The sequence below is a fragment of the Pleurodeles waltl genome, chromosome 11, assembly GCF_031143425.1.
Source record: "Pleurodeles waltl isolate 20211129_DDA chromosome 11, aPleWal1.hap1.20221129, whole genome shotgun sequence".
Classification (NCBI taxonomy): Eukaryota; Metazoa; Chordata; class Amphibia; order Caudata; family Salamandridae; genus Pleurodeles; species Pleurodeles waltl.
In genome coordinates, this window is record NC_090450.1 from 928,073,541 (window position 1) to 928,209,605 (window position 136,065).

The 136,065-nt window shown below is 43.9% G+C and overlaps 2 protein-coding genes across 3 annotated transcripts; one reads left to right on the forward strand and one right to left on the reverse strand.

Moving 5' to 3' along the window:
- Positions 1-29,143: 29,143 nt before the first annotated feature.
- Positions 29,144-60,696, reverse strand: EIF2B1 (eukaryotic translation initiation factor 2B subunit alpha). Its single transcript, XM_069215011.1, has 9 exons — positions 60,223-60,696; positions 50,252-50,353; positions 48,819-48,955; positions 48,614-48,730; positions 38,167-38,279; positions 32,000-32,068; positions 31,527-31,602; positions 30,296-30,421; positions 29,144-29,494 (listed from the first exon to the last, which is right to left on the reverse strand). The coding sequence occupies exons 1-9, from the start codon at positions 60,233-60,235 to the stop codon at positions 29,339-29,341; spliced, it is 909 nt and encodes a 302-aa protein (XP_069071112.1). The 5' UTR covers positions 60,236-60,696; the 3' UTR covers positions 29,144-29,338.
- A 462-nt stretch (positions 60,697-61,158) lies between these two features.
- On the forward strand, positions 61,159-117,112 carry GTF2H3 (general transcription factor IIH subunit 3). 2 transcript variants are annotated; one of them, XM_069215009.1, is made up of 13 exons: positions 61,159-61,428; positions 67,928-68,007; positions 87,437-87,543; positions 93,236-93,402; positions 94,271-94,336; positions 97,398-97,427; positions 102,456-102,484; positions 102,800-102,874; positions 106,397-106,450; positions 109,734-109,802; positions 111,214-111,349; positions 111,440-111,476; positions 114,119-117,112. In XM_069215009.1, the coding sequence occupies exons 1-13, from the start codon at positions 61,419-61,421 to the stop codon at positions 114,186-114,188; spliced, it is 930 nt and encodes a 309-aa protein (XP_069071110.1). In that variant the 5' UTR covers positions 61,159-61,418; the 3' UTR covers positions 114,189-117,112. The 2 variants fall into 2 exon arrangements, with proteins under 2 accessions (XP_069071110.1, XP_069071111.1); XM_069215010.1 differs by having other exon boundaries at positions 61,293-61,428; positions 94,274-94,336; positions 114,119-116,007.
- The last annotated feature ends 18,953 nt before the right edge of the window (positions 117,113-136,065 follow it).

The following is a 136,065-nucleotide window of genomic DNA, read 5'->3' on the forward strand; positions in this document are numbered from 1 at the left end:
ATCAACACCGCATTCGACACCCCCACCTTCCCAGACCTCTGGAAGCACGCAGAAATCATCGCACTCCTAAAAAAAAGCCCAAAGCCGACCCAGATGACCTCTCCAACTACCGCCCCATCTCTCTCCTCCCTTCCCCCACCAAGGTCGCTGAGAAATTAGTTAACACCCGCCTATCCCACTTCCTTGAGGAAACCAGCACACTCGACCCCTCCCAATCTGGGTTCCGCAAGAACCACAGCACGGAAACCGCCCTCATCGCATGTACTGATAACATCAGAACCAGAGTCGACAAGGGCGAGACCATCGCACTCATCCTTCTGAACCTCTCCGCAGCCTTTGACACTGTCTGCCACCACACACGCCTCCACAACACAGGGATTCGACACAAAGCCCTAGAGTGGCTCACCTCCTTCACTGATAGAACCCCAAAAGTCCGCCTCCCACCTTTCCACTCCACTGCCACCAAAATCATCTGCGAAGTCCCCCAAGGGTCCTCCCTCAGCCCCACACTCTTCAACATTTACTTGACCCCACTCGCCAACATCCTCCGACAACTCGGAATCACAATCCTCTCCTACGCAGACGACACCCAACTCATCATCTCCCTCACCCGCAACCCCACTACCGCCAAAATCAACCTTCACGCTGCGCTCCCTAACACCACCACCTGGATGACAACAAATCACCTCAAGCTCAACTCCAACAAGACCGAAATAATCATCTTCGGCCCCAACAAAACCATATGGAACGACTCCTGGTGGCCCACCGCCCTAGGCCCCGCACCTACCCCCGCAAACCACGCACGCAACCTCAGCATCATCCTGGACCCCTCCCTCTTCATGACCCAACAAATCAACGCTGTCACCTCCTGTTTCAACACACTCCGCACGCTGAAAAAAACCTTCAAATGGATTCCCACAGAGACCAGAAAGACCGTCGCCCACGCGCTCATCAGCAGCAGGCTAGACTATGGTAACGCCCTCTACGCCGGCACCACACTCAAACTCAAACGCAAAATCCAGAGAATCTATAACACAGCTGCACGCCTCATCCTGGACCTCCCTCGCCACGAACACATCTCACCACACCTCAAATCCCTTCACTGGCTCCCCATAGACAAGAGGATCACCTTCAAAATCCTCATCCATGCACACAAATCCCTCCACAACACCGGCCCAACCTACCTCAATGAAAGAGTGAACTTCCACACTCCCACCCACCAGCTCCGATCTGCCGAACTCGCACTCGCCACAGTCCCCCGTATCCAACGCACCACCACAGGAGGTCTTTCTCCTACCTCGCCCCCAAGGCCTGGAACTCCCTCCCCACCAACCTCTGCAAGACCCAAGACCTCCTGCTTTCCAGATAAAACCTAAAGACATGGCTGTTCGAACAGTGATACTCCTTCCCCCCCCCCCCAAGCGCCTTGAGACCCGTGACAAGGGTGAGTAGCGCCCTCTATAACATTTTTTTGATTTGAGCTGTATTGCTATTGTTGACACAAATATGAAATACAACGTCATAAAGCCCCCAGAGGCGTTTAAACCCTAGATTACTTAAGACACCTAGCATTTAGGGGGGAATGGCTTAACAAATTGAAGAATACTGTACCATTAATGATAACGAAGAGGCCAATCCTCAGGGACTATGGGACACATTTAAACCAGCAGCAGCCGTACTTTTAGCATAACTACATAGGATCCGAGCCTTAGAAATTAAGAAATGTTAAGCAATAAAGAGAAGATCCACTGGAACTCCCTGTCTCTAGCAAACTTACACAAGTTAACAAACATCAGGGGGGAGCTGAGAATTATTCATACAAGCGGGGCTGAGCTATCCTTACTTTATTTTAAACAATACTCTTAGATAGTGGACGATAATGTAGGACATGACTTAAAAACAAAAAGTGAGTGAAAAGACTGGCCTCACCTCTTTCCCATTCCAATTGACACTAATCCATTGTAATAAGCCATTTACCCCAGCATTACATGCAGGCCTTTTTGATAGATGGAGACAAGGTGGGTGTTAATATGCTAGCAGACACGTTCCAGGGTACATCATTCATTCATATAATGCTGTTACGAAACAAGCTACATGAAACCAGGGGACACCATTGAGCACAGATACATCACTGGGTACTTCACCCACACATTAGAAGAGGGTGGCTAGAAAGAAAACCACGTTTGAAACAATGATTGGTGAAATAGTATGAGGGTAGTGATTGTGCACTGTACTATCTCCTAATGAATGCAACTCTGAACGCAGAATGGTCCCATATGGGATCGAAGCATACCTAACATCCCAAAAGACTGGGGAACACTAAGAAGAGATATTTCTGAATGTTCAGTTAGCCTAAGATACATTACAAAACAATATATGCATGACATTATAACTCCCCACAAAATATGTAAGACTTTCCCAAAGGCCAGGCAGCTATGTTGGAAAGCATGCAGAGATCTGGGAGATGTGAAACACACATGATAGCAACGTCTGAAATTGGCTTTTTTTTGGAGGGAGATGGCTCATACTCTACACAAAATCTTAGTTTTCTCTCTACCATTCATTTCAAAGGAAATTAATCTGTGTCTAAAGCCAATTAATTATATTTGCAATGTTTGGTAGTGATGAAAATGGCTATTGTAGTCAAGTGGAAACTGAAATACCCACCGTCTATTTCACAATTAAACTACAACACTGGAGGATGTCGTCCATGTAGAAGTTGGTCAGAAACTTTAAAAACTTACACACGTTTTTCAATGAACAGTTAAAACCTCTGCTGGAATACCTGTCAGAGGGCATGCTAGTGTTGGTACTTTCACTGTGGCGGATAGCCTAACCGTTGTGGGGGAGTATCACAGAGTATATTTATTAATCCTTTGTGAATTATGAGAACCATAAGATACAAAGTTCATGGGGAGGGTGTGGGGGAAACATCCCAAGTTCTAAAAGAGATAATAAATGTGGAGTTCTCTTTATGTTCCCTTGATATACATACGGAGGGCAGGAATTAGAGTTGTACACATGGGGATGTACTTGCTTTTATTGTGTTACAAAGCAATAAAACACATTTGTGAATAAACTTCTTTTAATGTCCAAATTTTGCTGATTGATGCTTCATGTGCGCATTTGAAATTCAGCTTTGCATTCCGCCACAAACTCTGCACTCGTGTTTGGCTACTTGGATCCAAATTAATTTGGAGTAACCTGCATTGTTTATTTGTCACATATATGTTCCGAATGTCTTTATTTAAATTTACTTTATCATTCATATTAAATACAGCCAATCGCTTTATATGTGCTCCTGGATTTATGTTAAAAGCAGGTAAAGGTGTTGTTACCATTTACTTGCTTCTTTCAATTGCCTGACAGTGTCCCTCATATTTTTGCATACTCTATCTTGTTGACGTTTCGTATACCGCTGTAATTTTTCTTTTCTCATGGCTCTGTAATGCCAATTTTTAAGTTCCTTTTCCTTCACTTTGAAAGACTTTGTACATATTGGTACGTTCAGCCTTTTTTGGTATAGTAATAGTTCCTTGTAACTCCACGAATGCCTAATCTTTATTTTAATGTAGGGGAGCTGTTGGTAAGTATAATGATCAACTCCTTGATGTATTTAACAGACCATACGCCTTTATATGGCAGTATTTATTTTACTAATAAAATAAAAATCTAAAACCTTTATTTGATTCTTTTGCTCGCTTGAGATATTATTCACAATGATTTTGCATGTCCCACTGCAATATTCTACACTCACAAATCCCACCTAGTACACTGGAATGACTGGAATATTAGACTGTAGATGTGTGGCAATAATGTTTTTTTTTAAAGGGGTTGGCTTACAGGAATTCGGCAAACACCCACAAAGCAGTAGCTCAGTGGGTATACGGACAGCTTCCAAATGGGGTTTAACACACAAATCACAACCCAAAAGAAAAAAATAGTCTACAGTCTGTTGTACTAAAGTGCAAAATTCAACTCCCCACATGCAAGTGGTGTACAAGCAGGTTGTAATAAACTTACCAATTTAAACAGTCTGAAAGTTTAGAATGCATGCGGTTGAATTTGACCAACTGCTGGCCAGAATCACCAATAAGGGCCATCAGGTACATCTTTGTGACTGACCCAGCGAGTGAAATTATCTTATGATAACATTTTACAGGGTGCTGATCAGAGGTAGTGAGTTAGCAACATACCTCGAGTCACTTAACATGAACAATGTGATGGTAGTGGCGTAAATATTGGTGTTTGTGGGCGCCCTACCTTCAGGGGAGGAGGTAGCCCTTCTGTAATAAAGTTAATTTTATTACTAGCAGTTTAACTCAGAAAATCTTATATGGAGTACCTTCAAATTTTGGTGACCACAAACCCATTGAAATAGCCCTGTCAGATACCTCAAAGTTAAAATATAAGGTGGATGAAGGGGTTAATAAACTGCAGCTATCTACAGATAACCTTAAACTAAAGTGGAAACTCCAAGATCTAGCCCAGGTCCTGAGAACCATAATAAAGCAGAACCAGGTGCCGTTCACGAATTGCCTGGCGGAAAAAGCTGTTCCGGGGTGGGTTCACTTCTTTTACTACCCTTTTATCACACACAAAAAAGCTCTCACGAAACCCCCTAGATCTGCACCCACTGCACCGAGATGTTCGATCACGAATTTTGGCAGCTAATCGATCTCTACGTAGGGCGCTTGCTGCCAGCCCGAGTCCCCTCAGTAGTAGCTACATTATGCAGGCAGTAAACAAATGGTCACCACAAACGATGGAGGGAGGTTGTCGCACAGAAATGGAATTCAGTTGCCTTAGCAGCATCCAAGAATGACAGTAAGTTATTCAGGTCTGCTGTAACTGCTATGAGAAGCCTAAATAAAACTGTGTCCTCGATTAGCTGCCACATTATTAGTGAGGCACGGGTGGCCCAGTTCCCCAAAATATACTCTGCTATTCCGCTCACTACCCAGCCCAGGCTGAATGTCCATAACTGTCAGGGAATTTATGTTACCCTGCGTGAATTTGAGACCACTATTCAACAGTTTGTTAGCAGCAAAGCTCCGGGCCCGGACGGAGTACCAATTGACTTATTAAAAGTGGGAAGTCGGCTCTTTAGATGGTATATCAAAATAAGGTATACCGCGCAAAGAGTCCAGGGGTTCCCATACCAGTGAGCACAGGTTTGTTCTAGCATCCTCAAGGTGCTCATTTAAGGGGTATTGTGGTCGAGGAGCCTTAGGCTTATCAGAGAGGAATGTTGGACTTCTGCAAATACACACACAGTCAATAAATGACACATGACTCAATAAGGAGAGCCACACCAATTTACAAAAATAACCAGAATCAATACAATCAGGTAAGTACGTTTTACAAGAAAAATACTTTTATGTTTCAAAAGTCGACAGTGCATTTTTTCAGAAGCAGCAATGTTAACCCATGGAGGAAAAACAAGTGCTGCATACAGATAGAGTAAAGTGAATTATGGGACTAATCTCCTGGACGTAAGGTGAGTATGGCGAAGGTCCAAGGCCACAGCAACAGGTCACACCAGGCGGCACTGGGGCAGCCGGGTGCAGAGGTGTAGTACAGCGTTTGGTGCCTAAAGTTAGTCAGTGGGGATAAGTCTGGTTGAAAAGATGCTGCAGGTTTGGACTGGGAATCCAATCTAGGAGAACCACAAGGTGGGTTCAAATCTTGAGATGCTCAGGTATGTGGGGACACCTTAGGTCCTCTTCTTCATGGGCCAGGGTGCAGAGGTGTCTTGAGAGGTCTGATTTTCTCCACTGGGAGCACTCTCGGTTGAGGGGGCCTGCGGACAGAGGCTGCAGGCGGTGCCGGTGAGTCCACAGTAGCTCACTCCAAGGTGGGCTTTGTCTCCGGGGGGCCAGGGGACCAAGCTGGCACTGTTGGGTCCACTTCAGCTCACAGGTGCAGTGGTGCTTTTAGGTTTCAGATGTTTAGCGGTCTGAAGTCCTTGCAGTTCTCTTGGGTTGCCTGCAAGATGCAGGGAAACAGCTCCACTGCTCCACAAGAGTTCCTGGGTCTTTGTTGAAGGCAGGCAGTCCTCTCAGGCTTTTGGAGGCACAGCAGCTTGCAGTATGAGTCGACTTTGGCGCAAAACAGTTGGAACAGTAGTCAGGTCGACAGGGCTGGGGCCAAGTCAAGTGCTTCTTCCTCAGCATTTGCCTTCGAGGGTCATGAGGTAAGCTCGGATCTTCATCTGGATTCTATATGAAGTTATGACTTTTGATTTGGATCATGGACATTAAGAACATTTAACTTTGCTATAATTTTGAATGCGTATGATATTTTTTTGCTGTAGGGAATGTTAACGAATTGGATTTAATAAGATTTTAATATATTTTTCACATTAAGAAAAACTGAGTATAATTTGTTCACGTGTGCGATTACTTCATGTGTACTGAAGGGTAGACACACCGCTCTGAATACTAGATTTTCCACCTGTCCATGTGCCAAATGGGCCCTGGGGCAGGAGGAGGGTCAGCATCTTCTCTGTGAACGAGGCTAAATCTGCATACCAAGGGTCGTGAGCTTCTTTGAAGCCCCCTGCCTTGAAATGCAGATTTGCAGGTCAGCCTGTTGGGAGGAGTGTGGTAACATCCCTGCCAGAGTACATCCTGCCAGAATTTGTTTTGTTTTTGTCTGGCAGAGAGCAAAGGCCCTCACCCTTGGGGGCCAGAATTGAGTCTGGTGGTGGCAGGCTAGTTAGAACTAGTCAGCCAGCACACAGGTAAACAGTAGGTTTTTCAGGGGGCATATCTAAGGTGATGTCTGGGTGCATGTATTAATAAATCCATCACTGGTATCAGTGAGGGTATATTAATATGAGATGTTTGATACAAAATATTCTTATTTTCAGTGAAGCCATCATGTAGCTGGAGAACTTATAATGACCAGCGTCCTGCACATGTACTTAAAACGGCTTCCCTCTTCACTCACTGTGTCTAAGAATCGACAGACATAGCAGGGGCAAATCTGCTCATGCAGATATGCCCTTACATGCAATTTAATGCACCCTGCCTTAGGGCTGTAAGGACTTCTGTAGGGGTGGCTTACATATATTGCTTGCAGTGTTAGGGGCTATGGCACACTGGCTATGTGACATGTCGTGTTTTCACTTTTAGCTGCATTGGCAGTCTGCATTTGCTAGGTGAGGGGTTCCTGAGGGTGGCACAAGACCTGCTGAAGTCCTTGGGGCCCCCTGGTTTGGTACCCAGGCCCTAAGTACCTGGGGCACCTTTTTCTTCAGACTTATATGGATGCCAATGGTATTGGCAATTGAGTAACAATTGCACAGTTTTAGGGAAAGCGATCTGGACCTTGTTAGCAGGAACCCAGTGCACTTTCGGGGGTGACCATGTCAAAAAGGGGCACTTTCCTAAAATAAAGTGTAAAATTGAATTTTTGGCTCCATTATTAACCAATTTTTTAAAAAAATCTTGTACCTATTTCGTGGTCTACTTCAACAATCTTGCCAACATTTAAAAGGGGTGACCGGTCACAGCCTTGTTGCTATAGACCTGTTTCCCCTCATTGACACTACTATCAAAATATTAGGCAGAGTCCTCTATAACAGGATTAAGGAATGTGCCCCAAAAAAATGCAATCCTACAACCCTGCCAATATGGGTTTAGAAACTGTATAGGCACAATCAAGCAATGCCTGAATTTAAATCTAATTTTAGGTTCAAGAGCTCTTTTATTATCTTTATAAATGTAGTCATCAAATACAACAATCCTTCCACCTACATCCAGTGTGGAAATTTCAACCAATTTCTACAAGGGAGGGAAAAGAGAGGTGTCGAAAGAAAATGAGGGATGGGGTAGATCAGGGTTTAATACTCAGTAACGACTACTGAAGAAAATAAGACATCAAAAATATTCTAAGTGGGAGGGGGGTGATTGACCGTGGGGACAGGAGTCAGGCCATATACAATCGACCTCCATCCAGTTATGTCTGATCCCTGTCGCTGTGTGTTAAGCGAAAGATCTGAAAGTATAATGGGCACGTAAATTCTCGGAATTCATCGGAGAGATAATGAATACAAAGCCCCCAGGTCTTGTCAAATAGTGGCAGCGTATGAGTCGCAACCGCCGTCCGCTTCTCCACCCCCAAAAAGTCCCCCAGTTTATGGAGCTAGTCTGTATAGGTTGGGATCGAAGCCGAGCCCCATCAAGACAGCAAGAGTTGCTAAGCAGCTCCCAGCGCCAGCATGATGGCACAGCCTTTAGTGGACTTTTATAGGTAGAGGGTATGTTAGTGGGTTCGGGAGTACCAATTAGACGTAACTGGGTAATCGGGAAATGTCTGTGTCATATATGTCATCTATCGCGGCTAGTACTTCCTGACAAAAAGACCTTATTTTATGACATTGCCACAGAATATGAATGAGTACCCGTCTGTCCACATTGCCGCTAGCATGCGCTGTCTCCACCCAGTTTCCAGTATGCAATCCTTGCTGAAGTGTAGTACCAGTAGTGGTCTATCTTGAGGAACATATCCTTACTAAATGTGCTACGTGCTGAGGTGCCGGCGTTATGGAGTCTGTCACACCATTCTCTGTCTGTAAAAGTACATTCGGATTCTGTCTCGCTCCCATATCGTGCAAGTGTTTTGGGCAGCTTAGATGGTTTGAAAAGGAAGGCATATATGTCAGAGAAGAGACGTTTATCAGAGTTGCGGGTGAGAAGCTACTTCTCAAAATGAGTGAGGGGGGGGTCTACTGGCATGGGGACAAATCGAGGGCAGGTATACCCAGTGTCGGACAGCTATGTATTGCCACTGGGCTGTTGGTGGTAATCCATAATTTGACTGAAGTTGGGAGAATTTCATAAGGTCGTCAGCGTCAGAGGTTAGCTATTCTTTTACAGGTAGCCTCTTGCCACATACTATAGGAGGGGTCAGTCAGTGCAGGCAGAAAGTCTTGGTTCCCTATTATTAGTGTCTGGGGAGAGAGGAGTGGGCAGACCTTTCTTTGTTTGTATCCTGTCCAATACCCCCACAGTGGCTCGCAGTATGGAGGACAGGTATACTTCAGGCGGATGATGTGCTTCTAAATTTGCATGCCTGCCAACGCTTAGTCAATAAAGCACCAATGTTTTTCAGTGCTCAGTGGACTGTTGCGTAGGCTCTCATTATTCTAATGAGACTACTGGATTTAAGCAGCAGAATCGTCTGCGGTGTGGGAGACTGAGTCTAACCCACTGCAGGTGACATCTGTTGCCCCAATCTGTTTTTTTTTGCTCCTGCTAACTAGCAGTAACTCATCTCCACCCAAGAGCAGGGATGATTGGGCAGCCGAGCGCATGACACAATTGACTCTTCAGGGAAATCGTGGTCACTCAGATCTCATCCGTTTCTCTCAGTTACATTAGACTCACATATACAAGGACAAGCAGAGGCAGTATAGGTTTCAATAAGGTTTTAATGAAGCAACTCCATCTTAGATAATAAAGCATGTACTGCAATAACCAGGACGATAAAGCATGACAGGATTAAAATTGTGAAAAGGAGAGTGAAGCATAGAAATAACGCTACCATATTGTCACTAGAGTCAAAAAACGAATTCCTACCTAGGCTATATTAGAGCACAGCATGTTAAGCTCTAGTTCTGCCCTTCAGGTTCCCCTGGGAAGACATCATCTCCCATACCTGAGCAAAGGCCTGAAGTCTGCATAAGCAGCTACAGCGAGGCGTTCAGCAATCAGCATACAGTCATGGTCATCTGGCTGGAATCTCCCTCTAACGTGTATGGGACAGGGAAGTGTTTTTTATAATAAAACAGCTGATATTCTGAGAAAATGTCCCTACGTAAGGATGTGTATATTTCTATGAATACCAGAGACAAAGCGTTAACACGTTCACCGGCAACCTATCTTACTGTAGCCTTGAGAGAAGCACAGAGTGCTTGTTTAAGAACACAGTGCTGGCCTAAGCAGAGAACAGCTAGATAGAGAGAAATAAAACAAGACCGCAAATGTGGCTATTGTTAAAATGATAAACAAAGCTGAATAAAATATATCTAGGTTAAAGTACATAGCAGCAGGCCTAGTGTGCTAAAATAACGTGCATGGAGCTATAACTAAAATGGCTACACAACAGGACCATTCCACCATGTAGCACAATTGTGCATAATAGTAGCTCATTAGGTGGGGGACCCCTAACCCTCCCTCTGCATGGGGCAAATAAGCCTGTGCCTTTCCCATCCTTGCTTTCTTTCCGTCCCAAAGGAACTCCAATATAAGACTTACCTAACATCTGTGGGGGAGGCTGGAGCGGCAATGTCTGCATGACATATAATACTTTTGGTAAAAGTGTAATCTTGACTGCCGCTAGGCGGCCAAGCCAAGAATGGTCATATTCCTTCCACTTAGATCTGAATGCACAGTTGACATGATCGCTGCATAGTTGTGTTCTGTCTTAGATGCAGAGGTGAGCTATATCTGTAGGCCCAATTATCTCACCCCCTGTATGGCCCAGGTGAATGAGAAATCAGCCTCCAGCGAGGCTCTGGAGGTTCAAGATGGATGATTTTTGAAGTTTTAAACCCTGAGACTTCCCCAAAAGTCACCAGTTCCTTCGTAACCACTGGCAAAGGGACCTGCGGTGTCGGAAATCACCTGCGTAAAGTGCACTTTTTTGTGACCTGCACCCCATGGTAATGCCAGAAATTTGCGGGACTGCGTATTCGTTCAGCAAAAGCCTCCATGTAAAAGGCAAATAACAAAGGTGATAGGGGGCAGCCCTGTTGTGTGCCCCTAGCAACAAAAAAGACAGGAGATCATTAACTTGCAACATCACCTTGGGTGATGCATAACTGCACTGAATCAACTTGCAAAACTGCGGGCCCAAACTATAATGAGCCAACACAGTGCAAAGGTATGGCCAGTGGACCTGGTCAAATGCCTTCTCTGTGTCCATGGGCAGAAGGAGGGCGGGCAAGCAGGAATGTTGTGTCTTGTCCAGAAGGTGGCAGAGACGTTTGGTGTTCTCACTACAATTCCGTTTAGGGATAAACCTAGTCTGGTCAGGGTCTACCAGCCCCTGCATGTAGAGAGCTAGCCTGTCAGCCAGTATACCTGTAAATATCTTGTGTCCACATTTAATAGTGATGTGGGGTGGTATAATAGGTGAGGAGCTTAGCGTTGAAACGCCAAGATTGTGGAGAGGTGAGAAAAGAAAGCTATGCGGCCATACGTTTGTTCTGCTGCAGAGAAAAAGCTGTCTGTTAACCCCACCTCTGTCAACTAACGTCGAAAAGCTGGGGACAGTGCACCAGTTTGCCCCAGGTCTCTGGATAGATCTATCTACCTGTGAGTCAAGGACAATGTTAATTCTCCCCCTATAATAATTTCCATAACTGATGTAATAAGAACTCGACCCAGTGTGTCTTGGAGGAAGATGTCCTGGTGGTCATTAGGGCCATGAAGATTGGGTAATGTAAATCTATGTCCCTCTGTCAATTCACAGTGAGAGGAGTCTCCCAGGTATCTCGGTGTGTGTTTGTGTCACCCTTCCCGGAAAGTGTGTAGCCAATAATATTGCCACCCCAGCTCTTTTCCCAGGTCCCAATGAGAGATATTGGCAGTCAAACCATCGGGACCTCAGCCACTTCCAGACAACCCTGAGCAAGTGTGTTTCTTGTATGAGGCAAATGCCACAATTGGCCTCTCTAATAAGGGAGGGGAGGGCCAACCTTTTTACAAGGGTGTTAAGGACTCTAACATTAATACTGTTTGTTAACCATTAACTTGGTATTAGGGAGGAGCTAATGCGTGACTTCTAAACCTGTGCATAAACAAGAGGCTTGAGTAAATTGCCAACGGATGATGTCTGTGAAGGGTACAAGCACATAGAAGTTGTCATAGGGAGGGGAAATGGGGACATGGGGACAAACGAAGAACAGAAAAACAAACTGGTTCCCTGCCTCGGAAAAAACAAACGTGAAGGGTCCATGTCATCGGGCCGAGGTCTCTCCATCGCTGAATATCGGAGGGAGGGGACTCCACTGCCAAGAGTGCCATTTACAGCCGGAGGGCCGCCCTCCATGTCCCAAGACCATCCATAGGGGGCGGTGGAAAGACTCCACTGGAGGGTCCACATGTTGCAGGTGAACTTTTGCAAAGTAATTCTAAAATGTGACTACCTCAGTGATCACTATCTGCTTCCGAAGCTCTGTTGTGGCACAGCAGTCTGCGGATTAATGCAGCTCTTTCTTTGCGACTCGATCTCTGAGGGCTTGCGCAGTTTCCCTTTCCTTGGACGAGTTGTGCTGGCCCACAGTGGAGGGAGCCAGATCCCACATTGACAGCTGAGACAAGGGGTCTACCCTTAGAAGGACGGCATGTCTGTCAGCGATCGGGTCTCCTCCAGTGTGCAGATACTACGTCTCATCATTCCATACAAATTGGAGACAAAAGGAATGCCCCCATCTGTATCTGATCCCATTCTCGCAGAGGAAATCTGTCAGTGGGCGGAGGGACCGGCAGTGCTGCAGTGTTACAGATGAAAGTCTTGATACAACCCTATTTTGAAACCTTCAAAGTCTATGGTAGTCTTATCACATTCGGCAGACAGTATGGTCTCTTTTTGTCTATAATGGGGCAGAAAAGTAAGAAGGTCCTGCGCCTGGAAAGAGGAGCGGGCGGGGCGGCCTGCCCTGTGAATGCAGTCAGAGGCTATGTCTTGATCCTTAAGCACCGGGGCCACATGGCAAAAAAGATGTAGAGAAAAATCTTCCAAACTCCACGGTATCACCTGCCAAGGGACCCTCTAATACGGATGTTGGAGTGCCAAAACCGTTTTTTTTTTTTTTAATCCTCCAATTGGTAATGCAGTTCCAAATTCTTATCCCTCAATGCAACTAGTTCTTGACGGTGATTATCCAGTTCCTCTTCACAAGAGTTGTGAGTTTTTCCAGGGAATCTACTAGTTGGCCTAAGTCACCAATGTCTCTTTTGAGTTATTTTACTTCTGACGCTATTTCTTGTTTAAGGGTGGCAAAATCCTCCCTGAGGGCCCCGAAAAGTTGTTCAGAAAAGATTATGTTATTGGGGTGGCACCCACCCGCCGACCCTGCAGCTTCATCTGAGCTACCCAGGCCAGTAGAGTTGTCTTTGGGCAAGGCTCCATTTTTTTGCCAGGATTTAGGTGAACAGTTCCTTAAGGATGCCATATTTTTGGGTGTTGCGCTGAGAGGCCATTCCGGCGCAGGGCAGGTCTCCTGTGTTACCAAGGATAATGCAGGTCAAGGTGGTGGGGGAGTGCTAGTGCACCTACTTTCACAAAGGTAAGTAAGCCAAGTCACCTGTGGGATGTCCACTGCTGTCCAGTAGGCCCTGCACTGGAGACAAGGAGAGATCCGCCGTGCAGCTCACAACAGCACTCCACGTGGTGCTGGGCGCAAAAGGCCTTCGCCAAATATGTCCACCTCCACCATTCGGGGGAAACAGGATCCTGATAGCAGCAAGGGGCAAAGGCAGGGGGATCCAGATGGACAAGCCTGCATGCACAGAGATGTCCGGTAGAGGGTTCTGGGAGGCTTTCTCCTGGTGCCCAAGAGGGGCACAACCTGGCCTAAGCAAACCTCCCTCGTTTAACTCTTGACTCCTCCGGGGGGTTGGAGGGGGAGACACCACTTCTGGGTCTCACAGCCATCCTGGGGTCCACCAGACTGCTCCCCAGGAGACTGACACAGCAGACGCTTCAGTAACCTCCAGTCAGGCTCCCCGAGTAATTTATAGCCCCCCAGCGTCACTCCCAAGACACGCAGATGCTCTGGTAGGTAGTCAGCAATTATTCTCTCTACGGTTCCTCCGCTCCCAGCCAGGTGGTGGTGGACGGTGCTCCGCCTCCAAGATTCCTTAGGCCTCCAGCCGACTCCCAGGCAGGTCCCGCATCAGTTGATCCCCGCATGCACTTCCTGATTCAGCTCACAGGCACCTCAGGTGTGCAGATATGCAGGGGCAAGAAGCTGTACTCGGTAGTCTGCCATGGGTTAATGCACGGCCCACTGGTCCATGCTTAAGGCCGCATGGCCACCTACCTTCTCCGGTGCTCAGTCAGGCGGGATATGGAGGCCACTGTGGGTATGCTGGTACTCAGCCACTATCCGGGAAACACCTCAATTGTCTCCACCAGGCACTCCATCAGTCGCCACCACTCCTCCTTTGTGGCGAGAATGCTGTTGGGCCCTGTTGTGTTTAGTCATGGACCCGCCCATGATGTCCACACTTGCAGGGAGATGACACCAATCTCCCCTGCAATGGAATGAAGTAATGGTTGAGTCGGTGACGTAACCAACTTTAATAAAAAGAACTCAGGAGGTTTCCCGCCAGTCCAGTTACCGGCAAACTGTGTGCGAGTGTTATTTCTAGTGTGGCAATCTGATAACGTGTGGCCTAGTCATACCACACAACAAATTGGCGATGAGGCGGGTGATCCTGCTGATCGGACCCCTTCGTGCACTCAACGGGTCGCGCATGCCGCGAAGAGCGTCCTCCTGCTGTTTCGGTGGCCCCCTACAGGATAGTGGAGCTCTCCGGCATTGACTGCCAAGAGCCACTCCCGTGCCGCTCTGCAGCCTCTGCCCATCCTGCAGTGTGCTGGTGCCTCTGCCGGTCCTGGTTTTGAGTTGCGTGTGTGCGTCCTGGCATCAGGCGCATTTGGACGTGTGAGGAGGCCGAGTTCAGACGCGCCAATCAACGCGCGCCCGAAGCCAACGCCCTGGCTGCTCTGAGTGCTGTGGGCGTGGCTCCTTGAGGGCTTGACTGCACATGGTGTGCCCAGAGCGCTGGGGATATCAAAGGCTCGCCTATCCACGCCCAAGGCAAGCATCCTGGCGGTTGCTGGAGCAACCAGCCTCTTCAACTGAACTTTTCTTTCCAGTACAAGGTGAGCGGCAATCGGGAGGGGCGTGTGAGGCCCCCTGTGCTTCGTTGGTGCACGCATTTTGGAGTGCACAATGGCAGGACAGTGCTGAGGATCATGTTTGGGGCTCTAAGCCTATGCTCAATTTTTTTTTCTTCCTATTCTTCTTGGCACTTACACCTCCTTGGAAGTTTTTTTCTTCACCCAAAAGTACCTGTGACCACTGGAAATTCACAGGACAAGTGAATCTTGCGTATAGTTTGTGGATAAATTCAGGCACTTCGCATCAAAACTCCATGTGCTTGTGTACATCACTCTGGCTTCCGCACTCTTGGCCTGCTGTGGCGTTGGCTGTGTGGCAGTGGTGTTGGGGTGACAGCAAACCTCCTAAAGCACGTGGTGACCCCTGAGTGTTTTGATTGCGTGCGCATAAAAGGCAGAGGTGTGATCTCACGTCGCAAGTTTGAGGTGCAATCATGGCTTCAGTCCCTGTGTTGGAACCTTTTGTCGTGGAAGGTCCTCCCTCTGCTCCAGCAGCTCGATGGAAGGAGTGGGTGAACAGGTTAGAAACCTACTTTGCGGCGACAGCACTGGACAATGACAGACGCTGTCCCATGCTCTTGCATTTGGGAGGTGCAGCCCTTCATAAACTGGGAGTCTGTGGCCGAAGAGGGCCCGCCTTTCACCTACCAGTCGCTGAAACAGGCGCTCACAGCTCATTTTGATTATCTGGTGAATCCTGACTACGAACGTTTCCTCCTCAGACAGGCCAGACAACTTCCAAACAAATCAGTTGATACTTTCTATGTGAGGCTAAAAGACCTAGCTTGCACCTGCACTTTGCTGGACATGGGAGATGAAGTCGGTGCGCAATTCATACAGGGATGCACATCCGTGAAGCTAAGAGAACACATATTGCAGATACCTAGTATGTCGATGGTAAACATCCTCATGTTGGGAAGGTCCAAGGAGCTGTCTAAGGTACGTGCAGCTCATATGGAAGCAGCGCTGCAAACCCAGGTCAAAGTGGAGCCAGTGAATGCCATCACTGCAGCTGCTGCGGATAGAAAGAAATCTAGGCAAAAGGCCACTACCTCATCGCGATCCTGCTATTTTTGTGGCGGTCCATTCCCTCATCAAGGTGTGTGTCCTGTGCAAGGCAAGAAATGCTTGAGTTGCAATAAGTTGAATCATTTAGCCAAAGTATGCAGGTCAACGGTCCGTCCTAAGTCACAGAAGCCCAAAGCTGTCAACTCAGTGCAACCACCCATGATGACAGAAGATGATCTGGACGATGATGAGGAAGGTGAGGGAACTGTCCACGTGATACATGCGTTGCAGCCTAGTGGGTATCCTCGGAAGTGAGTACCAAGGTACCCAGTTCTTCTGGCAGGCCATAAGGTTGACACGTTGATTGACACTGGCGCTTCCATTAATATAATGGCCCAATCAGTATTAAAAAGTCTTCCCATTCAGCCCAAGTTACGACCTACAATGACTCAAGTATATCCGTTTGGGTCGTCGCGGCCACTGCCGTTGGCAGGTGTGTTCACTACGACACTGTCTCACGAGGAGAATGCAATACAAACCAAGGTATTTGTCACAAAAACTGGATCGGATATGCTACTAAGCTGCCGGACAGCAGAGCAGCTCAACCTCATTTCTTTTGCATTCAGTGTTCACCTTGAGACTGGAGAGTTTGGTAACTGAGTTTAAGCCATTGTTTGAAGGTATAGGTTGCCTGAAGGACCACATGTTACGGCTGCACAATGACAAGTCTATACAGCCCGTGGCTTTGAAACATCGCAGAGTTGCTTTCCATCTGAGGCCCAAAGTAGAGGAGGAGCTCACGAAGCTTGAGCAAGCAGATGTTATAGAGAAGGTCGATGGTCCCACTCCGTGAGTGTCACCCATTGTGATTGCTAGGAAACCTAAGCAACCAGGAGAGGTGAGAATTTGTGTGGATATGAGCCTGCCAAATGTCGCCATTAAGCGGGAACGGCATCTAACACCTACTGTAGATGACATCGTTGCAAAGGTTGCAGGGTCAAGGTGGTTCTCAAAAATGGATTTGCGGTCTGGATACCACCAGCTCCTGTTACATCCCGATTCCAGAGGCATAACCACTTTCTCTACTCATGTGGGTCTCAGGCTGTATAAACGTCTGAGTTTTGTGATTTCCAGCGCCACAGAGGTTTTTCAAGACACCATTCTTGGGGTACTTGCTGGCCTACCAGGAGTCTTCAATGTCAGCGATGACATACTCGTGCATGCTCCCAGGGTGGAGTCACATCTCTCTTGCCTCCGAGCAACATTCCAGAGACTTCAAGAGAATGGCCTGATGCTTCACAGAGACCAGTGTTCCTTTTTACAGACGGTAGTGGCCTTCTTTGGGTATCGTTTCTCTAGGGAAGGAGTCTTGCCGGATCCAGCCAAGGTAAAAGACATTCAATCTGCCATGGCTCCCATTAATGTATCCGGTGTCCGTAGCTATTTGGGCATGCTGCATTACTGTGGGCGGTGTATCAAGAACCTGACAGCTCCGACGGCTCCTCTCAGAGACCTCATCAAGACCAATGCTGTTTGGGAGTGGGGACCCGAACAAGATGCTGCTTTCTACGCCACCACGTCAGCATTATCTGAACACACCACCCTGGTCTATTTTGACCCTCGAAAGGAGTCTGAACTGTCAGTGGATGCTAGTCCCACAGGGCTCGGGGCAGTGTTGGCACAAAGGCAATTGGATGGAGAGTGGGCTCCTGTGGCGTATGCCAGTCGTGCCCTAACAGAGACTGAGCAATGCTATTCCCAAATTGAAAAAGAAGCCATTGCGGTGCATTGGGGCTGCAGACACTTTCATTTGTACCTGTATGGTCAGCCGTTTGTAGTACACACTGATCACAAGCCCCTGATTCCTTTGTTTAAAGGGTCCTCGTCCAAGCCCCCGCCACGGATAGAAAAGTGGATTTTGCAACTGCAAGATTATCAATTTCAGGTGGTGTATCGACCTGGAGCTTTGAATCCTGCCAACTACCGCTCACGGCATGCCAGGCCTGCTACTTCTCGAGAAGTCGTGGATGCAGAAAAAGTAGAAGAGTACATAAGGTTGATTGTGGAAAGGTCCCGGCCACTGCCTCTGTCCCTGGACGAAATCAGGTCAGCCACAGATTGTGATGAGTGTCTGCAGTTGGTAATGTCAGCTGTGGTATCCGGAAAATGGCATCCTATTCTTCGAAATGTGACTCTCCGGACAGTGGAAGCTTGTACCATGTTGCCCTCGCTGCACAAGGTCAGACAAGAGCTGGCTGTATCTCCTGAAGGTTGCCTGCTGAGAGGACACAGGCTGGTCATTCCCATGTCCCTACAGCACTCTGTAGTGGAGCTTGCCCATGCATCTCATCAAGCAATGGTGAAGACAAAGTCCAGATTGAGGAGTAAGGTGTGGTTACTGGGACTTGATGACCACGTCGCAAGAGTTGTACGTCAATGTATGATGTGTCAAGCGGTTGGTCTGGCTGAACATCCCCCACCAATCCTTACGGAAACCATTAATCCTGTCCCATGGTTTTTGAGCGAGTGCTGATTTCGGGAGTCTGCCAGATGGACGTCACACTTTTGTTGTGATAGATGATTTTTCAAAATATCCTGAGGTTGAAATAGTGGAGACTACCACCACGTCTCAGATCATACCACGTCTTGAGAAGATTATGGCCACCCATGGTTTGCTACAGGAGATTCGCACTGACAATGGACCTCCGTTCTCAAGGCAAGAGTTTGCTGAGTACTTACAGTCTCGAGATATTGTTCACAAAAACATCACGCCTCTTTGGCCTCAGGCTAACGGAGAGGTGGAACGTTTTATGAGGACTATAAACAAGGTACTGCGAATTGCTATTGCTGGGGGTCATAATGTAGACTGTGCTGTATATGCCTTTTTGTGGGAGTGCCGACTTACTCCTCATACTACCACTGGAGAGACACCTAGTTCCTTATGCATTAATCAGAAGGTACGAGATACTATTCCCCATGTTCAGGAACCGTCTGAACTTCATAGTCAGGTGGGGAAAGTGCTGTCACAAGGAAAGGACAGGAACGACAAGATGTCACGGAAAAGGAGAGCCAAAGAGCGAACTATTCACATAGGGGATTTGGTCCTGGTAAAGTGCAAAAGAGGAGGAAGCAAATTTGTGTTACCTTTTGAGAAGGATCCCTGGGTGGTGAGTGAGGTCAAAGGCACCATGATCACTGATCAGAGAGGCTAGGAGAAGGTCACAAGAAACATTTAATTTTTTTAAGTGGTGCGTGCCCCGGACTGCCCTGTGAGAAGAGCTAGAGAGAAGTCCTCAATTGGCTTAGACAATGGGAGCATTGCCGGTCAGGAGGGAGGTGGTTTCACATCTCAGAGACCCTGTTTGCCGGCTGACGGTGTGTCGTCCTGTGGGATAATGAGCCCAGATGTGCAGAACTCTGAGGGTTGTCCATTCTCGGAGCCTGATGCACATGGATCTGTGCCGGCTGCCTCGGTCTTGTCAAGGCGGGGAATGGGTTGTTATAGCTTACGGCCCCGCCCACAATGCTCAACTAGGCTACAAGGTTTTGTGTTAGACTGATCATGCACAAAATGAAATCTGCATGCAAAGCTCAGTTTCCAAACTTTGTGTAATGTTTTGAACAGCTTTTGAAATGTGAAATGATGTTTGGTTTTACATGTTTTGTTATGGGTAAAGGAGGAATGTTGTGTTTAGTCATGGACCCGTTCATGATACCAATCTCCCCTGCAATGGAATGAAGTAATGGTTGAGTCGGTGACGTAACCAACTTTAATAAAAAGGACTCTGGAGGTTTCCCGCCAGTCCAGTTACCGGCAAACTGTGTGTGTGTTATTTCTAGTGCGGCAATCTGATAACATGTGGCCTAGTCATACCACACAACAGTCCCCAGAGCTTAATTGGCCAGCAAGAAGACACCAGTCACCTGGGCTGGAGCACCCACCATCTTGAGGGCTATGTGGCAGGCCTCCGTCAGGCTGCACAGCCAAGCCGCTGCCATCACCTGGACAGGGGGTCCCTCAGATTCTGGGCTGCATGTCCGGCGGGGGCATGCTGACAAATACTGTCCGAAAATGTCACAGGGGCGGCCGGATCCGCTTTAAGTTGATATGCAGGCAGCCAAGCTTCTAAAAGATGCTCCTGCTCGGGCGCCATCTTAGACATGCCCACCTTCAATTTAATTGATGGCAAGTATAAAGTAGCCAAGCAAATACTGTTGTAGCTTGCATGTATTATAGACATTTCTTTCAATTGTGTAAATTGTCCTACGCTGTGGCAACTTTTACTTTCTAAAGGGATGGATGAAGCACTTGTTCATTTATAGCACACTTGCATGTGAATATGAAAGACAGGGTAAGGATTAGCTCAAATGACAGTTTCCAATGAAACAAAGGATTTGAGAGGTGTCTGGCGAGGCTGCGTATTGGCACCCCTCTTATTATATATAAATGACCTTAGCCGTTTTTTTTTTAAATCTGCCATGCCATATTTTCCCAAAGGTAAAAGGTGTCTTACTTCCCACATTACTATATGCAGATAATGCATTGCTGATGGCCCATATGCCAAAAGCGCTGCGTCTATTGATGCACTAGTTTATCCAATTTATGGCTGCTCTGGATCTGCATACCACTTTACCTAAATCTTAACATTATGGTCTGCTGACCCAACCACACCCAACTTTCCACGCTTGCTGTTGGTACAAAATTGTTTACAAAGCACTAGCACTGTTTTCTACCTATGGGTTACATCTGATGCATCTGGCTCTTGGGCTCCCCATGCTGCACAGTGCAGGCTGAAGTTATCCAGGGCAATATGCTCCCTTTTTACAGTTGAGCCTGCACATGCGTATCGCTTGCAAGACGCTTTAGTAGTTAGAAAAGGGCTCGGAGCCCCGTCCATGTCACGTCAGTGTCTTTCATTGGTTCGTGGGCTTGCCTTTTAAAATCTGCTTGCTTTCATTGGTGGAAGGCATGCATATGTCATGCCTTTTCCGGTGGTTAGCCCTACTTGAGCGCAGCGACCAAGTACTGAAAACATACGAGGCTCATTGTTTTCCATCTGGTTTGTGGACTACTTTTTATCTTTTTACGCAGCGCAATCTTTCTTGGCAGAAGTCAAGCGCTTTGCATGACATCAACCCTGTTACATAGTTAATTGCACTTTTGCCGGTTACGTAGATAATTGCACTTTTGCCAATAGGTTTCACTACAAGTGAACTGTAGCAGCGCGATCGCGCTCTTTTTTTTCCATTTAATGTGGCAAGAAAAGTCCGGTTGGGAGTTAACAACTGCTAATAGCTCTAACTTGGAGAAATGCGAGACCCATTACATTGCAAATGCTTGTTTTTTTTTTAGCCTACCCCAACCTCCAAGGGAAGGGCTTTTCTTCCGCTGGTTCAGGTTTATGCTTCTCAATGTGTTTCCATTGTGACATATGGGGATGAGGTACTGCAAAGTGTGCAGCTACTCAAGTGGAGGAAAATAGATTTTGTAGAAAAGCCCTCTCTCCGTCCGTTTGTCATCATCTCATTTTATTTGTAATGAGGAGTTGGGCTTGTCCTATTTGGGCGATCACATCAGTGCACACCCTCCTCTATTTTGATTAGCCATTTGGAGAACTGGGGATGTGTCCTTAACAAGAGACATTATTGGTTGCCTTGCGTGGGATAAAGGCCTTGCTATCACTTGGCTAGCTTATGTGAAGTTTTCCAAGAGATCAGGCTATGCCAAGCACTTACTGAGCCTAGCTCTAGTAGCAGCATAAATAAAAGGTATATGCAATCGCTACTACTAAACCAAGACTAATCTCTTAGACTTATAGTGGAAAAGTCTAAGCCCATCGTTGCAGCTTACTTGAGCTTGAACACAGATAACTCATCAATTAGTTATCTTTTTAGTGCACGGGGGCATTGGGATTGCTGTTTCTTATTTTGCTTTAGGGCTGTTACAGTCAGGTACTTAGTGTGCTTCCCATTGGGGTATCAAAAAAATTGAACCTTCCAATCTATACCCATTTTTCACTGCAGTCCTCAGAATTTTGAGCAGTGGCAGCATCAGAGCCTGGATTACATTTTATATATATAAGCATGCAGACGATCTACAAAGACTTAGAGGACATACATATTTTAAAGCGATAATAATATCCTGCACAACTTTTTAAGGTTGTGCCTGCTGCTATACACTTAGTCCAAAAAAGCACAGTAGCAACTGGAAGATCAATCAGTACAACTTTTGAAGTGGACAACTGGACTTTTAATTTGGTGGCTAGTTTTTAACCAGTTTGAGACTGCCAGTTCTTTGAGCAGAATGTATTTTAGGAGAAGTTTTTGTCAGCAGAATGTATTTTATGTGAAACATACAGATCGTGTGAATTCCTCAAAACTCAACTGTCTCTTCTTAATTGTGACTGCCATTATCCCTCCTCTTTCCTGTTCTCTTCCTTTCTGTCATCAGTATCTCTGATTCTCATCATCCTCACCATCCATTATTCTTCTTTCTCTTCGGTCCTACCGCTCTCCTCCTAGCAGGCATTCGCTCCCCCACAAGTTATAATTCGCTCATGACCCTTCTCTCTGATCCCTCTCCCCCTTATCATCCTTCATCCTCCACTGTCACCATTCCTCTCTGGTTGCCCCCTCTTGGTGTATGTATACCAATCACCCTCCTCCCATTACCAAGTTTGTCCATCATTTTCCTGCATCATCACCCTACTTCCCTAGACTCATCCTTCTTTCACCTCTAACATCATTTAAAATTACCTCCTCAACTTTGACAGGCATCACAATCCTTCTCCTTGCTAATCAACCATATGCCTATGTATTTCTTCTCTTCCTTTCTAGTCACTGTTACTCTTACTTCACCCACCTCTTTCTTTGCCATTTTTTTTCTCTTATCCTTCTTTTTTCCTTATCCTCATGTTTTCTATCCTTACCCTGTCTACTAATTCCCATGCATTTCTCATCTCTGCACTCCATTACCTTTTCTTCGAAAAAATTCTAGAATTCTTGATCATGTTGGTTTCCCAGCGCTTGTTGTTCGAATCTTGTTTTAGAAATGAAAGGCTGAGTAACATGATTTGAATTTATTACGCTAAAGATTATAAGAAGATCTTGGTAGGAAGACCATTATCTCATTAGATTGTTATCTGCTTAGGATCTAAGGGTTTACAGCCCCACTCTACTTCTTCTTTCTACTCATGTGGCATAAAAGAGTATTCCTTGAGGCAAAATAATTGCACAGTAGAGCCCCTGCACCCTCATAAGTGTGGTGTTTGTCCCTTAAGTCCTTTGTAATTACATTCGCAGCCTCAGCCTTCGGACAGTACTGATTGAGAGTAGGAATGAAAGATACTGCCCCAGGAGAGAGCAACAGCACGGTTTGTATAATAGTAACTTGCACTACTGCTTCTCAGGCTGTCTGTGTTAGTAAATTTGCCAAAATTCTTCACTTCAGAAAAGTCGAAACAATTGGCAGTAAGTTTTTTTTTTCGTATAGTGCACCAAGTCAAGAACAGCGTCAATGAAGGAGGAAAAATAAAACAAACCACTACTGCGATATAAATCTTGAGTGCACATTTGCAATTATTTCCCTCTGGATGTCACAATCCTATCACATCGGTGATTCTGCCATCTGTTGTCTCTTAAACACCCTGCGATTGGAGCTTGCGGGTCACCAAGTTGATATCGTGAGGGCGTCATAGGTACCCCCGTTTTTCACATGTGCACAAAGTCAGCCATCCCCACCGACTGCACACCTGGCACTTCAAGTAGCCCAAGGCATCGGTGTGTGTTTTGAAAGTTCAACAGGTAGGCTTGGAAAGCGAGGCCAAGGCCCACATACATCGTTAAGAAAAATAACAAAATATGTTTTTTCTGTTTGCGGATGGGTCTTGGGAGGGCCATGGGCTTACCTTGGAAAGGCCTTCCCGAGAGCCTGCTCCTATGCCTGATGTCAGCATTAGTGATTTTTACTGCAACAATGTAATAATAAGATCGGTAAAATAACACACTGGTTAATCATTCTGGAATTAACCCTGACAACGCTGTAAAAACAAGAAAGGTATTAAAAGTCTGTTATTTTTTAAAACCGGTTCAGACAGCTTCCTGAAATGATATTCAATAGATGTACCTGGGTATCACTGATGCCACAGTTTAATTGTGCTATGCAAAGCTGCACCACTGAATAATGTTCTGGATCCTGCTATACAAGAATCTGGATTAGCAAATCTGTACGGATAAATTTAGATAAGCCACCCTCGATATGAGTGTTCTCCTTCTAAGCCATATCAGACCCCCCCCCAACTTCTTCAGCCTCATATCTGTAACACCTTAAAAAGACATAAGGTGAGAGGTTTTGTGTTTAGGAATATTGTGTACTTTGCAATGAACATCAGTGATCCTCTGGGTTCAGAGAGATGCAATTGGTGGGAACTGACTCCCCGTCTCACTAGCATGCCACTGAGTTTGCGGCTCCCAAGATGCCTGCGCCACGGACTACCACGTTTGAATATAGAATTGTAATAAAGGGCATTCTGAGTTGGTGGTATTATAATGTATGAAACATTCACCCAATGATGGCACGGAATGGTGAGCGGTATGTCCGCGTAATACATTAGGGCATCATGAATAATAATATGTATCATTTGAAATACTAATAAATAAAAGTGTGAAAAAAACATCAAAGTGATCCTCAACAGGGTTGTCGTCATCACAGAACCCTTTTTTTTTTTTTTTTTTTTTTTTTTTCAGGCGGTGACAAACTGAGTAAGTTATCATTTCATGTTCTATTACTTATATGAAGAAGTTAATTAAAAGATTCAGATACTTCTTACTTCAATTAGTGTACTGCCACTTATTTTGGTTTGTGAAATCACATTTCAAATATAAATCCCCGTGTAATGAATACGGAATCATCATATTAACGCATCACACCGAAGTGTTTTCCTATGCTTAAGCTGAAATATGAATTCAGTATTTCCTGTGTGTTCATATAACCTCAACATACGCTTGATAGCATGAAGTAAGTACTAAGGCCCGTATTTATACTCTGTTTGCGCCGAATTTGCGTCGTTTTTTTCGACGCAAATTCGGCGCAAAACTAACGCCATATTTATACTTTGGCGTTAGACGCGTCTAGCGCCAAAGTATGAAGAAAGAGCGTCATTTTTTTGCGTGAACGCCTTCCTTGCGTTAATGAGATGCAAGGAAGGCGTTCCCGTCTAAAAAAATGACGGCGACGCAAATGCGTCGTATTTATACTCCCGGGCAAAAATCACGCCCGGGAGGTGGCGGGTCAAAAAAACCCGCATTTGCGCCTGAATTTAACGCCTGGGTCAGGCGTTAAGGGACCTGTGGGCTCAGAATGAGCCCACAGGTGCCCTCCCCTGCGCCCAGGGACATCCCCTGCCACCCCTGCCCACCCCAGGAGGACACCCAAGGATGGAGGGACCCATCCCAGTGAAGTACAGGTAAGTTCAGGTAAGTATCATTTTCTTTTTTTTTTTTTTTTTTTTGTGGCATAGGGGGGCCTTATTTGTGCCCCCCTACATGCCACTATGCCCAATGACCATGCCCAGGGGACACAAGTCCCCTGGGCATGGCCATTGGGCAAGGGGGCATGACTCCTGTCTTTACTAAGACAGGAGTCATGAAATGGCGTCTGGGCGTCGTAAAAAAATGGCGCAAATCGGGTTGAGGCGATTTTTTTGCCTCAACCTGACTTGCCCCATTTTAAGACGCCCTAACGTCATTTTTGCCCAACGCCGGCGCTGCCTGGTCTACGTGGTTTTTTTCCACGCACACCAGGCAGCGCCGGTCTGATTGCGCCGTCTAACGCCATTCCATAAATACGGCGCCCGCATGGCGCTTCAGAATGGCGTTAGACGGCGCAAAATTTTTTGACGCTAAACTGCGTTAGCGCAGTTTAGCGTCAAAAAGTATAAATATGGGCCTAAATGTTATGATGTTCACACAATTTCACATCATGAGGAGACTATTCTAAAATACGCTGAAATGCTGCAGTGCTCCCGCCTACAAAGTGAGTCCACTGGTGAATGCTGTGGCTAGATTACTGGAGCAAATGAGACAAAGCGGAGAATAAGGGACCCGTGCGCATGTTCCTGCTGGCACCCTCAGGTGGCATGGTTACACATGGCCAAATTTGGGTTTATCCAACTCCTGGTTGCCCCTAAAACTCATGGTGGCTTGACTGATTTCACAAGCTGGGTCTGGCTGCCAATTTCTATTTATATTACAACATCAACCTACCATGACAAGAAAAGTATGTTATGAAATGACTCATTACAGACTTCACTACGCTGTCCATCTAAACCAGTCGCAACCTTAAGGCTATTGCAACACCTACCATGAACACTGACCCCTAACATTAACCCTATGCCTAATTCTAAAACCTACCCACAAACCTCACTTATCCTTATACCCAACATCAAACCTAGCCCGCTGCCTAAACCAACCTCCATTTATATAGGAACACACCTCTTACCTCAATCTCAACCATAAACCAACAATAACCATAAAACTACTCCTAGCTGAAACCTAACTCCAAGGCTAAGCCTTACACTAACCTAACTCTACCTCCTTACTCTTGTACTTTCTTTGTTACATGCACTAGATTTTAGATAGCGCTATGTGTTGATGGACTGCCGTCTGCGTAATTGTACATCAGTGTAGTGAACTCAGTGCATGGCTGTGCATCACGAGTAGCACACGGTGAGTGTTACTAGTCAAGTAGGTGGACAGGTAAACCTGAAATCTGCCAGGACTACAATGTTTTGTGGATGTGAAATAGTTGGAAACAGAAAGCTTGACAAAGAGGAAGCCTCCATGGAAACTGATGCTTAACACCCTGCAGGAGTTTCCCCTTCTGGCTCTGCTTAGGAAGGATCCTCCATGTGTCTGCAATAGGGTGCAGGGAAGCCTATGAGCTGGACACTTGGTCCAGTCTGAACCAGAAGCAGAGGTATGCCTGTGATGGTCTGCCCGCTATGTCCCTCCCATTAAGGACAGGAATGGACTGCACAGATAAGGACGTTGTATGTTGGCGGCCAGATACACAACATTAAGCGGGTAGGCATACAGGATAATCGCAACAGGACCACTAATGCTTAAAGGGAATCTAAGCATCACATGGTTTCCTACCTAGTCCTGAGTAAATACTGTCAATGACAGAAGGCCTAGACAGCATCGTGGTGCATGTGTCATGACAACCTAATTGCCTGCTTCGCTAGTTAGAAGTGAGAGAAGGAGAGTTCACCCTCAGAGTAGACACAGTCTGCACTGGCCAGCCAATAATACCATTCTCTATCCCCTCTTTAGAAGCCTCACGACTAAGGGCAAGGTTACATGATCAGCTTAGCCTAACAAGACGAGGTGTGAATCCCACACAGACAAAGGGGTTGCAAGAAGTTGGTTTGTCTCTCTCTCAAAGGTAATGTATAAATGAATGACCCAAAGTTACTTCTGGAAGGGCTGAATGAACCTCAGTCCCTCCACCTCCAACATAAGCCATGAATTTGTCACAATGAGTTATCACCATCTGTCCACTATCTGTAATCCATAACATATCTGAGAAAAGCAGAATGTTGTCTCTGCTGACTTATTGATGGAGGAGCAGTCATTAGACTGTCTAAAGCCAGAGTGAAACGCCAGGTATGTATAGTTTGGAGTATAGGAGACATTGCATGCACCACACATCTCCCCTGCACTTATCAGGGCTATATAAGCCATACCAGTTACTCAATACAAGTTGATCTACTTTGTGAACGCCTATGCAGAAACATTTACTATGCCCTACCCTGTAAAATCCCACCTCTGTGGACCATGAGAGTGTATAAAGGACTACAGCATTAAAAAAAAAAAAACTAATTGGAACTCCATTTTCTTCCTAACAATCTTGATTTGTCACAAGGACTTACCAATGGATATTTATCAGCATATGGATAACTTAGTTAAAAATTCCAACATTAGTGAGCATCAAAGTACATTGATTATGTACTGCTGGTAGTATCAATAGTAATGCCAGTAAGCTTTGTGATAGTCTGAAGTAAAATGATTGAGTCTGGCTGTGGGGTGAGTGGCAACTTAAACTCCACGGGGCTAAAGGCCTGCCGTGCTGACTGCACAAAGAATCTAAACCTAGGAAGATAGGCTAAAGGCTGCAAGCAACTGGTGCAAAAGAGTGTGCCTGGTTTTTGGAATCATGGGGCATGAGGTGGGAAATTTACACTCAAAACAATGCACAGGTCACTGTTCGCAGAAATGCCATTTCTGGCCCGAACACTAGTCAACTCTCTTTTTTGAAGGAATCCTGCCTCTTTGTTAACACCGAGGTTGTTGGAGTTTTTCCTACTGGTATTGTTAATTAACATTTGTAGGGAGCAAAACTTACATAGAGGTTGCCCCAAATATTGCCATGTCCCAAATGTATTCTTCCTACTCTATCTCTCAGGTCTGATCTAATTTTCTATCACCCACACTCACTATACTACGCTACGCTCACTCTTACATCTTGTGGTCACCCACCATCCCTTCATCCCGCCTCACTACTTAAAACAAACAGGGGTGTGTGGGTGGGCGTGGGGGGGTGCTGTGGGAAGGGGGTGTGTGTGTGTCCCCAGAGGTGGGAGGCCGTTCCATGCATGATAAATGGGAATGCCCTTTTTCCTGATCTGGTTCTGTGTATGCGTGGGATGCGAGCAGGAGTCGGGAGGTGTCTGGTTGGTTGGTGGAGAGAGATGTGAGAGAGAGATAGAGAGATGTGAGAGAGAGAGAGAGGTGTGTGTGTGTGTGTGTGTGTGTGTGTGTCTGTCTGTCTCTTGAATTGGGTGCATTTGTGTATCAGGAGGCAGTGGAGTTCCCTGAGATATGATGTGAGTTCTGTGGGAAAGGGTGAAGTCTGTCTACCAAGTTCTGGATGGATCGTACTCTTCTAATGAGCTACTTCCCAGACTAGATGATGTTCTCATAGTCCTACTTGCTAGTGAATAGGGTAAGTTTTCGAGTGTTGCTTGGGAGTCATTTGAAGATCTTCCTCAACACCTTCAGGGTGCAGGCCAGCATAAACATTATACAAAGAACCAACATTACCTGACATATAAAGACTGCGTCATGCAGTACTCTTGACAAACGGCTGCAGATTAAAAAATGCATTTTAAAGATTTACATTTCCATTTAGGATATTTCAAATAAAAGAAAGTTTATGCCAAACAGCTGTTTTTAATCCCCTGCTTAAGGATTACAATATTCAGTTTTAATTCAATAGAAAAAATGTCTATTGGGCTCCTTTTACCAGTATCGAGGTGACCAGGAGAATAGTCCACACACAAGTTCCCTGCTTAGCTTCCAAATAATCTTCTTAGTTTGCACAGTTCTTATAGGCTGAATCTCTTTATTACAGATAGAGCTTAATCAGCTCGTCGCTGACAGCAGAGGGGGTCAGTACCCCCAAATCTGTGAACAGAAGAGTGATGAGCGATGGCAAGGTGTAGTCTATCCACGGATGCTCTTCTGCCAGGTTCTGGATGGTCTTCAGTGTGTCTGCTTTGTACTGTGGATAGAAACACATTATCTGAGTAAGGCAAACACAGTCATTTCACACTGTGCAACTTTTAATTACCCCCCCCCCCCCCCCATCAGAAAAGTGCACTACAGAAAACCTTCATGACATCCTTCTGTAAGGTCACTCCAAAATTGGGCTTTCATTTCTTTCTGGTACAAGCTCCGACAACATTCTAAAACATTTGCAAAACACAGATAATATGCTATATCAGTGGTTCCCAACCTGTAGTCCAGGGACCCCTGGGGGTCCACGACTGCTTCTAAAAATGAAATAATATTTAAAGATTAATAAGAGTAAATACCTTTTAAAAAATCAAAATGTAAATCTGAGCATTTTAAAATGTTCTATAAAGCTGAAGGAATATAAAAATGGAGGCTAAAAATAAAGTTAGTGTTCTCATTTTGATTAGTGGAAGCAGTGCGCTGAACAGAATGTAGTATGGACGACTAGTGGCCTCAATTGAATGTCGAAAGATGCAACCTTCCCATTAAAATGTAGATATTTATAATATCAGTTTGAGAATTAAATAATTGATTACATATTTTGGGTATTTATTCGATAAATGCTTGTTTCTGTATTTTTTGTGTATTGTTTTGCGGTTCACATTATTGAAAATGCTTAGGCTAGGGTCTCCTGCTTCAAATAATGACTAACTGAGGGTCCCCGGATTCCAATAGTGATTCATTCTGGGTCCCTGGGTTCCAGTAATGATTAAGTGGAGGGTCCACAGGAGTCAAAAGGTTGGGAACCACTGTGCTTCATGATTGGAATATTTACTTTTTAACTGACCTTGAATTTATCAGGGACGTCTTGCTGATTCAGTGGGAAAAGTCTTACAAATTTAAAACTTTCAGCCACCACATAAAATGGCTTATTTTGAGCTTTTGCACAAACTGCCATTTGATTTGTTCCAATCTGTGGGGACAAAAGGAAGACTTTTTAGCAATTACATTGTGTGGAGAAAGACAATCATAGTCAAACTATGTTTTTCTATCCAGGTTTATTAAGTGACACTAATCAATGGTCCAAGTTGCCAAACACTTTTAATCATAAAATGTAAAAAAAAAAAAAAAAAAAACATTTGCCTTGCACAAACATGCTACTTGCATGCTTGTATTTTCATTATCTGACATGTAGGGTGATGAATAGGCTTTTAAGAAACCTGCAGTGTTTTTTTCATATGTGGCATCAACATGTTTCCTTAAGGCCACATCCGATTTCATTTATACACAGCATTAAATAAGCATCAGCAACCTCATCCCTCTATATTTCACTGTCCCAATTTATTGCACAGTAAAGCGTTCGCATGGTGACAAGATTGGCGCTATCAAAAGCAATTGAAATACACAGGACTGACTGTTTAGAGAAATCTAAATAGCCACTAGGCACTGGAAAAGAATCAAGAGGTCATCAACCACACTCTGAGGGATGGAAGAAGTCACTGGCGATGCAGAAGGAAAACAGCTGTGATAATCCTACGATTTCTAGAATTTATTTGAGGTAGCTTTCTTCTCTCTGGGTCCTCCAAATATTTTAAAATAAAATACTGAGATGGGGACATGGAGCATGCAAGTAAACAGACTGCATAAAAAGAACTGAAGTGGGAGACACTTGTTCATTAAGCGTGAAGCATCACATGTTTTCTTTTATCAGTGCTAACTGTGTCCCCATGTATGTGCAAATAAAACATTAACTTGAAAGAAAACAACAGAACGGATGAAAGATCGCTTCTGCACATAGCAGGTTTCTGAGTTATTTCAAACATTAGTCTTACTTTAGAACTGGGAGCATAAAGGCAGAGCAAGAAATAGTGGCAAAATCTTGCTTAGAGTCAATCACTTGAAAGCAAACATATATAAGAATTAAAAACTGATAACTGAGCTAAAACAAGATTTTTGTTAGAGGAGCAATTTTAATCCAGTCTTTTACACAGTGTATAAGATGTATTTTCATTAGGGTTTGTAGTCAGAGGATTAAAACTAATCTTGAATACAGAACAGTTTACATTGTTGTGGGTTACCTTGTTGATAATTCCTCCATTTTCAACCACACCTTCAGCACCAACAATTACCAGGTCCACCTTCTCCATGATGTAACTGTTAATCAGAATTTACATGCCTGAGCAATTAGGTCAGCGAAACAAAACTCACTACATCTGTTTTTCAATTCTCAAAGCAGCCTTGTAAAGACCATAGAAGACACAATTCTGGATGATGTAGTCCCTCTGCCTCCCTACGACCACAACACGATTCCAATAAATGTTTTATGAGTACTACTGAATTACTATTACGAAATAATTAATAAAAAATAAAGTAAATTATTTCTCCTCCCAATCAGCCAGTGAAAAGACTTTTGAATGTGGTTTGCACCTGGTTCAATGTGGACAGAATTACAACTAGGCCACTAGGCTAGCCCCTAAATTGTTTATGTTTACAGGTTCTCTCTTTAATGCATGTTACATACTAGCTACTAGAAACTGAAGTAATGTCTTACCCAACAGCAGCGTCGAGAATGACAGTCACTGGCACGTTCAGCTTCCGAAGGGCCTCTGCCATGTTTTTCCTATAAACAAACATTTGAAAGGTTTAGGAACACAAAACTAGCCTTTAGTATATGCAATAGATACTGGGCACAACGAATGCACACTTTATAACTTTGGGGGAGCTACTCAAAACAGGTGTGTTGTTTCTGTTCCAGCAGGTATGTATAAAAGCGAGTTTGAAAAGAGGCTGACTTCGGCTCCTCTCTGCCATGTACGCCTGCCCATTAGATTTGCAGCAGAAGAAACACTGTTTATCAATTCATTTTTTTCTGAGTGCTTCTCAGGCAGAACATTTTGATACAAAATTAGTGAAAAGGAAGGAACTATTTTTTTATAGTAAGTGCCCAAAGACCTTTCTGTTTTGAGGTCCCCCAAGAGGGTCAAATTCACTTTAGTAATCAGTGTTAAGGCGGCCATGTTGGTAGGTGGAATATTTGCTCCCACGCTTCACAGTGCTGATGTGGCTCCTTATCCCTGCATTAGTACCCCCTCTATCAGTGTATTTGTTGTGAAGGGAAGGAAACTATCACTCACCATGGGATCTGTTACACGTTACACGTCACACCAGCCACCATCCCATTGAACATGGAGTCACTTATGAGGCAATTTGGAACTTTCTCTAAGATAAATTTAATCATTCCTGTGGCTTTAAGGAACACAAACAGACCCATAAGGAAAGTACTGAATTTGGAAGAATCGCTCTATAGACATGGATTTTAAGGCCTTCACATGGACTGGGGAGTGTGTTAGTTGTATTTGGGGCAGAACCAATTGTGCTTTTTTGTATTCGGCCAGGAGTCACCCCTCCCAACAAATAACCAGCAGAAACTGCCCACACTCTGACCATCTGAAAAAGTTCGGCTTTACAGTTCACATGTCTTTTTATCTACACATTGTATATTTATTAGTTTTGGTTCAATTTGCCTTCATTTTAAGTCATATATTTGCTCAGTCCAATCTGATTTTCCAATGGAGGAAGACTTCAATTCCATGCAGCTCTGCCCCCCCTCTTATGATCAATACTCTCAGCTGGATGAGTTATCACAGTATGTATTCCCAGGAAACATTCCCAGTATTTGAATCTGGAGTATTGCAACAGCGGTTAGTTATAACGGTTTTTCAAACAGCTAAGACATGCCTTGTTTGTCAAACGTGAGGATTCAAAAGTCTTCAAATTGACAGACTGGAATTATTTTCCTGTAAAAAGCAGAGGAAAGAAAACAGAACTTGCCTAGAACCCCAGCTAATCTTCCTCTAAAGAAGTAATACAAAGAAAACGTTGTCCATGAGCCACCTTTATGAACTTTGAAGAAATTCCTTTTACGCTGGCAGGATTCTGTCCTTACAGCAGGTTGTATTGATAGTTTTGTATGATACGGACATGTGATATTATAACAGTCTAAAGAGTTACTATTGCTGCTCTCAGAACAAATCTCAGAGATTACAAAAAGAGAAAATTTTGAGCAGTTTAACAAATCCAGTGTAAAAAACATCAGACAGACGTTTGCATCTTTATTTCCCCAGTAAAAACAGACTTGAAGTGATATCCAAGCCTTTGAATAAGGGAGTCTGTTATATAAAGGCTGGTTAAATCATTTTTGGTTTTATAGGCAATGTGAACTTTTCAGGATTACTTTTTTGTTGCTGCTTCTAGAGGCTTTTTGGCACTGCTCTGGTAGTTATTGCTCATCACCCGTTAGGGTGTCCAGGTGTTGAGTAGGGCAGGCCTGAGGGGGGAGGAGGAGGAGATGATAATGCCTGTTTCCTCTGGAACAGCTTGAGGCTCCTTTGGAAGTCCATGAGGGAGGGTGAGGTTCTGAGGTGTTGCAGGAGGTCATTCCAGGTCTTGGATCCGAAGTATGAGAAGGTACTCTGCTTCTGAACTGCCTGACGTGAGGGAGGTGTGCTCTTGCCTGGGACTCAGATCAAAGGTGTCTGGTGGGTTGGTAAAAGTTGAGGCGGTGGTTGAGGTATGCTGGGCCGCTGTTGTGGAGAGCTTTGTATGTATGGATGAGTAGCTTAAGCTTGCATCTTTCCTATACTGGGAGCCAGTGGAGATCTTTGAGATGTGGAGAGATGCAGTTGTTTCGCAGGATGTTCAGAATTAGTGTGGCGGAGGTTTTCTGGGTGGTTTGGAGTCAGCATAGAACATGGGCTAGGATTACGAAGTAGAGGGTGTTTTTGTAGTCAAGTCTACTTGTGATAAGAGACTGGGTGACTGTTCATCCGGTGTTAAGTGGGATCCACTTGAAAATCTTGTGCAGCATTTGCAGATGTGGAAACATGATAAGGCAACAGCGATTATCTGTCTGTTCATGAACAGGTTGGTGTCCAGGATGATCCTGAGGTTCTTGGGATGGTTCATAGGGGTGGGTGGAGGGCCAAGTTCAGAGGGCCACCAAGAGGTGTCCTGAGGGAGTGGTTGTTGCTCAAGATAAGGACTTTGGTTTTGTCTGTGTTGAGTTGGAGGCATTGTTTTGCCATCCAAGCAGCGACACTACTCATGCAGTTGGCAAAGTTTGCTTTGGCGGTGCTGGTTGAATCAATAAAGGAGGATGACTTGTGTGTCGTCAGCATAGGTTACCCTGTTGATGCCATGGGCCCTGACGATGTCCGTGAGGGGCGACATTATGTAGACTTTGAAGAGTGTTGGGCTGAGGAATGATCCTTGAGGGACTCCGTAGATGAGTTTCTTGGGTTCTGACGTGTAAGGGAGAAGTATACCTCGTTGAGTTCTGTCCGTGAGGAAGGAGGATATCTGCTTTAGTGACGGTCCGCAGATATCCAAGTGCTGAAGCTTTCTGATGAGTGAGTTGTGAGACCATATCAAAAGCTGCGGAGAGGTTGAGGAGGATGAGTGTGGCAGTTTACTCTTGGTTGAGAATGCTTCTGATGTCACTGGTGACCACTATGAGGGCTGTTTCTGTGCCATGGCTGGTGTGAATGCCAGATTAAGAGCTGTCTAGCAGTTGATGGATTTCTAGGTGGTCTCTGTAAATTGGGTATTAATGGCTTTCTCCATGACTTTAGCTGAAAAAGGCAGGAGCAAAATGGGCCTGTAGCTGCTAAGGGTGTTCGGGGTCTGCAGTTGGTTTCCTCATTTTTTCAGCAAGGTGGAAAGGTGGTGTTGGTTATGGAGGTGGTGTTGACATCGGTAAGCATGGGGGAGATAATGGTTTTTCCAAGGTTGTATACGAAGTGGGGGCATAAGTCTGAGGGGGGCTCATAGATGTGTGGTAATAATCAGGGCGGTGGTATCTTTATTCGAGATGGGCTTCCAGTTGCTGAGCTGCTGTTTGGTGAGGAGGGAGGTGGAGGTGTCCTGCTGGATATTCGTATCGGTATGCTGTAGGTCAAATGTGTTGTAGATCTTGGAAATCTTCTGTTTAAAGAAGTTTGAGAGGTTGTTGCAGAGTGATTGGGATGGGATGTGTCATTGTTGGCAGCTGCAGGGCTGGAGAGCTCCTGACGATAGTGAAGAGTTCTTTGGTGTTGTTGGGGCTGTCTTAGAGTCTGATTGTTTGGGCCTTTTTCTTTGCATCTCGCAGTTGTTGGTGGTAGAGATTAGCCTTATATGCGGATCTTGCAGTGGTGTTTTTGTCAAGTCTCCATTCTCTCTCACGTTGTTTGCTGTGGCACTTGGACTCCCTGACGTCATTCATATACCAGCTGGGTCATTTGTTGTTTTTGGAGGTATTGTTTCTGGTGGAAGCAGTATAGTTGGCAAGTCAGTGAACCATTTTTTGAAGAGCTTGGTGTCAACATCACGGTTCCCAGTGTGGTTGGGTGGGCATTCCTGTAGTATCTTGGTCCAGTTTCCTTTGTATATTTTGCCCTAGTGTCTTGACGGTACTTTGGGTTTTTCTGATGGGGTGGCTCGGTCGGTGAGTATCCTGAAATGTATGATGCAGTGATCGAACCATGTGAGCAGAGTTGTGTGGGTGGTGGCGATCCTGCTGTTTGAGGAGAAAATAGGGTTGAGGGTGTGGCCTGCTGTGTGGGTTGGTCCTTAGATGAGCTGGGTGAGTCTGAAGTTGCTGTGGTTATCAAGGAGATGGGGTCTGTGGTGTCTTCGAAGTGAAAATTGAGGTCCCTGAGGAGGATGTAGTTGGTTGATCCAATGGAGAGGGGAGCGATGAAGTCTGCAATGTGGTTGAAGAATTCCACTCAGGGGCCCAGAGGACTGTAAGCGAGGGTTCCCTTCCGGGTGGTGTTGTAGTCAGTTTGTATTTTGAAGTGGAGGTGTTCCAGGAGGTTGGTGTGAGGGTCCGTGAAGGTGGTGCAGTCAATTGTATTTTTGTAGATGATTGTGAGCCCCCTGCCTGGTTTGTGGGTTAAGTCTTGGTGTACGATTTTATAGGTGAGCGGAATGTCTGCAGCAATGTCTGGGTTGGAGGCTAGGTTGAGCCATGTCAGGAAGAGAAGGTCGGATGTGTTGCTGTTGAAGAGGTCTCAGATTTCGGTGGAGTGTGTTCCGGGGACTTGGACATTGTGGAGCATGGTGGGTAGGTGGTGGTGGTGTGCATCGGTTGTTTGGATTTAGTGGTGTTGGCATCTGAGGTGTCACAGGTGAAATTGCAATGGTTCCAGGAGAAAGGTTCTATCATGGTGCTGAGAGATGCGCAGCACCAGTGTTTTTGTCAATGTGTGTTGTTGAGGTTGTGGAGGAGAAGTGGCAGCATTTGTTGGCTCCATTGGTGGCTGAAGTGTTGTGTTCTATGGCTGTGGAGCCAGGGCTCCTGGCGCTGGGTGCAACCCAGTTGTGGACTGGCACAGATGGGCTTGCCTTTGGCGAGCCGGCTGCACTGCAGTAAACAAATGGGAAGATTTTTGTGTAAGAACCATTACCTTCTCCTGTCTCCCAACATAGCCCCGGATACTCTGCTCAGGAAAAGAATAAGGAAATTATAGATGTTAAAAAGGAACTCTGAGAAAGGGAAATTGTGGGACCTGTTCTGTGCCTTGCAGAACAGAGAGATAAACACAACAGCAAAAGATGTCTTTTCACTTGCATTCCAACTTAAAAGGAGAGATAAGGGCTGAAACTGTTTTGAGATGTGTGTATTGCTCGACTGAGGGTGTCCTTAGAGGAAAGAATGAGAAACCAGGAAGATTTCAGAATGCAATTTAATGTGGCTATGTTTTGGCTCTGTACTGTCCCCTCGTCTTCCCATTAAGGTTAATTTCAAACCACAGTGGTCTAAATGGGGGTTATTAAAAAATATTAAGAAAATGCACTGAGGATAAATACAGGTAAGTGGGGAAGTTCATAACTTTTTCTTGGTAGCTATGAACAAATGTTATTTTTGTGCCAAAGAAGAAGTGATTACCTTTAATTTCTCTCCCTTTGCTCTTTATGTTGTTGGAATGTAAGAAAGTTTGTTGAAACTTAATCAGTTTGGAATTCACAAAAAGGAGCTTAGTTATTGGTTAGCAAACGTGTGCCAATTCCATTTGCAGTGTCAAAGTAATAACTAAAGATAATGGAGCCTGAAAAAGGGTTGTTTGAGACCTTCAGTTATAGCACGAGTACGACATCCTACCTCATATGTCATTCAATAATAAAAATGGAACAGTAATGTGTTTACTTCGGTTTATATACACTGTGCAAAGCAAAGGTAAATCCTTCAAGCAATGATACATTTAGAAAATGCCCAAGCTGAATAAGGAAATTATTAATGAGACTGGTGACTTCTGGGAAATTAAAAAGAGTCATAACTTAGCAGCACCCAACATCCCGACCATGTTAGATAATATCATTGGAAGAGAATGCATGTGAGGGTATCAACTGAGGCCAAAGGCCAGGTAGTGCACACTTGGCTGTTAGGTCACCATGCCCTAGTTTTATTGATCAAATATCAATAGTAAATGCTAAGGTTCCTCCTCTACCACTCTCTCCCTCCCCACTGCCACCTGTAATCTATAAACATACATACACTAAGTTATCTAAGTTACTACTTGCTACCTTGTTAACACACTTATTTGATACTGTTGCTTGGATGTGTATAGGAAGAACTCATCATTTTCTTCGGGTGAACTTATGCGGCAATATGCCCAGTACTAAGCTGTTACTATTTTGCTGTGTATTACGGGAGCACAAGGGAACAAAGGCACTTGCCCGGCACAGTCTGGCTGTGATTCTGTAACATAGACACTGAAACGTTTCTTTGCAGCAGCAGCTTCTTCCAACACACGTAGTACCACTCTGGAGTAGGCATGAGTTAAAATCCTCTATTAAGAAATAAAGAAAACAAAGACAATGCTCCATGAAATGCACATTAGGTCCAAATACTGGGTTTAAACACATAAGATAAGGTATGGGTTATTACAGAATCAATATAACAGTGAAGGTCTGGAGCACAGGTCGTGTCTGTGTAGGAAGTGTATAAAGTAATCAACTTGACTTGCTACTTGTTTAAGCAAAAAAAAGTCATTTATTCTATATTAGAATATTGGAATGTTGGGAGTTCCATTGAAAACAATGAAGTGCTCAGGGCTCCTAATGGCCGGTAGAAGTCCAGAGTGCCAACATTCCAATGTTGGGCACAACTGTTGATGTGAACAAAGGCCACAGGGAGCCCCAGGGGATATCAGTCCCCTTGGGCTCCGTGAGGCCTTTGTTTTATTTATCAGACCATTCTGCCCTCTAGTGGCAGAACGTTCTTATAGCCTTGTAGGCCTCCGTAGCTGAGCTATACCGGCATTAGTTCTGCTCTCCTGTTAAAGGTCCTCACCTTCGGTTCTGGCCTTTAACACTGGAGCGAGCCTTAAATGGCCTCTATAGCCCACTATTGTGGGGCTATATGATATCAAAAGATATTCTTGATTCAGCTAGTCTACTAATAACACAAACGTGGAAGGTAGATGTTGCTGCAGATATTGTATGATAAAGTATGTTGCAGGAAATCCCTGTAAATATTTGAACAACAAATACAGCTGACTAGTGTTTCACCATATTGCCTTTTTAAGGCTAATATAGTGTACAAAGTTGATAGTCTGTACTGTAATCAGTCCTTATGGTAGTAGCTGAAATTTAGACTGAGGGAGCCAAGCTTCAGAAAGGATAGGTCTTGTTCGTAGAAAAGTCAAATATTCAGAAACCAGTGTAGTCAAATCAGTGTTGGCCGTAAACATAAGTAAAGGTCTGTATCAGTTTCAGCTACTGTATATGTAATATAAGGAATCGTTTGGAAAAGGTAGTGCCAGTGTTCATGCAGTGGAGTCAGTTAACGGCGTAGTATATATAGAGCGTCAACATTTTACTATCTTTGAATTCGATGCAAGTTGAAGATTGGGTTACTCAGTTGCTCTACAGGAATTATTTTGGAACATTTGTAAAGCACATGTTAACCGAGAGCAATTTACTACAAGAAAACTGACCTATACACAACTGGTCTTTCGCCCCGGCCTCAGTTCAGATCTTCCTGGTCCCAACAGTGAACTTAGACTTTGTGTTATCAGCAGGGGTTGGGGCATCAGTCTGTGCTATACAAATACTAGAAAACAGCTAAAGGACACAAAAGAACCACTTGCATGAGGATTTTGAGGCACCAGACGCAGGGATCCATTTAAAGATTCAATTAAACCCATTCTTGGTCCCAAGAAGAACTCTATCCTTAACAACAAATCAACACCAAGGAGGCATAGACCTGTGACTGGGGAAATTCAAGGCAGCTTGGCTCCCACACTTAGCAGTAGGGTCCAGTGATTAGTATTACCATCAATGCAGCCACTCAGCAGCCAGGCCATAACTGGTAAAACAATTTATGTAACTCCAGAATTTCCTGGGATTCTTTTCTTTACATACCTCAAAAGAGGAGCCCATTCTTTTCTGTGGTTTGGTTAATTGCCTGGCATGTGGCTCTTTTATAATATATTTGTAGTTGTTGCATGACAGTTATCTGGCCTCAGGAGGTTCAAATTGCCTTAGCTCTGTATTACCTTGTTTAGGTAATATATGTCTCATCTTAAGTCCATTGGGTACCAATCATAGGTCTTATGGTTAGTTGGTAAATTAGTCCTACCCAATTTTGCAGTATTTTAAAAATGTTGGCTTAATATCCTTAGAAACCTGGGAAACAATATATTTATCTATATATTAACTTTATTTGTCTGTGAATGTAAATTGTGCGCCACAAGAATATTATTTACCCAGTTCTGCAGTGCTACCCAAAAGCCAGTTATGCAGATCCACGACAATAGCTGACCATTTAGTCACACTTGTAGAAGTTCCATCTACATTAGCTTCTTCCCAGGGATAACTGTGAGGGGTGCCCTGCTTATAGTGCCACTTGACTGATTTGATTGATTAGTCTTTTTTCAATTCTAAATATAAAATCATAAAAGAATAAAACCAGCATAAAAAAGCACAAACATCAAGCAATAAATAGCATAAAAAACATACCGCAGAGGCCACAAACTAGTCATCCAACGATTGCAGATGGAGAAGTGCTGGTCTGTATTGATGAAAATTCCTTGCCTTAAAAATAGGTAACAGATACCTATGTCGGGGAAGATCATACAACTCACAAAAGAGGACCAGGTGTGCCAAGGTCTGGAGGGAGCAACAGTCGCAAGAGCATACCTTTATGAAAGATGCTCCGTACAGAACAGGCGTAAAGCAAAGAAATGCGCAAATGAAGCCCAGGCAGAAACTCGTAAGGAGCGATCTTTCCCAGGGCCATCTAACCCAGATGAGATAAGGTTCCAGGTCACACACAGTTTTCAGGAGCTGGAATGCTGACAAGGTTGACCTACCCCAAATCATTTTCTCTCTTCTCCCCCTAGCATAGGAAAAAAGAAGTTCCTTAGCTCTTTTATGATCCCCTTTGCTAAGCAAGCGCAGGGTGAAAAACATTTCCGGCATGCCTGAAGCCTCAGCCACACTCTTCACATGTGGGAGCCACGGAGGTCCTTGGCCATTATCACAGCCCAGGCAATCCTCAATCACATCCCTTTTAAATGCAGTAAACTCACCACACCATACAACAACCCAGAGAAGCAGTAGGGCAACATCAGCATGGTCCTCGGCCTAGTCCGGGCAAAGCTCTTCATGCACAAAATGAGTAGCAGCAGTAGGTCCAAAACCTAGCAACCTCCTGCATAAATGATTCTCCTACCGTTGAATTCCAAAGCAATTGCTGTACCCCCATACTGCAGCCCCATACAGCTGCCCAGGTTAGCACTTCATTTTATAAATTTGTAAAAGTGGCTCAATGGGTTTACTGCCCACCGTAGAGGCAAATTTAAAAAGGGAGCCACAAGATTGATTGAACTCTGCACATTGGTTCTCAAGACAGGCAGCCCATGTATTGAGATGCTCTAAAGTGACCCCTAGTTAGGGAAAGGCAGCCACCCTCACTATGAACTTCCCCTAATGGTAATAGGTCGTGGCCTGACAGGACCCTTCCCACATACATATAGTGAGTCTTTCCAATGTTTGTAATCAGGTCCAGGTTGTTCATGAACTCCACAAATAAATCCACCAAGCACTTGAGCGCATTAGGGGTGCAGGACAGAAGGACCGCATCATCAGCATATAATAGGGATGGTGCAGGAGACAGTTTAACCCTAGGCATGTCTCTCCCATTCTCTGCCAGAAAGGAACTGAGTCCATTGATATAAAGAAGAAACAAAATGGCACTATTACACAACCCTGCCGAACCCCCTGGGAATACTGAAAGATCTGTGCATTCTCCTCCCTGCCCACATCTAAGACACACACAGGTTCTCCAGAAAGTCCACCAGTTGCTGAGGCAAACCAGGGGGGGAGGGGGCAGTATAGCCCATAATTTGGACTGGTTAACCCCGTTGAAAGCACAACTCAGATCCATAAATGCCAACTAAAGCGCCCCGACTTCTTGGTAACCACATATTTACCAATTGAGAGGTTCAGGTTCAAGCATTGCTCCATTGTGCCTCTCCCTTCCCTGAACCCATACAGCACTGGGCATAAAATTTTATTAATTTGCATCCAGTCCTCTATGCGTTGCAGGATAACCCAGCCAAGGATTTTCACCATGGAGTCCAATAAGGAAATAGGCCTATAACATGCCCGGTCCTGTCTACTGCCCTTTTTAAAGATGGGAACTATTATTGCCGACTTTCATGAGCTGGAAATATTTGCTAATGAGATGGCACTGAAGATGTTAGTTAGGATCAGAGCTTAAAGTATAATATCCACCTTATAAAGGTCCATTGGGACACTATCTGACCCAGGTGCCTTATTGGAGGGACTGGCTGAAATAGCTAGATGGACTTCCTCAACCTCAAACGAAATACTGGGAACAAGCACAGGAACTGGCGCAAGATAAAACAAACCACTGCTGTTCACAAGAGCATATAATTTGGTGAAATGTGCCAACCACTGTAAAGGGGTAATGGTGGAACAAATACCATCATTGGGGCTGAGGGTAGCCTGTTTGCCATTGACCACTTCCCAGAAGTCTTTGGAGTCCCTAGTATGACAGGTAAATATAAAGCGCTCCTAACCCCCCCCTTCAGAGACAACTTCCTGGCCCTAAATGCTTTCTAATACATGGCTCTGGCTGAAGAAATAGCCTTCGGTACTCTGGGGAAGGCATTGAGGGCGTCATGAAGTTGTCTATTAGTAACTCTATAGTTTTTATCAAACCATCCCCTCCTAGGGGGGTGTGGGGGTGCTATGGCCAGACGACTCTAGCATAATGGAATTCACAGAAATAATTAGCAACCGGAGAGGCCTGTAATCAATAAAAAGTTAGAGGTAACAGTGGCATCCAACAGGGCTGGTATAGGGATCTAATGCCATTTGACTCTGCAGTCCTGATCTTTTGTTGCCAGTTACTTTAGAGCTGGCAAAGAATCCACACAACCACCCCCTGTAATGGCCAGATTAACCTGAATAGGGTTGTGGTCACTAAAGAGGTTTCATGGACCACACCAAATCTCATTTTACTTTTGAGGGCTCTAACAAAGACATAGTCGATGACTAATCCCCACCCCAGCCAATGAAAGTTGGTCGTTGGCCAACAGAATCCACCCTCCTCGCTAGAGCATCAGACAAGCCAAATGACTTACCTGCTTGTTGGCTGAGTCATTTGGCTTGTTCAATGCTCTGGCACCCCCCCTTCCAGGAACACGTTAAAGGATTTAGATATGGAAAGGGACCTTGCCTCAAGAACTGACAGTGCGCTAAAAAAGGGTTTTGATCTGACATCCTAACTCACAAAGAGCGTTGTAAAAATTCACTACATAAAAGTGAAATTACTTGGAGACAATAAACCATATTATTTGGATCCCATGGTGCCTTACCAGAACAGGAATTACCCTTAAAAAACTTATTGATACGAAACAAGGTAGCAAGACCTCCTCGGCCCCGTGAACCATGAGAGGGACGAGCCGGCATAACAAAAGCTTCATATCCATCCAGGGTAAAGTATTCTAGCGGCCAATTCTCCTGCAGCAAGACTACATCAAACTGGGTAACAACACTTACCTACCAATTGTTTAGCCTTGAGACCTGCCATGTTTCAACTTGAGAAGAAACCTTGTAGCATTCTCATCTAAGCGAGTCCCACCCTCAGTTGTACCAACGGGCCTCCTACGTGTAGGGAGTGTGGGGGGTGAAGAGGCAGAGTGTACCTGCAGCTCACAGTCAGTCATTATCATCCAAAACAGACTGTAGGAAAAAAATCACTTCCTCATCTGGTGTTGCTTAGCCCCATTCCAGTTTACCCTTTTTAATTTTATGGCAAGACCGGAGGCTCATATTATGCTTCTCTTACTTGCTTTATTTTCAATAGCAGCAATCAAGAAACCACAATTCCCATGAGGCTAAGGGTAACAGTAAGCCAATGGGAACAAAAAACGTATTGTGTAAAGCACCAATAGGGACTAGGCACATAATATAATCACCATACTTGACTGCGACCAGCCCTCTTTCTTTCTGCTCGCAGTCAAGATAAGTGTTGTGTCATTTATCTTTCTTATATTTTATACATTTCTAATAGTGTTATTATTGTTATACGCTGTTTCTGTAGTGTGCGCGAACTTTATTTCTTTCCCCTTTGCTGATTTTTTCCTTTGATACTCGGCGCTCCCCCCACCCTCGCATCTCGCGCCTCAAAGGAACGCCGCTCGCGCTCCTTCCTCAGTTCAGCGGTCGGAACGGTCGCAACGTCCGTTTTCCGCGTCCGACCCGTTCCTCACCGTTTAGTGACTCCGCTGCCTTTCTGCCTTGTCGTTCCGCATTAGCCTGCTCTCCAGTGCCTCCGGACGGTCGGAGACTCAGTTTGTTGAACTCCTCCTTCCTGCAACTCCGGTCACACCCTCAAGGGCATGTTCTCTCTTTCGCTGTCGTTTTTCTCTCAGAATTAACCCTTTCCTGGCCTGACATAATTTCCAGCTAGTTTTTCCCTCACAATGCATAGCATTAATTCTCCTGGGCATTCAAATAATGATGATATATAAAGCCATTTCTGTTTCCATGGGAAAAATGACCAAAAACATTGAATCCTCGGTTCAAAGTATGGTCCCAAATCCTTACTGGCCCATTCTGCGGGGGATAGCAGAAAACGTAAATCTAAGAATTTGTCAGCCCAAATAACCCCTGTTAAAGTCACCACTGATGGCACTGCTTTGACTGGTGAAGTTTCTTCACTCCAGGTTGAGGACGAGTCTCCTCCCAGGCCTCCTTTTAAGCAGGGGAATTCGCAGGTATCTCAAAAAAGGTGTACTTCCAAATCTAAGCATATTTTAAGCGCACAAAAAAAGATTGTAATTTCACATATCTCTGATATGGGTGACATAGAGGATATGGATGATGATTCAGATATATGGGGTTCCCAAACCCAGTCCTCCCCTCCTCCAAAAAAACCTAGAGTTAACTTTTTGTTGAACCCTTTCGCAGCCAAAGTGATTTTAGACTCAGATGGTAATCCCATGTTTGATCCCTCCCTCCTTCACCACCACAACTCCACAGAGTGGTTCCCTTCTTCCCACGTAGGAGACTACACTGCGTCCAGGCTAAAACTTCCCCTAGACAAACACTGAAGGGCCAAATTAAGATCTGAATGCCCTAGACCTTCCCTCTGTTCCAACATTACCTCTACCCCTTACATAGATCAACCCCTACTTACCTTCTTCTCAAAATTCGGCAAGGATCCCCGTAAAGGAGTCGAATTGTCAAGTTAAACTCTTAGACCTGGTAGGCCCATTGGCACGTATTTTTGATATGGCAGAATCGGCCAGGGCGGAAAACTCAGACATTGATCCTATGGAACTTTTCCTATGGCCTTCTGTCTCCTAGGCAATGCAAATGCCACCATTACTCACGGAAGGAGAAAAGGTTTATTGCTCAAATTGGACCCCAAACTGGCTAATCTGGCTTCCATGGATCCAGGTATCAAGGCGGACGACTCCTTTTCGGAGATTAGTTCATCAAAGACCTAGGCAAATTCGTCTCTACCTTTGCCCCCATCGATAAAGCCCAGCAATCCATTAAAAAAGTTTTTAACCAACGGGTTTTTGCAAGGGCCGATACAGGCAGGAACCGCTCTACCGGGCGTTCCTTTCAGTCTGAAGGACTCAGAGGCTCCTTCAACTCCTCATATGGAACACAATCTTTCAGGCCCCAGTTCTACCCCCAACGAGACAGAGGATACAGAGGTCGGGGGTCAACGTGGATTCAGAACAATCAACCTGTATAGATCAGCTATTTCCATGCAACATGCTTATGTCAACAGAAAGCCCGTGGGAGAACATCCCCTGCTCTGTCGTCTTTTGAAGGGACTAAAGTTTTCTTTTCTTCCTTTACCCAAGTACTCAAAGTTATGGGATGTTAATGTTTTGAATCTGTTTCTTTCCTGGCAAGATCATACTAACCTATCATTAAAAATGCTTTCAGCTAAACTCACTATGTTACTCTGCTTAGTTTCTATCAAGCGCCTTTTCAGGTGTGAGAGCCTTGGATATTTGCTCTCGCCAATTTTCCCCTACAGGAGTTTTGTTTTTCATCAACAAACGTACCAAAACTAATTTACGTTCAGTGTTTTATCTGTATTTTCCCAACCAACCTAAATTGTGTGTAGGCCAATGTCTCAAGACTTATGAAAGTCGCACAGCCAATCTCAGAACGTCCTCCTGTTCCCAACTCCTTATTTCTTTTTGCAAACCTCACAAACATGTTTCTGCAGCTACTTTAGCCAGATTGGTCAGTTGGATAATGTCCCTGGCGGGTAAAGACCCCTCTATTTTTGGCACTCATTCCACTCGAGGAGCTATGGCTTCCAAAGCCTTTTGGGTGGGTTCTAGACTAGAGGACATTCTGAGATCGGTCTAATAACAGTGTCTTTAGAACGTTTTATTGTAAACCGGTTCATACAGCAACATCCGTAATAATTAGCATGCTTTAAACAAGCATAATATGATCCTCCGGTCTTGCCATAAAATGTAGATTTTCCTAGTAATTTATGACAGAACGTTTTAATTTTATTAAAGACACGGAGGCAGGTATTATCCCACCACAGATTCTCTATAACATTTGTTTTGTCGATTCTCTTTCCCTCCCTTCATCTTCTCAACCTCAAAACTCATCTTGAATGTCAGACGAGAATTCAACCTCCAGCAACTTTGTCCAGCGTTTCATCTCCATGCCACCATCGGTCACTGCCTGAGTGTCGGATTCCTCCTCTCTACCAGTCCTGGATGAACTGTTTTCAAGAACTTTGTTCTTTACTGTTGGCCGTTGCCATTGTTTTAGCTATTTTTCCTTTGTTTTCTCACACTGTCTAGCCTTCTCGCATCAAGAAAGAGGGCTGGTCGCAGTCAAGTATGGTGATTATATTAAGTGCCTAGTCCCTATTGGTACTTTACACGATCCGTTTTTTTGTTCCCATTGGCTTACTGTTACCCTTAGCCTCATGGGAATTGTAGTTTCTTTACTGCTGCTATTGAAAATAAAGCAAGTAAGAGAAGCATAATACTCGCCTCCGTGTCTTTAATAACATTTATAAATTGCCAATTAAGTGTGCCAATCCCCATTTTCAGTAGGTGATTAAGTAATCATTTTCCCTGTTTCTCCTTCGTTTATGGTGGTTTTCTCCTATATGGAATACCCCAAATGGCTAGTGGAGAAGTATGGCACAATGGTTAGAGCGGCAGACCCTGATGCAGAGATCTGGCCCGGGACCAGGGTTCAATTCCCCACCTTGGTGGGTCTCGGGCTCAATTCCCTTGGACCAGATAATTCTCCCCTCGGTGCCTAATCTAATTAATGGGTCCCACTCTGTAACTCTGGGCAATAGCTTGCTTAATCTCCACAACGGCCCTCACAGCGCTTGGATGCCTGTCTTCACCCTGGGGCTGTCCAGGAGTGGGCGCCTCACAGGGAAAAACCAGGAGGGGTTCCACAGCGGTATGTGTACAGCGCCTTGAGACCCTAACGGGTGAGTAGTGTGCTATAAAAGTGCAAAGTTTACAGTTTTTACAGTTTATCCACATGGAAACACTCTAAATTTCCCTCTTCCCAGAACAACCTAATACTGAAATCCCAGTTCTAATAATTTGAGTGTCACAATACTCAGCTTTCAGTTTTTCAAGTATATACGGACGCTCATCAGCTACAGATTCTTTTTTTATTACTGTAATGGCTGGCCTACCATAAAAATATTACAAAGCAAGCTGTTAGAGATGAGTAAATTTGAATTAAACGCTCTGACCCATGGAAAGCCAAAATCCAAAATGTTAGTGCTAAACGCAATATTTGTAGCTAACAGAATAGCAAGCCCCATCCCCCAAATCTTGTGGCCTTTTTCTGATTCTTATTTGCAGGAGTGGAAAACTCTCAGAATCCTCTTATAGGAAAATCGAGTGTGGACCATGTTTCCTGTAGGCAGGCTATGTCACACAAATTAAAGAAATTAAAGAAATGTTTGTATTAAAAAAACATATGGTTATAGTCTGCTGTGGTTACTTTTCGGGGGTGGGGGGCAGTTTTGCACCAGCTGCCAGCATCTGTTCTAGCCAGCTGCAGTATGAATAGCTGTTCTGATAGCCAATATATGTGCAGCTCCGACCTTTCCCAAACTATATTTATAAGTAAACTTTCCGAGACACACAGACGTTTGCACTCCACATGGTAGAACTACTTGCATCCTGGTCCGTTTTATTTTCATGTCTCGTAGGTGGGTGTCTAACAGCTTTGAGGACATTGGGGTTCCACTATTTCATAACTTTGGAACTCATTATGCCTCAGTTTTAGAAGAATCAGTTTTTGAAAAGCAATTCACTTCAGTCAATTCTCTAATATCTCCCCAGCAGGGCGTCTGAATGCCACAGAAATTATGAGACCTTCGAGCTGAGGTACTGCAAGTTCCATGATGTACAAATTAATTCTACATTAATACGATGTGATTACCCTTACAATGTATACTTTTCAACCTGTTCTCTACATTACTATGAGCAGCATGTCAAGCCTACTAAGGATCAACAGACAACTCTAAATATATTAACATCAAAATTTAAAGATTGGAGACTTGGGAGAAGGCACAGAAAAAAATGTGAGTATACAGTCAAAATAAACTTACTGCTCCATCTTTTATAAATGTGTGGCACAGCTCGGCGATCTTTGTTCTAGACAGCGATATCCTTGAGAGGAAAAGTTCCCCTCGCTCAATCATAATCTTTTTACACTTCGAGTAATCCTGCAGAATCAAGTTTAAAAAAAATGTTTTTTGCTACTGAAAGCCAGGAATGAATCAGTAAAAATTAAGACAGACACAGGAAACTCACAGAGTCTTCCAAAGAGGTCAGACTGATGAATCTCAGGAAAAGTTCTCCTCCTGAGGACACAGCAACGGAGGAGTCCACTCCTGTCAGAGTCTGAATGGCCTCAGTAAGGTTCTCCCGCAAGCCTTTAATCGTTTCCCCTGTAAAACCGCAAAAAAATAACTTTTACATTAATCAGTATAATACATAAGTAAGCTGACCAATGGTTAAATCAGATAGCAATTCCTCTGGCCATCCAAAAAATACCATGGTTAGTGATGAATCAGAAAGCCCATACACAATATGGCACTCCAAAATGCTGCAGCAAGTCTGCCAGTGAAACAGATTCAAAATAAAACCATGTCAGTTTCTTTACCATATCAAAATATCATGCACTAGCTAAATAAGAATGAACCAAAGAAGCCTAAACACAACATGCCTCTGTAGATGATACAAAGTGAAGTAGCAGTTTATTCGGTGAAGAGGGGTCAAAATAAAATCATGCTGATGTCCATTACAATTTTTTTTCAAACGTATATTGGCTATCCAAAAAACATTGACTGTGGATGTGTGAAGTGCGCACACAAGTGAGAAAGTATGAAAATTAAGTAAACCATCAAGTTTCCAATAAACGGAGTTCTTTATTGAGCTGCTTGTGCTGTTGGCATGTTTCAGGTGCAATGGTGCCACCATCTTGTGTTGTTACTGTCTGTGCCATTTACTGGCTCCAAGTCCTGTCACAATCTGCAAATTGTCAACAAGGACAACTCGTGTACAAACAACGGTTTCCTCTTCGACAGTTAATGCTTTGCGAGGAACTAAGCCTGTATATCACCCTTGAAATACATAAAGTAATATTGAAAGCATTATTTTGCAATGCACAGATCTTTGGGCCTAATCAGTTTCACTCTTCTGTCTCTTGTTAGAACACAGCATACACAATAAATAAAGGAATTTTAGGGCCGCTGGTAACAGACGCATAAAACTGCTTATTTGGGTACTCCTTGCATCACTTCTGTAACCAACCAAAAAGACAGTATTTTAAAATAAAAAAGCACTGCAGCCAAGAGGCTTTTTGTCAATTCTGACTGCCCTGGCTTTTAGGTCAGCAGCATTTTGCATTCTAAGAGATGATGTTTTGCCTTCCTCATTGTAATAAAATGAACATTTTCCAAGCTCATGCATCAATAGCAAATCCAGTCCAGATATTATTTTTTTTTTTTTTAATTCTGGTACTCATAATTCAACTTTATCCCACTGCAACTAAAGAGCGTCTTTGCAAAAACAAAATGCAAAGTAAAAACTTGAAATGGCTGAACTTGAGAGCTCATTATAAGTCCCACACAACAAGTCCCAATAAGCAAAGTCTAAAAAGCCAGGACTGACAGAAGGCGTGACAAACAGTCTAGGATTACTTGGCATCAGTGAATTTCGCTTGACACAAGTTGTTTACTTACCTTCGTCTCTCTTCAAAAACTCCAGCAATGAACGGATTGCGGCCACAGCAGAGGCCACACCTGTGCCATCGGCCATCTGAGTTTTAAAATACTCGATTATTTCTATAAAAAAAAGGAGAAAGAGATAAGGTTAGGTTTTTTCATTGTATTCAGTTTGCCAGTGCAGTTATCCAAATATGACTTGACAAAATTAAAAGGCTCCTTATAACTATAACATTAGTGCAAAATGTTTCCAAACCCATAAAATACGAAAAACAAAATAGGGATGTGGACGGCAATGGTGCCGCAGAATGCGGAATATTTAAAGCAGCGTTGTTTTATTATTGAAAAATGTCAACAATCTTATCAGTACAGGACTTGGGGTGGGGAGGGGGGTGTCTAACGTTTGTTAAAGTGAGAGCAACTTCCGATGAGACCATGATGAGCTACAGCCTGATATGTGGATGAAAGAAGAAAACATAAAACCAAGCAACTGCATTGCTGCCCCAGACAACCCTGTTCTGCTGCAGTTGGCACACAGCATTAACGGAGCAAGGACTGTTTCAAGACGGTTTGTGATTGGTCCCCAATAATTAGTTCCGTTCCTTTTCTTTTGTTTATGAATCACAGCTGAGCAGGGCCGAACTGGGAACCCAAAGCAGCCCAGGCACATTGTGTCAGCCCAGCCTCCATAGGGTGCACAGTGAGGGAGCCGAACTACTACGGTGAGGTTGCGGGGTACTCCCCACCAAGAAAAATTGTGGAAAAAAGGCAAAAACGGTACATTCTACAATACATTTTTCATTCGATACTCAATTGCATTAGTTTTTAAAGCGTAGTAAATGATGACCTCTCAGTGCACAGGATAGAACAACCTTTACTGGAGCTCCTGAATGACTCCCCCACCATCACCCTCTCAGTGCCTCTAATTTCTCCATGGCCCCTCTCTCACAAGTATTTCGTTTGTTTTTATAGCACCTCTCTTACCAGTGTAGGGTGTTGGAGCACTTTACATCACACACAAATACAGAGACAATAGATCATATGTGTGTAAATCGGTGTACAGAAAATGTTAAATAAAACAAAGGGAACTGCAATGTGTAAGATGTGCATGTCATACATACTGGTAGACATCTTTTAATCGTGCTTGGTCTTGGAAAGCATAATCAGAGTTATCATGGCACTTTTACTGTTGCCTGAAAACTGTTGGATACACAAGGAACTCTGCAGTGCTTTCAAAACTGCTGCACAGCTACAAAACCGGATCCACAGCAACAAAAGCGGCCCCCAACCCTTCCAGCCTTCCAGGGAAACGCCTGGTACGGTCAGTCCGGCTTTGAAGCTGAGATGTGAGTGCCTCACAGGGAATGTTGGTCTCTTAGTCATGCAGTATGTGTGTGATGACACTTCTCTTCCTTTAAGAGCTTGTGCCTCCACTATAAGGCTAATTGCCATGAATTTCATGGGTTGATTTAAACAGACAAGCAAATCAGAGAGTGAGTTTTTCGGCATTTACATATACCATAACTAGGAAATCTAGCAAGCATACATTTTGCGAAGTATAGGCAGACATCACAGCTCTTAATAAGCAAACATATCTCTACAGCCACCCCAGTGTTCATGGGTGTACATGACAGACAATCATTCAACACAAAATAATGCACAAAATGATTACTTTAAGAAGCTAAGCTCTCCTAAGCAAAAGAAGGAAACAAGGGATGAAGGAAGGAATCAAAGAAAGGAGTTAAAAAAAAACAAAGTGAAAAGGGGGAGAGAAGTAGTGACCAAAAGGAACAGACAAAAAGGAAGGAGAAGTGAAAGGGTAGACAAGGACTAGACAAACAGTAGGAAAAGAACAAAAAAACTAAAGAAAAAGAAAAGAAAGGAATGAAAAGAGTAAAGGAAGGAGAAAAGGACGAGAAACAACAGACATAGCAAAAGACGTAGTAGAGGATAAAATGAGAGGTGAAAGGAGGAGAGAAGCAAAGGCAAGAATGAAAGACGAACATTTGCAATGTAATAGGTCTCGCATTTGCTTGAGTTAGAGCTATTGGCAATGTAAATTCATAACAGGACTTTTCTTGCCACGTAAATTGGTCAACCATGCCTCATAAATGTGTCTTTTCCTGCCATATCATTCCAGTGGCCCTGCATATAACTTCCATTTACCTTCTTCCTCTAGCTGCAGCAAAAAATAAAAATGTTGCCATTTAGCATCCTGATTTAAATCTGCCATGCTAATTTCAATAGAATACCACTCTCACCACCCCACCATCAGAGTTGCTGGCTGGCTAACACAATTCTCCAAAAATAGACACAAGACAGCCACAGAGGAGAAATAAAAAAGAAGGGTCACCCAAACAAATCAAGAGTGTTCAAACAGTCATTGTGCAATAAGATTGTTAAGTTGGCCTGAATCATGGTCATAACTGTAACAAGGAGAGATTATTAAAACATATACAATTATCATATAAACTTTTATCAGTAATAAACTTCTGGTATTACATTGTAATGCTCAAAACAGCCTCTAGAGGGCACCATAACAAAAATGTAATTTGTAAGGAACAAGGTCAAGTAACCATATTGTTAGCCCCTAGACGGCATAACCCCATGAAAAAACAGGAGAAATGAATGCAGTGTAAACATTTACTTAGCCCCTAAAGGGCGTTTTTAGGGCTAACAGGCCTACTGCAATACTACTACAAATAAGGCCTTTAAAACAAAACTTATCCCAGCTGTAAAACAAAAGTTCTAGCTATGAGGAAGCTTAAAAGACACTAAATGGTGGGAGAGGTTATTATTTAGGGGTCCCTACTAACCTAGGGTGGGGACCTAGAGATGATGTAGACAGAAAGAGCGTTTTGAAGGTGGTCCCACTGTCCTATGACCACGACAGGCTGAGTTATGAGCAAAAATGTTCTGTAAAAGTAAAGCTCTGCAAAGCATTATGGGGCGAGTTTTTGTGCCGCGAATATTATGGTATGTTGACTGCAATGCTCAGAACAGCCCATAGAGGACACCACAATAAAAATAGCATTTGGAAGAAACATGGTCATGTAACCATACAGTCCGCCCTTAGAGAGCATAACCACATGAAACAAGAGTGGGAGAGAGTAATGCAGTGTAACCATATATGTAGCCCTTGGAGGGCAGAGTGCGTTCTTCATTTTCAAGACTAGCAGGCCTATCGCAATGGTATTACAAACAGACATAACTTCTACCAGTTGTAAAACAAAACTTTTAGGCATGTGAGAGCTTAAAAAGATAATGAATGGTGAAACGGGGTTATTATTTTGGAGTCCCCACTAACATGATGATGTAGACAGAAAGAGCACATTGTGTTCAATGTTTTGAAGGTGGTCCCAATGTCCTACGACCGCCACAGGCTGAGTTATGAGCAAAAATGTTCTGCAAACAGAAATGCCCTGCAAAGCATTATGGGGCAAGTTTCTGTGCCACGAATATCATAGAATGTTGATATGACTGTAATGCTTAGACATCACAATGAAAATAGCATTTGTAAGAAACATGGTCATGTAAATATATAGTTAGCCCCTAGAGGGCATAACCACACAAAAAGAAAATGACAGCAAGTAAAGCACTGTACCCATATATTTAGCCCCTAGAGGGCAAAATGCATTGCACAATTTCAGGGCTAGCAGGCCTACTGCAACAATATTACAAACATGCTTGACCTAAAAACTAATTGTGAGCAGTAAAGAAGGAAAGGCAAAAAGAGAATGGAGGTAAGAGGTGAAGATATGAAGAAACAGAAAGTGGGAAGAAAATGAGAAAAGCAGGAGAATTACATGAGAAAGATGAAAAAAGAGAAGACAGAAATTAGGAGAGAAAGGAGGGATAAAAGGACAGGAGGAAAGGGACCAGAGTAAAAGGAGAGATGTAAAGGAGAGAATGTAAGAAGGAAAGTATAGAAGAAAGAGAGAAAATGGGGATAAGGAGAGAAAAGCAAAATCAAAGCAAAGGAAAGAAAGAAATGATAAAAAAAGAAGTAAACAGGTGAGCAGGAAATAAAGGAGAGAAGAAAAGGAAAGGAGAAAAGGAAGGTGGGGAGAAGCAAGTGAGAAAGATGAAAGGACAGATGAAATAGAGAAAAGAGAGCAGGAAAGGAAAAAGATGAGAGAGAAGAGGGAAGGAGAAAAAGTAGAGATGGACAGAGAGAAATTCAGCCTCTAGCACTGAGAACAGACGCACAATGTTCCTGCAAAAATGAAAGCTTTGAAATTAGCTTCTTTATTTACAACACAGACTGAGTGGCAACCTGCTGTTATGAATGAAGACATGTAGGGCTGACAATTTTTCACAAGGGGGATGGGCTGCATGGGCCTGAAATGTGAACTTCACCAGCTTCACAGAGCTGGTGCGGCTTTAACAGAACAAATATTGCATATTCTAAACTCAACTGACAGGCAAGTATCAATCAATCAATTGCATTTATAAAGCGCGCTACTCACCCGTAAGGGTCTCAAGGCGCTGGGGGGAGGGGGGGGGTCAGTGCTCGAAGAGCCAGGTCTTGAGCTGCCTCCTGAAGGAGAGGTCGTCCTGTATGGCGCGAAGGTGGCTGGGAAGAGAGTTCCAGGTCTTCGCTGCCAGGAAAGAGAAAGATCTGCCTCCGGCGGTGGCTTTGCGGATGCGGGGTACGGCTGCCAGGGCTTGTCCGGTCGAGCGTAGGGTGCGCGGAGGAGTGTAGAAGGAGACGCGGTGGTTACCATGTGCAAGCTACATAGTCTGTAAGCTACTGGCACCTCATGAGTGTCCAGTTTGAGACTCATGTTCTGAGCTTTGTAACTCACCAAGACTTGGATCTCTCCTGCCCCCATGGACATCCTTCTCACACTGGTTTCAGATTACTGAATCTAGCACATAAACTGTCAGAATGGGTTGGCATTGGCATCATCCACAAATCTTCATTGATCTACAGGCTTCATCAACATCCATCAAAAAAAACTTTCAATGTTTCACACAACAATTCCTGCTTTGTGCAGCCAGAATTGTACCTACAACCAATCTAACGGCCTCCAGAAATTAGCTTTAACATAGTCCCCTGAAATTTCTAATTTCATCATCATCTACCAGCCACTGCAAGATCTTCCTTGGCATTTTCAGTGACCCTGGAGTTGCTGTAACCAAGTCCATGAAAGAACCCCTCCTTGCCCTTCCAGAATCCATCAAACACACACATACTACCACAACCCATCAAACTGCTCATCCATGTGTCCTTCTCATGCCAAGCGCCTCTGCCCTTGCATGGGACAAACTTGGCCACCATCTCCTTTGGCCTCCTGCACAACAGACCATCCCCACTGGCGACAGCCAAAGCTTCCAGCTCCCACTGATGCCCTCTAGGAAGAACCGATGAACATTGCATCAACAGTGGATATGAAAATAAACACGTGTGCACCACTACAGACCTGCACCTAAAACCCAACCCCTTAGCCTTTTGGACAGAAAGCACGATATTTGGAGACCAGACAAAAATTATCCCATGTAAGTCAAGGTCTGGTGGCTAAATAGACTACTTAACTAATGGTCAAGAGTTTAAATCCTACTGGGTCACTTCACTTTTCACCCTCCTGTTATTAACAAACGAAGTACCAGTGAATTATGAGTGGCAACGTACCAAAGCAATGAATGAGAACCTTAAATACGCCGCAGGCCTTTATGATAGCTCTAGGTGGACCTCAGAGATAATGAAAACTCCTTATACAACATGCAAGAAAGTCCTCATTGAAGTTAATGTGTCGCATTTATCTATTTATTTGTGCGGTTTAATATAGGGCTATGCAGACCGAAACAGGTATACGAACACTTTACATAAAAACAGTTACATACTGACAGTGCCGTTTACAAAAGAAAGGTTTTGCATTCTGATTTAAGAGATGGACAGTTGCAGAGTACATAAAGCGATTGACAATAGAGCACACAACAAAGTAGAACTAGCTTGATAAAAGTGCCAGTGGATTGACAAGATCATCACTAGTATTTTAATTATATATCAAGGCATCTTTCCTCAGTTAATGTCTTGCCAGGGTACAAGAGTGGTAGTGTGTTGCATGGTGAATATAGATTGCCTTTTGATGTTTCGTGATGTAGTGAAACACAAATATGTCTGCTGTCCAGGGTGGGACAACATGGTAAGTTGGCAGATGAGTCTATAAATTAGGTACTTATAACATGGCCACTGCATGATCAAAGCTAACATGCTGTATATGCATGAGTCCCAGATCCAGGGTTCTGATCATCTGTGCCATGACTACTGGAAGTGTGATTTCCATGATACATCAAGCCAACCACAGCGGCTAGCATAACAGACACAGCATAGGTTGCCATGAATAGAGCAACAAGCCCTAAACACCCATTATTTCACATATGAGAAGGTTTTTGTTTATAATGTCACTTCCCCAGGTATGAAATTATGTTTCTTTCTTTAGATCTCTGTAGCACAATGTTCCACCGAGAGTGTATTGTTTAAAGGCCTTACCTATTCGGACAATGGTGTGATTCTCTTGAGAATGTGTCCTTGTATATAAAGTCGTGACCTTTGTATTGAGGTGCCTGCCCACCACCAGGGATGGGAACTGCGTTATGTGAATCTGTTGCCTAGTGGTAAGGAATGAGATTTAATTAACTGTATTGTTCTTTCTTTACCCTGACAGGTCCACATCATGGGACTCTTTTCAATTGCATTTGGGTATGGGTTTTATTGTATTTTGATTATAAAAGAAGCCTTTTTTTGAGGCTTGTGGATTCACTCTCCCTTGACGTTTCGGAGGGGACACTCTGATGGGTCCGATTTCTGATCCATAACTTTGGTTTATTCCTTAAAGCTGAATTATATCTGGTTCTGCATATTACCTGCATGTTAAATGGTTCTGCGTGTTACCTGCTCATTACCCAATAGGTGCTAGAATACAAAGTAGATATACATTGTGAGCATCGTACTATATATCGTATATTACGTGTGTTATTTATTGTGAGCATCGTACTATATGTTGATTTAAATGACTAATTCTAACTATTTTATTTGCTTTCTGTTATAATCTGAATCCTTTAATACACCTTCATGGTTTCATTAAATTTTTTTTCTCATGTTCATTGTAAAGCATAATGCAGTTTACTATTTACTTTGTAAATGGCATTTAGTTTTGTCGTAAAGGTCTGGTTAAGGAGCAACAAAATCCTTAGGGGATTAACACCTCTCCAGGTCAATCAAATAGCACTTTAGTTAGACATACCCAGGAACAGGACTACAACACGCAAAGATAGCAGTATTCAGTGTTCACCGCTAAACACTCTAGCAGGTTACAACACTTGGGTAGGAGCAGGAGGGCAACAAACGATCTTAACTCGGGGGGGGTCTTGGCATAAAAAGTTAGAAGACCACTATTCAACAGAGCCCCACTGGATTACTCCTGGCAAACAATAAGAACCTTCAATAAAAAGAATACACTCAGCTCTGCCTGGTCTTCTCTTGCAATGAAACAAACTGCCCTAAGGGCTGCCTTTCCAATATTCAACTCTGGATGGCAAACGCAGAGTTTAAGATGAAGCCCCTGAAGATAAACATTGTATTAGTTACTAAAAATAACAAACACGTGCAAATTCAAGAATTGTTCATGGCAAGTGACTTTAATGAATTTCACCCTGAAATGTCAGTGCTCAATCACTTAGCTCTGCCTCAACACCATCCTTAAGTTGAAGATACATTGCAAAGGAAACACATGCAGCATGGCAATAATTTCCCTCTTCTGGGGATTCAAGGCATTCTTTCTGGATACCAACTTTAAAAGAGACACACAAATACTAGTCCTTTCAGTTTGGGCAGAGGCAAAGTCTTGCTTGCCAATATCTTTAGCTCCCATCTGACTCCCCTCAAGAGAATCCTTCTCAAGGGACCAAGAAAATATCACAGGACCTTCCCTAAATACAAAGAAATAGACTAGCTCCTTCTGCCCTTCCATTGCAACTCTGAAGTACTATGCTTCACTTCAAGGTTGGAAAATTAAACACAATGCCATGCAGGATAAAAATGCATACTGACCAATGACGCACCAGCAGCTGCAACATCTCCAGGCTTGGGATAAGGAAGTACAAAAAGGTCAAAACTAGATAGCAAGCTTTCTTCGCTCCGAGTCATTCCAACACAGATCTGACAGCCTTTTTCCTCCACCAATTCTAAAAAGAAGCCAATAACTCATCACATCAAATAATATACTGTCCGTAAATAAACAGATTGGTTGAACTGAGGCCTCTGGTGTTACAGGTTGTAGTAAGTTAGAACTTACAGTTCGAACATAAAGTGTTTTTATGAGTAGCATTCTATCACGAGCTAGTATGCATGTATATTGTTCAGACTAACGTGATGTATTTTTTTATGTTATTGGTCTTCTTATGTTTAAACCTGATGTGTCAGTTTGACTCCTCTCCTCCTGATGTATGGATGCTCCAATAAGGCTCTACTCAAATAATACTTCTGCACAGCAATATTATTACCACATAGGTTAAAACACCCAACTACTGCAGGAAGTGGCATTTGCTTCATCGTTATTGTATCCCTTCCACTACTCAGTATAATACTAAGTTACTTTAAAACATGATTTGTGGTATACAAATACAAATCCATACATTCAAGGGTATAACACAGAAAAACAATAGGGTATGAAAAGAAAACTTAGGCGGTCGTTATGAACATGGAGGTTTGGCCCGCCATGCCGGCATGGCGGGCTGAACCGCCACATTATGAACAGGTTGACGGCTGCCAGTGGCAGCCGTCACCCACCGCCATGCTCCCGCCACCAGGCAGCCTGGCGGCGGGATGAAACACCATCCGCCAGCAGATAATGTTTCATATGTCACCAGCCTTTTCCTGGCGGGATACCCCACCAGGAAAAGGCTGGAGGAGGGGTTGCCCGGGGCACCCCTGGGGGCCCCTGCACTGGCCATGCTTCTTGCATGTGCAGTGCAGGGGCCCGCGTGCAGGCGACCGTCGCGCATGTCACTGCCCAATTTACGGGCAGTGACATGCGCAACGGGTGCTCCCCGCCAGGCCGGTGGGCGGAGACAGTGACTCTGCCCACCGGCCTGGCGGGGAAAACATTATACGGCTGGCGGGTTTTCCAGGGGGCTAGCGGTTGATGAAAAGACCGCCAGCCTGAACACGGCGGGAAATCCCACTGTGTTCAAAATGAGGGCCTTAATTTGGAGATTAATGACGTCACACGTCGCCAAGAGCTTATCCGCCCTGGTCTAAACATGCTGATGCAGGCTGCAAGTACAGAATTAGAAGGGAGTCTATTCCGTAGCTAAAATTTCATACTGTCAGAAATACTGTTTCACTATAGCAATACATCATTTTTCTTGAAGTGTTAGTGAATAAGCACATATTGCATTTAGGGTTGCCACCTGGGTGGTTTTCTACCAGCATAAGCAGTATTTTAAAATCCTAGCTGGTATAAAAATTAGAAAAATCACCAAAATCCTGTATCAGTACATACTTCAAAGAGCAAAAATAAGAAAGCACTTTAAAATGCCATTCTGATCCCTGGTTAATAAGTAAAGAAAAACTGAAAAATCGTGTTAAAAATGAATACAGATGATCATATATTAGGTTCTATTTAGGTATCACGAACACACTTAAAACATGAACAAATGGCCGATATTTTTCATTTGTGACAATCCTAAATACATCTGTTGTTCTGTGACTGAAGAGGTTCGCTGTTAATTCTGGAGATAACCCATTCATATAAAAGGAACTGTAAGCTCTGAACATAAAATGTAATCAAGTATTATTATTATTTTTTAAGTGTGTAAAGTCTACCTCGCTCCCTCAAATAATCATTTGGACTACAGAATGGCAATAACCAGCACATCGCTTTCAAAGGCCCACCATTCTTAAACAAACTACCAAATGGGGATAGGGGACAGGAGAGGACGGGTGGAAATAGTTTACTATCATTGTTTTGAATTGGATTTACCTTCGTTGTTCATGTTAGCGGGGATGTGCGTTCAAGTGTCCCCAGTATGGAAAGTCTAGCAGCGCCTATGCAGAGGTTTCTTCGGCTGTTTCCCAGGTCAGATGTGCACTGGCTCAGTTCAGAACAGCAGCTGCTGGACGCACTAATTTTATTGATGCTCGTGCCCGGTGCCCACACTTTCTTCTAAAGTAAAGCTATTCATTTGGAAAGTACACATAAGTATTTTTTCTACCGATGCTTGGCAGGTGTGTAGGGATACAATTGATCTAGATCAGAAGCTGGGTTAAGGCGTGGGACGGTTTGTAACAGAGATGCCCGGCCATCGGTTCAGGACAAGTTATGCATATGCAAAGCACCCGGCACTCAATGGCTAGCTAGTCTACCGATATGCACTCTGTCTTTTACTACCTGACAGCTCTCAGGGACCTACAACCGGCGAAAAATTCTCTAAAAGCAACACACACGAGTGACACTGAAAACAGCAGCATGGGAATAGAAAATGACATAGAAAGAGGACTGGCCAAGTAAATCATGGACTTCATGTATTTAAACGGGTGCGCCATCTTGAATGATGCAGTCTCATTGGGGCGGGCGAGGAAATAGGACAGGGAGACCGTGTTCATATGTAAATTCTGTTAATGAAAGCTGTCGGGTTTTACATAGGCAACTGAGCTTCGAACTTATTGTGTTTTCTAACTAGTATATGTACGCACCGATCATTTACTCGTTTGCACATTTTTTTTAAGTGTATGCACCTAACCAGTCATATTCGATGACTAAAATATATTGGAAATGACACACATAAGAGAGTGTCGTGCTTTCTCCCAGTTGTGTCCTACCTGACTCAAGAACTACCATATAGAACGACTTAGTCCAAGATGGGAGAAAAACTGCAAAGTCCAGTACTTTCTTGTGTCTATAAAGGCCAGAAAGCGCTTCTACGTCAACGGGGCACTACCAACAAAATGCAGCCAAATGACTATGTGAGATCATGAGGTATTCTGGATGATAAAATTCCGAAACGTTATCAGTAAAAACATATTCTTTACACTGCCCGTGGACAACCAATCATTCAGTCTGGTCCCCTTATCCATGAAAGAAAATAAGTCTGTTCATAAACTACAGCGTTTTTCGACGTCATCGGAAGGGGACCAAAATGCAAGCGAGCCCCGTGGGAAGTGTCAAGCGAAGCTGAGATGGCTTCAGGTAAGAACTTTTTTTTTCTTTTGCTTATCTCGTGTGTATGGAATTGGCAAAGACTACAGATCGGAATGTTCTTTTGTTGTGCATGAGTGATTATCTCGCTCTGAGTATTCGGTTTCCGAATGTTACCTTTAGTAGTTGCTACCACTTTCGGAAGCAGAAAGCCACATTTCGACATAATGCTATCATCTGCCCTTTACATAAAAATATGCAGAAGTGTACGCAAAATTTAGTGTACGTAATTATCAGATGCTAAGATAGGATGCATACCTACCCGTACAAATATAGTTGTATTAGAAAAAATCTAAATTTCACTGAAATATATTCTAGCAAAAGTGTAGAGCATCAATTTGGAATAACAATTCGAATACTCTATTTACCTTAATGTCATTGGTATACATAAGTACAGCAGCATGAATAGCAATTTTCTCTCCTGGTTTCATTGGAGGTTTGACACTCTGCAAAGGCGAGTTGCACACCTTCTAGTGGTTGCCTGTCAACAAACATTGTTTATCAACGGAAACGTCAAATAGTCTTATCTGTTCTCAACCACCGCTAGTGAAAGTGAAGACTCTTATTTGTGTCTGTGATTTATTTCTTCGCTTAATGTCCAACATCAGTTAATCTATCTCTGACTCTTGTAGGAGAAAAAAACCCAGACAGTCTTAACTGTTTCAAATTTAATTTAGAAGTAGCGTGTGTAAAACTTTGCAACTGTCCTCTCAAATGATATTCCTGGGATCAGCTATTCAAACGAAATTTTGTTAAGTGCCTGCCAAACAAGCAACGTTTTTTTCGTTCGTCCATAGCAACAGTCCCATTCAATTCATTCAACTTTTTCATCGCATCCGTGCAAGACTCAAAAAAGCTCGCAACCAGACATAGGATCACATCGACAATGAACAGGAAAGAAAATTAGCGCTAACACTACGTCGACCTAATAGAAACCTAACCGTAAATGTATACGTCTGAAATATATGTTAAATATGCCAATCACAATGCTGCTTTGCCCATAATCTTTTCCACGTAGGGAATAAATCAAGAGTTTCTGGTTAGCGTGCAAAAACAGTGATGTTCCTCCTAAGGTGGCAAGGTGGTTCTTTATCAGTTGTCCATGCACAAGTTAAGGATTGTCTTATAATTGTGCTGTCACGTTTTCCTGACCTTTTCAACATACATGAAGTAAACATTCTGTTCTCCTCACCATCCATCCTTTGACTTACCTCAGCACAAAGTCGTACAGACGTTGCATCCTCTGTTATAATTGTTCCTTGAGTATCTATGCACTCGAAAAGGAGTCACACTGATGTAAAGGACCTTGATTCAGGGGGCAGTGCCACCTCCTGACAGGCAGCCTTTAAGTCAGTTCGTGTGAACATTTTGGCATAGCTAATAAAGGAAACATTGTTTGAATCTTTGGAAGTAGGTAGCACTCAACATGATATTCTTGTTTATAGATCGAAGGGCTGCCCACAAAAACTAAGGGCCTTATAACGACTTTGGCAGTCCCACCACATGACTGACAAAGCTGTGGGGAGGACGCTGCTGTCATGCTGGCAGCGTCCCCCCGTCGTATTACAATGTTCCTGCCAGGCTGTCCGGCAGGTACGTTGTATTACAACGTTCCTTCCGGGCTGACTGGGGGGAAGAGTGCTATGGTATTGGTCTCGCCTCCCTTAAGAGAACCGAGGCCAGTACCATAGCATCACAGCACCCTCGGAATGTGCACTGTCTGCAAAGCAGACAGTGCACATTCCAATGATGCTGGACAGGACAGCCCCTGCACTGTGTTTCCGACAGCCTTTCCATGGTGAGGTCTCCGCCATTGAAAGCCAGGAGGAAACAGGAGTTGTGATCAGCACGGCGGAGCCATGTTCAGCACTGCCCTGGGTGACCACGAGTCCGACTGCCGCCAGCAACCATGTTCCCAGTGGTGCGGCAGTCCCCTGGCAGTTCGACCACCAGGGTTGTAATGTGGCGGTCAGACCACCTGGAGTGCGGCGGTCTCACCGTCACTGAAAAGCTGGCAGTCCTTGGACATCTAGACTCGTAATGAGCACCAAAGATCTTTGAAGCAGAATTAACAAGTTCTAAAATCTCATATATACAAAGTTGTTCTAATAACTGTTTCAACACATAGTGGTTCACCACAAACTTTATGGGCCCCTGCTTCAGCATCCTCTTTAAAGAATATCTTGTGTTCATTTTTTATCACACAGTCTTGTTTTAAACACTTTCATGTGCATTTTAAAAATATTTTACACGCTCTTACAGTCATCAGATACCAGAATAGCAGGTGTACCAAGCTGCAAAGCAATACACAACTTTCCTTGATCATTTCCACCCATAATATTGCATCTTAATTTTTAGCAACATAAATCTTTGTAAATATCTGCATACCTTTACATTTAATTAAACCTTCAGTTTTGCAGAAAACCATATGTTAAAAAAATAAGGTGTGGGAAATAATGTTAATACATAACTCACCAAACCTCACTCTACCTCTGTGACCTCCCACACAACCCTACTAAATTCTCCTGCATTCATCTCACCCTGCTACTATGCTCTCCCTAACCCTTCCACATACTCTTCCCCCTCCGCCCCCCTTTACTCATCCCAAGCCTTTCGGTGGAGTAAATGAAGGATATACTCCCAAATAACACTTCTGGATTTCTTTCCTCCTCCACCCCTCCATTACTCCAGTCAATCTAACTAACAAACTCTCATATCCGTGGCTCAAATTAACTCATAATAATACTAAAACTGTACTCATTATTTAACAATACTAATCCATCACTAATTCTTGTTGGGTTCCGGAGTAGCGTGCTACTCATCGAAAAGCGCTTCGACGCTTCGTCAGGGGTAGTAAGCACTATATAAATACGATTACAATACAATACAATATGATACAGAATCTGCCATCACTTGCAGTCCAATATTACCAATCTAAATATAACAGACAGGATCACCCATGGTGTTGTTATTAATCTCCAGTTGACAAACAGTCTTAAACCTAAGCAAAGTTTCCTACTTTCTTGCATGTATTGCATCTTCTTCCCATGGCAGGGCACAACATTCTATTATCAATATTAATTCTTGAGCCTCATCAATAGTCTTTATTTTACCCATTTACTCCTCCTTGTCATTCTACTTAAATGCATTCACTTGTTATGAAGAACTAGGCTTATCTTTTGTCAGCAATAAATTGTTTTGCTAGAACAGTTCACAATTAACTGGTCTCTAATGTGTTGGTCTGGTAGACCTTCACATTCACAAGAAAAGGCTGAACATCACCACATGCCCATCCGAGCTTTGGCACATGTTTTTTTGGCTTACAAATAAATGTCATTCTCAAGTGATATTTAGTTCTTCCTGAAGGTGTTTCTCCAACGAATGCATAGCCTCATTGTACTTATCCCGTCCACCAAAACCCATATTTCCATATTGCACTTTTAAAAGATGACCAAATGCTTACTATCCTTCAGCAATTATAGATATAAACCAGATTACTAGAAGATATCGAGTTTATTTAATTCAAACCATTAATCTGGCTTATATGCAGGATAATAACAATTTAACAAAACTGATGATTAGGATTTGGGATCACCATGTGTAGTGTGCCTGTTTTTCCATTATTTGATGGGAATTGCTTCTGTATGGTGAGGACTATGTACCAATTTATAAAGTAAAACTTCTAAACCTCTTGGCATACAGGAAGCTAATATGTCCTCTGCAGACAACTGGTCATGATGCCTCCTAATGTTAGTGCATCATCTGCAGGACCTTTGAGAAACTCGACCACCTGATTACTATATGAACACAGGCGGAAACAGAAGTGGATAAGTCAATTTTATTGTTTCTTCCTCATGCAACTGTCTGATAAATGCCTTACCTGTAGAGCTGCTGCCAGAAAATCTCTCCATCTGTGACAGCCTTTCAGCAATGAAAGAAAGTTAAATGTACAGATTCCACATTTTGTTTCTTTCGGTAACATGTTGAACTTGATTCTGATAATTTGTTTTTAAATATCATCCATTGTGCATTCTTGCAAGTAGAAAGTAGACTTGTATAATCTGTTTGCAGTTTTCTAACAATATTTTATTGAGCCTGCTATGTCAGGTAATGTGACAACCTCCTTCTACAAAATTCCATCACAACATATGATGGGAAATTGCTGCATCACATTAGATTTATACTAATGAAGAGTGAAACCTCTATAAGTATATGCTCCTAAAACACAAACCAATCATATACCCCATTCCTTAGTGGACGCCACACGCCAGCTCTGAATCCACTTTACTTTACCTTTAATCTCTTCTCCCATATCACCATCTCAGCTTTCCTATAATTTCTTGCTTACATACAGGGAGTGCAGAATTATTAGGCAAATGAGTTTTTTGACCACATCATCCTCTTTATGCATGTTGTCTTACTCCAAGCTGTATAGGCTCGAAAGCCTACTACCAATTAAGCATATTAGGTGATGTGCATCTCTGTAATGAGAAGGGGTGTGGTCTAATGACATCAACACCCTATATCAGGTGTGCATAATTATTAGGCAACTTCCTTTCCTTTGGCAAAATGGGTCAAAAGAAGGACTTGACAGGCTCAGAAAAGTCAAAAATAGTGAAATATCTTGCAGAGGGATGCAGCACTCTTAAAATTGCAAAGCTTCTGAAGCGTGATCATCGAACAATCAAGCGTTTCATTCAAAATAGTCAACAGGGTCGCAAGAAGCGTGTGGAAAAACCAAGGCGCAAAATAACTGCCCATGAACTGAGAAAAGTCAAGCGTGCAGCTGCCACTATGCCACTTGCTACCAGTTTGGCCATATTTCAGAGCTGCAACATCACTGGAGTGCCCAAAAGCACAAGGTGTGCAATACTCAGAGACATGGCCAAGGTAAGAAAGGCTGAAAGACGACCACCACTGAACAAGACACACAAGCTGAAATGTCAAGACTGGGCCAAGAAATATCTCAAGACTGATTTTTCTAAGGTTTTATGGACTGATGAAATGAGAGTGAGTCTTGATGGGCCAGATGGATGGGCCCGTGGCTGGATTGGTAAAGGGCAGAGAGCTCCAGTCCGACTCAGACGCCAGCAAGGTGGAGGTGGAGTACTGGTTTGGGCTGGTATCATCAAAGATGAGCTTGTGGGGCCTTTTCGGGTTGAGGATGGAGTCAAGCTCAACTCCCAGTCCTACTGCCAGTTCCTGGAAGACACCTTCTTCAAGCAGTGGTACAGGAAGAAGTCTGCATCCTTCAAGAAAAACATGATTTTCATGCAGGACAATGCTCCATCACAGGCGTCCAAGTACTCCACAGCGTGGCTGGCAAGAAAGGGTATAAAAGAAGGAAATCTAATGACATGGCCTCCTTGTTCACCTGATCTGAACCCCATTGAGAACCTGTGGTCCATCATCAAATGTGAGATTTACAAGGAGGGAAAACAGTACACCTCTCTGAACAGTGTCTGGGAGGCTGTGGTTGCTGCTGCACGCAATGTTGATGGTGAACAGATCAAAACACTGACAGAATCCATGGATGGCAGGCTTTTGAGTGTCCTTGCAAAGAAAGGTGGCTATATTGGTCACTGATTTGTTTTTGTTTTGTTTTTGAATGTCAGAAATGTATATTTGTGAATGTTGAGATGTTATATTGGTTTCACTGGTAATAATAAATAATTGAAATGGGTATATATTTTTTTTTGTTAAGTTGCCTAATAATTATGCACAGTAATAGTCACCTGCACACACAGATATCCCCCTAACATAGCTAAAACTAAAAACAAACTAAAAACTACTTCCAAAAATATTCAGCTTTGATATTAATTAGTTTTTTGGGTTCATTGAGAACATGGTTGTTGTTCAATAATAAAACTAATCCTCAAAAATACAACTTGCCTAATAATTCTGCACTCCCTGTATGTTTCAACGGCCTCATCACACTAAAGCCTATAAAATATCTGCTTGGTTCCCTGATATAGAAAACTCTATTGGACAGACAGTGGTTCAGGTCAGACTCTCCTCTTCTTTCCCTGCTCTCTTGCCTCTAAAATATGTTTCTGCTATATTTTTTCTTCGTTATTTAATTTTCCTTGTCTATCTTCATATTTATAGATTGTATGAGTACAGGAGCAAACTAACTCGCCATATCTGACGTTCATATTGAACACATACGTGATGTCAAATCATGCACAAACTAAACCCTACAAACTATTTTTTTTACATTACAACACTTGAATACAGCTTGTAAAAATAAGGAATTAGCCAGGACAAGCACAAGAACTGACATAAATTCCAAGCCAGACCCAGGTGCATCATTTGAGCGGGCAGTCGCTAAGTGGTATTAGGACCAAGAATTAAAATGTGCAAAAACAAGACTACAAATGACTGTGACCACTACACACTTTAATTTGATTACTGAAGGGTTATGTTATCAGAAGACAGTGGATAATGGGTTATTTTTTAGCTCTAATAATAATTCTGCCACTATTTTCAGATGAAGAAATAAATCTTTTACTCATCGTTGTTGATGTCAATCCCATCTGGTGGGGTCAGCAAGCTCTTGCACAGTCTGAAGTAAGTACATCCTACAAATAGTGTGTAGACATTTGGAGATTATTTGACTGCCTATTGTCATTTAGATGCCAGTGTCTTAAAATCTTCACATTGTAAAGTTATATACTGAAAGATAATTTTTTAAAAGTTTTTCTCAAGATAATTTGGGGGGCTTGGCAAACTGTCATCCAAGATGGCCGCTTGAAGTGGAGGCTCTGAACCCTTACATGTGATTCCAGTGAAATACCTTGACCATGCATGCAGTATCTCAGGTGGACTGTAACCTAGTTGGATTGTTATACTTTGAGATTCAAAATCTGAAATAGGACCTGCCGAGGGGAAGAAACCACATGGGGAAGCTGGGGTAAATGTGGTGGCCAAGCTGACCAACGCCTCAACGGCCAGTGGCGAGCCCCAGGCGGTGCCTGTGCCAGCGATAGAGACCGCTGGTTGCCTCTTCCACTTACCATGAGCATCTGCAAACACTGCATGTGTATTAAACAATACCATAAAGAGTTAGAAAGTTCCACAGCTCCCCTGGCAAAGAACATTGGAACTGGAAGCCTTGTGGATAGTGGCACATGATCAGCCACTGCCCCAGTGGACTGTGAGAATGGGGATGGAAGGGGTGAGAATAAACGTAGGCTGTCAGACACCATCTCATCAGATCAGGAGGTTATGGGAGACACGGTGGCGAGTACGAAACTGCCATTTAGTGAATGGTGAGCGGGCCTTCTGACAAACAATTACACTGTTATCACCACCCATTCCCCTCACAACTGAATTGGAAAAATTACTGATAATGTTTAGCTATTTGGAGAGCCGGGAAGCCTTTGTACCTGGAGATGATCATTGTGACAAAACAGATTATAAAGTAGTAAGATTGAGCCTGAACAGAGGACACTTGGCAGGTCTCGTCCTTCTGGGCCTCTCTGCGATATTCAATAAATTGATGTCGCGATCACATCAGTGATCGCGCAGACTACTTTCAAGCATTCCATCCTTGATAAATGCTATGTACCCTAATAGTTCCATTACACAATTGCACAGACTTTGTACAGCACACCCTGTCGGCCGCTCGCGCCATCACACATGTTGATACCAGCAAGACATTCAACGCCCCTCTTCATCGCAACTGAGGATCCACCCCTGACCTCCTTTTCCCCGCCACCGAAGCATCCCACCCAGCCCTATAATATGGGTCTCCTGTCGGACCTAGAGGTCCTTACTATAGCCCACTCCTGTGGTGCACACTGGGGCCATCTCTCTGCTATCCCTGGGCCTGACACACTTCTCAACTTGTTACACAAGGTGCTTGGACACACTGCCCTATGTCTTAACTAAGCCGCACCCTCATTTAACTATAGAGAGCACCTTTACAATATGACCAGTTTGGGCATTACATCTGTTGTGGTAGGCTCCACCTGTTGTTCCGCCCAGTTTTTTCACTTCCTTCCCTATAAACAACCAAGGCAAGCGGACTCTACATACGTGAAATGGTATAGGTAGCATACGCAGACGGGACAGCATCACGTGGCCCTCAAGAAATTACAACTCCCAGTGGGCCGGTGGGGACTGGGTGTTCATTCCTTTAGGCATATTATCAGTCTTGCGCTGGACTGGGGGGTGGGATGTATGGGTGAAACTAGCGACCCCAGAGGAGTTCACTTGACTGCTACAGAAGCACCCTCAGTAGGTCTCGCGGAACTCCCACTTGAAGAACATCCAATTCTTTATGTTGCATAAAGTGTACCTTACCTCGGCCCAGCTGAACCGATTTTACCCCGATGCGCAGACTCCCTGCCCCCACTGTCACGCCCCAGATGCTAACTTCAAACATATTCTGTGGTCCTGAGTAACAATGCACGGCTATTGGCATGCGATGCACACTACTATGCAAGAGATCACTGAGCTTACGGACATTCACATGTGGGAAGCATGTGTCTAAGGCATCTTCAGGTGCAGGAAGAGACACAAAGTGCGTACCCCCTTTGTAGCCATATAGTACTCCTCCTCGCCAAGCGCACACTCACACTCTACTGGCACCCCCTAACGCCCCCACCGGTGGAGGCGTGGCTAGGGGGCACTGCACAAGTTGGGCGAGGCTGAAGAAGAAACCCTCCGCTAAGAGGAGATCCAGCACCTTCGTAAGCGCCCCATTTCTTCCCAATAGGCTACCCTCCTCAACGATTTTCAGCAGTGAGTGACCAAAGATGAAATGCCCCATTTAAACACTTTCGCCTGCAATATTACCCCCTGAAACCACACAGCTAACACTCATGGCAATTTATCACACCCCTTGCTTCTGTCTGCACCCTTCCTTCCCCCTCCTATTTAGCCCTCCTGCCCTCCTGCCCTCCCCCCTCCACTTTATTTTGTGCCCCCACAGTTGACGTCCTGCAGGTTCGCGCCCCATCCTCAACTATGCCAGTACCCTTCATGATGCGACAACCCATACCCTATACTAATCTCAAAACAAAGATCGACCCATCACCATTGCCAGGACACCACCCCCATTACCCTCCCCACTTATATTGCTTCCCCTAAGTTACTGGCATAGTGGCAAAGCATGAACAGGCCTCTTTGGCCCATCAGGTTGCACTTTGTACCCCAACCAGTTAAGCACATGCTGCTTACGAACCTTGCAGCACTATGCAATGCTTATGTTCTTTCAATGCGATGCCATTTGTTGTAGTGCTGTGAATTGATTTGCCCTGATGCCACTGCTTTTTATGTTATAACACGAAATAAAAAGATGTTTAAAAGAAGGTCTGACCCATAAAGCGGTAGGTTGCAATAGTGCCCCTGCTCTCACAGCCTATATCACTAAACATACCCTCACACGTGAGGCTTTTGACTTCCTAGAGTAGAATATTATGTTTGTAGTGCTCAGTAAAGTCTGCTTTGTGGAACAGTTCATCAGCTGGATCTAGCTCTCACAGTACAGGTGAGACTAAGCAGTGCATTATAATTTCTTGGAAATCAAGGCAAGTTTACACCCTTCCCCATTGCTATATACCCTTACAGTGGTACCACTAGCATGCCCTCGAATGGAACATTATTATAACAAAGAATTAAGAATGGAAGTGGGATGCCTGATAATGTCCTTATAGGCTGATGACATATCTTCTGAGCTGTAACTTACATCTTTTACCCATGTGTTTTGTTTTGGTTTGGTTTGGAGTGGAATGGATGTATGTGGTTTCGAGTGGAATTATGTGGGTTGAATTAGAATTGTTAGTTGTAAATTGTGTGGGGTGGAATTGTGTGGTGTGTAGTGGAATTGTGTGGCGTGGTGAATAGACAGGGATGAGAGCTGCACAGAATAGATAGAAAGGAAGATAGAGAGGGATAAGTAGTCTGTGCACGAAGTGGTGAATGAACACCAGACAGAGGAGCAGAAAGAATGTTGGAGAAAGAGAGAAAGGTGGAGAAAGCAGGCCACAGCTGCAAAAATAGGATGCACCTGTGCATGTAGAAAACACCCCAAGAAGAGGAAGAGAGCATGTGTTGGAGGGAAGGAAATCTTGAAAAGGCACAGGAAAGAAACTGTCCTCAAAGACCTGAAGTGAACCAATGTGCGAGTTGCAGGAACAGTGGGTGAGAGAGGTGTGAGAGAGAGTACGAGAAAGCAAGTGCGGGACAAGTGGGAGGGGTACCCACAGGGGGGGTGAGGAAGGCGAGAGATGGACCAGTGCACAGCACAAGGAGGTACAGAAAGGTAGCATGTGTGAGCGGGTAGTTTAGAGAGAAGACGGGGAATGTGAGGCAGGGATGAGGGGGCAGTGGAATTGCGAGATGAGAGGGGCTACTGGGAGTGTCATGGAGGGATGAGAGGAACATTGGTTGTGTGGGGAAAAGATGACAGGGTTGGTGGAATTGCGATGTAGAGATGAGTTGTACTGGAGTTGCATGTTGTGAAATTGCGTGGTGTGGGATTGTGTTGTGTGGTGTGGAGTTGTGTAGTGGAAATATGCGGGATGGTGTGCTGTGGAATTATGTGGATAGTAATTAAATGGTATTAACTGTAGTGGAATTATGTAGAGTGAGATTGTATGTTATGGAGTTTAATTATGTGGAATGGTATCTGGAGTTGAATTGGGTTGTGGGGGACAAAATAGCACTGCAGTTGACGTACTATGCCATAATTGATCCTCAAATCACCAAGGTTATAAAACAGATATTTACGGGGAGAAAGGTATGGACTTCTAAGTTTTGGGAGTAAAACGTGTGGCAATGTTTCAACTTCATAACAGTACATTTGTTTTAAAAGTGCCAATCGAAATCATAAGCAACATTATCCACTACCGCAGATAAATAGTTAACTATGACATTGTAGGACGCCTCGCTGATGACAGTATGTTAAAAACTCGCTGGGGGGTGTGTGGCCTGAGCATCAAGATGTGGGTTGCACTCTGAGTGCTCTGGGCCCCTCCGTCATCCACTCTGCAATCCGCGGCCATCATCCCTCAATAAAACTGCCCTGGACCAGGTACCTGCCTTTGGTGTCACCCATGTTTGCCACCTAAAACGACCGCAGCGATCTCCTGAGCCGACGCGCCATCCACTCAAGATGGCGTGCAGGCCCCATAACAGAGAGCTCTATTATCGCTGGCCCTGCACAATAGATCCTGGCACCCTGGGCCACACAGCACTGAATAGGACCTTGCCTGTGGCAGACTACCTGACCGTACCCCTGAGCGACTGCTAAGCGGAGCCTACAGGACATTGCAGGTCGAGTGACTGTGTCCCTACGATTGGCCCGCGTGGGGAGGAGGCACGGCAGACCCTGAGGTGAGCTAGCAGGCGCTTGGTGGGGAACGTGAAAGCCAGCTCACCCTGCTTATCTCCTCTACATGTGGCGGGGTGGTGGGGCCGAGTGCTTGTGCAAGGCCTCCCAACCCCCCCACCTGGCGGTGCTTTTCCCGCCTGCCTGACTTAGCTGCCGGACGACAAAGAAGGCTGATTGCCTGTGGCCAGAAGATAATTGAGACTGCTGGAGCGGGAGACCGAGGAGGGCGCGGCTGGACCCTGAGAGCGCGAGGCGCGGCGCAGACATTGCTCTTTGTGCTGCCTGGGTCATCCATACTGGCACTGGCACGTTAGAGGGCATGAGGAAGACCCACCTGGACCTGAGGCCTGGCAGACACAGGCCATAAAAAGAAGTTAATAAGGAGGGGGGACTTTCCATTGGTGTCTTCTCCCGGCCCTGTGCGCCATTGGGGCCTTACCAGAAGCACGGGACTGAGCACCCCCCTCCCATTTTGAAAGGACCAAACTTTTGGGAGCGAAGAGCCAGGACAACAGACAGTACAGTACTGGCGCAGACTCCTGGCGGGGCACACACACAGCAGACTTTTGTTGCCATCACTACAGCAGTCCCAGACTTTGCCCGTTCGTCACAGATTGGAGGCCCCCGCTGAGATAGGAAAGACCTCCCCTCTGATCTGTTTATATACCTTTACTGACGCCATGACTACACATACCAACTTCCTGTCCTGTAACATTACCGGGCTCCTGGACAGGATCAATCGTACAGAGGGATTAACATTTGCCCAGCAACATCAATCTGATGTCTTGTTACTTCAGGAGACCCACCTCTTAGGCGACAATTGCCCCTTCCTGGCGTGCAGGTCATATGATAGGATATACACGCAGGCTTAACCTGAGGCTACAGAGTGGTAGGCATTCTCCTAAATCTTTCCTTTCCCCCAAATGTTAACCAAGTGGTGAAGATGTGGTTGATTCCTGACTCTCACTGGCATAGTTGAGGGGTGCACAATCAATTTTGTGAGCATTTACACTCTTCCGGCAGCTCTCCGCTCCCTCCTGGGTGACTTTCCAGAGATCTCCTAGACCTTCTCCAAGGTACAACAATAGTAGGGGGTGACTTTAACGTGGTCCCTAGCCCTGACTTGGACACCTCTGGCGTGCCATCTACATCACGACCCACTATGGCTCAATATCTCTTTGATTGGCTCGCCTCTCTGAGGCTCTGTGACGCCTGGCGGACTTGGCACCCAAGGCGTCAACAGTTTACACACACTTCAGCAGCACACCACACACAATCACAGATAGACCTGCTTTGTATGTCCGCCCCAGACTGCTATAACATTGTATCTGTGGAGATCCTGCCAAGTGGCATCTCCAACCATGCTCCCAAGGTCCTTCTCATTGGCCACCGCAATACAGGAATGTGGCCCATGTGGCAATTAAATGCATGGTATTTTCAAGATAAGGACTGTGTTCGGTTTTTATGTGAAAAATCCCAAGAATACTTTGCCATCAATGAAGGTACAGTCACTTTGATCAGCACCTTTTAGGCAGCCAACAAGGCGGTAATGAGAGGCCAGGCAAAATACTATGTACACTCCCAGGAGCGGGCCAAACTAGAACACATCTTCCAACCCGAGGCCCAAGCTTAGCGCCTCGAAAACACTTCGGCACTTATCCTGAGGCGATGACCACCTGTCAGCTTTCATTATTGAGAGAGGTGATATGCCTTCAGGCGGGCCTCCATAGTGCAAATCTATGGCTGGTGTGAAAAAATGGAAAATTTCTATACTGGCCAATCTCCCACCATCATGCCTCCAGAATTAATCCTGAAATAACCACGGAGGAGGGCGTGACCCTAGCCACTCTTCCAAAAGTGGCGAATGCCTTTGCCTGTTACTACCAACAGTTATATGCTCCCTCTCAAACGAGTGAAGCAGACTACTTGGCCGAATTCCTGAATGAGGTGCCCTTTTCCCAACTGTCCCCTACAGAGACTCCGATGCTGGGCGAACCTATCACACTGACCAAAATAGAATTGGCGGTCTCTGAGATAGCTGCCGGGAAGACCCCGGGGCCGGATGGCTTTCCAACTGAATACTACATAGAGCTCGGGAGACATTACTCGCAAACCTCTTGACCCTTTATGGAGAGGTAGATTGACTAGGTCTCTTCCTATCTGATATGGATATGGCCACTATAGTGGTCATCCCCAAAACTCATCTCCCCTCTTGGTCTTGTTCTGGTTGCTGGCTAATCTCCCTTATTAATAAAGATGTTGGCGGCCTGACTCAAACGAGTGCTCCACACCTTAGTCCATCCCGATCAGTGTGGCTTCATGCCCACCTGTGGAACTAGGTACTGAATCTGCTGCCTCCAGGTGGCCCTGGCTCACGCCGACGACTGCCCTCTGACCTAGCGCTGCTGTTTATCGCTTTCAAGAAGGAGTTCGACACAGTGGCTGGGGATACCTGGGGCTGATATTATGACGGGCTGGCATGTGGTCGCTTTTCCGTAGAGTGGTTCAAGCATTATACAATAATCCTACAGCCCAGGCCCAGATCAACGACACACTTTCGCGGTCATTCCCCATTCGATGAGGCACCGGGCAGGGTTGTCCCTCCCTCCTCTTCACCTTGGCGATTGAGTCACTGGCACGGGTGCTGAGAGGGGACCCCTTGTTGAGTGTGTGGTGGTGGGAGGAGGGACACGAGGATCATGTAGCTCTCTATGCTGATGACAAACGTCTCTACCTGAGCAACCCAGCTGTTAGTGGCCACAGATGTCTTCACCTGCTTCCCTGCTTTGCGACCAGCTCGGGTTTCCGCATGAAACCATCTAAATCAATTCTTGTGCCCTTGACACTATCCCGTGACTGCTTTGATTGGCAGGGAGAAATACCCCTTCGTCGACTGAGCATCAAGTATTTGGGTATCTGGGTGTCCCTTCTTCCCGACCTCACATGGTCTTTGAACCTTTGGCCTCTGATGCAGAAAGCAAACACAGATTTAATTTGATGGTGGACTCTCCCACTCAATGTTTTGGGACACATAGCACTATATAAAATGATGGTTTTGCCACACTTTCTCTGTGTTTTCCAGGACATTCCCATCCCTCTGCACTGAGCCTGGTTCTTCGCCTTCGACAAATCAGCATCAGTATTCCTTTGGCATGGAGCCCCACACGGCATAGCACTACACTGTTGCCTACGAGGCACTTATGACGGAAGGCTAGGCATGTCTAATCCCTTTTTTATATTACTTGGCATCCCAACTCATTGTCATACACGACTGGTTTAATGGGGGATGGTCGGACCTGGCAAATTGACTTGAGCTTGCTTTACTGTCGTTCCCCCCCCCCCCACACACACATCCTAGATCTCCTGTATGGCTGCCCCCTTCCCAACAATATGGTACTGGTGACAAGGATGGTCTTCCTAGCCTGGAGAGTGGCTTTGAGATGCGTGCATAGGGCCTACAGCCTCACACAACTTACACCACTCTGGCATGGTACATGGGTACATGAATTGTCGAACTTGCAAGGGTTTGACAAATAGGATTTTTTGGACATATCCCACCTCGGTGATATGTGAACTGGTTCATATATGCGATTCTTTCAAGACCTCTATACAGACTATCAACTTTCGCACACCCATTTCTATAGATACCTGCAACCCCGCCACACCCTCCTCAAGCATCTTACATACGTAGACTCCCTGCCAGAATACAGCCTGTCCGAAGCCAAACTTCTGCTGGGTGCATTAGGGAATAGTGGGGTCTCCCAAATATATAAGACGCTAGTTATTAACACATCAGGGGACTTGACCACTATTAGGACCAGATGAGAACAATGGATGGGCCCGTTAGAGGAAAACAATTGGCATGATGCCCCGATGGCCCCCCAGTCTTACCACCATGTCCCCCCAGTCTTACCACCATGTCCCCCCACCTGCGATTAATACAAATATATTATCTGTAAGGCTCGTACCTCTCTCCAACCAGGCTACATCGCAAAGGGCTCCTACCAAACCCTGCATGTCCAAGATGTGCAGCAACTCCCGCTGACTTCTATCTCATGACCTGGGTCTGCCCCCGAATCCAAAGGTACTGGGTGGCGATAATGACTTAACTGAATGAGATCTTAGGGCAGGAGGTCCCACAGTCCCCCTTATTGATCCTCTTAGTTGTGCTGGTGGGAGTGGGGAAAACCCAAACTGAGCTTACCTCCTGGTGGTGGCCAAAAGGGACATTGCAAGTAACTGGAAATCACCTGCTCTCCCTGCCCTCTCGAAGTGGTGCCAGGGAGTTGACTGGTGCGTGAGACAAGAACAACCGGTTTAAGAAGTCCTGGGGTGCCCCCTTAAACACAAACGGGTATAGGCAAGGTGGTTGGGCCAGATCCCTTGAATATCCATCGCTCTGACTTGAATGAATGTACAACATTCTGATATGATCGATCAGAGTTCGTGCCACACTTGCTTGCTATGTTGTTGTGGCCCTGGCGATTGTCTGCACGAATAATGTTACTTTCAATAAACTGAATAAAACTTGTTTATAAAAAAAAAAACTTGCCCAAAGACCAACAGTTTGATAGTGCTTGACACCACTTTTTGCTAACTGCAACTCACTGCCTCCAAATAGACAAACTTATAAACCAACTTTTGCAAGACAGCTAACAAAATAATGCAGCAGAAGTGCTGCCATTCTATTAACTAGATAGGCGTGAGAGCCGTACAGAATAGATATGAGGATTTGTAGTCCCCAATATATACTGATGTGAAGATATGGTGATGTGAAGAAACACCAATATTAAGGTATGCCGATGTGAAGACAAGCTGAGGTCAAAATAAGCCAATGTTATCCTTCTGAGGGCAATAAAAGGAAGCACTATTTGTAAGTTGCTAATATCATACATTTGAATTGCTACCAAGCTCTAGGACTGACTGCAAGGTCTGCACAAAAGCCTATTAACGTAACCTACGACTGTCATCTAGGCACTAAAAAGTTGTCTGCCTCCCACCACTAGAAAGCACGATTCCTACACACACGTGACTAAGACAGTCCGTGGCGCCTGCATCCTGCCTCAGGCTCCTTCTCTATTAGCACGTTCTGCGCACGGCTCGCAAGCTCCTCCCCCAACAGCTGCATCCCGGCCTCTCATCCATCCCAAGTCAATAAAAGGTGCTCCATTTAGGTTGCTGATAGCAGTCATTTCAAGCGCTATCAAACCCTAGAACCGATAGTGAAGGTGGCATAATTTGTCTACACACATTGAGAAAACCCCGTGGTTGCTGCACCTTCTTTCAGACTTCTTCTCCAGCAGGGCTCACAAGCTCTTTCTCAGCTGGCCAGAAGGACAAACCTGCCATTTCATCCTTCTTGGGACGATCCTAAATGAGTTCCATTTAGGTTGTTAAAGACACTTGTCTGAATCTCTACCAAGCCCCTGGGCTTGACAGTGAGGTCTGCGCAGGAGGAGTATGGTGTGATTTATTTTAGAGTTTAAAGGTTGCTTGAAAATGTCGAATCCTGCATGAATTCCCTCCGCTCTCATTTATTATTTCTGTAATTTCAGTTCTGTTGTGGCCACTGGCTCTTGGATTTACCTTACAATCCGGAAAAGAAGCAACAGGGCGTGTAGCTAAGAAAGGGCCTATGAAAGCATAGTGTATCTGTTGCATAAATATGTGAATTGTAAAAGGGGATAGGGCCCAACCTTGTGTCTCATCCTGCCAAGGCTGATAAAAGGAGCTCCCTTTAGGTTGCTATTCTAAGTAGTGCAAGCAACGAGAGGGGGAGAGGGGTGGGTAGGCAGTCCCAGCTGCAACAACATAGAATGGGCAAGCAGTAAGAAACACATGGGCAAGCTACATCAACAGTGGGTTCAAACAGCAAACATGACAGTGGCAAGCAGCAACAAAGAAGGAGGCAACGGGCAAAAAACACTGGTGCAAGCGGCAATTGCAACAAACTTGGAGGCCAGTGGCCAGGGCGATGAGAATATTTTTGTTACAATATACACATTAAGCAATGAAAATAAACACACCAAGAGCGAGTAGAAAAGCAATGTTGTCTCTCACCGGCAAACAAAAAAACACAACATGCTTTTGCATGTGTTCATGGCCAAAGTGGGTATAGGGTTAACAAAACTAGTCGGGGGAGAAGGGAGGAACTATAAGATGGGAGGTGGGTGAGGTTGTTTGTGGGGAGAGATGTAGAAGAAAGAGCGTGTGGCGTAACAGCAAGAGCTGCTGACTTTGAAACTGGGGAACCGTGCGGTAGTCTCGGCGTCCGCCCAATACCCTGTGGATCTGGACACATTACTTAATCTCTCTAATGTAACTGGTGCTCATGTAAAGCGTTCCAATAGCTTTGGATCGATTTCGCGCTATATGAAACAGCTAAAAAAGAAACACGCTATATTTCCAGCACTCATCATTTATTTGATTAGGAAGAGATCGGTGTGAGCGGTTAAGGCTGGTCACTGTTGTTACATGTCATGTCATGCCATGATGTAATCCGGGTCATGTGCTTACCCCTGACATAAAACACACACGTTAAGCCAGAACGTTAACTATGCAGAAGTAACATTTTCTTCCATGCATGCATTCACTGCAGAACTTCCCTTGACACACAAAACTCGCTATTGTTTATGGTGCAGGTGAAACACCTCCTATTGTACATTCAGGGCGACTGCATGTGCTTGGTGCTCTGAAAGGCCTGAGGGCGCTGTACTCTGACATCGCCACTAGGAGTCCTGTAAAGGATACAGAGAATTAACAGCACCTTGATGGCCAATTCCACTCTTGTACTGCAAACTACAAATATGTGATCTGAAAAATGTAATATAGGTTTTTGGCTGTCTCCTCAACACACAGCAGTCTTTTTGTATAACATCCCTGTAACCCACTCTGGCATATGTCAACTCATTCAGCCTGACTCTTATTTGCAGCATCATTAAACTTACCTGCAACATTTCTTACCTTCAAGCTGTAAGCTATGAGCCTGGAGAACAGGGAGATCTACAGGAAACGGGCCAACATCACGTCCTTTGTGGCAAACTAAAGCTAAGATGGCTGAAAGTCAGTGTCAGGGCACAGAAAGGATCCACAGACAAGAGGGCGTCACCTTGCCAGCACCACAGCGCTTCGATGCGTTAGACCTGCGATGCTTCTTTGGTAGTCAGTTAATGGCCTGAACCTCGAAGATTTTGCTGTGAGTTGCTCTGGTAGTGCTCCTGGCTAAGTTGTGAACTTTAGGCGTAAACCAAGACTATTCTTGGAATACAGTAGCTAACCAGGAGTACGTCTGACTTGCATTTATCAGTCGGACCCCCAGTCTGCTATACAGGTGAAAGAAATACCATGTCTCACCAAGTTGTAGCAGAGCATCCATGTTTTAATCATTCCAATAAAGCATTGTTATTTTGAATGATTGCAGTGCCTGGAAGGAGGGGCTCCCCGGAGCTGTTAGGTACTGACCCTCGCCAATATAACGTTATCTTTATAGGAACCACTTCCTTCGGAGAGGCAAGTGGGCTGCCGCGTTCCTTAAACAACCTTGTACGATGAGTTTTATTGCCCAAGATAAACATCTCCACCTCAGCAAGGTGCACTAAGAGCCTTTAAAAAGTCAAAGGCACTGTCCTTACCGATATGGAAAAGCCACCCAGGAAATTGTGCATCCCTTTCCCTCAATAAAACGAAATTTGAGGCATATCAGTTTGAAGGTAAAAAAAGAAACTGCAAAGTAAAGACAATCGCGACAAAGGGGGAAAGGGACTAAACACAAGGAAGCAATTACGCCTACTGCAAAAAAAAAAGAAACATCTTACGCAGCACACAACGAACTGTTACAGCTGGCTATTCCTGGAGAATAGCTAATGTGGGCTATGAGTGCTTGATATGGGCAAACAGGGAACAAACAGGGTGAGTGAGGAAAGCCTTCACACAGAGACAAACTGGACACTGGAGGAAGGCAAGCACTGTAACCAGAGCAACATGGGTCTGTTAGAAGATAAAACTGGCTCATCCCTAGGAAAAGCTATATGCGAGAACCAAGGGCCAGATGTAGGTAAGTATGATTTTGCGACTTGCAATTTGCGAGTCACAGCGACTCGCAAATTGCAACTCGCAAAACCAAATGCAGAAAGGTGTCTCAGACACCTTCTGCAACTCGCTATGGGGTCGCAAAGACCCACCTCATGAATATTAATGAGGTGGGTCGCAGTTTGCGACCCCAAAGCGAGTCCATGCACTCACAGGGATGGTGGCCTGTTGGAGACAGCAGACCTCCATGTCTGTCACTGCTTTTTTTAATAAAGCAGTTTTTTTTCTTCTTTTTGCAGCCCGTTTTCCTTAAAGGAAAACGAGCTGCAAAAAGAAAAAACTTCCGAAACCATTTGGTTTCGTTTTTTTCAGAGTAGGACCACTGCCTGCTCTGAAAAAACATTTTTGTCGACATTCACAAAGGGGAAGGGGTCCCATGGGGACCCCTTCCCTTTTGCAAATGCGTTACCACCCACTTCAATTGGATGGTAACTGCGAGTTGGTTTGCGACCGCATTCGCGGTAACAAAGCAACTCAGCATGGCGATGTGGTCGCAAATAGGAAGAGAACACCCCTTCCTATTTGCGAGTCGCAGCCTCAAATTGCGAGTCGGTACCGACTCGCAATTTGAGGTTGTGCATCGCGTTAGGCCTTTTGCACGTCGCAAACTGCGTTTTTCACAGTTTGCGACGTGCAAAAGGCTTTCTACATCTGGCCCCAAGTTCGAGCTATTTAGCGAGAGGAGGGAAGTCTTGCAACTTAAAGAAGTCTGCAAGACGTGTGCCGGTAAACAAAGCAGCTCATGCCCTGCGCCACTTATGCATTGTGTGTCCGTAGAAATGTGAGCATTTCTGAACACCCAAGGAGGAGGGTTTTTAGGATATCGTAACTATCGTGTGAACACAGCCCTAGACTACCTAACAAGTTGCTGTCTTACTGGCACAGTCTATGTTCCTGCAAGGGACTGTGTGGTGGCGTCTGTTGTCATCTGCTCTGGATGGCTCTGTGCTGGGGTTTAGAGGGTTAAAGCGTGCTATGGTACCGAAGTTTGGCCAGAGCACGCCATACTGAAAGATAAGGGGGCCGTAAAGCGTGCGCAGTTGGCAAACAATAACACATGCAGGAGCCAACTAAAACAAGAAAAATGTGCAAGGCGTTAAGTGCAAAAATATACAATAGGCCAGATTACGTAATTTGCAGAGGTAACGAGCTATTTTTGCATTAGCGTTTGCCCCAAAACACCAATGCAAAAACTACATTTGTAAGGAATGATGAGTGTAAAAGTTGGCTTAATACTGTTTACCAGGAATTAGAAAACACTGAGTCCTCTCGAAGTGTTCTTTTAAGACGTTTTGGGATGAAATGGCGCACGCAGTTCACCCATCTCCTCCTCATGGCTGGGCCTCCGAGCGAGAGTTCCCGGAACACTTCACAAGGGCAGCGATGTCGATAGAGGACTGCGAGGGAACTTTAGCACCAATGGGCTGTAAAATAAAACAAGTAGTGGCGGAAGGGGTGAGGGACAGGATGGGAGCACCAGGCACAAGGTGGGGGTGGAGGGGGCATGCAGCAACATGGGATGAGGTGGGAGGTAGGAATGCTATATTAAAATGCAAGCAGCCACAGGCACCTAAGCTGAGCACAGGCAAACAGTAAGACGAGCTGGAAAACAAGAAAAAAATAGTCTCCTAAAGAACAGATAACAAACCAAAGCGTAATCATACAGTACTTGATCCCTGCTCCCTGAAAGAAAGGAAAGAGAAAAAAGGAGGGACAAAGAGGCAGGACTGACCACTAGCAAGCAAGGATTTTTAAAGGACACTGAAACAAACAAATGAAATGGCTTGAAGCCCACAGGAGTATATACAAGAGGTGTTGAATGCTCGACCTAAAAATGGAATGTGAAAGTCACTACTAACCAAGACTACCACACAAGGACCCCTAGGACTGAGGAAGCACTAAAACACCAAAGGTAAGTAGCTAGGATTCCACAGGCGCCCATGTGCAGAGTAGCAATCACAAGTCAGTGTCTATAGGATAATATTGAGAAGTCGCACTTAGATTTTTGTGTGTTCTATGACCCTTCTCACAGGACCCTGACAAAACCTGTTAGGGCAAGGGGGGTTCAAGAGTGCCCCCACCCATGTATACCCAGAGAAGTGGAGTATCTACACCAGGAAGCCCAGGTGCATATGGGTGAAATTGTGTCAGAACCTCCCGTTGAAGTCAATGGGGACCTTAATTGTCCAGCAGCTGTCGTGACCTGTGGACCAGGTCGATGGCGCCCAGGCGTAGATTCCAAACAAAGCGGACCTAAGGAAAGAGGGGACAGAGTCCAGACTACTCAGAAATGCCCAGGGGTTGCAGGAGGGCAATGCCCACCCTTCTTGGAGATGCTTCCCTGAGGGACGGTTGTTGTGGAAGTGCAGCTGTGGTGTCCAGACGATGCAGGAAGATCCCAGGAGTCATCCGCAAGCAGTCCCACACCAGTCGTCGAATTGCAGAGTGGTCAGCAGGACCACCAATAATCCTTGGCAAATGCAAGAAAATGTTGCACAAAGTGTTACAGGATTTGGGGACCAGCAAGGTCCAAGGGACTCAGCCTTTGCAGGTAAGTCAAGCCAGCCCTCAACAAGCAGGCGAGCCGGCAGAAATCATTGGCGACCCCAGGAGGACCGGCTTGCAGCTGGCACAGGGAGTCGCAGAGAGGCCTCAGCAGCACAACAAAGAAGGATGCCCATGTCGCAGAGGTTGCAGGGAGCTTGTCATTCCTGGAGTGGTGTGATGCTGGATGCCGAGGTTTCTTGGAGCTAGGAGGTCTTTGGACTGAAGAGCCAACAAGCCTTGGCAGCAGCAAACAGATGCGGTGCACAGGGGTTCTGGAGAAGCAGCTCCAACGAGGGACCATCGACTTCTCAGTTGTAAAGAAGATAGGTCCGACCTCTGGAGAGCCACAGACCCACCACGTGTATTGTAGAGCCTTGAAGAGTCTGTGGGGTAGCAGGATCCACACACTGGTCATCGACATTGAGGTGCCTGCGGATGCAGGGGAGTGAATCCTTTTTGCTGTCTGTCCTAAGGGCAGACAGAGTCCTTGTGACTCTGGAGGATGCACGGCCATGAAGGTTGCAGAGTCCTTGCAGTGCACGGGGACAAAGTTGCATTAGGAGCCCTCCTACCAGTTGCAGTCTTATCTTTGTACCCAGCGAAGTCCAGCAGCGGTTGCAGTATCCAGGTTGCAGAAGAGTTTTGCAGAAGAGACTTGCAGGCAGCTCCTGCTCTTGCTGTCGAATCTATGGACCCATCCTCAGGGGAGCCCTTAATTAACCCAGGAAGGGGGTTGGACATCTCCTGCAGTGACCCACCTATCAGGGAGGGTCAGGGACATTAATCTGGTGGACAGACCAGTCAGATGCTCCCAGGGTCCTCTGCTCATCTTATTTCCAAGATGGCAGAATCAAGTGGCCACCTGGAAGATCTCTGGGCACCTCCCTAGGGGATGAACTGGATAAGGAGCTGGATATGGGGGTAGTCACTCCCCTGTCCTTTGTGTGCTTTCGTGCCAGAGCGGGAGCCAGGGGCTCCTGCACTGGAGTGAACTGGTTTATGCAAGGAGGGCACCAAATGTGCCCTTCAAAGCAGTGTAGTGGTGCTCGGGGAGCATCCCACCCTAGCCCAGAGATGCCTATTTCTAAAGGAGAGGTGCTAATACCTCTTTGCTACAGGAAATTCTTTGTTCTGCCTTCCCCTGTCCGAGTTAAGCTCAACAGCAAGAGGGCAGAACAGTGTCTGGGGTTGGCGGCAACACTGGCTTGCACGCAGACCCTGCAAGGCTGCACAGGCAGATATGTGCTCTAAGGAGCCCCCACAGTACATGGTATCATGCAGCTAACACCGGAATCGGTGTAGTTGCATGATTCCAACATGATTGATACCAAACATGACTAGGTTCAGTGAAGTCATTATGTATTTGTATATCTTGTGATGACCAGTGTCAACTACATTCCTTAAGGTGGCTTTCCTGCACTTACAAAGCCCAGAAAATGGGGTCTGTGGTTTTCAGGGGTGCCTCTGCCCATGCAGGGCACCCTCACACTTAGAACCAATTCACGCTGCCCTTGGGCTGAAGGGCTTACCCGAGGGGCGACTTATAGGGTCAGAGTGCAGTGACCATGATATAAGAGGAGCCTTATATCTGGGGTGAAAGGTGCATGCACCATTTAGTACAGGCTGCAATGGAAGGCGTGTAGTCACAGTTTGCATGGGTTCCCATGGGTGGCATAATACATGCTGCAGCCCATTGGGGGTCCCCTGGTATACCAGTGCCCTGGGTACCTAAGTACCATATACTATGGACATAAAGGGGTACACCTGTATGCCAATAATGGGGTGCAAAAGCTGCCTACCAACTAAATATAGGGGAGAGAACACTCGCACTGGGATCCTGGTTAGCTGGATCCCTGTGCACTACAGTCAAAACACACTGACACCAGACAAAAAGTGGGGGTAACTGTATCGGAAAGATCCTACTTTCCTACAATCACAATGAAAGTATGACACTTCACTGTTTCAGGACAGGACACAGGGCTCGAAAAATCTACTCGACCACTCAAGTGGATAAAGAACAGGTGTTCTGTTGACTCAGAAACTGAATTAGCAATTAAGATGTCTTTAAATCTTATTCTTGTCATATTTGCTCTGTGTTCAGAGACAGTAGTCAAAAGTCAGTTTGTCTTCTTGCAATGTAAATACTTTTCCTTGTGACTGCAGAGTTCTAGGATTTTGTAAGGTGAACTGTCTGACCTATGTTAAATGAAAGGATTTTGGTATCAGGTTTTTCCTAACGCACAACATTTGTATTACTAAGTCAACTTTACAGACATTTCAAAATATATTTCAGTAGCTGTGAAAGACCATTTTTTCTACTTCTGTGTGATGATTGTTTTTTTAATAGAATGAAAAAAAGTCAGAACACTTTACTTGGTAATGTGCAAATGATAAATGTTTTCTGAAACCCAAATTTCACAGATTATTGTTGATACACTATATAGTTTTATCAGTAAAGCTGGAAGTTAGTGAGAACGTTTTTGGACATTTCTTGGAAAGTTACTGTCTGTAAATGACAGTGCGCTACCACATCATGCTTTAGTGATATATTTATTAAAAGTGAGTGTTTAAACATAAACTGAGAAACACTCCTGCTCTGATGGCAAAGATATTAGTAAACTAAGAGGCAAGCCATGCATGGATCATGTATACCTTATATGTAGGCTAGATTTATTATACATGGAGCAAACGTTTAGTGTATTTAATCGAACAAAAGAGGATTTTTTTTACACCAGAAATGCTGAACTCACATATTTGAAGGCAACTGTAAAATACAATATTTGCCTAGGATCCCACAATTTGAGACCCGTTTCTGGGTCAAGTACATTACAGTTAGGTCGAGTAGATTATTCAAGCTACTCGACCTGCCGGTCTAGTAACATTTTTATGATTTTTCGAGGCCTGTGACAAGAGGGTTAGATTTGGGTGCTAAGAGTGGTATGTAAAAGTTATGCTGGATTGGAAGCATGGGCCAAAACCCTAGATCACCTGTCTGTGGAAATTGATTGGTCATATCTGGTATAACATATAATTGCAACTCAAAATGTGTTCTAGAACTATTGTTTCTTCAAATTGATTACTGCTGTCTCATGGACACGAGCTATATCAAATTAAAATCAGCAGAACTATATGCGTAATCCTAAAGTCGACCGAGGGGACACAGACATCGAACAAAAACAACATTTAAATAACTAAAATTGGAGAGTATTACATTTCAGGATGTTTACCCCTGAGCTGAGTGGTCCAATAAAACGCCAGCTGCTTTGTGCACTTAGATAGCAAATTAGAGAATGTACATTTATTTCTTCACTTATCCCTGTTAAAATGTTTTGACTACTTTTTTTATGAACTGAAGTTTATTGATTCTGAAGCAAACAACAACCCTTAATATGTCCACAGGTCCAAAAATACAGTAAAACAAGGGCATAATAAGTACATCCCTGCATCCCACCCGAACATATCCTTCACTGTAATCCACAGTACTCCAACCATTTTTGCCATAACTTTGCACGCTTTTTGGGACATCCCCTGGCGTCGTATATTGCCTTCTCCTGCGTTGTGCACCAGTCCATCGCCTGCTTCCAGGACCTCAATGATCCTGCCCCAGTACTCGCAATCAAAAGGCAGTCCCACTCCAGTACTCGCAATCACAGGACAATCCCACTCCAGTACTCGCAATCAAAGGACAGTCCCACCCCAGTACTCGCAATCACAGGACAATCCCATTCCAGTATTTGCAATCAAAGGACAGTCCATACCATTTGATAGAAAAGAGCAGGGGTCTCCGAGCAGCGCCAAGATGCCTGTGACTTAAGAACGTCCCGCTCGCCAAAGTCACTCAGGCATTTTGTTTCATCACATTTATTTTCACTTACATTTGATAAATGTATAGAATGTTTTAGATTATGAATGTGGAATACCGTCAAAGTGTACCAAGACAGCCACTTCATTATTTTAACTTAATGCAGACCGTTTCATCTCACTTTTCACACTCCAAATTCATCCTTTTCCATGTTTCTACAGTTTACTTTGTCAAAATGCATCGATGCCGTGATGGTGATGGGAAATTCTCATTTATTTATGAGCCGCAACAGCAAACTTGCTATAATCGCCAGCCACACAAATGAAAGGTATGATTAAAACAACACTATACCCTTGTATTAAACTATTTTTCAAAAAGCAGTACTTAGAATTGAATTGAGAAGGGCCCCATATAATGCACAGTCTACTTTGTGGGGAACACAAAGTCTTGTAAATTGACTATTTCTTGAGAATTTCGTGATCACTCTCTGGTCTTCCTAAACAAAAACATTTTATACCTCCCATCGAACAGCAGTATACGATGCATAATATACGTGGCCTTGTGTGATATTCAGACTAGGAATTATCTATTTATTTCACCAATGTCTCTGTGTAATTTGGTAATGGTTTATTTTATCTCAATAGAATGACCAGTTATTTTGGTGTTCTGCCAACTTGTGTTTTCTCTTTATTTTTGTATTTCTACTTAAGCATAGGCATACCTTTTTAATCTGTGTCTTTTTTTTATTACGTTTTAAAGGCTATGTAATGCATATATTACTTCTTTACTTACGTCCTTCATTTATTTTGTATTCATTAACTCCCACCCCACCCCCAACAGCCTGTTTTGCATGAAAGAGCCCAGATTTATTCCTGTAGTCTTTGCTAAAAAAAAAAAAGGTACCTCGGGAGAGCAAGCTAATTTATCCTTAACACGCTATTAGTCCTTCTACATAAGGTTCTACTTTACACATAATCCACATTTTATGTGCTAAGTGCTCATCTACAGATAATGTAACAATATTAATCGAACTGGGACTTATAGCAAATTTCAGTTCATTGTACGTCCATTTTCACCTGTTTGTCTTTTTGTCTTGTCTGAGAGTGTATATTAATTTTTTAATAGCAAAAATTTGCCACAGTTTGTAGAAGCACTGTGAAAAGTTTGAAGTTTCACTCTTTGTCGAGTGTATTGCAGTTATTACTTTTGTGGCCCTCCAATTGCAAGAAAGCTGCTGTATATGGGAAATTAATGTTCTCAGTCTCTCCTCAGTGTCCCAGAAATACTAATCCTGGGTTTTCTGTTATCTGGTCTCCCAATGCTTCCTTGATTTGACTTAAAGAGTTTCTTTCCAATACAGGGTGAGCTTTGAGCATTCTCGTTTCTGTCTTACATCTCCAGCATGGGAAGGAGTGGGGCGCCTCTAGGTGTATGCAGTGTAGTTTTTCTGGAGTCATGTATCATTGGAAGAGTGGTTTGTAGGTCTTTTCTGTAGGTGTTATCATTTTAAAATGTCTTGGAATATCTCTCCATCGCCCTTCCCATTCTTTCTGTGGTCTATCTCTATATAGACTTTTCCTGGTTTGTTTGGTATCTCCTTCTGTGCTTGTATTCATTTTTCTCAATGAATGTATAGATACCCGAGACCTTGCCTCGTGAAGCTAGTTGTGTTCACAGGAATTTCTTTAATAGTGTCAGGTTTCTAGTGCCTGCTTCCTTGTTTGTTGCTAATAAGGCTAAGTGCCTACGTTGCATCTATTTCAATCTGTGTTTCTTGAATTTGCAATCTAGCCATGCCTGTGTAAGGTTTTGCATTCAAGATGTTTAATTTCATTATCTTCACATTGTCTCTCTTCGTCAGTTGGATCTAATGTAAGCGGACCTATTTGACTGTGGTGTTTACATGAGGCAATGAAACGAATGAATGCTGATCTAACAAACCGTACTCTGTTTAACATAACCACACGCCAAACCTTACCGAGTATATTGAGTGTGTACCCTGCCTCCAACCTATTTGAACATATACACAGACAAGCACCTTGTCCAGGTGATTAGTTTTCACATCTATATTGGATTTTACAACTATGCTGCTTTACCTTCAACAACATAGCAGACAGACTGTTAGTAGATTAGAGCCTGCTTGCCCCACATCCAAGCATGGTTGTGTGCTGCACAATCTGCCACAACAGGCCTAAGACCACTCTTGTTCCTTGGCCCAGACAGGCCTGACACATAAACTCAGCAGCTTCTGATGATTGTACTGTTGTTATTCAAGTCGGCTCACTCAATAAAAGTGACTGTCACTTTTGCCTTGCCAAGGCTTCCCATCAGGAAGCGCTTTTGTCTCAAGACTTATTATTCTATTTATTTTATCATTTTTTTATATTGCACACCTCAACCAGCCAGTGTGAGAGTTCATTACATTCCAACAATATTAACATGTCAAGAATTATATTGAGATGGAAAGATTATTAAACAACCACAACTTTGAAATGTATGCATACTTGCTGTAGAGTTCAGAGATTGATTTACAGAATTAGGAATTGTCTGATTCGATGATGAGCCCTGAGCTGCTTTTGGAAGAGAATGAATTCACTGTTTTAAGGTTGGGAGGTGAAGAATTCAAGGCTGCAGTGGCTGTACCAGAAGGCCTTTTCCATGCAGCTGACATTCTAAATTAGTTAGATGAAGTGTTTTGGGACATCTAGGATCACTTCAGCCACCACTGATGTTGAGTAGATCATGAAGATAGAGAAGGCTAGTTTCTAATATGGCTCTTTGCACGAGCTAGCAAATGTTAAAAGCAGTTCTTACTGAGATGGGTGGCCATTGGAGGTTCTGATGTATAGGGGTTATGTGGACTTTTCTACCTGCTGAGTAAACTAGCCTCACAGCTGAATTTAGAGCAGTTTTCAGTGGAACAATAATAGTTTTATGGGCTCTTGCTATAACAGCATTTCTAAAGTCTAACCTTTAGACCACTATGGAATGGTCTGCTATTTTAAGATTTTTGGGGAGATAAGGTGATGGATTTCTTTAAGGTGTGGGCAGGTGTAGCCACATTATTGATATGAGGGATTAATGTGAGAGCCGAGCCCCAAAGTGTTTACTAAATATTGGGCAGATGGAGTTGGTGTTGGTAAACAATATTAAGATTTCAGAGAGTTCAAGAGTCTGGGATTAAATTTACATTGTCCATATTTTAAGACAAGGAGGAATTCCATTTATAGGTGCTTAATAGACAGACGTTCTCCTGAATCCATAGTTGTGGTTGGAACAGGCAAGATCTTAGAGTGGAGATATGATGGTTGATGTTTTTGAAGTTAGTTGGGTGTCTGCTTATTAGAGAAAGACACTTGAGTTTTTTAGGGTTAGGCTTAATGGTTTCTTGTAGAGATTGAATAATATTAGTGGTAGAACCGAATCCTAAGAAGCACCACAGATCACTTTGATGGTGGTAGTAGTGTGATATCCGATTTTCACTAATTGAGACTTCTGGTCAAGAAGGATTTGAACCATCTTAGGACCTTCTCATGATAGAAAGCCCATGTGGTGGTCAGGTTTCTGAAGTTGTCTTCAAAGATAAACTATGTTGAAGGGTGTCAATAGGTCACATAACCCTAATAAACATGAATAGCCTCTGTCCAGAATAAGAACTGTATTGTTTTGCAACTTCACAGTTGCTCTTTTGATGCTGAACCCAGCCCAAATCTTGATTGCTAATTGGACAGGAGGTGTTTTTATAAATATTGTGGTGTTTAGTTGTCTGGCCACTGTTTTTTTTTTTTTCTACGGCTTTCCCAACTTAAGGCAGATTGGATACTGATCAATAATGTGATGCTCAAGTGGGATTGCGTTTGAACTTTTTAATTGTGGATTTGATTTGGTTGGTCTTCAGTGCAGCTGGGACTAGACCTTGAATAAAAAATTAATTGATAAATTTGCATCTTGTTTCTTGAATAACATCAAAATTAGCTTTAAATATGTTGATTGGTATGGAGTTGCCACAGTAGTTTGTGGGTCTTAGGTCTTTTATGAAAGTTTCTAATTCCTGAGTGGAGGTGGGTGGATAGGTGTACCAACTGTGAGACTATTTTCTAGGGGGAGGAACGGATGGAGCAGCTTTCGGTTTCACCTGCACAGTGCTTTTGAAATCTCTTGTAAGCAAAAAAAAATGCAAAAAAATGCAAAAAAGCGCTTAGAGCCCAAGCATTACTTACCATTGCTTGACTTCCCCCTCACTCTTGTTTCCTTGCTATTTATTGTTCAGTGCCTTCTCCTCATCTCCTACTTCCTCCTGGGGCTTTGTATGTGTCCCTGCCGTGGAGCATGGACCAAATACAGCTTCCTGTCTGCTGCCAGTGTCCTTCCACTGGCCGCAGACTCCTTCAGGTACTCTTTTTAAAAAAAACACTTTTGTACATGCACCCTTACAGAGTGTGTGTCTGCAGGCCCTCTCCCTCATCCCTGCCCTCCTCTGACTGTTCCTACTTCCTTGTGTTGTTTTCCCCGCCCTCTTCTCGCTGTCTGTTGTTTCCCCACTGCCCCTCCTCCCGCTGTCCATTGCTGTGCAACATGTAAAAAAAAATGCCATGCTTGTTTCCAAGTTGTTTTTTATCAATTGACTTTTCTCTGTGACATATTTGAAGATTCCTTCATGTATTTGTGGTGTAAGGATCATAATGTTCAGTGTGTGGGGCTCAGAGTTTTCCATATACTGGAACAGCAAACAGGTGGTGTTGGCAGAGGACATTATTTGCTCCTGGATATAAGTAGATGTAGTACAGGAGGTGATAAATGTGGATTCGTTACTTATTTTTCTGAGTTTGGATAATAGGTGAGGCAGTATTTGCTTTCCTCATTCATTTTCAACATTCTGAGGCTGATTCTAGCTTAGGCTGAAGATGTGGAGAGCCAGGGTAGTCTGTGATAATGTTTGAGCTGCTGAGGCACCAGTTTGCCTACATGAGCCATAATGATTTTCTCATAGTCTCAAATAACATTTGAGATGGTTTTTGTAAGTATCAAGATACTTGATTTTTGGGAGTGGCATGCTCTTGTAGGGAGGATGATATGAACTTTTTCAGTGGATGACTGAGCCATCTGGCTTTCAGTGGCTTTGCTACATGTTGGTTGAAATTAGTGACCAGGAGATATGGACAAGTGATCAAACCAGACTGTTAATTAGGGCGGGAGAGCATCAAACCCTGTTCAGGTTAATGAATATAAGGTTTAGTGTATTGCCTTTATTTTGAGTGGGAAAGATTACCAGTTGCCGAATGTAATTGGATAAGGTTGTTTAGTTCCAGAAAGTGTTTACTATTTGTATTAACCATAATCAATGTTGAAATTGTTAAGAAATATTGATGGTCTGCCAAGACCCAATATAAAGATAGATGGTCTGCCTAGCCCATAAAGTTCAGCATTGCTCTGCTCATCATGAAGGAGTACTGGGTTACTTTACAAGCTGGTTTGCCCACGCCAGCTGAGTATGTTCAGGGACGTTGACCTCCCTGCTTACAAGGCTTTGCCTTTTAGAACTCCACCCTGGCCCATCTAAGACTCCAAGTCAACATTCAGAAGTTCTCCAAAGGTCTGCAGACCAAACCGTTCCAAGTCATCTATGGCCTCTAGTCCTCGCTACGCCTCAAGACTCGGCACATAAACGATTTGTCATGGTTAGCCCCACTTTTTCTCCTTCCTCTGCAAAGTGGTGAGAACTTTAAGAATCACAATAAATACAACAAAAGATTGTAATTGAGTCTGATTAAAATAGATAAACTCAGAATGGATAGTTAGATATCACCGCCCACCATAAACAAGCTCTTTCGAAGCCCTATTTGTTTTTTCAGCAAGCATTTGATTCTGTGCCTAAGTCAAGCGCTAACATGAATTCACTTTGAAATGGGCCCTGTAAGATGGAAAGGACTAAAAAAACGTAAGCTCCAAGTCTCTTGATGATCTATCTACTTAATGCGAAAAGCTACAATTTGTATTTTTTGTGTTATTTCTCATTACAGCCGCTTTCTTTATCCTGGGAAACACTGGAAGAGCGGTGACCTACTAGGAGATTCTGCAAATGACTTCCTGGAATCTAATTGTTCTGGAAGCAAAGATGGAAAATATGAATTATTGAGCATTGCAAATGAGATCGTCATGGAAGATGTGAAAGATCTAATGACAAAAAGTAAGAATCTGAGGTTATCTAGAAGATCTGAAAGCTATATTTGGTGTGTGGTTCATTAACCAGTAGGATCGGCCTATTAAATGTATTTATACTTTTAATTTCAAGGCTTTGAAACTCCAGACAGGCCATCAGAATTTAGGTGGGTGGCATATATACCTCGATTAATCCTGGGAAGCTGGTGGTGGGGGAGTTAGTGGGGGAGACAGTTTGCTAGAGTCCTTTTCAACTTATGATGTGGCCTGGGCCGAATGGTCTTTTCTTTGAGTAGACATAGCAGATTTTGGAGGCAGTAGTAGGAAAAGCATATTTTCTCTTTTTGCAGAAGAAAGCAAAATAGTCCAATACCACGATACACATTAGGGCAAGGATATCCAGTGTAAGCCCAGGAAGTTAAGATTTCGAGATAACGACGTGGAATAACAACTAGGTGATTTTCAATTAGTTTCATTGTATGTAAATGTATCATATGTGGATATCCTGAATATGTGTTTGAAAATGTTATTCTGAGAGTAGCTTTCACAAGAACTGTTTAGTATGGTGAAATGTAAAAATAAACTTTCATTTTTTTCCCCCCAAATTATATGTGTAAGATCAACTTTTGTAGAAGTTAAAAAATGGCGCTGTTATACTTCATTACACTGTTAAAGGCAAGCTACTTGTGTTCATGGCTGTGCGTGTGCTCACTACATAGACAGAATTGGGCTGCATGTTTTGGTGTATTTTTGTAGGTTTAGGGCTGGTTAATATGTTGTGAAAATGTGAATTCTTGTTTGCATTAATATTTTTATACTTTGCACATTATGCAGTATTGAAACAAAAATAAAATGGCAAACTTGGAAGCCTCTGTGAGTCTCTTACAATGTTTCAGCAGGTCAGATGAAAGCGCATCACACAGAAACCTTGCTGGCTGGATCGCTGGCGAAAGCTCTCTGCTGTATCCTTTTAAAGATGGATGAAAGAGGCCAGTGAGTGAGTGGATGAAGGATTGTTGGATATCATTGAAGTACCCGGACTCCTGCCCGCCATTGGGATGATCCATCCTTCTTCATGCGAGTTGCAGATGACAGAGATCAGCTCCGGCCACATGAACATCAATATAAACCGTCTTCACCACTTGCGTAAACATTGTACAAATGTACATTATCCATTTATATAGTTCAGTAATGGGGACTTTTGACCTCCAAAAAAGAGTAGTGGTTATGTTGGCTTCATAACAATGTGATACCAGAATTTGCGAAAGAAGGCTTTCAGGTACACAGGATTTTGGGACCAGGGCTGTACTATATATATTTTTTGGCCTCCTTGGGAGATGCACCAACAGGACCTTTCCCTAGGAGAGATAGATAGAGAGATAGATAGAGAGATAGATAGAGAGATAGATAGAGAGAGAGAGAGAGAGAGAGAGAGAGAGAGAAAAAAAAAAAAAAAAAAATATAGAGTTCTTTCCAGCAGAAATCTGGCATCCCTTAGTTAATGGCACCCCAGAGTCCTGTACGAGTTCTTTCATATGTGACATCATGTTCTTCTGTGTACCTCAGAAAAGGGCTTCTTTCCTACCAACAAGCAAGTATGGTTAGGGACCATTTAAGAGAATGTTAAAAATGCTTTTCTCCACAGTAGACAGAAGCTCTTCCGTGTGGTCTTTGCTATGGTTAGACTCTGCTCCACCCAACCTGTGAAGCCTCCTTCAGACACACAAACCATACGGTCTCTTCCAGTCGCACACAGGCTTTGCTGTCTTTTCCTTTGTAGACAAATGGACACTGCATCCTTTTCTGTGGTAGAGACCGCACAAAGCACATTGACTTTGCTGTCTCACACAAGCAAGGAAGGAACATATTGTCATTGTGGTCCCATCCCAGCAGTAGAATGGCGATGCACCCTTTCGCACTCTTTCTTGCTCCCCCTAGGCAAGGTCGTGCCATGTTGGAATACTGTCACTCCTGTATTAGTAATTTACAGTTTAATCATTGGTGTGTGTGTAGCATTTATTTTTGTTATTCTTCCTGGCGGTCTTGCGCAGACCATTCAGCCACCTTCTCAATAGCTGGCACAACCAGTGACAAGAACTGGACCTTCCTGGTATATTTTCCGTGGCCTTCGGACCTGGTGAGAAAGTGTCAGAGTGCTCAGAGTGTACTATAACCTCAGTTTCCCTGTGGGCCCAGAACTTTCACTTTTAACAATGCAATCCCAACTCCAATGGGGCCTGCTGTCGGCTCTCCCTCCGGGGTTACCGGCGAATCCCTCTGCCTCCTCGAGGAAATGGCTTTATCAAATACTTAACAAGAAACGTGAAGGCCCATTCTCCTGTCAGGAGAAAGGGTAAAGTCGGGAATCTCCACTTGCTGAGACCACGCCTCTGATTCTTCCTTCTGAGGGTATGGGTTGTGGATGGCCAGAATGCAAGCTACCACATCTGCTAAGGCTGGAATCTAGAGCAGATATTTAATGGCAACCAGCACATAACACAAGATAGCTTGTTCTGTCGACCGGCTCTGCGCTACGAGGCTAGACGGTGTCTTTTATACATCAGGTTAAACAAGAGGCAACAGACAGCGCATGTAATCACAAGAACCGTTTACCTAACTTTTACTGTGAGGCAGGAAGAAAGGCATTTTGCTGGGTGCGCTCCTGTACCGCATGCGCGTCGTAATGGACACATGGATTAGAGGAGGAAGTAATAGACATAAGGTCGTCCGAGGATGCAGTTCATCATGTAGTAACAGTTCTTTGGTGCGTTCGAAGAGGTTATGGAGTTTAGATGGACTGTGGCACATCTTCCCAAAGGGGAGGCTCTCTCTTCCAATGGTAGTCTGCAGACCCACATTCCTGAGCTTATGGGAGGAAAATGAAAGAGCTGTGCCTTGCTGCAACAAAGAGACCGAGGTTAAATTTGGAAGATAGTTTACTTCAACATGTACATTAGAGACATTTAAAGATTGGAACATGACAATACGCTTTTACATTATACATTGATGTATAGCATTTGATATGATCTCAATATGAAAACCTACAGAAGACTACAGATAGGATGTGGGCCTGAGAAAACAGACCGACCGACCATGAAACATTCATCAGGCCTGCCAGAGACCCTAGTAGGGGTGTTCTAGCTGGACCATCCTTTTGCTTCAAGAAGCAGGGGGATGCAGCAGCGGCCCCTTTATTGTCCTTTATTATATAATACCCTATGGTATAAAACGTCAAACAATTACTACAATCATTAATGGGGCATTAGCAAAGGTGACTAACAAAAAAGTAAAGAACATTCCTAACATTATAAAAACAACCTAACAGAATCCTGCACTATTATCTGCCCTTCTGAGGAAATGTATCCAATTCCTGTATACCTCCGCTATCAGGGATGTGCAAAGCCCCTGATGTGTCCAAGTCCCTTGGCCTGTTGTGCATTTGTCCTTCAGAGCGTCCCCAGTCTTTGCGTTTGTTATTTTATACACGTTGCCAAACATACAGCTTATTGAGACTTGTCTCTTTCCTAACACAAATGGGTTTTCATCCTTCCTACCATCACCCTGCTCTGATATTTGTCTACATTTTCAATGTGATCGAATTTATGGTTTATTCTGAGACTTTTGGTTGTTAAGAAGTGGTTGATGTCTCAAGGTGTGCTGATCAACATTGCATTTGCAACACATTTGCGTGCAGAAGCTTCTAGTCATGTTCATTATGGAGTTATTCAATGTGGTGGAGTAGGGGAGGGCAGCACTCTTGGCCCTCAACATTCTAGCAAGTTCATTATAGCAGACACACGTAGCAGGACAGTGCCATTTGTGAAATACTGCATTAGAGTAATTGTGTACCACAAACGTACTTTAATTCTGTACCATAAACCTAACTTCCTTTTTCATGATCACATCTAGTGGTGTTTTCAGAAGGCTGCTCCCAGGTAAAAAATCGCATTGTCTGAATACGATTGTTAGAATGTTTGAAAGGATATTGAATTATTTTCAAACAATCCTGAACACATGATGCAGATATTCACAGGATGAACAAGGAGTTAAAAGGTAACGTGAATGTTACGCTACTAGGTCAATATGTACAGTGCATACCTTCTCTGTTACGTTTTCCTGATTGTGTTACGTTAAACAGGAAGCCTAGGTTTGCTAACAACATCTAGGGGACATTCTGAAAGCTTCCTTGAGAATGCATTCTGCTCATTGCTTACCATTAGCTTTGTGTTTTGTAACTCACATGTTCTTGCTTACTATTTGCTGGCTTTATTGTTTTAGGCTTTGAGTTTGCCTAGCCTATTTTCTTCCACGAGTGTGAACTTTTTATACATAGGCATTTATGTCTTGGTCTTATCTTGTCACATTTGAGGTACATTCAAAGGTGGAGGTTAAATGTCAGGCACTGTCTTCCAAGGGAGCTTGGTGTTTACTTTTTCTTTATCTGAATTCAAAGTGAGAAGCTTTATGTGACAATCTTGCTTTGAAAGGAAAGGCTGTTTCTAGCATGCAACAATATGTAAAAGCCTGTAAATGAACTGTGCCAATACTTCAGAATGTATCAGAATTAATAAAGTACATATGGAGCACAATTGTTTGTAACTCTGAAGTGTTGTGGAAACAAATATTTTAATACGATCAAAACAAATAAATAGTCTAGGTGATAACATTTCCACACATTATTGTTTATGTGCTGTATTCTTTTATCAGTGAAACTGTATAGTTCTGCAAACGTAATGGTCATTTCATAGAAAATATCTGTAATGACAGTGCGCTACCACACCTTGCATACTCATTATGCACTCCACTCTACATCACCCCACTCTACAACATTCTACTCTAGTCTATGCCCCTCTTCTCTACACCATTCCACTACATTCAACCCCACTTCACGACTCTCCACTCAACACGTCACTCCACTTGTGGACACACTACTCCATTGTATGACACACCACTCCTCTCTGCTGTACGACATGCCACTCCTCTCTACTCCCCTCCACTCTAAGACACGCCACTCTGACATGCTACTCCACTCTACTTTACAACATGCCTCCCACACTATGCCCCTCCACACTACTCCCCTCCACCTTGTACCACACGACTGTACAACACAAGACTCTATGCCACTCCTGTTTACTACACAACACTCTACTCAACTCCACTCTGACATTCCACTCTACAACACTTTACTCCACTGTATGCCACTCCGACACTCCACTCTATGCCACTTTAATCTGCAACACTCTACGACACTCTACTCTACAACACTCTAATCCACTCTAAAACACTCCACTCCATTCTTCGCAACTCACTCTGAACTTTCCTCCACCCCATTTTGACACACTACTCCACTGTGCCACTGTACACCACTCCACTATACCTTTCCACTCTGACACTTTAATCCACTCTATACCACTCCACAACACTCTACTCTGACACTCGCCAACACTCCACTCTGTCATCCCACTTTACGATGCTCCACTCTATGCCACTTCACTCTACAACAGTCTACTTTACGATGCCCATCTCCACTCTATGCCATGCTACTCTACGACACTTCATTCCACTCCACTCTATTCCATTTCATTCTAATCCGCTCTATGGCACTCAACTCCACTTTACACCAGTTCATTCTATGACACGCCACGCCACTCCATTCATGACACACCACCCCTTGCCACTCCACTCTACGACCCTCCACTCTAATCTTCTACGACACGCCATTCTTCAACATACCACTCCTATCTACCCCACTCCAATTACTCTGTACCTCTGCACTCTACTCTGCAAAATGCTGCTCCACTCTGTGCCACTCCCCTTGACTCCACTCAACTCCACTCTACACTACTCCACTCTATGCCACTCTACGACATGCCGCTCCACCCTATGCCACTCCACTCTACGCCCCTCCACATCACTCAAAGCCACTCCACAACACATTCTGTGCCACTCTACTCCTCTCCGTGCCACTCTACAGCTCTCTGCTCCATGCCACTTTACTCCACTCTATGCCAGTCCATTGTACTCCATGCCATTCTTCTCTACAACACTCAACCCCACTCCACTTTATGACACTCTATGCCACTCCATCGCACTTTACACCCCTCCATTCTTTGACCCAACACTCAACCCCACTCCACTTCAAAACACTCTATGCCACTCCACTCTAGTTTATGATACTCTACTCCACTTAACTCTATGACATTGTATTCCACTCCATGACACTCTCCACCACTCTACTCCACTCTATGCCCTTCCACTCTACGCCTTTCCACCTCACTCGAGCCCACTCTACTCTATGACATGGCTTTCCATCCTATGACACTGCACGACACTCTAGACCACTCCATGACCCTCCACACCACTCCACGACACTCTACTCAACTCCATACCACTCCAGGACACCCTACACCACTTCACAACACTTTGTGCCACTCCACTCTATACCACTCCACTCCACTCTATGCCACTGTACTCAAAAAATAATCTACACAACTCCCTCTGTGCCATTCCACCCCACTTTACTCCACTCTACTCCAAGCAAATCCACTTTATTACACTTTTCTCTACAACACTCTGCACCCCTCCACTCTGCCACTCCATTGTACAACAGTCTACTCCACTCTATTCTATGCTACAACACTCCGCTACATACTTTGCATCTCCCTCTACGCCACTGTATGATACTTTACTCCACTCTACTCTGACACATTACTCCACTCTTCTCCACAATGCTACTCTACCCCACTCCACTCTGTGCCGCTCCACAACAGTCTGTGCCATTCCACTCTACAACACTTTAATCCACTCTGGCACAGTACACCACTACACCACTCTACTTTGTGCCACTCCACGACAGTCTATTCCATTCCAATCTATGCCACTCCACACATCTCCACTCTACTCTGCAGGGGCAGCTCCTCCATAAGGGCAGAGGAGCGTCGCCCCCTGCCAGCAGCAGAAGCTGCAGCCCTTCCAACAAGAAGGGATAATAAACTAGGTTTATTATCCTTTTGTGGTGAAAGGGGCGGGGTATAGGGGATGACAGCCTTGAAGGGGAGTGCATAAAGCACTCTCCTCTCAGAGCGCATGTGTGTTTGCCCAGCCGTCTCTGGCCTGCCAAACACACATGGGCAGAGGGCTCGCTCCAGCCCAGCAACACAGTTTGCCTGGGAGCGCCGTGGCTGAGCAGCATTAGGATTGGCCCCAGGGCAGACTGGGAGCCTGTGCCTGCAGCTGGAGTGTCGAGGGACAGAGGAGCAGCAGCAACGGAGGAGGTAAGGTTTTTTCTTCATTATTATTTTTTTTTCTATTAAATGTCCCGCTCCCCCCTTCCCCGCGTGCCACCCCCCACCCCGCCCTGTTAAATTGGAGCGAGCCGCGACTGCTACTCTGTGCCACTCTACTCTGTGCCACTCTACTCTGTCACTCTACTCTGACACTCTACAACACTCTACTCCACTTTATGCCACTCCACAACACTCTCTTCCACTCTGCAACACTCTACGCACTCTGCACCACTCCACTGTATGAGTTTCTACTCCACTCTAAGCCCTTACACTCCACTCCACTCTACTCACTCAACAACACTTTACACCATTCTACTCCATGCCACTCCACTGTGCGCTGCTCCACGACACTCTACGCCACTCCACAACACTCTACGCCACTCCACAACACTCCACTTTACTCTTCTGTACACCACTCCACAATACTCCACACCCACCACTCCACAACATTCTGTGCCACTCCATTCTATGATAATCTAATCTACTCTACAACACTCCACTTTGCGCCACTCCCTCTATGCTACTCCACCCCACTCCACTGTACTCAATGCCACTCTGCTCTGACACTCTACCACACAACACTCTACTTCACTCTTCACCCCTCCACTTAATGCCTCTCCACTCCACTCCCTCTAGACAATTCACAACACTCTACTCTATAACACTCTACGACACTCTATGCCACCCTACTGTACAACACTCTATTACCCCTTTCCACTTTACTCACTCTGTGACACTCCATGACATTCTATGCCACTCAACGACACTCCCTTCTGTGACACACTACTCCACTCTATGGCAGTCTACTCTGACAATCTATTACACTCTACGCCACAACACTTCTCACAACTCTGCTCAACTCCCTTTATGACACGCCACACCACTTGACTCCACTCTTCTCTTTGCCACTCTACTCCACTCCACTCTACAGCACTCTATGCCACTCCACTCTACAACACTCTACGCCATTCCACTCTGCTACTCCATGCCACTCCATTATACTCCATTCTGCGCTACTCCACTCTACAACTATCCATGATACTCCACACCACTCTCTTCTATGCCACTAACTTTTAGCCATGCTAAACAGCAGCTGCACTGGTGTACATCATGGCTAAAACAAAACGGCAACACAAATAGCTGTTGCATAGGCGAGACCTATTGGCTTTGCCAGCGTCTGTTTTTAATGCATTTAATGTATTCACCTAGTAGTGCAGGTATGGTTGTAATCGTGTAAACATTTCCCTGCCTATGCTTCATTATTTTTTAATAATAAAGCACATTCAAGGCATTTTCATGGAAATAGTTAACCATGCCATTTTTGCCCAGTCTGCGACTGACTGCAGGGGAGTTATAGTTTCTTGTTGAGAGAGGGTGAGCAGATGAGTTTTTCCTTTTGGATTGTAGGGTGTTTCCACCTTCTTCCAAGGCACGACTGCACATCAGTCAGTATTGTGATGTAGTACACAAAAACAATACAGAAATGCTTGAGCTTAAGGATGAAATACACGTATGAAAAGTTACTTTTGTAATTGCCTGCGGCAGACCTCGACAGACACTTTCATCCTCATTGTGTGATGGGTGAAATTTTCCTTGAATTGTATTTGTACACAGTCTTAGGAACGTCGAGTCTTGTATAGATTCACACACTTTCATTTTCAAGAATAATTGTGTGTGTGTGTGTCTGGGGGGAGGGTGGTTCCGCTTCACTGTAGCTTGTGTCTGTGATGTTAGTTGTGCCGAATATTTGTCTTTGCTAGATGCTCAACATTTGTTTTCCCTTTTTAACATGCAGCTGGCCAGGAAATTAAGTCCCGAATTTTGGTAAGTCTTTGCGTATGAACTCCATAATTTGGGAAAGAAAAGGGTTGTTGTGTTTATAAAAGAATATTTTTTCATTTTTTGCATTTTAGAATGGCATTCCGATCATGGCATATGATTTACTGTTCAAATATTTAAAAGAGGCACTACGTAGCAGTAGTACAAATATATGTGAAAGGCAGCTGCCATTCTTTGAAAACAGTTGAAGACAGTCTCCTTTGTATTCGATCCTGCATGTTTTCCAGCCCTAATCCTCCCTTTTCATTAATATATATGTCCCAAACACTGGTAACAGATGCTGGCACTCCTTCCTTGTAGGTCATTAAAGCTGCAGAAGACAGTGCCTTACAGTACATGAATTTTATGAACGTGATATTTGCAGCACAGAAACAGGTAAGGTTGTATTCTTTTAAATGATGGGATTGAGGTTGTATGCACAGGTACAGGTGACCAGCCAATATTTATCTAAAACATATCTATTACCTAGTAATCCATTAGATCGATCACCTTATCAATAAAATATATCCACAAACGCTCTTTCATTGTGTTTGTACACAGGGGTGGGATGTTGGGGGGCACTTGTGAGGGAGGGGTTGTGGGTGGTGTGTATGAGATAGGAAGATAAAATGTGATATTTTCCCTGTGTTTCAATTATTAACCTAAGTTATTATAGATAGATAATACCTTTCCCAGCCAAGCCATGTACTACTTCACGATGCTCACAATAACCTTAAACAATGATGAACTCCCCTGCACAGGACCTTACCTCTCATGTAGAGTGTTTAACAGAACAAACATTTACCTCCCATATCTCAGGAACGTATCAAAATCTGAGGGAATCGGTGGATACTTGCAGGCCCAAATCAATCAATAGTTTGGGAAGGTTTTTGTGGCTCTACCTTTATGAAATAGATCTCTATAGAAATCCTACAAAAGGAGCACCCCATGCCCTTGGAAGAAAGCTCACTCTTTTCAATGTTATCTTTCCTTTGAGTTTCTCACATGTGGTATCATTGTAGCCTTACTCAGCTTCTGGTCCTTGGGTCCTCTATTGAGGAACTTAAAGCACTGCTTATCTTAGGAGCCTGTGTTTCAATAAGCACCACCAGTAATATGATCAGGAACAGTTGGTTTGCTTCCTCGAATCCTCACTTTGGGACAGTTCCACAGAGCCATGAACTCTTAACGATTAACTGCTTGAGCATTATCTTTAGCTTAATTCATGTAAAGTCAATTTGAACAATAAGGGTCACACTAGAGGCCATTATTTGGTCTCGGATTGTTCATACTTGGATTCACTATATCTACTTCTCTAGGGCACCCAGCATTTCCATTTCTGTCTTTTGCTTCAGTTGTCTCCGTGATCAACTTTTCTTCCCTAGCAGTAACCTTCGATCAGGTCTCCTAAATGTATTTAATAAATCCTTAAGTTCATATGTTGATAAGGACTCAACCTGAGACTGTCAGATTTTGTGAGTGCTTAGCATTTCTGATCTTCTCTGACTTCACTTTTTGAATGGGAATCTTTTAGTAGAAGAGTGTGTCATGTTGGTGACATTGCTTAGTCAGATTCCTGGCATAGCTTCACCAAGACAGTTGTAAGCAAATAGTATCTAATTTCACTGCCTTCTTAGGGAACACTGCTTGGGATCAGGAACCCAGTTCATTTGCAGAATTCAGATCGACAATAACTTTGTGAGTATGGTTAGAATCGCCTGACCCCAGGCATTTGCTTTTGCTCTTTTAGCTCGCCACAACTCCCTCAGAAATTCCTTTTGCATCATAATAGGCAATTGCTTTGGATCGTGGTCTACTACAGCAGTTCTTGCTGGCTGCCCCAACCCTCTTTACTCCAGTATATTTTGAAAGAGTGTCTTGCCTGTATGTGTAGCCCGAACAGAAGCATTTTCAGGTTACCTACATTCATGAAGCACCATCTTCCTTCCCCCTCCCCCACCCTCCCCAATTTCAAGACATAAAGCAGAGGGATTTATGATTATTATATCATGGGATAAGCAGGGCTCACCATGGTTCAAGCTTAGCACCATTTTTTTTTAAAATACAAATGTTGCTCTGTGTGCCTTCTCATATTAAGAAGCTTTTCTGTATCTAAAGGAGCAACCAGAAAAGCATATTTACGTGAGAAGGCACACAGAGAAACAATTACTACTTTAAAAATCTCTACTACCTCTACTTTTGTAGTTTTATCAGGAGCATTTTGGCAGTATGAAAGTGCCCAAATGGATGGTTCTCTTGAGGGTTTTGGAAAGTGGTGAGCATTGTTTTATGCTGCAGCTTTAATATCTTCCCTTTTTCTTCATCTTTTTATGTTTTAATGGAGAGATTTGTTTGGGCCCAACAATTGTGTTGCATTTTGAGATCTTCAGTGATCATGTGTGAGAATGTGTAGTGAACTATGAAAGAAGAAGAAACTCTGGCATGAGTGTCCACAGTTATTTCTCACTTCTCTTACCAGATGTTATTCAAGACACGATTTAGGAGAGACGCCTCCTAGAACCGTCAAGGAAAGTTTACAGGCGATGTTCTACCAGAATATTGAGTTTTTAATACTGTCCCACTAAACTATTGTGGGCAAATGCATCATTATGTGTTTATCATCTCAGTGTTGTGGTAGTCAGTATTTTGGCCTCTTATTTGGCAGGGCAATATTTTTCTTCTCAATATTCTGACATAGGTGTATCAGGCTTAAGGAGTTAATGTGGATATTCTCTTTTTGGCAAAATAGAGATTCACCCTTGGAGAGAAAGCATATATTTTATGTGAGGCAAGGACAGCTAGACCCTTGTTTGATGAGTGAATATGGACTGAGAACCATGAGGCATCACAAAAGCAATGTCTTAAAACTAAACCCCACAAATTCTGAAATTGTCGCCACATTCAACAAAATTAATAGGCATGAAAACTCACTTTTACCACCCTTTTTAGCTGTCTCTTGTCCTCAATAAGCCACCTCCGTCTGAGACCTAAGAATTACACTTGACCCCAACCTAAGTATGGATCACCAAATGACCAAAGTTAGTTTCAGATTTGTCTGCTCAGAATGGTCCTGCCTTTTATACCCTTTTCAGAATAAGTAACATTGGTCAATGCCTTTATATTATCAAGATTAGACTATAGTAATTCGGTATACATTGACCTTCCCAAAAATTCCATTGATAGATTACAAAAAAAATACAAAATTCCCTGATAATAGTAATCTTCAATTTAAAAAAAAATTATTCCGTATCTTTTCACTGACAACAACTCCACTGGCTCCCAGTGCATAAATGTATCTTACTTAAATATAATTGCATAAAGCTCAAAATTTATTATGGCAGTGCCCCATATTTTCTGAAAGATAAATTAAAAAGAAAGTCATTTAGAACCCTCCAATCTGGTGACAAACCCTTATTTGTGACCCCTTCAATAAAACTGGTCAGATGGTTTGGATGTGCCTTCAGGAGCCCTATCCTGGAATAAACTTCCCTTTGCCATCTGCAGCCTTCAGCAACTACTGACCTGTAGGTAGGAAAGCCTTTAAAGTTCCACTTTTCAGCAAACATGAAGTTACTAATTGACTGATCTCATTTCCACCCGTGCTAGATTCCATCGCCAGGAGACTGCCCTGAGTTGACAACTTGCTGCACTGCAAGAAATTCCCATAAATAAATAAAATACTGTGGTAAAGTTTCAGGCAAAGTATTGAGGGCAAAACATCATTATGTACTTCTCAATATTGTGGTAGTCAGTATTTTGGCTTCTATGCTTCTTTGTTGATGCGTGTGCACCACATGATTTTTGTTTGACTAGCACAATGGAATTTAAACATTTAATGCAGACTGGTCTTTGCAAATGCTGTCTGTCCTCGTTGTTGCAATTTTTAATGATATTCCTACTTTGTCTGTTCTATTTCAGAATGTTTTGATTGATGCCTGCGTGTTAGACACAGATTCCGGTCTCCTCCAGCAGGTGCATTTTTACTTTTGTACAAAAAAAGTCAGTCAATTAAGTACAAAGTTAAGGGGCCAGAATGTTCATGAACAGATAAGGCAAAGCATTGATTACTAGGTAACAACAGAAAAGTATCTCTTATGTACACTCATGCAGCTGCCTGTAGTTACTATGCATTTGGAAGTGTAGTCTGTCTACTAGCATATACAAATTAATGGAAAAAACGAAAAACGAAAACTGAGAAACCACAATTGAGGAAACAAAATCATGGAAACCCAACTTTAAGAGAAGATACTTTTAAGGAAATACGAATGAATTGAAGAGAACATTTTAAGGCGAAATCCAAAATTATATTAAAGTTGGGTGGTTTTTATGGGCAGTGTGTAAGGTTTTTGGGTTCATTGATGGGTGATGTATAGGAGTGATGAGGTTTCTTTAGGATTCAGGGATAGTGAAGTTTACAGGTCGGGTGGGGTTTTAGGGCTCAGGAATGGGTGGAATTTAGTGGTGCCGAGGGATTTTTATGGTCCAGGGATGGTGGGAGTGTATGGGTGTTGATGTGTTTTTAGGATTCATGGGTGGGCAGGGTTTAGTTCTGATGAGAGTATTTAAGATTCAGTGATAGATAGAGGTTCAGGGTGGTGAGTAGTTTTAGGGGTCAGGTATTGGTGGAGTTTGGGCAGAAAAACGTTTAGGGTCAGAAAAGGGTGGAGTTTTAAGGTGGTCAGGGGTTTTTAGGAGTCAGGGTTAGGTGGAGTTCAGACGTAGAAAGAGTTTTTAGGGTTCAGCGGTGGGTGAAGTTTCAGGGTGTTAAGGGGTTTTTTAGGTGCCAGGGACAGATATTTAGGATTGCTGAGGGCTATTGTAGGGTTCAGGGATGGTGGAGTTAAAAGGTGGTGAGAGGTTTGAGGGCTCAAGGGATGGGTGGAGTTTAGGGGTCTGTGATGCATAGAGCTTAGGCTTAATGATGAGTTTTATGGGATGGTGTGTGTGTGTGTATAAATTGAAAACATCCAAAGTAATTGACAATCTAAAAGATATAAATATGAAATAATGTTCCTTGAAAGTAAGGGACTGAAATAAACACCTCCGTAGGAAATGGTTCTGAAAGTAAGACCTACAACCATTGCATTTACACCTTAAAAAATAAGCATGCAAAAGCCATGTTTGGATAAAAAAAGGCAGTTTATGAATTGGTTTCTTTGAAATGGAAAATGCCATTCATCTTGCAAAGTTCCATTAAACAGTTTTGGTAAAATATTTTCTCAGTAACGTATTCCATTAAATTGTTTTTCTGTAGAATCACATACTACCCCTGGAGGACCTGGTGATCATCTGTCCCAAATGTTTAATTGCACAGGTGTTGTTTTGAATTTGGCTCTATAAATTAATTATTCAAGTAGCTATCCTTTTTATGTATCCAGTCTGCATATATCTTTACATGAATAGTCTTTGGCTGGGCTAGAGATCTCCAAATGCTCATCTATAGTGTCTCTGAACCCTGGGTGCTGTAAGCATTCCCTTCCGGACTCAATAGCGTTAATTCAGCCAGGGTAGAGTCTGACACTTTTGCTGATGAGCCTGGTATAAAAAGCCCCCAGTACCAAACTGCTGCCTTCCTATGAGCGCACAAGGCTTCCAGTGGATGGTATCAAGCTAGCATACTGCCTACTACAAGTGCAAAACAACAAAGTAACACTGAAGTTCCGCCACGTTAAGTGGCCGTGGCACCTCCGGGGCTAGTTGGGGTACTGAGTTTAACTCTGGCAGATGCACCTGCCCAGACAATTTGCTAAATATTGGCTTTTGGCCTGTTGGAAAATGTCCGCCCCAGTCACATACAGCCATTGGTAAAGGTTTGCAAAATCCATTATCTTTTTAAATAAAGCACAAAGAATATGGGGAGTTCATTTTTCTATGTTGGTCAAGAAAACGTCTAATAAGCACTTAACATTATGACTGGTAAATATTGCCTTATGTCATAAATGTTAGCATGTTAATGTAAGGGGAGAGTACTCATTGGAATGAAAGTTCTGTCATTTATTCCATTTGATTAGTAATCCAGATATCTCCCCAACAAATTTAAGTTTAGAGCAGTGGTCAAATTATCCTAGGGCCCTTGAGACATTATCTGCGCATAGTACGAGGGATGCATCCACCATTCATCCTGAACTCTTTTCCAACCACTTCCAATCAGTGTGGAACATCTTTAAGACAGTCTCAAGGTGTACCTGGTGTCTTATTTCCCAAGGATTTGATACTTTTGTATGACGGTTTTCATTTGGAGGCTACCCATTCTGTCGGCCTGCTTGCAGGTCTCTGGCCTAGTACTATTTGTTTGCCTTCAGTGACGGTCCAATTCCAGAGCAGACTTCTTCATCCAGACTAGTTTCTTAAAAACTAGGTCTCTGGCCTAGTACTATTCGTTTGCCTTCAGTGAAGGTCCAATTCCAGGGCAGACTTCTTCAACCAGACTAGTCACTTAAAAAAACTACCAGGAACAGTTCTAGAAAAAGAAGCCTATCCAGGTTTTGGATGAGTTTTATCTGTCTGCATTTAGTTATTGAAGTAATGACTTTTGCATGTGGTCTGTAAATTAATGCAAATACACCTTCTAAATCAGAAGAATGGTGGGGGAAAAACAAAGCAAACAGGTGTGGTAAGGCCTACAGCCCTAGACTACTTCAAACCTCAGGCAGTCATACTGGTTAAATTCAATGTTTAGAGGAAGAGTGTGGCATTAAGTAGTGTTTCTAAATTAGCTTGGTTGATTTCAACCCCTCCCAAGTGCCAGTAAGGGACCCTGTTAAAACACTTTCATTTGTCACTTCCACCCTTTGTGTTCTTGGACAAGTCCTTAGGTGGCATGGTCTAGATAACATGGAAACTGTGTTACGAGATGGTCACTCCATTTTGTAATTCTGGCTACCCTGATGATGTTACCTGACACACAGAAGAGAGTGCTGCAAATTGACCCCGCTCCTCTAGAAACCTCTGCCTGCATTTTGACTCCTGCATGAGCCTGGCTCCATCCTTTGTCATGGCCACTATAGCTGCCAGGTTCCACCTACAAAATACAAAAAACAAATTGTTAACAACCTTCCTTTTACCACGCTTTTTTTATCACTCGTATTTGTGCAATGTGGATTCTGAAATGTGCAATGTGAATTTTGAAGCAATGATTGATACTAAAGGTTTGTACTGTGCTTATGCATCCAGGAAGTGGAGTATGAAATGTTTTCACCCAAATGAATACTTTTTGCACATCATTAATTCAGAAATTTGTTTGAAATGTGCGCAGGCTTGCGACATCACTGGAGGCATCTACCTGAAGGTTCCTCAGAAGACATCCCTGCTGCAATATATGCTAGTAAGCTTGGACATGTTTTTTATTTGTTTAAAAAGAAACATAAGCAAACCTATCTTGTATTCCTAACCCAATACATGTGAAAGCCCTTATAGAAGGAAGATGCATGCTGTACCTGAAGTGGGACACTGTTTTGCTCAGATTTAAATGTGTCATGCTTCATTTCCCTGAAGAGTCCATCAATAAAACCACCAAATTACACTTGAATGTTGTTCATTGTTAAAACAGGTATATGGCCAATGTTTTCATATGATGGAGGTAGATATTCCATGACCAGTAGAATATTTTATGCAAGCATTGAATTCTCCATGGCTAGTTTATTTTTTATTTTTGCCTTGTTATGACGCACCACTCTGCCAAAAACATAGCAGCATGCTGTATACCAAAACAACATGGAGATGCCTAGCATTTCTGACAGAGAACCATCACATAATGACATCATGTAAACAACAAAGTACATTTTCAAACCAATATGGATTAATGCACAAGACAATCATAACCGGGAGTAAGATATTTAAAGACGCATAGAGGGCTAAACTCAGGCACTAGGACAAGGAACAGTAATTACTAGAAGGAGGAGATGAAAGGCAGTTTAAGGGCGAGGAGGTGTAATACAGCGGAAAAGTGGGACCAGAAAAGATGTGAGAGGAATAATACCAGAAGTGTGGTAGGGGGAGGGGATGCAGAGATGTAGATTCAGTTTTTTCAGCAGATTCTAAATTTGGTAAAGAATCAAGGTAGAGTTGGGCGAATGAACCACAGATGGTCTAAGGGATAGAGAGAAATATTAGAAGGAAGTGGAGGGAAGGTGTGAAGATTGAAGGCAGTAACTAGCCAGATAGTTTAATGTGTGTGTTTTAACTTCCTTTGGAACTGGAAAAAATCCTCTGAGGATCTAAGGCCAGCTGGAGGAGAGTTACAAAGCGACGCAGCCGCTCCAGAGAATAATCGTGGAGCATCCTTGAAGGTTTATGACAATGTATAGGACAGGTGCCCATGCTATGCAGGGGGTATCCTATTAACCTTGCAAGGAGAAAATAAAGCCCCTTGTCTTAGGATGGAGGAGCAAAAGTTATTGCATGAAAGGGCAGCAAAAATCAATCTCCCAGCCATTTATGTGCCCTTGTTCATTAAAGTTTGTGCTCCCCTCCAGTGCATACTTCAAGCAGTTTCCAGACAGATCTAGGATAATTGAAACCAAACGTACCATAAAGTCCCCTTTTTGTGCTCTTACTTGAATGCTGAGGACTTCATTGTGTATACAGAGGGTTCTGACAGACACTGTACTTAGCCAAGAGCAGGCATGATCTGAGGTTCATGTTTTTTAATTGATTGTTCTGTTTATCTCTTGTGGGCCTCCCAACTGTGATCCCAGCTTCTAATCTGGTTTGTGAATAACATACTTTCCTTTCAGTGGGTTTTCCTTCCTGACCCAGAACAAAGGGCCCAGTTAATACTGCCACCGCCCGTGCATGTGGACTATCGAGCTGCCTGTTTTTGCCACCGAAACCTCATTGAGATTGGATACGTCTGTTCTGTGTGCCTGTCCAGTAAGTCTGCCAGTAGACATTGTGTTAAGTTAATGGTTAGTCTTCTGTCCAGTTGTTTAACCTAAAATGTATGTTTTCTTATCCTTTCAGTATTCTGTAACTTCAGCCCTATTTGTACCACATGCGAGTAAGTACTTGCATTTTATTTTGAGAGGGTCTTATGGCATTCAAATTAATATTGCCTGTTCATATTCATGTTGCAATCTGAGATGTGTTTGTGCATGAGCGTTCTTCTGTTCTTATCTCGTAACTTTAGTGGTGATCCAAGTAGACTTAGAGTACTAATCTGAAAGTAATTGTTAATAGTATGTAAATGGTAGGTCCCCAGAGTGATGAATATGCCTAGATGAGTAAATGTGGGAATCACTGAAAACCTTTGGCTCCAGGGAAGTAAAGGTCGTTTACTCTGAAGAGACCATATAGTTTGTTATAAAAATCTATTGAAATTCCTATTAAAGAACACTCATCTTCCCATTAAAGAACACTCAAGAGATGTTATCATTGTAATGCACAACCTAAACTCCACTGGAATACACAACTTATAGTGAGCATTGGGACCATAACTCTCATGCACACCCCCAAATGCACTCATGAAAACTAAGTTGGAAGCTAATTCCTATGGAAAATATAATTTAACTATAACAACAATCTACATTGCCAACTTTGTCGTGTATAATATATATGTTAAATATATTCATGCAAAAGTGCGCTCGTTAGTCGTGACGTTCTGTGTGATCCCATGAGTACTTCCTATGCTACAACCAATCATTTTAAACACACAAAAACAAATCATTTGAAAAAACAGTACTTGAAAAATAGTCATGCATTCAGTCGACATCATTTAAACTTTTAAAATTAAACCTAAAATATATAACAAATCAAAAGTTTAAATACTAATGCAAACTTCAGTCGTCCTCTATTAGTGAAATAAAGCAACAAACAACTAACAAATAAATACATTACTTCCCCACAGTCTACGTCTGACTATAACCGATTGAAACCATAATAAAACACTTGAAACAGCTAAAGCTCAATGACAAACAGTAATTACAAAGAAACTGCAAATAACTTATATCAAATACATTTAAAAACATATAAAACAATGCACGACGTAAAACAGAACATTTAACAATAAAAAACACAAAATGAGATAAAAACACATTGTAAACTTTACATGAATTCTGACGTGTGGACAAAAAATGTTGTAAGATAACATGAAATAAACAAAATAAGACAGACATCATCACACAGAAGGAAAACTAAAGGAAACCGAAATATAGTTACTTGAAGGTGTATTACGGTTTCACTGGCATTCTTTTAAATTGTCCTGCATTTTGGGCTTCAATTAAACATCAAACAGTTTCATGTAACTAAATTTCAGATTCGGTATCTGTCAATGAAGATGGTCATGCTTAAAATTAAGTGGGTAAGTTACATTATTGTCTGTCAGCCATGAAATCTACTTGCTGATGGGCAATGTTGATTGCTACCCGTTAACCTCAGTGGAAAATGAACTGGTAAATAATTGAAACTAGGTAAGAATTTCGACCACATTTGCATAATTGATGGCCGGAGATTTTGACATCTCCTGTCATTTTTAAGACGCGACAATTGTAGTTGTTCATCAAAAGAAAACACTGACACATTCAAATTGAACCTGGAAGTTGTATTGTTTCAATCATTGTGCATCCCAATACAGGATTAGTACAATCTAATTAACAGTTGAATATTTTGTCTGCCTTAAGTTAGACTAAAGCTGCCATTGCCAAGATAAAATGTTTCTAGCTGCAATTATCATGTCTCCTGGGGTAAAACCTTTATTCAGCCAAGTATATTCTAAAGTGCCTCCATTCACCTTCTGCACAAGAACATACCTGGCTGCTGTACGTGGTAGAATTCTTTGAAATCAGACCAGGCAGTGTCATTCTTTTCCCTCTGCAGGCCTGGAGAGATTGCCTTACAACAATGCCCCACATAATAAAATCTGAAATTTGTCAGGAAAAAAAGTGATCTACAGCGATGAATGCAGGGCATTTTTATTTTGGTAATCTATGACTACTGCGTTACGAGTTTGTGCCAAAATGTATTATTGTGTGTTGTGGGCCTTTGGCACTGTCGGTGGGAAATGTGTGAATAATAATAATATGACTGTAGTATGAGGTGTTGCTCCTCAATACTGAAGAGATGGTGGGAAACGAGAATTCAAAAGGGTCTGTGTGAAATGTGATATAACAAAAAACATAGGCAGGCGAGATAGGTTTGGTAATTCTCAGACATCATTGTCAGGCTTAATTCAACATAGGTCCTCATTCCTTTGTATGGCTTACCACATTATTGTGATTTAGATGGGTGTAGTCCAGTGCTTAATTTGTGCTTGTTGTTTTCAGTGCCGAGCACCGGCACTTATTTTTGAGGCTTATTCTTCTGCCTCAAACATTTGCTGTGAGCAAAAGACACACATGGGAAAGACGGAGGAAGGGAAAAACGAAAAAAGCAACACAAAGGGAGAAAGCAGAAAGCTGCAAGAGTGAGCTGAAGGGGCAGGGAGTGGCTTTATATGGATTGAAGAAGCCCGAGATGGCTTCAGGATTGCGCTGCCTCAGTATTCCGTGTTCCCACATTTAATTGCAGCAGTCACGTGTTTAAGAGGAGGGCTTTGGGCACCGGCACGTTTTTATTGGGTGTAGCCATCTGCAGTTTTTGTAACCCTGGGTGGAGATTTAAAGGATGATTTCATACCTGTTCTTGCTCTCACTCTGTTCCTTTCAGGACTGCTTTCAAGATTTCACTACCTCCTGTCATGAAGGCAAAAAAGAAGAAATTAAAACCCACACTATAGTGCCAGCAGAAGACCTGCCCATTTGTCTTGCTGTATTTATGGATTGTTCTCAAGGAAATGGACTCAGCCTACAGCTTATTTATTTTGTAGTCTAAAAACTGCACCCAGTAATGGAAACACATTCCTCAATAGTTATGCAGTAATTAAAAAACTGACTTGTTTAAATGCCTTTGTAACAGTGGCAGTTGGCAGAAGGTGTAGGGGCAGATAAAGCCCGTGTACAAAACATGAAACAGAAAATGTATTTAGTAAACTGTATCCCATGCCCTGCCTGATTTTTTTAGAAGACTGTATAGAGTACAGTCAACGAGTCTGTGAAGCAGAAGGTAAATTCATCAGCAGAAATGGCTTCGAAAATGAGAGAAATGTATGTTTTGTGCATTTTAAAGTGTGTATTCCACCAAAATCGATGTGTTTTGCAGTGTGTATTCCACCCAAATCGATGTGTTTTGCAGTGTGTATTCCACCCAAATCGATGTGTTTTGCAGTGTAATAGGCGAGGGTGCATCGGTTCTTGCCTGTGCCTTTATAAAAAGCCAAATTGCATCTTCGTATTATTTTGCCATTGCAAGAAAAAGCCATAATTTTCTGATAGGAAATAAGCTGAAAAGACCCTCATTAGAGCTACACAACCTGATGTCATCATTTTGTTTGTATTTTAAGCTTGCCTACAGTCCTCTTCAGGATTCTAGCTCGTATCGTCCAAATGTAAATATTAAACCTTAGTTACATTTGTGTTTAAATTATTTACTGTTTAACAAAGCCATGTATGTCTTCAGTGATGCAATAATGAATACAGGAACCACACATATTGGTATATTCACTTCCTACTGTGCCTGTTGTGACCTAAAAATCACCATCAATATGTTGCCAGATCAGTCTTTTTTGGTACACAAAGAGTCTGGACCTCCGTGCATTTATAAACTGTTAATTGAACACATGTAATCGCCTGTAAAAAGAAAGCATTTTTGTAAGTATAGTGAAGTCACTGACTTTTTTTGTAAAAAAAAAAAAAAACACAAAAAAATTAGAAATTACAAAAATAATGTTGACTTATTATTCTGCAGCTAATACTGTTGCAGATTGTTGGGTGGTAAATATTGTGTAGTACTACAAGCTGAAGCTTATTACCAAACTGGTAAGTGATTTCTTGCTGTGTGCATAAGCAGCAAGTGATCACAAATCTCTCGCTCTCTGTTTTGTGTTATATGAAGTCATCTGGACATCCGTATTTTTCCATAACTGAATCCAACCCATTGCAGACAATATACACACTAAAGCTTTGTTAAAAATTGAAGTAAACTTTGTAAATTGGAATATTATTTTTCCGTTTAAGTGAGTACTACTTTAGTCAGCATCTCAAATGAAAATGTAAATAAGAGACAGCATTATAGAACATAATATATTGGTTCAATTAACATTTCTCTTAGACGGTCACAGACTTCTACATATAGTTCCATTCTTCCAATCCTTTCGGATTATTATCTTCAGCCTCTAACCTGAAAACGCCAAGTATTGAGCAATACGTCTAAAACATAACTTAGAAGAAATTCACTATATAAAAGTATTTCTTGGACGGTAATGCAGTTAGCTCACTGGGAGCCATGGCCATCCATTATGCATGGCGGCATGCTGACCAAAAAGAAAAGAAAGGGAAGAATGATTTGGTGTGCATTTGACGAGGTACAGTTAAATAAACGTTAAAGCATTGACTTGCATTGGCGCGATAATTCAATACCATTAAATAGTGTTCACTCCAATATTCTAGCAATAAGCCTACTTACTACATTGTCTGAGTTCTGAACAGTTCTCTTTGATTAAAAAAAAATAATAATAGTGAAGTACATGAGACTTTACATATACCACTGTGTTCTGGACAGCGGAACAGCACAAAAAACAGTAGCCACCAAGAGCAGTTGATTTTCTACTGCAGTTTCATGCTAAGGGATACAAAGCTTCATGCTATTTCTAAATGTACATTTGAATTGATTTTGTTATATATATTTTAGAGGTTGAGCTGTAATTATTCAAACAGTATCTGTTTGATGGCAACAAGGTCCTACAATTTTGCTGCATGTGGCAGACCAGTTGCGTAAACTTTTGCAGGTAGAGCCAGTTACGTGTTAGGCAAGGTAACCGCATGGATGGAGTGCTCTTCCCCTAAACAGGCTGACAGTACATTTTCAGCATCTAAATTTCTGAAAAATGTTAGTGGAGAATTCGTCCTACCCATCCTCTCTCAGGTCTATTCCATTATTTGAGACAAGACATAGGATGCAAATTTAGAGTTTACTTTAAACAGAACATCAGCTCATTTCAACAAAAGGCAATGCCTTACCCGGCTCATAACTATCTCGATTTACAAACTTTCTGGGCCTTTGAGACCCTTCCTTGGGGCAGGATAAGCGGTGTGTTAGCCTGACAGATTAAAGACTATACCCTAGAATATAAGCTGACGCCCCAAAGAATGGTCGAACTTGCACATCTAAGGTAATGACCAAGACTAGTTGCTAACTTGATAGGAGCATTGTCTTTTATTCAAACCATCCATTCTTTTTAGTTGTTTTTACTATTTTTGATCAAAGACCAACTACATTATTTGCAAAATTTACGTTGACCTGCTATAAGTGACAGCAATATTTGACTTCTTGATTGTTTTATATTCATATTGTTTTACTGATGTTTGTACGTAGTGGTATATCTTTCTGGTTTCTGTTTGTGAAGTTATTTTCAGTTAACAACATGCAATCTGGCGGCTTCTTTCCAACACTGTTGAAGTTACTGTATTTGTCTGTTTTTGACAAAGAGTTACCTTTATTTGCAATGCAAACCCCGTTACTGACCTCATTACTTGCTAATGAAAATTGTGTATGAACATTTTTAACAACATTTGGAAATAAAATCACAGTATTGGAGCTTTTCAATCTGGTTGGGATTTCTTCTTCCTTGCGGTTTGTCATTTGTCCTAGAAGCAAACATTCTGTGTTCAATATATTTCCAGTTTCCTTCATGTGTGGGAAGGAACGTCCTCCCATGCGTACCCTGTGGATGATGGGAATCTGAAGCAATTATTGCGAGGAAGATTGAAGGTGACATGCAGACAGGTTGAGCACGGAGATCTTCTCAAGCAGAAAGGGTCCCAAGCTGTTTATTGCTCTGCGGGCCAAGCAAAGGATTTAAAGGCTCCCTGTTTCTTAATGACGAGCCAATGTAGGTTTTGAGGTGATTAAACCCTGAAGATGCAGAGGACAATTTAAGGATTTAGGGCCATATGTGCGAACACATTTTCCCTTAGACACAGAATGGGAAAAACTGCTTGCTACATCTGGCCCTAAATGAACTGCAGCATTTTGCACTGCTTGGAGACAGTGGAAAAGGTATCCCAGTAAGCCCAGATATAATGCACTGCCATGGTCCAGTCCCGAAATAAGAGAGTGGACTTTGGTATGTCTTACTCAATAAGTAAGCAAAGGGAGCAATTTCTTAAGCATATGCAGTATGGTGAAGCATGTACCGGCCACCTTGTTTCCCTGATTCGTGAAGGTGAGTTGCATGTCCATCAGAAAACCAAGATTCTTTGCTTAGTTCACTGGGTTGGTGGTGCCTAGTTCTGGTGGCCACTAGTCTGATGACCACAGAATACTGTGATGCCCAAAGAACAGGACCTCCGTTTTATCACAATTTAACTTAAGGCAGTTAGATTGCATCCACAGGGCACTGCACTCAAGCAAGCTCAAAAGAGGGAATTGGTTTGCGTTTGATCTCCGGAGAATGATAATAATTTGCGAGCCATTTGCTTATGATGTAATCTCCAATCCAAATGATCTAACTAGGGTAACCAAAGGATGAGGGTAAATGTTGAACTGGGTGGGGCTGATGGTGGAGCCTTGAGATACCCTGCAATAGTTTGTGGGGGATTTAGATAAAAATGGGTATATGTGCACCGTGAGAGTTTGAGCAGAGAATCGAGCCAAGCCATTCCAGAGCATTGTAGCAGGTGCCAGTATCGAAAAGACTGTGCTTTAAGGTAGTGTAGGAGACAATATCAGAAGCAGACAAGAGTTCTAACAGTATGAGTGCTGATGAAGTCCTTCATCCAGTTTAGACCACATACTGTCTGTGGCTGTTACTAAGGCCAGTTTGGTGACAAGCTAAAGCCTGAGTGAGAAGGATCAAGAGTATTTGTTGGTTTCTAAGTTAGTGGAAATCTGGTTATTGGTGTTTTTTAGTTCTTAGACGGGAGTAAAACCTGAAAAATGTGTTGAAAGTTACTGAGAATGTTAGGATCCGCAGAGGTATTTTTAAAATTTTTTTTAACCATGGTAGGTTATGGGTTTGTTTCCATTGGTCAGGCGCTGTGGCCGAGGATGTAGACCGATTACATAGCTCATTGATCGGTAGAAGGATCTTAGAGCCCAGTAAAAAAGATGTGTGGCAGGTAGGGATCACTGGGTGAGCCCAATTTGATGGAGAATATGATAATGGGTTTCCTCATTAGAGCAGAACATAAAGTTGGCCAAGTGGGTATTACTCAGTGATTTGAGCTGCAGTAATGTAGAGACTACTCTGTAGGGAAAAGAAGTTGAACGTTTTTTGCAACTCTAAGATTTTATTAGAAAAGAAAAACAGATTCTCGCAAAGCTCAGGGGAAGCGGAGATTGAGCTATCACATGCCTGTCTTTGCATGACATACTTCGCAATGAGGAATATGTCTCTGGCAGAACTGGACGATGCCTCTGGTTTGTTAGTATAGTTGCATGTCTTGGTGATAGGAATTAGTTTGCAGTAATCTTTTGAAATTGTTTTATAGTGGGATTTTGCCTTCGTCGAGTAGCTAAGATGCCAAAACCTTCTGAGTTCTATTCTTTTGTTGTTCTGTTTCATTGGTAGCCTTCAGAATTAATACAACAGGACATCTTTAGGGATTATATATTGTGTTTTGTTTATATCAAGTATTGCTGTCTCTCTCTAGACCGAAGAGGGTAGAGTCAGTATGCTATTGGCATTTTACCCTTTTAACTCGCTAAGAACCTCAATACCGCCTATTCCTAAAATGAAGCTAAAATATAACCAAGTGACATTTGTATTCATAGTTAATTTCAGAAGCACTATAAAGTGGTTACAACTAATAAAGTAATGCACATGACCTATAAATTAACTACAGAAATCAGGCAAAACAATAACATGCAAAAAAACAGAAAAACTAAATTGTGCTAGATTTTAAAAGGCTTGAAGTAATGCACATGCTTAAATATAAGCAGAATGGTTCCTGGGAAATCGAGGTTCACAAGTGCATTTGTGGACCTTGGGCTGTCATTCAGTTTATAAGGGAGAATCTGATCTGTATATCATTGGAGTAACATTGAGCCACAATCATGGGAAAGCTATGTATTACAGTTTCACTATGAAATGGGCAGCTACTGTATTTAATTTTTTTTACATAATTCGCCTAGGTATTCACTATATTGATTTTGCAGTTCAGGGCACCTATGCGCAGGCAAATGGGTTTGACCGGAATACTGGATCAAGTCACGAACAGGATGTGCCAATGAGTAGTAGAAGGGCTTATACAACACCTGTGCCCTTTGAACATCTTTGAATTGTGTCTGACATAGAATTTGTGCAACTTCACAGGCCAAATGTAGCGGTTAGAAAGACTGAGCTTTCCTGGCTCACTCACTTGAGCTAGTGGCGCTGCTTGGCTGATCTGTTCTTCGCCTGCTTCTTTAGGATCACCTCAACTTCTTTTGCTGTTTACTGTAGAGTAGCAGGAGATAGCAGATCTTTTTTGAGTGGCTGTATTGTTGAGCAACTGACTCGAGGAGCAAGAAGAGGTGAGGGATTCAGAGGAGTGGTCAGGAGACTGGTAGCTTTGGTACCTGAGGCCTAGACCAGGACTGCATTCACTGGTCCTTAAATGCTGAACAGTCATTGGAAGATAGGTTACTTTAGATCATAGGTACTTGCAAACAACTTCCTAGTGGACAAAAGTTTTGGACAAATGTGTAACCGAGGGCTGTACTGATGCCAGCAGGGAGATTGCAGAGGGTAAGATTGGGGGGTGGGTGTAGGGGAAGCAAAGCAGGTACATCTAGTGACTGAACTGAATTGCACAATGTGTAACTAGAAAACCTGGTATCAATCATGGCTTCCCCACTTGCCCAAATTGTGTGATGCTATGCAATTGTTTTATTTCAATTTCTCTAATTTTTCTTCATTATCATATAGAAGGACCTCATAATACATGACTTTGGGATGTGCGCTGTACAAAAACATCTCCTGTGGTTGATTTGTTAAGCTATATTGCTGTTCATTTATAATGGCAACCCCAGCCACCCAAAGAGTGCACCTATGTGATTTGCCTTTTAGGTCACCTTGGGCATTGTTGTCAGGGTAAAAGGGAGGAGTATGAATGTTTCTAATTTCATGTTAGAAAACTATCACTTTAAAAATAAATACTTCGCAATGTACTGATATAATCTGTTGTACGAAGCTGAAACGATTCTGTGTGTTGATATACACTTTTTTAATTTTGAAGAGGCTTTACACATTTGCTGCAACATGTCTTTATATATGAAGATGTTCCTAAAGCTAAGCTGTGCAGAACACCCTAGTAATTTCCTTTGATTTAACTGCAATCAATCTTTAAATACATGCGTGCCTGTTTATTTAACATATTTGTAATGCTAGTGGTGAGTTAAGTTAAGAAAAGTTCGGTGCTACTGATGACCCAGGGGGGCGCATGTGCACCCTGGCCATACTTTGAGTGTCATGGCGATAGATGATGCAAGGGTCTGTAGCCTCATTTTGTTACAGTCAGAGGATATGTGTTTGACCCCAGAAAGCTGCCAGGCAGTTGCATTGGGGCTAAAGGGTTGAAGTTCTACATAGTACAGTTGATGAAACAGAGTGCAATAAAGGGGGAGAGTGAAATAAGAAGAAGTCGAGTAGATGCATACCCCCAAAAAACGTGCATTTAGTTTCCTGTGAAATCGTGAATAAGTGTGTACCTGAGTGTAGTTGGGTAGCACCTGGGACTGGTGGCATGCAATGTGAGGGGCCTTGGTCGATATCCCCAAGACACATGCCATATTCTTACATGAAGAGGCATGGAACAGAGACTACATTTCTTTAGGAGACATCCTTTGTGAAGAAAGAAATAGAGAAGATTTTTTTTTTTGGGGGGGGGGGGGGAGGGGGGGAAATGTGTGCAGCAACATGTTCTTGCTTGTACAGTGTGCCTGATGCTCAAGACCTATGTTTAGTTGATACAGATGTGTCCAAAACTGGAGATAACTGCTGCCCTATGTTGATATCAGACTTGGCGTGAGCAGGACTTATGTATTGCATACTAGATGGTCAGAGAGGCCGACCCCCTACTGAACGACACCTGAAAAGCAAGTATGGTGGGCTCCTTGAACAAAATTATGGACCCGCTTGATCTGGTAGATGTGTGGAGAATACAATATTTGACTGGCATGCAATACTCCAGTTAATTGTCCACGAGTGGCACTTCTAGTATAGGGAATTATGTATTGATTAGGAGAAAGCATTATTGCAAATACAAAGAAGCAGTGTATGTAGCCAGATTCCTGTCTAATCACTGCCCATTGATTCTGAAATATGCTGGGCTGTATGACTGGACCAGGATGTTTATCTTGAAATTCAGAGAAGCACTGACAGAGGGTTCATGATATGTCTGAAGAATACTATTGTACAATACTGTCACAATAATTTGGATGTACTATTAGAAAGGCTAATTTCAAATAATTAATGGGAAGTATTTAAGGTGATTCTGAGAGGGGAGTGTCTAACTAAAAGATATTGTATTAATCTACAATGAGCACATAAATTAGTGCAACAGCAAAAAAATATAAAACTAGAAGAGAGACTGGCACTACACCCAGAAACTATGGCAGATATAGTGTCACTGAAAATAAACCATGGAGATACTTGTGCTGCACTGGATAGGTTTAGCACCACTATATTAAGGAAATGATACATAGAAAGGGGATGATAAAATGGGCAATTTATTGAAGTTTCTGTGTAGGGAGAAGCCATATACTCCCATAATGCACCTAAAAGTTACAACAGGGAGAGATGTGACAACACAGGCTGGATTCTGAGGTGTTGTTTTATTCCCATTTAGCTGAGGTTTACAGCATGTGCAAAAAGTGAATGTCATGTATTTGTGGCTCCTTGGGAACACTTCCATTGGTACAGATCACGGAAGAACAAAGAGACGCTAGATGTCCTAATTAGTAAAACAGAGGTAATTGCTCCCATGCAGGATATACAGAAATATAAGATGCCAAGTAGTGATGTCTTCCCTATTAACCTGTTTCAAGAATTCCGTGGGGGTGATGGCAGACATATTGTTGGAATCATATGGGAAAATAAAGTTTGCAGCAACTTAGGATGGAGGCAATGGTGGTTCCTATCCCAAAACCAGATGGAAACCCTACAGATAAGAGAGCTTATAGATCACTGTCTAACAAGCTATTTGAATGATCCAGCAACTGATGCATGATGACCATTGTGAATTGATGTGAAGAACAGACATTCTGCTGAATCAGAGACGACTTGCTCATGTTGTGCCCAGCCTCAGGGGAGAAGATGCACCTTATGCATCAGCTGTGTTGAGCCCTGATAAAGCGTTCAGCACTGCAGGCTGGTTGTGTATGTGGGAAGTGCTGGAATGTATGGGTATAAGAGGCACATACCTCAAGTGTACGAAGTTGTTGCATACAAACTCAACGGTCAGGGTCCACAAAGGATGTGTCATTTCAGAAGATTGGACACTGGGGATGAAAGCACTGTTTTTTACTTTTACTGTATTCACTAGCAGTGGAACCTCTGGGTTTTCATTTAAGAATTGCTCTCCTGGACAGGGGCATACAAATTGGAAATGTGACTTGCATTATTTCTATGTATGCAGATAATACATGCCTTCATTTGAGGGACTGTCTGATACTATTGAGAGAACCATCCACTGGGACTCAAAGGGCTGGAAGAAGAACTATAACCGGGGCTAGACACTAAATGGGAAGTTGCAGGGTGTGCTGCCCTACCCCTATGGCTACCCAGAGAGATGGTCTGAGAACCTGAGTTCCATACTAATTGAACTGCTGTGGAGTTTGGGAAGACTATGGGTTGCACTGGCCATAGCCATAACAGAGAGAAGCCTATGAGTTCCACATCTCAAACTATATCCCAACTGCAGTGAGAGGAATTGCAGGGATGGCAAAGATGCTGATACAATCACAATAGCGGATAGAGCAGCATAATACTCTGGGGAAAATGTAGGTTGGGGACAACTGCATCTCAGGAATTGGAAGTTCACAAACACTGCTGGACACACTGCTTAAAAAGGACACAGACCACTACAGAATATGCATTTGAGATTCCGTTTAGGGGATTAGCCTGCCTAGTTAGGGAGAACAATGGGAGAAGGATAAAAGACTGTGAAGAAAGTGATGGAACAGATGGAATATGAATTTAAAAGAAGAAACCTTAAACTTAAAAAAACTTGAAAAAATAATTGATTGATAGCTAATGGATCCCAGAAGGCTTTTTTTTTTAACTTATAGGACCCTGAAGGCAATGAATACATGAAATAAAAGGAAGGAAGGAGTCGCTGAACCACCAATACACAAGCAGCTTCATGTAATATGCACACTAGAGAAAGGGACCCGAACAGTGTTGCTTATATACTAGACACTCCTGACACAAGCCTGGTGCACACTAGACAGACAGAGCGATCAATGGGCAGAATATCTGAGTAGACCTTTAGAAGCAGAAGATTGGGGAGAGGAGTTTCCAAAAATGCATCCAAAAATGCACAGTTTAAACTATTACAGTTTAAAATAATGATAAGGACATGTTTCACCCCCGGGGGCCGTGGCCAGACGCCCAACATGGTGGACGACTCCGGACTAACCATCTACCCGTGATCTGTCCCCTACGATATTACACTGCACAGTTCCCTGTGCAGGCCCGGAGAGGTGCTGGGGCGCTGCGTGGTGGTGGAGCGTGGCGGCAGCACACATACAGAGGCGGAGACTGACGGGGACTGCCAGTGGTGGGGCCTACGTCTCGGCCGACATCATCTGTTCCTGCCCGCCGAGAGGCCTGACGTTGCTGAGAACAGAGTGCAGATGTGCCGCTTGTGGACTGCTCTGGTCAGAGCAGGCGAGGCTGGAATGTGCTGCAGGCTGGGCCCAGCGGCCGCACTGTAACTGGGCTGCCTCTGGCTGTGTGAGGACGGAGGCGACCTGTGTGGGGCCTCCTCCCCGCCTGACATGTCCTGCTCTGGCTGCGGTTGGGTCACCCAGCTGTGTGGAAGGTGAGCATGCAGGGTGCGAGCCAGAGCGGATGGGCAGGAGGAAGACGGGACTGTGCCAGGAGCGGCTCCTGTGGCTACCTTGCACGGGGGTGCCTAGGTGTGTGCCAGAGTGCGCCAAATGGCGCTAGGCACATGCCCCCCCCCTTAGGCCTGGAAATCTGCAGCCTATTGTTGCATCTGGGGAGCGGCTGGGGCCTGCAGCTGTGCCAGTGTGCAAGTGAGGAGGCCGGGTGGCAGCTGGAAGTCTGACATGACTGGTGGATGGGGCCCGCTTCGGCCTAATGGACGGCACGGCCCGCTGGTGGCGGGACAGACCCTGTGAGGCCTGCAACTGATCTAATGGCAGCAGAAGGGCCCAGATAGCGCGCAGCTCCCAATATTGCCCCCCAGATGAAACATTACATGAGTGCGCTGGGAACAAGGCGCTGAAGCTCCTAAGAACACCCTTGACAGGCCACTCACTGGTGGCTAAGAACAGAGACGGCAACTGGGGGCGTACAAGACGGACTGTCCTGGAGGCTGGCACTGGTCTTGCCCCTGGGAGGAGACACAGAGTGGAGGGATGACCAGCGGCTGGCATTGGTGGAGCGGCCATGGGACTAACCCACCCCTGGGGGCTGGGCACTATGTGACCAGTCCATCTGAGACCTGTGGGAATTGCGGGACCACTAAGACCCATTCTTTGTCATGGTAGACCGAGCTGGGGTGACAGATTCCAAGCACACTTGCTGGGAGTGACCATTTGGAGCTGTGGGTGCGACCATCAGGCCTTAGGTTGACAATCCCTCGACAACATGGTGCGAAATAAGACTAAGGCTGCTCCCCACGCTCGGACGACTCACCTTCTGCCACACCGCAGGACTGTGTTCCCCCTACGAGAGCAGAGGCACTAGCAGACAAGCCAGATCTTATTTTACAGGAAATACGTGACTCCAAAGAAATCATGGAGCAGAAGCTTGGTGCTATCACTACAGACCTTAACCTGGTCAGAGACGACCAGCACAAACTGGCCGATAGGGTCAAATCAGCAAAACACACATTGGCTAGCTTGGCTCCAGGGCAGGTGGAACATGGTTCTATGTTACAACAACTGCGCAAAGAGGTGGAACAACTCCAGGACAGAGCTGAGGATGCTGAAGGTAGAGCGTGCAGGAATAATATCTGAATAGTGGGTATGCCGGAAGGTGTCGAAAGTGACCAACCCAATCAATACATCGAAAGCTGGCTGCAATTGAAGGTGTCTCCAGAGGGCCTGTCCGCTCTCTTCACAGTCAAAAGGGCACACTGCGTACCCAGCAGGAAACCCATCCCTGGGACCCCCGCCGAGACCCACAGTGGCTAGAATTCTGAATTACAGAGGCATGTTGCTTCGAGTTGCACGGGAACGTGTGTCCCTTACGGTCGAAAGCACAAGAGTATCTCTCTACCCGGACAATACACTGTTGGTACAGGTCAAGAAAAACCTTAGAGCACATGGCCTTGTATACGCATTGATCTTTCCTGCAACATTGAAAGTGATACATGACAACCACTCCCACTTCTTTGACTCTCCCGCGTCAGCCAGGGAATGGCTTGATCAGAACTTTCAAGGACCACGGAGTGTGTAGCGGCGGGAGTTAGCATCACAGAGCTCTGGTCGACAGTCCCGGCTTGCCCGCTGTAATTAGGTCGCGGTACAGGACGGAGGGGGGGCCATCCCGAGGCAGGCACGTAAGAGCTAACTGGAAGCCATCCAACTCGCAACTAATCTGCGAGATCCCAACCACAGATCTAGCACAGAATCGTCTGTAGCTGGAGATTCCGACACTGAGATTGAAGGCAGTGTGACATTGTTCCCATCTATCATGCAGCATATGGCACACAATCTGTCATGTAAGAAAACTGTCTGCGCTGCTCCTTGTCCTCGCTACGCAGATACTGTGGTCACCGCCGGAGCGCCCCTCCAGAACATTGGGAAGCAAATTGTACTGTTGCTTTGATACCTCCATAATGACTACCTGTTTATCACCTATCCTTAAATTGTCATATCCGCATATATATGTAATAACCTTATATTATGTGCTAGCGTAGGGGATGGATGAATAAGAGACCAGTTACTGATATGACCTGGGTCCGGACCAGGGTCCGATGGTATGCCTGATGTACAAATCTATGATTGGGCATTGGAGCCATCACACCCCACTAGCGTAAGCCTTAATATTTCTCTGTTTTTACAGTTGGTTGTTAGTTAAATTGGTCGAGCATAGTTGTTTCCGCTGGACCGTGCATTGAGTAGGGTGGGTACTTGTTCTTTGTATGCTTCCATCACCAATGTTACACATGGGGATCATAGTAGGATCATGGGACTTCAGTTATACCTCTTACATCCAGAACACTGATCCTGCATTGAGTAGGGTGGGTACTTGTTCTTTGTATGCTTCCATCACCAATGTTACACATGGGGATCGTAGTAGGATCATGGGACTTCAGTTATACCTCTTACATCCAGAACACTGACCTCGGTTGCAAAATCATACAATATAATCACTTGGAATATTAGAGGCCTGGGGACACATCACAAACGTCACAGGGTGTTAGCACAATTGTACAGATGTCACGTTCATCTTGCCTTCCTGCAAGAAACCCACCTCACTACGCCAGAAGCCCTAAAATTACAGCGCAGATGGCGGAGTCAATTGTTCCATACCTCCTTCTCAGCATATGCTAGAGGAGCAGCCGTTTGGATAAGGGAGGGAATTCTGTTTTCTGCCCAAGATACTAAAGTTGACTCACAAGGTCGATATGTTCTACTCAAGGGACTTCTGGATAGGGAACAGATAGTGCTGGGCTGTTTTTATGCTCCACATCAGGAACAGAACGCTTTTTATACACGCTTGTCTAACGTGCTAGCAGGATGGTTTCATCTCCCGTGGGTATTGCGTGGCGACTCTAATGCTGTACTAGATGTGCACCTCGACCACTCGCACCTGCCCCTCCCTAGTGCCACACCAGTTCAACAGGCCAAAATACTGCAACAAAGGGTTGAGGGGTGGGGCTTGGTAGATGACTGGCCGCACCGTAATGCGAAAGCGAGAGAATACTCCTTTTACTCTTACCCTCATGTGCTCCATTCGTATTTAGACTGATTTTTATGTAGCACTAGCTTGCAACCCCACATAACTCATGCTACATACTTAGGCAAGACACTGTCTGACCACAATCCTCTTGAGATCCAATTAACCTGGGGAAGGGTACCCACCCCAATACCTATGTGGCGTCTGCAGCCTACACTCTTGGAAGACCAGGTCTTTAGAGAGACATTAGCTACTAACATAGACACATATTTTTCAGAAAATACTGGCACAGCAACATCCCCACTGCTTGCATGGGAGGCCTTCAAAGTAATTATACATGGGACATCCATATCTATGAGGGGGAGAGCCCGGACTGAAATAGTATCCAAGCTCACACAGCTAGAAGACGAGTTGGGGTCGCTAGGATGCGAGATGATATTGGACTACAACAAAACTGATTGATTGCAAGAAGCGCGAATCCAGCATGTAGAACTTCTAGAGCGCTTGTGAGTAGTAGATTACAGATCATACACCCAGAAGATGCATACGGAAGCAGACAAACCGGGTGCCCTGCTTGCTAAACGAATCAGACCGCAACAGTCTCCCACACCTATTTCAAGGACACAGTCCGCTCAGTTGGGTTCCTTAACCAACCAAACTGGCATTAATGAGGCCTTCCGTGCATACTATGCAGATTTGTACGCAGAGCAGCCACCTGTATACCAACACTCCCTACATACGTTCCTGCACTGCCATCTGCTCCAACAGGTGACAATGCTAGAAAAGGAAATGCTGCGTGCTTCAATCTCAACTGCAGAGATAGGTGAGGCATTAAAAGAGATGGCGTGCAATAAAACCCCTGACTCCGACGGATTGCCGGTGGAGTTTTATGCCACATACCCTAAGCGCTTGCATCTCCACCTACAGAAATTGTACAAGAGGTCCCTCACGGAAGGAATGCTTCCAGCTACAACTCACTAAGCAGTAGTGACCTTGCTTCTCAAACCAGATAGACCTCTCACACAGATATCATCCTATAGGACCATGTCTATATTAAACACTGAATATAAACTCCTCAGTTCCTTAGTAAAGTTTTGGCACGTAGACTGCTCCCACTAGGGACCAATGTGGCTGTGTCCACACGGACCAATGTGGCTGTGTCCTCTGTCAGGGTACATCCATGAATATCCACCAGTTATTTCAGTCAATGGACGAGTCGAAACACAAGTACCCATATGCCTGCTACATCTCCTTAGACATGCGGCAGGCATTTGATACCCTCAGCTGGCAGTATCCGTGGGCATCTCTAGAAGCCTTTGGAATTCCTCCTGAATTTATATGGTGGGTGAGGCTCCTGTACACAGCCCGACTGCCAGGGCCAAGACAGGGGTGCATATATCTGCTCCTTACCCCATATACCGCAGAACTAGACAGAGCTGCCCTCTGTCCTCTCTCTTGTTTGTACTGGCATTGGAGCCCCTGGCACAGCACCTTCGCCGCAGTGTGGTGGATTGGGGAGCTGTGCTCAACTCCACTACACATGCTTGCTCTTTATATGCAGATGATATTACAGGGATCTGCGGCAGGGCACGCAGAAGACGGTGCAGATTTTTCTAGCTTTACGCTTCTCTCTGGATTAGTCCTGCTAAGTCATATGAGTATTGAATCTAGGGCACCTGGTCGGAGCCTACAATTCCATTTGAGCCCATGACCATTGTAACGGCCCCAGTCGCCCTCCGCTATGTTGGTATTTGTGTATACCGGAATCAAGTGGATCTGTTAGACGGGAATCTAAACCGGGCAATTACATCCCTCTGATCCCAGGTCGACTTTTTGATTACACTTTCCATTTCAGTGGCCGGAAGGGTGACCCTGGCGAAAATGGTAATGCTACCACGGGTCCTATTTCATTTTGTGAACCTGCCGCTTATAGTACCACCTTGGGTATTTCAGACATTGAATTCTTTACTGATAGACCTCATATGGGAGAAAGGTTGCCACCGAGTCTGACTGTCGAAACTACAGTTACCCCCAGACTTGGGTGGCTTGGGTGCTCCAGATTTTAAAGCCTACTGTTTTGCGGGCCAGTTACAATGGCTGGCCTACTGGCTAGCTGGCCACAATTTAGATGAGATAAACTGTACAGAAGCAATGTGGAAGAGGGGTTTTATTCACCAACTGCTCTGTCCTGGGTAGCTTAAATCGCCCCTTGGGGCTACCTTACAACTATGCACAGCATTGGCCTATTGGAAACTAACTACACGGTACACAGCTTCAGCAACCCCCCTATGCTCCTAACATACCATTGTGCAGGCTCCCTATACCTTTGGGAACCATCACAACAGCTATGCTCAGGGTTTGGGAACAGCTGGAAATCCCCCCCATGCCCCATCTCTCCTCTCATGGAAGGAGGAGGTGGTACGCTGGAGCCAGGCTGAAAGTGCTGCCCTCAGAAGAGAAGAGTATAGAGGTCTGAGATGGAAACCAATAAACCTGGAGTGGGACTCACTGGTGGAAGCGCTTAGGGCACAGAGTGAGTCATAGGGTTTACTGTGGTAGGGCAAATAGCGTACCTTGTGGGGTGCTGGGGGTGAGTCTGCGTTACACACCTGTGGCTTCCACATATTTTGCCCGATAGGGTCCATACATGCCTCTTCCTTACTGATGTCTTGCTGGATTGTTTTTAGAGTGAATATATAAGTCACTCTCCCATGCAGGGAATGGTATTCCCGAAGAACTCATTAACAGATACATCCCATGTGTCTTAACTCATGTGCTAGTGGACGGAAGCTGGGTAGGGTGCGGGGTGGGTGGGATGTGAGATTTTGGTTCAACATCATTGTTACATACTACAAGATTGCTAGCTCACAACTGTAGTCCTATTATATGGAATGTATATTCAAATACGATTTATATGTGATGCTACTTGATTATTACACTGTATGATGGAACAGTTAATAATGAAAACTAATAAAAGTTTGTTAAAAAAAAAAAGGACATATATTACCATGATAGGATTGTCAAAATATACCCAGACACACTGGTAGGGTGTGTCAGATGTGAGACTACAGATGCATTATCTGGAGGTGCATTATTTGTAAACAAAAGGACAAGATGCGGTGCAACTGATCAATATAACCACAGGTAGATGGGTAGAACTATAACCAGATTCATGCTTATCTGACCTATTTCCATCACCTAAGATGAAAAAAGCCATAAACAAATTCATAGACTTACCATTGATACTAGCGAAACAGCAGATCCCAATGAACTGTAGTACTTAGCAATTATCTGGAAGGCAGTGGGGCATAAGAGCAAAAACAGAGGTCACAAAAGAAAATAAATGTGCTGAAATTTGAAAGTATGACGTTACATGTGGAGACGAAAAGAGGAAGGCTGAGGAAGTCATACCTAGCAAGGGCATGGGAAACAATTGTCACTTCTCTAAAGAGGTGCCGAGAATAAAACTATGTACCGACCTCATGCAGGTCATTGAAAAAAGTACCTAATCAGGACTCAGAATGGAAGGTCAACATGACGCCAGGAAATGAGGCAACAGAGCAACAACCAATCAACAGTGAAGCAATGCCGCCTGTGCTCAGTGACTGAGCTGCTTCCCAAGCACCACCCCAATGCTGTTACCCATCTACAGGAGATGCAAAATCTAATTATGACCCGCCTTTCCGCTGACCTGTGCCTGACCAGGACCCCGCATGCAACAGTTGGGGAAAAGCCAGGCAAGTAGCCATATTAATGACTCTATGGCGATTGTGGCCTGCTATCATGCACCGCAGTATGGCCAGAATTGGCTTCCGACTCTTTCTAGAGCCGAAGCATGCCGCCACCATGACTGTGGCACCCGCACAACACCAGCCCCACGGGAAAGTCGGAATGCGGGGTCGGGATGCCGTCGGCTTGACGGCCTTTTCTCGACCACCAACACTGCGGACTGGCAGTGTGCCTGCCATATTCTTAATCGACCCCTTAATCTGAAACAGACTGCACAACATTAGTGCAAGAATTCATTAAACCGGATATCAACAATAATGAGTTAGATTTCAAACACCAAATAATATGGATATCACTAGTGCAGCTCATATGTACTGTAAACACAATAACTTTTTTTTTTTAAATAGAGGGAAGTTACAGGATTCAGATACCCATCCATTCACATTACACCTGATCCTGAAGCGCTAAACAAGCTTAGTGCGCAACCAAGTTGCCCAACAGTGGGATGAGGCCGTGGAACACATAGTAATGTGGCCGCCATTTGCAGTGTAGATGCCACTGTGGAGTATCAGCCCTGTGAGAAAGATTATACAAGAAATGTATGGAATCATTTGGGAGACAGGGAGGATTCGATGTCTTAGGTGATCTTCATCCAACTAATACATTGCAAAACTTGGTGAAGTGGATGTATATTTTAGTATTAACCAGGTCATTTCCTAAATTATGCTCAGTTATTGCAGACAGGCACAGAAATCTACGCTCCTAGGATGATATTAATATTGGGGCAAAGAAGAAGATAGTTGGCTAATCTTCACAGGGCATTCCAGCAGGATAATCGTGATGCAGCGGAGGCTATGGAAAAATGGATTAGAGCCTTTGAGTAACCATTATCAAAGAGAGAATGGGAATAAGGCCAGTGTCTGTGTTAAAGGTTTGTCCAGTACTGCACAATTCAAATTAACTCAGTTTAACTATGTTCACATGACCTACCTGAGCCCACTTAAACTAAGTAAGATATACCAAGAACAAGGTTCATGATACCATGAATCCAGAGCAGATTCTGGCCACATAGTATGAAGCTGCCCACATGCACAGACCTAGTGGTCTGAGGTGGTGATGGTACTATAGACCATTAGGGGGACTGCCTAAAATGATCCAGGAATACTGCTAAATGGATCTAAAACCACTGAAAAAGAGGTACAACAGATGCAGTCCATGGTCGTGAACCACGATAAACAACTGCTATATCTGCAGACAGAGGTCAAGCTGCTGCACAGCAGGGCAGAGGATGCGGAGGGTCGCTTCTGCCGCAATAATTTATGGATAGTGGGCTTCCCAGAGCACAGCAAGGAGCCCAGTATATTTGGAACTATGGTTCCTGCAAGCTCGCATTGTTGGGAAGACGTCCAAATTCTTCACTGTGGAACAAGCCCACCGAGTATTGGGGGTCCACAGAGGCTGGGAGAGTCTCCTCGATTGGTGGTTGTCCACATCCTCAACTACCAGGGTAGGGACGATATCCTACAGCCGGCCCATGCACAGCCTATGGATGACCAAAAGGGGATTGGTGAATATTTACCCCGATTATACCCAGGCAGTCCAGTGCCAGAGAGAATATTTTGTGGGCGTGAAACAGCAGTTACAATTTCTTGATTTAAAGTACGCGCTTCTTCTCCCTGCTAAGCTAAGAGTGGTGGACCAAGGACATACTTTTTTCTTCACGACCATGGGTGAAGCCTGGAAATGGCTGGAGGGCAGGGGCTATGCCTGCTCGCCGGACTGGGATCATCCAGTGAAGGAAGATTGGACAGGAGCCAGATCGAAAAGGAGATCCCGCCATCTACTGAAAGCAACCCTAATGAAGGCTCAGGTAGTCCTTTGAAGAACGAGACTACTCCTCTACTGAATCCCTACCCAAATGTGAACGCGAGAAACGACCGATAGTAACTCCAATGACTGTGGACTTGCTTGGATGAAGAGGGGGTCTGGGCGTGATTATGGGGTGAACTCTGGGCAACTTGATAGCCTCACTAATTAGAATCTAATGGGCCTTGAAAGGTCATTGATGGAGGCACCAGGAGGGCCACGCCTTCACACTGTACTCCTGATATACACCTAAAGTTCTTAACATGAACTACAGTTTGTTTATTCACATGAAGCAACAGGCATCTCGGGCATTGGGGTGGTGGGTATTCTTGAGTCCGCAGGGTGATAGGGAGGAGGAGTTGGGGGTAAGGAAGTTTAGCCATCAGAAGCAAGGGCAGAACAATAGGAAGCTGTAAGGGCTCGGGTGAAGAGATGCTGCAGGACATTTACGATCTAATGGAGGATGAGGCACATGGAAACCAGGGCCAAACTCTGATCCTGAAAATTCTCTCCTGGAGTATTATTGGTCTGGGGAACAAGCTGAAGCGGGGAGTGGTATTGAAATATCTGCTTCGGCAAGACTCAGATGTTGTCTTGTTACAGAAAACACACCTGCTGAGAAACAATTGTGGTTTCCTGGGGAGAGGTAGACACAAACTACTAGCACATGCAGGTTTTACAAAGGGGCCTGGGGGGGGGAAGCTATGGAGAGGATGTCATCATAGGGTTATGGTGCTTCCCCGTGTCTACAATCCAGTGGACTAGAACATATGGGAATGTGGCTGACAGATGCTTTGATGGTCATCAGGGGGGACCTCAACTTAACAATGCAAGGGAACATTGACAGGGTGATGAAATTGGGAGTCTGAGTCCAGTCAGACACTAGACTGGCTACATTTGTAGAAGCCATGGGACTCTCAGACCTGTGGAGAGCAAGGAACCTCGGCATACGCCAATATACATACACCACCACAACGCAGGGGGTCATGTCCCAGTTGAACTATTTTCTGGTACCTACACACCAGCGGGGTAGATATGCAGACACTACCCTTCTTCCCTGGGTTATTTCAGGCCACTCACCACTGATCACAGAGGTCCGTATGAGCATTCCAGGTAGGAGAACCCCATGGAGACTAGACACCTGAGAACCCCAAGACAGGGAAACCAAAAAGATGGTGGCTACGGCCACAGTCAATTACTTTACTGAGATTGAGGGCTCAGTGCAATCCATGATTACATTATGGGAAGCCTATTAGACGGTCCTGGGGGGACAATTGATTGCACGAAAGGCGGGCCTCAAGAGGAGTAGGGAGCAGGAATGTTGGTCACTTGAGGAGCAACTGACGCAGCAGCCAAAAAGTAAGAGGGACACTGGTGAGTCAGTGGGATCCTATCAGAGGACTTACAGTGGAGAGAGACACCCCAAGCAGTTGTACAGGAATTTGCTCACTGCCTGGAATGGCTGTACCAAAGCCAAGCCACCGCCTACCAGGCAGAACTAGAGACCTTTGTGGAGGACCTACCAACCCCTCACCTAGATCCAGAATAGGTTGAGATGCTGGAGGGCAAAATCACAGAGGTGGAGGTGACCATGGCCATTTACCAGCTGAATAAGGGAAAAACCCTGGGCCCTAATGGGTTCTGGCAAAATATATCAAAAGCATAACATCTAAAGTTGTAATGCCCATGCTTGCTATGTTTAATGCGGCCAGAGACAAAAGTGCTCTACCACCCGATCTCCGGGAAGCAACAATTGTACTGATCCATAAAGAGGGAAAAACGGTTGATGATTGCGCCTCACACAGGCGAGCTCCCTAATTAATACCGAAATGAAAATCCTAGCCAAGATCCTACCAAACCACTGAACACAGGTTCTTGACACCCTGATCCACCCTGATCAATAGGGCTTCATGCCCGATAGGGCCACAAGGCATAATTTGAGAAGGCGGATGGATGTACTGGCGTGCATTGAACGATTGCAAGAATCAGGGGTCCTGCTGGCCTTAGATGCAGAGAAGGCCTTTGACTCCCTGGAATGGCCTTACATGATGGCGGTCCTCCAGAAAATGGGCTTTTGTCCATATTTCCTATCCTGGATTAGCTTACTGTCTGGGGAAGCGGTCGCAAGTTCGGGTCAGTGGAACTCTAGCAGCATGCTTCGGACTGGCCCGAGGCACCAGGCTGGGCTGCCACTCTCGCCCCTGCTCTTTGCCATTACTCTAGAGCCACTGGCACCATGGAACAGGGCAGATGCACAGGTCAGGGCTCTCCAATGGGACTTGGACTAGGAGGATGTTATTTCAGTATATGCTGCTGATATCCTCCTCTATCTTGCAGACCCCCCACACTCCCTGCAAAGAATTTTAGAGCTACTGACAGTGTTTGAATCCTATGCTGGGTTTCGTACAAACTGGCAGAAATCAGTGGCCTTCCCGCTGAGGGTAGCAACTCAGCCAATAGTAGGAGACAGTCCTTTTCAATGAGTGACACACGGGTTCAGATATCTGGGGATGTCATGACCGATGAAGCATCAATCATGTACGAAAATTTGGAAATGATTTTAAGAGCATACTGCGTTGATGTGGACATATGGAGAAAACTACTGCTTTCTCTCCTACACCAAGCAGCCCTATATAAAATTATTTATCTACCCAAGTTTTTATATGTACTACAGAACACACCATACCCGATCCCAGATGCTTTCTTCCACAAAATGGACAAAGTGACATGAGTGTTGCTTTGGGATAGGAGACTCCAAGAGTCACTTTCTCCCTACTGACCAAATGACAGACAGAGGCAGGCATTGCTCTCCCGATCCTTGGACTTTACTATTGGGCCTCTCAACTTCAAACAGTTAATGACTGGGCCTTTTCATCACAACAGG

What these genes read in the sequence shown, in the direction of transcription:
- GTF2H3 (XM_069215009.1), top strand. An exon ending in AAGCTCTTGCACAGTCTGAA is followed by an intron (nt 68,008 to 87,436) that starts GTAAGTACATCC and finishes ATGTTTCTACAG; the next exon opens with TTTACTTTGTCAAAATGCAT. An exon ending in CTGTTCTGTGTGCCTGTCCA is followed by an intron (nt 111,350 to 111,439) that starts GTAAGTCTGCCA and finishes TTATCCTTTCAG; the next exon opens with TATTCTGTAACTTCAGCCCT.
- EIF2B1 (XM_069215011.1), bottom strand. An exon ending in TGACCTCTTTGGAAGACTCT is followed by an intron (nt 48,731 to 48,818) that starts GTGAGTTTCCTG and finishes TTGATTCTGCAG; the next exon opens with GATTACTCGAAGTGTAAAAA. An exon ending in ACGTCCCTGATAAATTCAAG is followed by an intron (nt 29,495 to 30,295) that starts GTCAGTTAAAAA and finishes TTCTATCCACAG; the next exon opens with TACAAAGCAGACACACTGAA.